This window comes from Microchirus variegatus, assembly GCF_963457635.1.
Source record: "Microchirus variegatus genome assembly, chromosome: 23".
Lineage (NCBI taxonomy): Eukaryota > Metazoa > Chordata > Actinopteri > Pleuronectiformes > Soleidae > Microchirus > Microchirus variegatus.
In genome coordinates this window covers 9,677,806-9,821,984 of record NC_139824.1, presented here as the reverse complement: position 1 = coordinate 9,821,984, position 144,179 = coordinate 9,677,806, and the positions used below count along the sequence as shown (strand labels likewise).

General features: G+C 41.1%; 7 protein-coding genes across 7 annotated transcripts; 4 read left to right on the top strand and 3 right to left on the bottom strand.

The window, feature by feature from the left end:
- Nucleotides 1-1,132: 1,132 nt before the first annotated feature.
- On the bottom strand, nt 1,133-9,369 carry LOC310943729 (uncharacterized protein; the record flags this gene model as incomplete). Its single annotated transcript, XM_083909364.1, has 6 exons — nt 1,133-2,145; nt 3,599-3,760; nt 4,228-4,375; nt 5,098-5,142; nt 5,542-5,586; nt 9,319-9,369. 6 exons carry the CDS (start codon nt 9,367-9,369, stop codon nt 1,133-1,135), a joined length of 1,464 nt encoding a protein of 487 aa, XP_083765490.1.
- A 19,590-nt stretch (nt 9,370-28,959) lies between these two features.
- mxd4 (MAX dimerization protein 4) lies at nt 28,960-56,383 on the top strand. The gene is made up of 6 exons (XM_083909184.1): nt 28,960-29,149; nt 29,601-29,700; nt 32,366-32,395; nt 47,994-48,108; nt 49,216-49,378; nt 50,846-56,383. Exons 1-6 carry the CDS (start codon nt 29,086-29,088, stop codon nt 51,004-51,006), a joined length of 633 nt encoding a protein of 210 aa, XP_083765310.1. The 5' UTR covers nt 28,960-29,085; the 3' UTR covers nt 51,007-56,383.
- Nucleotides 56,384-58,931: 2,548 nt separating this feature from the next.
- On the bottom strand, nt 58,932-64,769 carry LOC310943794 (PRELI domain-containing protein 1, mitochondrial-like). Its single transcript, XM_083909455.1, has 5 exons — nt 64,641-64,769; nt 64,203-64,428; nt 63,490-63,603; nt 63,022-63,100; nt 58,932-59,132 (listed from the first exon to the last, which is right to left on the bottom strand). The coding sequence occupies exons 1-5, from the start codon at nt 64,730-64,732 to the stop codon at nt 59,011-59,013; spliced, it is 633 nt and encodes a 210-aa protein (XP_083765581.1). The 5' UTR covers nt 64,733-64,769; the 3' UTR covers nt 58,932-59,010.
- A 1,477-nt stretch (nt 64,770-66,246) lies between these two features.
- On the top strand, nt 66,247-67,970 carry ndufb6 (NADH:ubiquinone oxidoreductase subunit B). Its single transcript, XM_083909732.1, has 4 exons — nt 66,247-66,498; nt 67,148-67,240; nt 67,345-67,389; nt 67,829-67,970. The coding sequence occupies exons 1-4, from the start codon at nt 66,319-66,321 to the stop codon at nt 67,892-67,894; spliced, it is 384 nt and encodes a 127-aa protein (XP_083765858.1). The 5' UTR covers nt 66,247-66,318; the 3' UTR covers nt 67,895-67,970.
- Nucleotides 67,971-68,774: 804 nt separating this feature from the next.
- Nucleotides 68,775-73,067, top strand: toporsa (topoisomerase I binding, arginine/serine-rich a). Its single transcript, XM_083909245.1, has 2 exons — nt 68,775-68,911; nt 70,373-73,067. The coding sequence occupies exon 2, from the start codon at nt 70,376-70,378 to the stop codon at nt 72,821-72,823; it is 2,448 nt and encodes an 815-aa protein (XP_083765371.1). The 5' UTR covers nt 68,775-68,911; nt 70,373-70,375; the 3' UTR covers nt 72,824-73,067.
- Nucleotides 73,068-74,745: 1,678 nt separating this feature from the next.
- On the top strand, nt 74,746-88,406 carry mtap (methylthioadenosine phosphorylase). The gene is made up of 8 exons (XM_083909246.1): nt 74,746-74,838; nt 76,314-76,400; nt 76,493-76,551; nt 76,652-76,819; nt 81,974-82,076; nt 82,887-83,126; nt 86,290-86,412; nt 88,183-88,406. The coding sequence occupies exons 1-8, from the start codon at nt 74,815-74,817 to the stop codon at nt 88,219-88,221; spliced, it is 843 nt and encodes a 280-aa protein (XP_083765372.1). The 5' UTR covers nt 74,746-74,814; the 3' UTR covers nt 88,222-88,406.
- A 1,697-nt stretch (nt 88,407-90,103) lies between these two features.
- Nucleotides 90,104-91,697, bottom strand: cdkn2a/b (cyclin-dependent kinase inhibitor 2A/B (p15, inhibits CDK4); the record flags this gene model as incomplete). The annotated part of the gene is made up of 2 exons (XM_083909766.1): nt 90,104-90,470; nt 91,575-91,697. 2 exons carry the CDS (start codon nt 91,695-91,697, stop codon nt 90,216-90,218), a joined length of 378 nt encoding a protein of 125 aa, XP_083765892.1. The 3' UTR covers nt 90,104-90,215.
- Nucleotides 91,698-144,179: the final 52,482 nt, after the last annotated feature.

Genomic DNA, 144,179 nt, shown 5'->3' with positions numbered 1-144,179 from the left:
AGTCTCACCGTTAGATGTCGCCAACTCTTACACACTGGACCTTTAACAGTCTGAAACATCAATATATCTATATATATATATATAAGTCATTATATCACGGTAAAGCTTTGCCACCCATACATTTTGATAGATGTTTACATCCCTCCTTTCATTACGGGAACAACAGAAGACGCGCTGTATAAAAGTCATGAATCAGTCACTGTAATAGTGTTTCCTCCGATTAACAGAGACAAGTGAGCTGGTGAATTTTAAAATAAGTCAACTCTACAACAAAGGAATCTTTCTTAATATTTCGTGGACGCAAACTTGCCGAAGTTTTTCAAGAAATCAGAAGACAGTAGAGTGAAGTGATATATATATATATATCAATTGTTGAAGCTGCTCCTTTGAAAACAAACTCTTGTTTTGTATTTCATTTAAGAAAATATCTATTGGTGATGATGATGATGAGTACTCCCTTATCCTGCCGTTGCTACACTATATATGTATATATACACAGTTGTGGTTCCACACGCCTCAAAATGAAATCTTACTTTGCATAATGTTGTTCAACCAAAGATTGACTTCTCAGCTTCTCGGCACTAACTGTGAAACGATCTGTATGACAACAAAGATGAAAGCAACTAGAAAAGTAGCTTATAAGTCTGTACAGTAGGAATTCCATCTTGCTTTCATTCCTCGGTTGACGACCACCGTCTTTGAGGAACTTCTCTGGGAAAAACAAAAACCCCGCTAAGATTTAGCAAGCGGAGAGGTAAAAAGTCAACGGTGGAGGGCTGGTGCTACGTCGACACTAAAGCTACGTGTAAAAGTAGATTTGGTTAACATGCAGGAGAATGACGGAGAAAGAGAACGAACGAGACTTTCTCCCGAACCTCGAACCCAACTCGGCCAACTAAAATAAAGAAAACTGTCTTCTGTAAGGTCTGAAACAGCAGAACCCAAAGAAAACAAAGTCTTTTTGATTTGTAACCGTTCTACAGCAGCTCAACTTCTCACCTACTTGTCTCGATATATAAATCTTGTTTTAATACTTCTCATTGGCCGTCAGAGTGCGACGCCTCCACACAGTGTGACGATGGCTTTGCAGGTCGCCTGGACGACACCAGACGATGAGGAGATGCTGCTCGGCTCAGTCGTCCAGCAGAGGCAGCCGCCCGCTGGCCCTCACTCGGCGGGAACAGTCCACGCTGTCGTGCAGCACGTCTTCCACCTCCTCGCCCTTCACGACCTCTTTCCCTCCTCCTCTCCCCAAGTGCCCCTTCTGCAGCTCCTCTTCCTCCGGATCCTCCCTCTTCACATGACAGCGACACACCTCGATGCCCGAGTCGCCCGTGAGTCGCCGGTGCCGGAAATGATCCTCCTCGTCGTCCTCGTCCTCCTCTTCCTCCTGCTCTTCTTTGCTGTTGCGACGCACGAACGCGGCCATGTTTGAAGAGAGGAGAACATGTTTAGGGGGCAGCGGCGCGGCCCTGGGTGCCGGACCGCGAGGTGAAACCGCGTTGCCTTTCTCGCGCTGAACTGCGGCGGATCCAAGCGGGTCTGAGAGGACAAGAGGGTGGACTTGACCAGACGGGAGGGAAGATAGGAGGATGAGGGGAGAAAGCGGCAGGCAAGAAGGCTGCGAACGATGAGAGTGTAACGGAAGAGAAAGGGATGACGCTGGAGGTGAGGTTCCTTCACAGCCATTAGAGGGACGTCTCTGAACGGGGAGGAAATCTGGACTGGCTGCAGGTATGACATCAGGTTGTGATGGAGAGGGCGTCGGCGTGTAAGCGGCCCCAAGCCTTGGAATAACGGCACAGTCGCCACCGACCTCGCTGGGCGTGGAGATGTGGCTGCTGTCGTAGGTCTCGTCGGTCACCTGCACGGAGAAGGTGGTGCTCGAGGGCGAGGTGAGGGAGCACGACTCGCAGGAGCAGCTGGTGTAGTTGTCGGAGCTCTGGGAGGAAGTCATGCCACTGGGGCCGGGGTCCGGATAGGGAGGGCAGGGGTGGCGGTGGTGGTGATAGTGGGGGAAAGAGGAGCTAGGCCCCCCCATGGTGCCAGCCTGCAGAGCAAAGACAGAGCTGTAAGGCGGAGGAGGGGTGCAGGGCTGTGCCGCCACCTCCTCGTAGGACGGCAACTTGAAGGAAGCCAGAAAACCTGCGGCGAAAGAAACATCAGCTCAGATGAGACAGCGGCTCCTGAAAACTAATCACTGAAAAACTGTGAAACTAAAGCCTGATATTGCTTGCTCTTATAACCACATACAAGTTTATTAATATATAGTATTTTATTATACTTCAAAAGTTTGGGGTCACTTAGAAATGTCCTTATTTTTTAAGAAAAAACACTTTTTTTTTATAACATTAAATGGATCAGAAAAACAGTCGATACATTGTTAATGTGGTAAACGACTATTCTAGCTGCAAACGTCTGGTTTTTAATGGAATATGTACATAGGTGTATAGAGGCCAATTACCAGTGTTCTAATGGTACATTGTGTTTGCTAATCGCGTTAGAAGGCTATTGGATGATTAGAAAACCCTTGTGCAATGATGTTAGCACAGCTGAAAACACTTTTGCTGGTTCTTTGACGAAAGGGCAAAAATTATTATTTTGAATGAGGTCATTATTTCTAATCTTGTCAATGTCTTGATTATATTTTCTATTCATTTTGCAACTCTTTTGATGAATAAAAGTGTGACTTTTAATAACGCATAAAATTGTATAGGTGACCCCAAACTTTTGATCTGTAGTTTATATTAGTAATAGATTTAGAACTTTTATAATATATGTTTTTATCTGAAGTATTGCAGGTATTTAATAGTATAATTAACTGTGATATTGTGTTCTCGATTAAACCAAAATTGAAACATTCACCTCAGTCATATGCACATTATGTGTATGATGTGTGTTAAATTGGACATGTACATGTCCAACAGTGTGTTTTTTCTTAGCTAACTGCTACATATGGCTCCCCCTGCTGACAAAAAATAAATACTATCAGGCCAAATAGAGATAATATAGAAAATTGATAATAAATACAACAAAAAAAGAGAAAATAAAGTGCTTTAGTTGTGTTCAATGAATAGAGCCTTAAAAACAATGATACGACACAAATGTGAGTCTAAAAATTAACATTGAATCCTGGATTACAGAACGTTAAATAATGTTAAATAATGATAAATGGATAAATTTTCACTCCCTTGCATCCACACCCCCACTATATATAATAAAATGTATAATTTTGAAAAAAACTTAACTTGGTTAAAAAGTTACTAAAGTCCAAAACGTGTATCAATCCTTAGCTGGAAATAGGAACCAACAAGCAACCAGCTTTAGTTTTACTTTTTTTTTTAAAGCAATATGCAACACTCTCACAACACAAGACATCAGGAGACAAATATTACATATGTATATTCATACATATGTAGTAATGGTTTGAGCAGAGAGTGATGTCACTGTACATAAATATGCTGCAGATATCAGCATATTTTACCTATTTTTTTTCTGTATAACACACAAAAATATTATCTAATGAAGTGTGGCTGATGCCATGTAAAACCTACACCTTACAACTTGGACTGAAACGTGTGCTGAAAATGCAACGTACTGAGGTCCAGCATTGAGGAAGGGTAGTTGCAGGCTCCGTTGTAGGCGATCAGATTGATCTCCCGCTGTCTCTGCTGCTGCTGGATCCTCAGCTTGGCTCTGCGGTGGCGGTAAGCGCAGAAACAACTGAAGAGGATCAGCGCCGTCCACAGGAGCCAAAACCCTGTGGAGAAACAGAGAAAATGAACCCAGATATGTATCATTATAAAGACAATCATCAAGGTTCTCATCTATAATCTGTGGTTTTGTGGAGTCAAAGGAGCAACATATTCATAATTACATACCACATGATGTACTTTGTTGATAATTGCAGAGTGTTTTATGTCAATTTATTTTAATATGAATACTATTTCAACTACATAGTAGGTGTTTTATGCTGTGCACCACCTACTGTTTCCTAAAGATTGAATCTATCCAAGTGAAATCATTTTATTTAACCATATAAAGCACATAAAAAATGTTTATTCCTTGGGTTACATCCAAAGATTATTTCACCCAAATCCCTCTTTTAACTTTTGATGCTATTTAATACATGTGGAAGGTAAACAAATAAAAGTCTGATTAGTTATATTGCAATATTCCTAATATATGAAACACAAAACAGTAAAAATAATCAATTAGATGACTCACACCAGAGTTCATAATAATAGGTACAACAGCCCGTCTCTCCACAGCAGTGTCCGGTTTCACACAGGTAACCTGGGTTGTTGTTGACACCGGGACAGTACTTCTGGCTGACTACAGGCTGGCTACCAGAACCCGGATGCTGCTTCACCACCTAGTGGACAAAACACATCACAACACATATATATAGTTGTGTTCCTGCAAAACAAAAGCCGAGTTGCCACGGTTGGTATCGTTTTCCCTTTTCGACATACGAGCGATGTATTGCTCAAAGAAGCTGAATTTGGAGCTTTTAAACAGAAGATAGACTCATGAAAGAATCTCTGCAACAAACTGAAGGTCACATCAGAATGGGGAACTACATGTTATGAAGAGTGCTATTGGTTCAGAATCACTTCATAAGACCTCTAAATGCACAAAACAAACACTGACACAAATGAGCTGCAGCAGCAGAAGAACTCCCAACTGCCACCTGTTACTATTAGATATCATGTGTACCTAATAAAGTGGCCGCTAAGTGTATTCGTATACATACACTTACGTGTGAACCAAGGTTATTATAGTTTGGAAATTATCATTAGCTTGTATTTTTTTTTTAGTTTTTCTGTTTGCTTTTTTTATTTCAGTTTAGTTTTAGTTAATTGAACAAATGATTAAGTCGCTTTAGTTTATATTTTGAGGAATTGACTAGTTTCAGTTTTTATTTAGTCTTAGTCTTAGTTTTTCACGTATTAAGAGAACGCCTAGACTTGTAGACGCTGAAATGGATGAAAGAATGTGTGACAGCAAATATGGATGATCAAATCCTTTAATTTAATTCTTTAAAATGAAATGAAATTATTTTACTAGCTACAGGTTTGGGGAAACAAATCTCACCTTATTAACTGTGCGTGTGTCTGCCTCCTTCTGAGAAACAGCAACCTAAAAATAAATAAGAAATGAAAACACCTCGGTGAATTTTACACGTACATCCTAGCCAATTAGAGAGTCGCAGTGAAGGACACGACGCCAGACATTAAATATTAGGTGTTTGACACATCATAAAAGGATGAAAAATGACAGCGCTCAGAAAGAAAGCTTCACGCTCTCCAGCAGAATCATAACTCGCAGTACTAATGCACCAAGAGGAGGCTGCAAAATCTGTTATATGTACATAGTTACCACACACAGGGCTCTCGAGCGCTAACAAATAATTATGAATTGCCATAGCAACCGCAGCGGTTACGCTCGGAGGCTTTTCTCACTCATGCTGTCAGTGTTACATTATCCAGGAGGGGGAATCACAGACTGAGCGGCGGATTGAAGGTCGAAGCTCCGTACCGTAGCTGTTTCAGTGCCGTCCAGCCCCTGCAGGGACATGGTCATCTACGGAGACACAGAGAATAGGTGACAATAGTTAAGGCAGGAAGTGACATGAGACAATGTCAATACAAATGTGTCCTCAGTCCCACAAAGAAATGGGAAGGTCAATGGCATGGAATAACCGGTTTGGTCTTTTTTTCCTCCTGTGAGACGCCACACAGAAGACAATAATGCCCAGAAACTGTTGTGTATATGTTCTCAGTCCTTCAACACGGCAAAGATACACCTCTGAAATGTAGTATTGGGAATCCCGGTTTCCTCCCACCATCACAACATATATGAACGTTAGAATATTCGGTCAGGTTGGTCCATCGTGTGGCGGCGCTGATCAAATCTTCCACCTGACCTTGCAATTTCAGTTGTGTATCGACAATAAAGACCTTTTCCTTTCCTTTTTACAGTACCTGGAATAATCCATCTTCTACCTGGTACACTCTTGGAAATAAAAGTGCTAAGAAGAACCATATAAGGTTCTTCGGCTTTTCCTCATAGGAGAACCCTTTTTCGAGGGTTCCACCAAGAACCCTTTTAAAACCCTTTATTCAGGAAAGGGGTTTTAAAGGGTTCTCTGGATCAAAATGGTTCTTACTGGAACCATTAGTGTTACCAAGAACCCTTTCCTGCAGAAAGGGTTTTGGTTCTGCAAGGGCTGAGGTTCCAGTTAGAACCTCAGCCCTTGCAGAAGGACCCGAATGGAAACCTTATTTCTAAGAGTGTATTACTCATGTTGTAGTGACCTAAAACTGTTTACAAGGTCACATTATGGGGACAAATATCAAGTCTACACATGACTACATTTGAAGATGAAGACATGTTAGGCTGAGGTCAGGATTAGGATTAGACCAGTAGTAATTGTGGTTAAGGTTAGAGTAAATCTACAGGAACTGAATGTAAGTCAATGCATTGTCCTCTGAAGTCATGGCAACACTCACTCAGAATCACGACGCCTGAGCCACATTTCATAAAGCAGCCAGTTCCACATGCTGCTCTGAGGCTGAAGCTTCTCTTGGCTTAGAGATGCTTTTTTTTTTTCCTTTCCTCTTATAGGTCATGAAAAACTTGACAAAATCTCTGCTATCAGCGATTTACTCGACCACGTGTTCACGGGCATAAAGTGGTGCCCGTCATCATAGCAGTATTTGGCAGAGTTTCTGTTCCATGCTGCAAAAAAAGTGCCTGTTGATTTCTCTGGAGACGGCATGTCCTTGATTAGACTTTCCTGTTTGATTTTTTTGTGTGGGAACATTGTATGAACATCAATTTGTAATATTAAACCCATTTTGCTCATTTCATTTACAGTGCTTAACAAGTTTATTATTCCACCATCCAAAGCCACAGTATTGGTAATTATCGAAATGTTTTTTTTCGATAATTCTTTAAAAGCCCTTTCCTGAATAAAGGGTTTTAAAAGGGTTCTTGGTCGAACCCTCCAAAAGGGTTCCAGGAGGTGGAACCTTTATAAAAAGGTTCTACCTGGAGCCAAAAAAAGGGTTCTCCTATGAGGACAAGTTCTACTTAGCACTTTTATTTCTAAGAGTGTCGTGAGTCAGCTCAAGTTTGGACATAAAAAGGTGAATTCAGTTTGTTATTTTTTGAAAGATTACTAAAATATTTACATTTTTAATGACTGGTGGTCTAATAAATTTGTTTAGCACTAAAAAATGCACTAAAAAGAAAGAAAAAAACAACAGCAACAATATCCAAAAATAAGGAGAAGCAGCATAAAGACAGAATAATAACTATATAAAATGATGTGATGTAGCAAAGCACACCAGGAAGAAGGGACCATGAGTTCCAACCTATTAAGGGAACCTAATTTAAAGTAACTGGTGCTAAAGTGCTTATTTTTATTGCACATAGCTTTTCAAAGAGAACGAGATAAATTGCACACTGCCTTCATTGCATCGCCCTTAGATTTGCAAGGAAATTGAACAAGCTCCACATTGCCCTTTTCTATTAACTTTCAGAATCCACTATTGATGCATCAACACACATTATTGTGGTTAGACATTGTCAAAAGGTCAGGTTTGTGCTTTGCCACGTCTTTAAAACAACATTAGGAAACCACACGTTTAGCGATATTCAAGACCCTAACAAAATAATAAGGGCATCAAAAAATGAACGCTTCATGATTTACGCTGAATAGATTTAAGACGTTGTGAACTCTGTATGGCCCCCGATATGTGCGAGGCGCCAGATCAAAGCAGCTGTCAAATATAACAGAGTTTCTGTGCTGTAATGAAAGTCATAGTCAGTAGGGAGGGGGGGGGGCGCTCTGGCATGGATGTGGAGTTCCTGTGGTTAAGCCCACCACACATCATTGACTGTATGTGTGCGAGTGTGAAGAGATCATTCAGGTTTCCCCAGAGACCACAAACTAACCGCCAATGATTTCCACCCCAACGCCCCTGAAGGTCCCAACAGAACTGCACTCAACAGATTATCATGAGTGAACGGGAGAGGAAAATGAAAGTTGGTGACAGGAAGGTGAAAAATGTGACATAAGAAACTCATATTTGATAAGATGTCGTCAGAATAACTAACTTTAGGCCGACTTCCTGTCAGTTGCTGCCAAGAGCGTTCGCCTGCTTCCTGCCTTCGACGCCTAACCATTGACACCGGTTTTATTAATTGATAAAACACTATAAATTAGTGAAACCTGTAAGATTGTAGTTATGTTTTTTTAAACTGTGGTTGTAGTGACACATAGCTAATAACATGACCTCAACAAGTGCACCCCCACAATCATCGCTGTTTCGACCCTACATAGCAATAGTTCCAGTAGGAAAAACTTGTCCATGATATCTTAAGACCATGTTTGCCACTTTATCTTGCTGTTCGAAAGCCTTTTCATGCTCAAAACTGAAGTTTAAAACATCACAGACTTAAACAGACATAGAGTTTGTTAGGAATCTAAAATCTGTTTCTTTCTGTCCCTGAGAGCCAGTATCCATCTTCCATGTGTGGTCTATGGAAACAGCAATGAGTTCACGTGGTGAGGTCAGTGTTTCGAATGCATCAATAACTTAATCAACTTATGTGGACCAGGGTGCAACTCTGATGTAACTTACTGTCAGACTGAATTGAAGATAATCAGAACATGTCTGTCAACAGCGAAACAACAAGAACCAGACTCACACACTCGAATATACAATGACTGTAACCAGAAACAGGAAGCAAGAGACATGACATTTTTGAGTATTAAACATTTGCAATTGTTGTTTTCATGTGATTATACAGATGTATTCTACGTCGTAATGATGATGGCCTTTGATTTCTTACTTTCTGAAGTGGAAAAATACTTCCCCCAGCATCACATGCTTTGCCTTGCAGGCAATCTTTTGCACAGATAAACAAACACATGGGAACCATGACTGACTTTTCCAGGAGACTGCAGTGGAGCAGATGTTTTTTGCATGGAGCAACATTGTGTACAGTAGAAAGAATGGAGAAAGGAAACACTGTCTCAATAACACAGAGGAGGAGGAGGGGGGGGGAACACGCTGCTCTGCTGCAGTCACTGAAGACCAGCTGTTGACAGCTACCTGTGTGTGTGTGTGTGTGTACATGTGTAATGTGTCGATTTCGTTTTCTGAGGCTCTGATAAAGTGAGGATTATGATGTGAATCGAGCTTAATGTTAGGATGGGGATGCAGAATAGAAGTCAATGCAGTGTGTGTGTAGTGTAGAATAGTGTAGTGTAGTAGTGTGGTGTAGTGTAGTGTGGTGTATTACCTCCTCCGCCTTCAGCCCGAGGCAGAATGTCAGCTTATTCTCAGGATCCATGGTCAAAGATGAAAAACCAAGCTATGCACGGAAATAAGACTGCAGATGTGATTGTGCTAAACCTCCATCACCACTGTCCCTCTACACTCCACAGACGCGCCAGCCTCGCCATCCGCCATTCCCCCCCCGGTCTGTCGGATGGACGTATGGACAGACAGACAGACAGACAGACAGGCGGGCGGACAGACTGATGCCCCTCCTTTGCCTCCGCTCACACACCGGGCTCCAGTCAGAGCTCCAGTCTCCCGGATCTAAAGCCGCAGACGTGTGCGCCTGCCGTCGCGTGTGTGTGTGTGTGTGTGTGTTTGTTTTTTTTTAGCGGAGATTCAGTTTCAGCCGCTGTTTTTTGCACAGACGCTCAGAGCTGAACATGATGTCATGCTTCTTCTTCTTCTTCTGCTTGTGTAGGAGAGCGCAGCAGCAGCAGCGGCTTTGATTGGCCGGAGCTCCCAGCAACAGGCGCACAGAGGCGGCTTCACAGTCAGCCCGGTGACCCCCCCCCCCCCTCCGTCACACCAGAGCACCACAACATACACACGTGTGCGTGTTTGTTATTGTATGGGTATCTTTGTGAGGACCAAGAAAAAACAACGCAGAAGCAGAGGCGATTCTTGAGTCTGTCGGGGCCCTAAGTCAAAATTCCCAGGGGGCCCTTCCAACCAGTGTTCATCACCATGATGTTATAAATAATCTGACACCAACGAAAAATGTTTGAGAAAAATATATTTTTTTCCCGAAATGAATGAAATAACATGGAAAAACCTTGTAATTAAAAAGTATGTGAAAATATAAACGTAAAGAACAATAAAATACTGTAAATAGCTTTAAAACTTAGTAAAAAAAATACATTACACTTTAAAGAACCCACATTATAAAACAAGGAAATGCACTTTTTTTCAATGAATATAGCATTAAACAGTTTACATTACATTTTAATGTAAATTACAATTTACATCCGTAACTATTTTCACAAAGTCTTTATTTGATTTATTATGTGTATGATGTTAATGTTTTGTGAGCAGTTTATGAGCCTGTGAAATAAGATCACGAACGAGCAACAATGACAGTTTGTGTCACCAGAGAGCAGCAGACTACACGTTTTCACGTTCTGAGTCATTTCTGAACATGGAGGAGGATCATCTTTGTTTTGAGGCAGAAAAAGGATACTGTTACTTGTGTTACTTCTCTATGGAGACTGAGACCTGGTCCTAATGAGGCAGAACCTCATTTCTGAGGAGCTGGTTAAGATTAGGGCCAATATATTTACTGTGGTTATAGATTAAGGTTAGGATTAGACATCAACTGGTTATGATTAAGGTGAGGGATAACACTGTGTTCAGTCTGTCCAGATGAATAGAAATATCTATCTATCTATCTATCTATCTATCTATCTATCTATCTATCTATCTATCTATCTATCTATCTATCTATCTATCTATCTATCTATCTATCTATCTATCTATCTATCTATCTATCTATCTAGACTAATTTACAGCCATTTCCGTAACACCTATCGTTTGGAATTGGTAAACAAAACAATTTCCAAGAGATGTCTGGTAAAGTAAATCAATCAAAACTTCCAATTCTTTTCATTTTCATATTTCAGTTGAGACCTTCGTTGTTGTGGAAAATGCTGTTTGTGTCAGTGGTTAAAAAGACACAAGACTGGACACGAGACATAAGGACACAAGACAGACCACAAAACATTGTAAGCAGCCTGCCCAAAAAAACATTTCAACCAGAAAAGCGCACAGATATATCAGCAACGGTAAATACATAAACAAATAAGCAACACGGCACAGTGCTGCTATTTAAAACACACATCCCATACATCTAAGTTTAAAAGTTTGGGTTTCTCCTCTGTAAGTCCTGACCTAATATTTGGAAACTAATGATTTACAGGAAATTCAAAAGGAAACTAAGAGGGTGTTTTGTTAGTATTTCCCATTACGACGCCAAACATGTGATTTGCAGTCATGACAGTGACTTCACACGTTCTCCATAACCCGTACACTTGTAGGTTACATAACCTACGACCTGCCATGAAGTACGTGAGTTTGGAGCGTGTCTCTCTTTCTCTGTCTCGCAACTTCTCTTTTATCTTATCACCCGAGTCGTCAACCCTTTCCACAGGAGGGGGAATAGTTACTGTACAAAGCAGAGACAACACATACATGGCAAAACAAAGAGGACAAAGTTTTTGTACTTTTCTCCAGGAAAACAAGTCAATGGACATGTGATGTTCAAATAATAACCACTTTCTCGACACTTTCTTGTTTTCTTCAATAATCGTTTTTCTGCATCGTTTTTTTTTACATGGGGTGGTGATGTTTTATGATGATATGACTTTGACAACACATCATTGTATCCCATTGTAAATGCTTGAACAGACACTTCCACTGTCACGCAGTCACATTCTCATTCTGAAGAGGTTACGTGGTTCAAACACAGACTTTGACGCATGGATGTCAAAAATAGAGTTTTTATATGTCAGCGAGGAATGCTTCCAGTATCTATGCGGTCACCGTGTTATGATAGGTGTCATGACAGTGATGGCACTCTGGAAAGCAGATAAGCACAAAAATAAAACACATGTTTCTTGAACTTTAAACTTCCATTTTCTCATTCTTAATGTCCACAAAGACACAACCAAAGCTTAATAATTTTTTCCTGTGGCCAGGTGCTGCAAAAACAATAGGCACAAGTGCCTGCGCTCACTAAACTGTCAAGTCACATCCTGTGCCTCATGGACATGTGGTATTTGCAAATGCCACTGCAAATGACAGCGCAGAGCACAACGAGAACCCCGAAGGGAAAGCAAAACTCGTTGCACTTTGCACTGGTACTTGTCATTTTCCAAACTAAAGATGAAGCACATCACTCACTCACTCACTCATCTTCATCCTCCATATGAGGGTCGGAGGTGCCAATCTCAGCTGACATAGGGCAAGAGGCGGGGTACATCCTGGGACAGGTCGGCAGTCCATCACAGGGACACATATAGAGACAAACAACCATTTACTCTCACATTCTCCACCTACAGTCAATTTAGAGTGTCCAATTTACCCAATCCCCAAATCTGCATGTTTTTGAACTGTGGGAGGAAACTGTAAAACCCAGAGAAAACCCACACACACAATGCAAACTCCATGCATGTTATATTTCTTCATTTATAATTGGTCAGGATTATTAAAGCAGATATCTCAAAACTCAATCTAAAATAAATCAATGCATATATTGTTAGTTGACCATTGCCTTATAGAAAAACATTCAATACTTGAGTGAGCAGTGAATTATGTGATAGAAAACGTTGTTGTTTTATTTCCTCCATGTTGGAGACGCATCCGCAAGATCATTTGGAAGAAGTTGGGTAAGTTTACCCCAAAAAGGGACAGTTTTGTTTAGGTCTGTTGCCCGCGTTTCCACGGAGACGTCAGTGTCATTTGCAGAATCGCATTTAACCCCCAACCCCCACAGCCCCAAAGAAGCAGATTAGCAATCTTGAAAACACACATTTTTTGTTCATCTAAGGAATGTTTTCATCCCAACTTTATCTTCAGGAATGACTAAAAGCACTACACGTAAAAGTGCGGTGTGTAACGTTTAAATTTAGCTCGTGAATAACCGCTGTCACATGACGTTACGCAACGCTGATTAAATTTAGCAGCTCCACTCAACATTCTCTGTATTTCTCAGTATAGCAGTGATTTGTTCTCATATCACCTGCTGATTCATTTTGGCCCTACCTAAATGTTTGCCCTAACCCATGATGCTTTGCGAATTCAGCCGGCTGAACAAAAATGGCGGCCACATACAACAATTTCGCTGTAAGTATATTTTCGCAAATAAGCACGTTACAATGTCGAAATGTGTTGGAATATGTTGGGCTTTGAACACTTATGTCAGAAAATAACTGACTATTTATGAAAGCAGCTAGCTAACTAGCTCCCTCCACTAGTAGAATTGTCAACCCGTGACGTAGGTTAGCACGTTCGTTACGTTCACTGCGCTAATTTGCATATAGTGGTGTCCCAAATACGTAGGGAAGCCACTTCCCTCAACAAGGAGAATTTACGGTTGAGGGCAGTGGAAATTTTAAGGGAGAGAAATGGGACTGATGGAGGCAACAGCAAAATCAAGCTAGTAAAGTACCCATGCGCCTCTATGCTGCGGCTGTATACAAACTAATGCTCCCTCAGTTCAGTCTGATAGTATTGCTTGACATAGCCCATTATCAGATGACAGACATGGCATAACATTTTTTAGATGCTTCAAATTTTTGTTGAAGCATAGCAGTGGTACCTGACATCAAGTGTGAGGCCTTCAGATTACCCGCCACCTGTCACTGGTTAAACCAACCTTATTTTCTGGATAAGCGTCTTAATTGAAGTATAACCGCGTTGTCGCCGGCGCTGTAAATCAGCTGTCCCTGTGCTAATATCCCCCCACAGCTGTCAAACACGCGGAGACAGAGACAAAAAAAACTACTCCTGTGATGTTTGTCAAAGGATCTGGATGCAAACATTTGTCAGTCAGTGTTCGCGGTGCAGCCCACACGCAAACCAAACACAGCGTGACATCACAAATCATCACATTATATGTCAATCCCCTCTGCTCCGTTTATGACTTCATCCTGCATCCTCATCTCACGTGTGTCCATGTGAGTCCATGTCGTGTGAGTTTCAGTGTGGAAACGTACAGCATTTCTGTGCGGTATTTGTTCTGCAGACGCGCGACAGTCGCGTTAACGTGACTCACCGCCTCTTTGAAAGAGAACACAGCCTCTGTTAAATAATGAGACGCGGTGGTAAAGACTCGTTTTTCCTCTTCTTTTCTCTTTTGTATTTCAAACTTCAACTCTCTGCTCATCACAGACACACAAATAGCTGCCTGTTGGAAACATTTCTTTTTCCTCCCCTGCATGCTTTTGTTAATGAAAGTATTGTTTCCACATGAAGGCAGTCCAGGGAAACAATGTATTACACTGTAACTCCGAACTCAAGACGAGAGAAACTCTGGTTACATACGGAGAGAGGGCGCATGTGACTGACAGGCTGTGATGAACCTCTACTTTCCTGCTCCTCTACTCTCTGACAGCGGATTAAAAACACACACACACACACAGCCCGGAACCACAGGCTTAACAGAGGTCCATGACAAGTCCTGGCAAGTCAACCACAGTTAACTTAATGAGGGTAGTAGAGACCATGACACACATGATTATAATGCTGCTGAGTGAAACAACCAAAACATCATGTGAGAGGACTTGCATTAGGTAACCCCGCGCTGCTTTCTTAAATCCATAGCTACACATCACAACACACCGTGCTGTATATCATGATCCAAAGACTTAGCTTTGGATATTTTTTTTGTTGTCAGGCAGGTTAACAGGGATTAACTACTGAGTCTAGTGCATCCAAGTCCGTTAAGTTCTAAGTCAGAGTGGTTGCATGCAAAATGTAGAAAAACAAATATAACAGGCTAACCTCGTTGACTTATAATAGAATAAATCAAGATGAACACCAACATCCCAATGAATTAACGATGAAATAAATAATAAGAATGTGGCTAAAATCACTAATATGTTGGCCAACGTTGATTGGACGATGAGAGAATAAATGGAAATCATGAATACGTTTCATCAAAGTTTCTCCCTGGACTGAACCTCGACGACTTTCTTCAGTGTTTGGCATCACTGCTGCTGACACAAGGCTTTTGTCTCACAGTCAGGCACAAACACAAGAGGAACCCTGCGGACCATCGTGGTCTCAGAGAAAAACAGAGAAGCACACAAACACACACACACAAGTTACATTTCACCACCGACTCAGCAGAGGAAACTCCGGCACAAGCAGAAAAGCTGCTTCCCTGTGTACGTCTGTCTGTGCGACATGTCACCGTGTTTCCCCAGGCTTGCATGTCTGACTTGGGTTCAATGACACTTTCTAATAGGAGGACTGACCGACTTCTGTCAACACATTTTGATAGAAAACACGCTGTGGCAGCACATAAAAGATGAGGAAAAAACAACAACACACGCCTGCACACATTGCTATGATACTGTATCAGCTGACACGGAACACGGTGATATCTACAGAAAGAAACTGAAATAATTTAAATAGTGACCCTCTCTCGTCACATGCAGGGCTTTTATTGTTGTTGTTTTTTTTGCTACACATTTCAGTCTAGCGGATTCTTGGCTGGCCTGACTACTTCGCCACTGACTCGCTCTTATTTTTCCCCTTGTCCTCATGCTCTGGAGCTCTCTGGGTTTGAGACACAGTGACCCACTTCCAGTTCCTTCCTCTCTCTCTCCAAGACAAGAGAGTTTGTGTGCAAATGTTTTTTGGTTTTTGCACCATTTTTTGCAAGACCCTTCCTTTCTTTCTCTCCCCATACAACACACCCCCACTCACTCACTCACTCACTCACTCTCTATCTGCACGACTGAGGGAAGCATCCCGTTCGGAGCTGGGACTGGATAGGGATCTTTGCCATGAGTCATTACCAGAGGGGACCCCTGGCACTTAGCTGTACCCCCTCCTCTGCATGCAAGGAATGTTAGCAAGATACACTCGAGCCTTAATGAAAAGGGGGACGCTCATTCAGATGCAAGACAGCAGAACTTTATTAAAAGTTTGACAGATGGCACGGTGTTGACAAAGAAAAACGGACTTTTCTGCAAAAAAAAAAATAAAAATCCACGATTTTCCAAGCATAACAAGCCCGACCCATGGAGCTTTAAATTGACTGTCAAGAGTTTTTATGAGTCCCCCCCCCCATCTTTTTTTTCCCTTTTTTAGGTGTGCACAGCTGCACTTTGGTACTGTGGAAACATTTGCAGGCACTCATACTGACTCCTGCCTGATGTACTCTGTCATTAAACCTGCCTGCACTCCATGCAACCTGTGACAGACATATAAAGGAGTTTCTTTCTTTCTCCGTTTCTTTCCCTGTTGTTTCTTTTACCCCTCTTGACTCCTCTCCTCCCTCTTGTTTTTCTCCCTGGTTCCCTCTACCTTCCCCCATGGCTGAGTCTAACAGGGCCATGGGTTCAAAGACGTGCAAGCAAGCACCAGAATGTAGGTCAGCCATTGGTGCTGAGTTACCGATTAGAAACAGCTGTGCATTTGCGGGCTATTCTTTCTGTCTGCTGAGGCCAGCAGTCATTGCAGAGCTGCACTGGGGCAATAACTCCACATGCACACACCCCCCCCATTCTCTGAATCTACTTTTTTCCACTCTCCACTCCTAAAAATGATGAACAAGGTGATTGCATGAGCACTTCAGTTCTGGCTCTGTGTTTAAATGAAAAAAAAAATGTTGTAAATCATCCTAATAACTGGTGTCCTACTGATCTATGTGCATGCACAAAAATAAAAATGTGTTGGCATGTTTTTATCTTTCCTAACATAGCATAAACATAGTCCCTGGCTTGTTCCTCTTTTGGACCCCTGGAGGTTCAGCGCCCTCCTTCTCTCCACGCAGGGCATATCTGTGGTTCTGCCTATTGTTTTCAGATAAAAACATTGCTCAACCGAAGAGCGTGTTTCCCCTCCCGCTGCTTTGGACAAGCACTGATATATAGCATGACTTAACTAGAGGGGAGCCTCCGCTGAATCAAAACCTGCTGTAGCGTGGAAGGTGACACCACAGTACTAACATGTCTGGATTAGTCCCTTGGTGCCCCCCCCCCCCATCCCCTCCTATAGATCCTGCCCTCATTGCCCTCATTGCCAGTGCACCATGGGGTAATTACCTGTCAAGGCACTGGAGGATATCAGCTGTGAGGGGCCTCAGCTGAATGTGGAGAAGAGAGATGACTTCATTTTGGAGGAGAGGAACACGTATGCATGCAAATGTTCGCGTTCGGTGTTACACAACAACAACATAACAAGGCAGTAATCAGAGGTGGAAAAAGTACTAAAATATTGTACTCAAGTAAAAGCACCAATACAATATGAAATATTACTCAAGTAGAAGTAAAAGTAGTCATCTGAAAATGTACTCAAGTAGAAGTAAAAAGTAGCTCATTTGAAATGTACTTTAAGTAAAAGTTACTTAGTTACTTTGCGTGGGGTGTGAGGGTAGTAGAACTATGACAAGGGGTCAGAAATCCAAAACTATTTCGGAGCTCACACAGGATACAGGATATAACGTCACTTTTGGTGCCCGCCCTCTATGTTCACTCGCCAGTGCTGGTGCTAATCACATCATCATTCGTCTGGTTCTGCTGTATATTTTCTCCGTGTAGGTCTTCATTGTGCTGAATTTTTATTTTTACTCAATACCGGACAGGATTTATAAAGTTACCAAGTACAATACTTGAGTCAATACGTACTCAAGTAAAATACAAAATCCTGATTTTAAATTGTACTTAAAAAAATACAAAATACACACAACAAAGTATTCAATACAGTAACCTTGAGTAAATGTATTTGTTACTTTCCACCTCTGGCAGTAATGCAACTTGCAACCGCCATAAAACGCCACCGCCGCCACCCAGCAACAATGTAAGGAGAGAGAAGTCCAAAACAACACAAAAAACACACCGCTGAAGTTGTGTGAGAGTGTGGACGACTCCTCACAAGCTGAACCCTTTTTTTTTTTTTTTTTCAATCACCCCTCCCTCTGTTGCCAGCTCAGCATCGGATATGAGCCAACCCCTGTACCTTGCAGCTGTGGGCCTAAAATGCCAGATGGACAAAATAATGCACAGAGAGAAATGCAGACACCCAAACACACTCACACACACACACACACACACATCCACATGTTGCTCGCTCACAAAGCCTAGTGTGCGTGCAAGCACACAGAATATAAACAGAGGCTCAGTCACGAGTCGTATCACTCATGTTAGCTGGTAGCAATAATTACAGTGGCATGTTGTCTCTGACATTTGTCCCTGCCACGCCCTTTGAGCTCTGGCTGATGAAAAGCTCAAGAAAAAACATTTCAGCTAACCCAGGTATTCATGTACACACGCACAACAACTAATTATCAGTGGAGCATGTGCTTCCTTTACCTAAGCTTATGAAGCTGACAGCTGCTTATTTTTCTACAGGAAATGTGCATGATACTCAAGTTGTTTGTATTATGTGTTGTCACATCTTCAGCACATTTTTAGTCATATTTGAGACTGCAGTGGGTTGATGATTTGGATTATGGTGTATTATGCTATGTTGACATAGTTTCTACAAACTTTTTTGACAAGTTTTAGTTTGACACTTTTTTTTTGTCACCGACAGATAGAGGAGATGATCATTACCAGGCTCATGTTTGTAAGTAACACTGACAGTGTCATTATTACTTCCTGTCAGTCTGACAGGAAGGGGACTGGAGACGGGAGGACACATAAAAATGTACTTTAAACTTTAAATAGATATACATTGAGATTTGTCAGTACTACAAGCAGACATATTATGCAGAATCAACTTTTTAATCATTTATTACTTATATTTGGGACTCTGGAGGCCCTATGACTCGGCAAAGTGTGAAAAAAGATGACTCAGTCATGTTTTTGTGGTCTGCCTCAGCCTAAGTACAGCTTTGTCCCTAAAAGGCAATAGTAGCCAGAAGAGCGGAAGTCCGCAAAGTGTTCTATTCTTGGCTGCACAGTACAGCACAGAGTTCTACACAAACTTCCAGCCTCAGAGTATTTACATTTCCAGTGGATACATTTTATATATGACGGCAATGTGCCGGCTAGAGTCGGCAAATGATGGCTTATCCAAATGCTAACTGCTGTTAGCTGCTGGAGCCTCAGTGACGCTGACGTAGTTTCCTGTGTCTCATTTGCATTTAAAGAGACAGGCACACAAAACCGAGCATTCTTGGCAGGGTGATTGAACTGCTGTGGGGCTTCATCCTTATGGTATTTTGACCAAAGCATGTCACAGACATGTTCATTAGGACACCAGGGAACTTGGTTAACTTGGAGAAATAGGGTATAATATGAGTCCTTTAAATATCTGATCAGTTGCTTCTTCTTATAGAAGGTGTAGTGGTTAGCACTCTTGCCTTTGCAGCAAAGAAGACTTTGAAGAGAAGAGTTTTTGCATGTTCTCCCCGTGTGTGCATGGGTTTTCTCTGGGTTTCCAGTTCAAAAACATTACGGGATTAGGGGATTTAAGGATAAACTGACCATAGGTGTGAGAGTGGATGGTTGTTTGTGTACCTGCCTATCGACCTATGTCAGCTGAGATTGGCACAGCCCCCCTCCCCCCACAAATCCTCACATGGAGGATAAAGCAGTAGAATATGAATTGGTGGATGAAAATGCAATAAAGTCTTTAATATTGTTTCAGTATTAGACTATAAGTGTCGCTTCAAATGAATGCACTGACATTATGTTATACCAGGGATTTATAAATCATCCCTGGAATCTCAGCGGGAGATAGAAACTTAAATCCGAAACCATGAGACATAAGCCTCACTTGTTTTAATAAGAAGACCTCCCTCATTTTTCCAATATTCATCCGTTAGCAGAGGAGGATCACATCCACTGGTGTGTGGTCTGTCACTGTCCTACTCTGCTGCCCACCCACAAGTGAAGATAGGCCTAGGTTTGCATATTTATAGGGAGGATGTTTGTTGTTGGAGACCCGCTGTTTGAGAGTATGAATTAGCTTAAGTTCGCCAGTTGCCATGGCCACGGATATGGTTGTTTTATTTGAGCCCATTCAACCTCACATGCACACATCCCCTGCTCCCTGGCCCCCTTAGGCTTCCTTGAGTTCCCGTGCGTTTGCTTGTTTTACGCCCTGTCGGTGCCCTTGTTTCTGTCTAGTCACAGGAGCAAACTAAAGGTGAATGAAGCAGAAAAGAAGTCTTGTTAATGTCACTGTTTTCTGTGATGTCTCTTATGGTTTTCTCGGAGTGCAACAGACTGCTGCTTCAGAACCTGGAAGTCCCATGGAGAACGTATGCCAGAGCGCCATGGTGCCATCAGCACTGGGCACAAGAGCTAAAGCCACAAGACTGAAATGAAAAATGACAACCAAATAGTTTGCCACCTTTCAGTCTCCTAGTGAGGAGCTGTTTGATGGTCTTTAGGGACAAATATACTGTGGATCCAGAACACACTGCTGCAGGTGACACTTGCTTAAATCTCCCATAGAGTGGTCCTATCGCAGATATATGTGAGGTACGGAGGTCTACTTACATACATTAACTTATTTTTATGGGCAAAAGCCTCATAGTTGGTGCAAACCAGTCGATCTAAATCTCTCCTCACTGAAGCTCTCGTCAGCCGTGCTGTTTCAGATGGAAATCTAACACCCAGAAGACAGAACTGTGTTGTGATTGGCCAAGTACCTGGAAGTGACATAATTAGCACGTCAAGCTCTCAGAGGCGCAGCTCCTCCTCGGGAAAGGTGGATGCATTGCTACTCATCATCAAAACATTGCTTTAACAATGTTTAAAAATGGATTTGTCACAACTCCCCGTCCGGAGCAGGAGGATCTGCTGTTCAGGAGACAGGATCCGTAACGATTCCAGGCTTTTTCAGAAGCGCTTGCAGAGCCCGGGAATACAATAAAACCCAGCGTTCTCAGCAGTGGCTGAACTGTTCGTTTCGCAACTTTATGGCTTCAAAAACAGTGTTAATTGGAACTTTCGGTCTATGGGAGCTTTAAATGAGAGACAATAAATAATAAAACATAAATTATATGCATTTGTGCTGCGGATTACTGCTGAAAGGAAAGCAACCCAGATATATTGAAAATTGCGTAATTTCTCAGCCTCGGTTTCCATCTGCTCACATTTTTGTCTTAACTTGTTCCCCCCATAAAACGATCTGACCAGGTAACAGCTGTAATATATGACAGTTTCATGATAAATGTGCAATGTTGTCTTGTATTTTTCTTTCTTTTTCATCACATTTCCCCCTCAAGGGTAGACAGCATATGCTCATTACACATGCTGAGATAAGCATGATTAAATATGTCTCAGACAGCTGAACTGTAAAACCTTACGTGGCTAATAAAGCGTTTAAGATCATACCAAAAAAAGCATTTGCAATGTATTTATTTAAAAGGGACAAAGCGTATTTAGTGAATTTAGTGCTTCTGAATGCTGCGCTGCTAAACATAAACATGAAGATTGAGCACAACGATTTGTCCATTGTGGAAGGAAAACGTCTAGACTAGACGCACAAATGTGTGTGTGGGCGTGTGTTTGTGTGGTCATTCAGGTATTTCTTACGTTGTGGGGACTTAAATCTGTTTACAATGTCAGATTATGGGGACAAAAAGCTGATTAACATAGTGTAATGACTACATTTGTAGGTAAAGACATGTTGTATGGTGAGGTTAGTGTACAGTAAGTCTTCAGGTAATCATTATAAGTCAATGTAAAGACATGGAAACCAGACTCTTTGACATATGAGATATTCTCACTGTACGAAAGAAGCCCACATGTTTTGATTCGAAGGTTTGATTTGCACGTCGCTTTAGTCTCAACCGTTTCACGTCCGCATATGTTCAGTATCGGTGGAATGCGTGCAGCTCCGTCAGACAAATAAATGACAAACGATGCAACGTGCAACTGGATTACACGAGTCCGTACGATGAGGTGCACCACACCCACGTTGCCCCGCCCCATCCACTCTGAACTATTTCCAGTGATGTGTGCATTTCGTCAACAACGATTACACACCGGATACTCCTGAAAATGCACAAGGTTGGGGGGGGTTGGAACATGTTATTTCAGTGACTAACACTATTGTGTCTGCTGTGGAAATCACGTGGTGTGTCGTATGAAGTCGTAGCTCAGTGGAAAAAACTGCAGATTGCAGGAATGAAGTCACACATGCAGGAGTGCCTTTTTTTTTGTTTTACAAGTTATTACTCAGCTGAACATAAGATGTGGCTTCAGACCAATCAGAGCGCAGTCATGCTAGTATGATGTGACGTTTGATCGGTGAGGGCATGAATTGTGGATTTCAGAGCTTGGCCTTGTAATGTCAGGATTTAGGCACATGCTTTTAGCACTTTGACTTGAGAGAAGTCACATTAAACCTTTATAATGTAAGCCTCTAAATAGTTTTTTTGCTTATTATAACCATAAAAGGACCAAAAAAAGTGCTTTTGCCCATTTTTACAAAATAACGTACAATATCTGGCAGTTATTTACAATTTACTGCATGTTAAAATACTGTTTTGACAATTCAAAATGAAGAAAACAACAACAGAATTTGCATGTTAGATTTGAAAAAAACCCTTTGAGTCTCTCAATTTCCAATAATAGGCCAAAAAATGTAAACTTCTGCACAGGTGTTCTTCCTACTTTCTTCTCTCTGGCGACAAAGACGCTGATTCGCCTGCTTCCCAAAAAAGCGCGAGTGAAATTAACCTAACAACCACAAAGTCGGCTTTGACGTGCCACTTCTCAGCTTTTCAGAAACCGACGGAATTTCTCCACGTCGAGCAACAACAGTAATGCACCGCATGCACACGAGTCGACAATCGGTTTTAAGGATTAAAGGCACAGTGTGTAGGATGTAGCACCATCTATTGGTGAGGTTGCATATTGCAGCTAAATATCTCTTATGTCACCCGTTCTTTCCAGCTATGTTGGAAACTTCAGTTATCAATATCAACTCAACTCAAAAGATGTTGTCATTTCTCCATTAAATCTATTTTATCCTTTCGTTTTGGTGTCTTGGTTCAGCAACCTTTCCCTAAAAAAACTAAAAAAACACCTGAATCAAAGTGGTGTAGCAGGCTGATTGGAGATCCACAAGCTTAACACCGAATCCATATTAACCTGACATTACCTTATGGGTGGTTCCATTTTTGAAAGATGGCTCCCCTCCCACTACCCAGCATGTTGTTTTTCTTGATGTATGGTGACCTTGAGAGCTTTGAAAGATGCCTCTAAACAAAATGTCTTCTTATTATTATTATTAGTAGTAGTACTACATGGTCTATCTAAACTATTTTGATCTTTCTTTGATGGTTTTTATCCTGTATTGTATTTTTTTTTTTCAATCAATTTTTCTGATCCCCATGTTTTAGTATGAAGTACTGTTATCAAATCGACCTCATGTATAGGTATAAATAAAGTTACCTTGACCTTGACCTTGAAAACACAGCGGTCCAACATGGCCGCCTCTGTAGAGTCGACCCGCTCCTGATGTAAACGATGCAAAAGGGCTCATTCTGTGGAAATAGAAAGAACAATTCATTAGTGCTATCAAACGTTAACGCATCAATGGCGTTTAACAGCGTCAACGTTAACGCATGACACGTTTCCATGACGACTGACTGTTTACGTGACTCCCGATTGGTAAAATTAGTCTCTAAAGTAGCGATAAACTTTAAAAACAGAGGCACACATGAAGTACACAAGTACGCTGGTTATTTGTAGCACTGCTCTTTTGTTTAATAAACAGACCGCTCCAGTTAGACTGTAGGTGCGCTAACTGCCGCTAAAAGGAGCTAATGCAGCTAACGGCGCTAACTGGTAAACGGTGCCTGGACTACGGTGTCGCGGCAAGTAAACATGTCTTTTTCCGGGCAGTCGCCATGGAAACGTGTCAGGCACAGCACTACAATTCATACATTCAGATGATTTTAAAAACGAAACAAAACAGTATAAATATGTCATGCTCCCTGTCTGGTAATGAAGATAATCTTACACACTGGACCTTTAACAACAATTAATGACCTTTGGCCCATATGTAAAAGGGGGAGGAAGGTAGTCTGTAAACAATCAGCAGCAACAAGATAAAAACAACTCTGCTCTCCCATTAGCTACTCGTCACACCGTTGCAGAGATGACGTCAAGGACCCTCACAATAATGGTAAACACTACAGGAAAAGGGTGTTTTTGATGTTGAGCAACTATAGTCCTTTGTCGGGCCAAGAAATCATCAAGGTAAGAGGTTTCACTGGCCACACACATGCGGCGGTAAATGCAGCGAGAACGGCAGAACAGTGGCATGTAAATAAGAACCACGTTCCCGTCACATATTGAAAACATTTGGCCGATTTCCTGAAAGCATCACTTCGATTGGGGGTTCATCACGTCGAGACGTCCTGCCGAAGCAGAAAACACATGTTGATGAAATACGGTCCCTCAGTCATGCCTAAATATAAATGGAAACTGACACAAACAAGAGAATTAAAACCTTCCATTCTCTTTTCGCCGAGTTGACAACTGATGAAAATCACATTTCAGGAAAATAAGCGTCATTGTCAACACAGTCTGTCGCTATTCTGAGTCCTGACGTGGCATAAATGTGACTAATATACGAGTAAACATGGGGAAAGAGCAATAAGAAATTATGCAAGCGGCTTTTAATTAACCGATAATCAAATGTGATATAATGAGCTATGCTTTTTTTAATTTACGCTGCAGATTTGGTCAGTGACGATGTGATGAGGGCAGCTGCTCACTGGTGTGTCAACAACAGGATCAAGATGTCTCTGTGAAATGGAAGACAACAAAGACGGAGCAGCGAGAGGAGTGTTTTTCGCCCGCCGACAGGCTTAAGGCAATAAGCAATGCAAGGCCTGAGCCGCTATGACCAGAGAGCAGATGATAAGACTAAAAATAGAAGCATGCAACGGGAGGGACAAAGGCTATTTCCTTTAATATGATGCAAAAGGATGGTCGAATTTCTGTGCTGTTTCCCCACTCACAAACACCTTTCACTAGCATGGCAATTCAATATTTTTACTTTACTTTTTTTTTTACAAAGCCTTAAATTTGCCAAAGAAATAGTCATATAGTCATGTGACTATAGTTTGGTTATCTTTTCTATTGATTCAAGGAACAACTGTCTGTTAATCACATAACTGCCCAACAGTTCACTTGACATGTTTGGACAAGAAATACAAAATAAAAAAAAAGAAATGGCAAATACTTGACTAGTCAGAATGACAGTTAGAGACAGAATTACAGACATCTGCAAGAATCGACACTCACCTGTTCTTGCAGTTAAAGATTGAAGTTGCAAATGTCAATTTGAGTCATTATAATCAGATGAATCATTACAATGAGTTGATAATGATAACTGAATAGGTACGCCAACATAGCTGGAAGGCAAAGGTGACATGAGAGAGATTTAGCTGCAATATGCAACTTCGCCAATAGATGGTACTAAATACTACACACGGCGCCTTTAATCGTTTAACACTTTAAACCCCGAGCGTGTCGCTGACAATGCGCTTGCACACGCGCACTCTCTGCATTACTGTAGTTATGCAACGTTTTGCGCTATTGGGAAAAATTCCAGCGGTTTCTGAATAGCGGAGAAGTTGCACGTCGACACCGACGTGCGGTTATTACGGTAACTTTGCTGGCCAGTTAGACGAGATATGCAAGGGATATCTGTAGAAATGCGACGGATATATGGTGGACGGATGCAGTGCTGATTTTAACATTGTTTGGATAAAAAAAATGCAAGGGGAATTTGCACTATAATTAAAGATGCCATGTGTAAGAATGTGGCCAAAAAGGGTTACTACATTCAAATTCAAAATACCGAGGTCTTTTAGGTTTCTTTTTTTGGCAGCTGAGACTCTATTGACTGCAATGATTGGTAGACTGCGATAGGTGGCGCCACATGCCAAAACATGATTTCAAAACTCAAAAAACCTTTTTTTTTAATGCAAATATTTTGTCTGTACTGTTGTTGTTGGTGAGTTCAGTTTGTTATATGAACATTATTCCTGAGTCCCTGTGACATATTAGGAGGATTTTATGGCCAGTTGCTTTAGATTTATTACATAACGCACCTTTAAAAATGATTATAAAATTGAATTGAAAAATGTATAGGATTAACACAGGATTAAGTTAGTGGCCTAAACTGTTGCTGTAACTTGCTCAAAACCATGACATTGAACAATTACAGCAAATGTAGCAGCAAAGGAGGCAGATAGGACTAAAAATAATGCAGAGTGGACACTTTTGACTGAAACGTAAACATGCACACATCTTCCATAAAAGATCCTTGCAAGGTCGAGGACAGCTTTCTTGCTGATGTGAGTCTTTCACATAACAAAAGCTAAAGAGGGCAAACACCCCGTGTGACTCGACACGATACATGTACAGAGTTCAGTGGCACAGTGTGACATGACTGCATGTGGGCCTATGACTAGAAGTGTGCACGAGTTGCATAACTTCTCCATAATTACCCCAGGAATAGTAATGAGCGTGCAAACATATTATAACACCAGATCTGCTCAGAGAAATCGCAAAAACTTAGTTGTGGTGACACATGCTGGACCGTGTGTGTGTGACTGAGTTATATTCTTACTATGAGTGTACTCAGTTTCAGTTAAGCATGCGGTCTCTTGTTTACCGTGTCCTTGCGCCACCACGGCAAACATACACAGACCAGACGGGGTAGAGTTGTTTTCCTGTGACCAAATCAAATCAAATCATAAACAAATAGTTGTGTTCTATTCACCTTAAAGCGGCGACACTAACAAATGAATGGTTCCCCCTGTTCCGATCCGTACACAGTAAATTATACGGTACGCTGGCGAGGAGCCAGATTGTTAACACAACATACAGCCTACGTCAACATCATTAGGGCCTTTTAAGATGTCCGCATCACGGCAACAATGCTTTTGTAGCAGAAATAATTACTGCGATAAACGTGAATTTTGAAAGAACCCGATTCATGCAGAGTGACAACAGGCGAAAGACAGGAAATAAGCTCTTTGACATACTTAAATTCATCCAGTTTCATTTGCAGCTGAGTGTGGTTTTCTGCATGGCTTCAACTTAGTAAAACAAATAGAATTGTAATTTTTTTTGTTTTGTAAATGTTTGTGTACACATTTACAGTCCTATGTCACTCTAATATATTATATATATATTATATTTCTTCCCACATAATTCAATTTTTAAAATATACACGTTTACTGACAAAAATAAGGAACACTTCTCGGTTTTATGCAGTCATTTTAATAATTTAGCACTTGTGTATACTACTAAATGTGTACAGCATTAAGTATTATTTTTAGCACCACTCTATGTCTATATTGTTGCCTTTCTGCAAAAAACACAAATCTGCGAAGCCGACAGCTACAGACTGAAAGAGAGAATTCATACAATCTATAATAAACAGTTTGCATTGCAAGCCCCCCCCCTCTGTAAGCATCCAGTCGACACATATATTGCCAATAAATTACAACGAAAACAATCTTTGTGGTTTTGGTCCTCTGGGGGGCTTTTCCTCATCATTCACTTTGAATGTCACTTGTTTCATTGTTACGCCTTCATGATTTCTTCAGAATCTACTCCAACAGTATAATGTGCAAACATCTGGCTGCTGGTATATAACTGCTTGCCATGCAGGGCAACCCACATTTCCAATCTGCAGGCACACCTGCTGAGATATTCACAATTCTTCCTTTGCTCCAGCGGTGGTGACACCTCGTTCGCTCTCACAGTTCAGCTGCAGCCTCACAGTATATACAAAGCCGATGGGTGAGAGCTGGATGATTTGTTTCCCCCTCTCTGATAACTAAATACATATTTAACTAAGCAAAAGAAAAGTTAAAAATAGTTCAAATGTTAATTTGACTCATTATAATTCATGTGCATGTTGCATGAAAGGCATTATTACACTGGAAATCTCGTCCTCCATAAAGCTCCCATAATTTATTACTGTATGATGATACAGTGATACCGAGATACTTCAGGAACAGGAAGCACACATGGAAGCCGTGTTTACGTTTTCAACCAATGAAATATCAGACATATTTTATCGGCACTGCTTTTCCAGCCAATTGTTTTTTATTAGATCTTAGGGAATTGAAAGTTATGCTGTGTTCTGGCCTAAATCTGGACATAATTATGGCCACCCTACTTTAAGTACAAGCGATTATACACTTATCCAAAGGGGCAAAATGTTACACACTAAAGCTTTAAATTGTAGATATCTCAAGCTGCCTTGTGTATAGTCATAATTTAGTGGAAATTAGCTGTAACGCACATTGTGGGTATCTTAAATTGAATTGAATATATCTGTATGAGTAACCCATACACATTAATAATAATAATAAAAAAAAGTGACATTGGAATAAATAAAGGCTTGCAATATTCTGCTGCCTCATACAACACTTTCACAATTACTTGGACAGGAAATGAGGAACACACAATTGCTGTGGGTAGTTCTACTTACGCCACAGTCTTATGACAAATAGCTGACGAGTATACCAGAACCTTGATGACGACACGGCCGTTACACGACGTTTATTTCACGGTTCAAACACGAAAGGCGTTCTTCTTTGCAGAAGTTATCGAATTTGGCAACCACACACACAGCTACACCCCAAGTTCAACCACGACACACGGCCCAGAATTCATTCCAACCAATCAGAGCTCGACTCTCCCCCCGTCGGACCAATCAGCGGATTCAAGGGGCGGGTCGCTCGGGCTGTTGCTAGGGTATGTCCCTGATGGCTCTCACCAATCAAGTCACGCCTCACTCACTCATGAGGGTGCTGATTGGCTGATGTAGCCCGCCCACAGTCACCTCTCATTAGACAGCGGTGCCGTCACTCACTCGGCTGAGTTGAGGCTCGCCGCTGTTGATAGTGTAGTTTGGAGTCGCCAAGACTCAGAAGTGAATATAGCAGCGAGAATACATCTCCCCGTAACAGTTATTTTCACTTTTATTACTTTATGACATCCGTGTAAATAGATTATTTTTTTCCCCTTTTTTTATAGAAAAAAAAAACAATAACAAGGACATGGAACTTAATTCTCTCCTCATTCTGCTGGAGGCTGCAGAGTATTTGGAAAGAAGAGACAGAGGTATTTCAAGTTGACAGTGACTATGTTGTCGTGATTGTTGTCGCGGACGGTGTGAAAAGACCGAGACGTGAAGTTTTGAACGTGTCCTGCCACAGTGCAGGTATGATGTCACTTTGTGAGACAATGGGACACAGTGGACACTACAACCGAACAACTGCAGCTCGTGATGTGAAGGGTGTCTCGCGCGCGCGCGTGTGTGTTGTTGTTGTTGTTGTTGTTGTTGTTGACCGTGTTTTGCAGCATTATTTAACACAACACGGTGTTCATGTGTGTGTAAACAAGAGTGACATTATAATGGTATGGCGATAATGGCAGATAATTACACGGCTACACGGGGCTTGTGTTGACATGCAAGTCTCCTTGGCGCAATGTCGTGTCAATGCGTGAAACTAACTTTAATCCATGTGTGTGTGTGTGTGTGTTTGTTTTCTCTCTCTGTGTGTGTGTGTAGAGGCAGAACATGGTTATGCGTCCGTTTTACCGTTCAGTAGCGACTTTTCCCGAAAGAAAACGAAAGCATCGCCAATTTCCAGAAAAACTCAGAACAATAGGTAAATATTTCTGTTTTTTCCTCTTCTTCTTCTTCGTTTCTTTCCTTCTATTTGACTGTGTCCATGTCAGCTCATGAGCTCATGACACACACACACACACACACACACACACACACACACACACACGCAGAGCTGCTGTTTTCATGCACACTGCCATCTTTCTCGCTGCCTGGGCTGGGCTCTCTGTTTTGGTCTCTCCAATAAACACTGCCACGCGTACACTGTCAACTCTGCTCTCTCTCTCTCTCCCCCTCTCTCTCTCTCTCTCTCACACACACACACACACACACACACACACACCCCCACACACACACCTGTGCAACACTATAGGATTTGCCATTTTCATGTGGTGTTAGTGATTTGTGCAGCACACTCTTTTTGTGGACACTCGTGGACGTAATGCATTCCCCCCTGAGCTCCGTCCCCTAACCCTTAACCATCATCACAACTCAGTGTGCCTAACCCTAAAACCAGGTCTTAACCCTCAAAAAGCCCAGTTAAAGTAGCCACAAATGTCCTCACAAGGTCAAAATATCCTCATAATCCCCACACAGCTTATTTATGACATGTACACACAAGGTCAAAGCTTCTGATCAAGACATTCAGATGATTTCCATCATCAAAACAAGAGTTCTCGGCATCCTTTGGCATGCAAATTAGTAAAGTTGTACGTTTGTTGATACACCAGCAGGTTAATATAGTCATCTAACGTTAATATATTATTACACTGTCATTTTCATTGAATACGGTAAACATTTTAGGCTCTTTAATGCGATTTAATCTGTTTTTCTACTATAATTATGTCAGCACCAGTCTTTATTGAGATTGGGGTTATTTAGGTTCTCCCAGGTGAGCTCAATAGCCCCCCCCCCCCCATTTTTGACTATGCATGGAGAGTTTCACCAGGTTATCTTGTCCACATTTGAACTCATGACAAGTTTTTTTTTTCCACTTTCATTTGCAAGGAAAGAACAAGAATCTGATTAAATAAAACCAAAACTGTTGGCAGTAACGGTAGCGTAGGGAACCACAGTCAGTCTTATTTCCTCAAGTAATGAGTCTCAGAGTTACATCATTGCACACACACAGCATGTCAACCCCATAGTAGCGTGGTAGTTGTAATTACACTCCCTTTTAAAGCATGTGATTCTGTTTAAAACATTCGCTGTATATATATGCACGTCACATACCGTTAGTACACAGAATAACGTGTAGTAAAGTATGTGTGCGTGTAAGTGTGTGTGTATGGCAGGTAGGTGTGGTGGCTAAAACAGGCACCTACACATTGCGACAAAGACAGGGTTTCATGCACCAGACCTGCGTTTCCCTCCTTTTCTCTCGTGACTGCGAGAAGAAAAAAAAAAGGGGGGCAAATTCCTCTGCTCCCTTCATAGTCTCCAATCGCTCTGCTAGGTTGTTTTTTTTTTTTTTTTTAACAACAACAGGATGCTTAAGGGGACAGTGAAGTTAAAAAAGAAACAAAGTTGAACTGAAACCATATTTTCCAGTTGAACAGAAGCGAGTTCACTTCTTGTCGCATCAACAACAATATTCTTCACCCAGAAAGAAGATGGTGGTGTTTCCTCGTTTATTCGTAGGCTCTGTTGTGACATTAAAACACAACTTAGGAGAGTTTTCCTGCTTCACATCCTCGACACACTACATTTCTAAACTTCCTGACTGTGGCAGTTTTACATCCCTACTTTATAACGTCAGACAACACAGACGTTTTTTGCATACCACGCCGTGCTCTTACGTAACATGTAAAGGTGTCGGTGTGAACTCGCTGTTAACTCAGCTCTGTGTGGATTCTTCTCCTGTGGAGACTGACATATGATTTCCTGGTCAAGCGTGTTTTTTTTTGTCTTCTCCTGGGATATTCCCCTCAGTCGAACTGAGAAAAAGCTGCATGTTCAACGTATTCGTGGCAGTCCCACTGATTTTTGCGAAGGCGCCACATTATCCCAGTTGCAAGGTCAACTGTAAAACCCCTTTGGTGCAGATGCCTTGGCCTTTCCTGTCACAGCTGTGAGAAGCGCTCGCTTTCATGAGCTGGAGTGCTCTCGGAACAGTGGAAAAATCTGCGAAAGCTTGTTGTCAGTCTGCTCTTTTGTTGTCGCTGTTTTTTTTGTTTTGTTTTTATTGCCACGGTATCCATGACAGCCTTGTGAACAGAGGGCCTGTTTCAGCTGGACGACAGTGTCCTCCTCGCTCCCAGCTGCACATCATAATAGATATTCCTCCTCAGAATAGCCCACACGCGGAGGAATTCTGTAGCGTCTAGGCCTCCAGACGTCTGGCTGTGTTTTTATCCTATGCCCGTGCTGCACTTCAGTCAGCAACAGTGTGTGCACGCTGTTAGTATGGATGCAAGGGGGCGTGTGTGTGTTGTGCAGTGTCACACACACAGCTCTCACACTGGACCTGCTCCACAATCGCTGACTAATCTCACACAGACATTAGGGGAAAACAATTTTCAGCACTGGGCTTCATTTTTTGCACTATTAAAGTATTGCAATACTAATCTCTTGGCACATTTTCCTGCTTGGCAGCGTCTTTCAAAATGTCTTGCATTTTTTTTTTCAGATTTACAATACGATTAAAAACATCTACTAACCCTAGGATAATCACAACACTCTGATCTTTTGTCTTGTTGCTCTTTCAGATCGTCGCACAACGAGCTAGAGAAACACAGGTAAGCTGACACTTCTTTGACCTACGCTGCGTCTCTCGTGGTTATCTGATTTGCATGCGTGACTTTACACAGCGCTGTTGAATTCCTAACATATCAAACGAGGGGGGGGGGGGGATACTGTCTACAGGGAAATGTCAGATACATTTCTCTCAGTCCAAAAAAAAGCACAAGATTGGATCAGAGGTCATCTTCAAAGGGCCACAGATTTAATCAATTACTTCCTCGTGTCTGAAAATGGATAATAAGCCTGTTTTCAAAGAGAGCCTTCATGTTGATGACATCTGTTTCCATTGCTCGGATTGAAACTTGTTACCCTGAGATGGAAGGGGATCCTGTCACTAATGTGATAATTCTGCCTAAACTGAGGAGGGGGCTTGAATCATCTGGCCTTTGCTGCTCATTTTGTCCAAAATGAGAAGACTCGCTTTTGACTCACTCGTCCCACTGCAACTCAGAAACATGTTGTTTACTTTCCTCCCGCGAGGGTTACAACGCTCCGGTCGCGCTAATGCGATGCGGTTGCTCATTAAAAGGCACACACACACACATCTGCTTTGACTTCATTAACACATCCAAAGGGACGCAAGCCTGCATTCTGGTGCAACACAAACTTACACTACCGTTGAAAAGTTTAGGGTCACTTAGAAATGTCATTATTTTTTAAGGAAAAGCACTTTTTTTTTCAATGAATATAACATTAAATGAATCAGAAATACACTCTATACATTGTTAATGTGGTAAACGACTATTCTTTTAGCTGCAAACGTCTGCTTTTTAATGGAATATGTACATAGGTGTATAGAGGCCCATTTCCAGCAACCATCTCTCTAGTGTTCTAATAGTACATTGTGTTTGCTAATTGCGTTAAAAGGCTATTGGATGATTAGAAAACCCATTATTTCTAATCTTGTCAATGTCTTGACTATATTTTCTATTCATTTTGATGAATAAAAGTGTGAGTTTTAATGGAAAACACAACAACAATTGTATAGGTGACCCCCAAAATTTTGAACGGCAGTGTAGAAAAAGCTGCCAACCCGAGGATTTGGAAAACAGCTGATGTGACCATCAGCATGTCAACTGAGCCTCAGATGGGTGTGTTAGGCTGCATGTGCATGACACACTTTCAGCCACTCGTGAGGGATTGGCTTTTGCCAGTCACATGTCTGCTAGTGTGAGTAATGACTGTACAGCGGCAACAGCAGAGAGGAACAAGTGCAGACATATTCCTCTCTGACCTGAGACACCGAGGAGGAGGAGGAGGCCCCCCCGAGCTGATTACACTGCAGGTGTGTTGAGACACATCAGTTACCAGTGACGTGGGCGCGGTCGCTTACCAATACAGTGACGACCAGTCAAACTGACACTGCCAGTAAAGTGTTCCATAATCAGTTTACTCACTTCCCTTGTTATCACAATTTCCTCAGGATTCTAAAAAAAAAAAAAGAAGCCCTGTTTTTTTTTTTAAACATCGAGTGCAGCGTCATAACTGCAATGTGTAATACATATGACTTCTGCTACTTACTACGGCCCAAAAAAAAACATTTGTAAGGGAAATTCTGCTCTTAATTCAACGCCACATTTAAGTCGTTGTTTTGGAATCTGTATCGGGACACTGTATCAAGAACACCTCCTTGTTTTCCCTGCTTGTTTTTCCACCCGTGAAGGCTTTTTAAGGATACATTTCCACCTACTCATTTGTAATGACAGCTCCGCTGTGACAAGGTATCACTCTGATCGTTTGCAACACAAAGCCCTCAAATTCAATCCCTGTCTGGGCTTGCGGCGTCAAATTACATTGTCATTACTCCCGACGTACAGGTGTTAAAGGGTGAAACGAGGCCTCGGCACCTACACCTACGATGCTGTATGTTCACCCACTATAGCTGTTCTACTAAATAATAGTGTTGTCAGAACAGTTGATTTAAAACTATGGTAACACTTTAGATTAGGGGACACATATTCACCATTAACTAGGTGCTTACTAACATATATAAGTAGCATTAACAGCTTATTGTAAATAACCTAATTCTACCGCTATTGCGACATGAATTAAGATTTTTCCTACATAAGGTGTTAATATTTACTAATAAAGGGCTAGTATGCTACTTATATGCATGCAAGCAAGCACCTAGCTAGTGGTGAATATGTGTTACCTAATCTAAAGTGTTCCGATACTGAAGGTAATAATTTAGACACATATTCACATAGGGTTATATTTGTTGGTTTTGAAGTTACTGGTTGGATAAAGATTAATTTTTTGGATTAGTTTATGAAATGTCTTTGTTTTCGAACAATAATTATTCACAATTTCTTAGTTACGACAATTGGACGATTAATCTATTAATCCATTAATAATCGACTAATTCACGGACCAACCGTTCAATTAAGTGAAAAAACAACGAACCCTGTGGATTGCGCTACTTGATAGAAACCAAAACCAGATCCAGTATTTTCATTTCATTGTCCTCAGCTGATCTCTGTCTGCTGCTGATTCATAGGAAAACCAAAAGTCTCCAGTTGTCCAGTCCAACTCGTTTATTGACCGCGTGACGGGTCGCGTGGCCTCTGCTCAAAGTGCTGCGTCATGAGTCGAGTTTCGCGTTTCCTCGTACACCCTCAGACGCCACGCCATGGGAGGCGCCGCTGTTCGGAAAAAACCACTGACTCACCGTATTTGTTTGGTCACAACGTGACGCGTGTTTTTCGTGGCCCGAGAGACACCCTGCTTGTTGTGTGTACACACGGGCGATGGCTGTTGTTCACTGTGAATAATCAAACTTTAACCAACTAAGACTTTAATCAGTCGAATCAGACTCGGTGGTTCAATATGAATATTAAAGGAGTAATGTCATTTTGAAGAGCCAGATTTTTGGTTGGAGGCTCAGGGTGGCAGTGGGAGTTCACGGAAAATGATCCGAGATAATGTGCAATAACAATACTAACAACAGATATTGTTTTAGTAATGAGTCGGCTAATGTGTCATTTAGGCCATGTGGAATGATCCACCTGCTCAAGTCACATCCTGTGCTTTAAAGGAAATTGTCTTTGCAAGTACACTACCGTTCTAAAGTTTGGCATCACCTTTCCATTAAAAGCCACATTTTTATTCATCAAAACAGTTGCAAAATGAATAGAAAATATAGTAAATACGTTGACAAACTGTTTTCAGCTGTGCTAACATAATTGCACAGGGGTTTTCAAGGGTTTTCTAATCATCCAATAGCCTTCTAACGCGATTAGCAAACACAATGTACCATTAGAACACTGGGGAGATGGTTGCTGGAAATGGGCCTCTATACACCTATGTACATATTCCATTAAAAACCAGACGTTTTGCAGCTAAAATAGTCGTTTTCTGATTAATTTAACGTTATATTAGTTGAGAAAAGGTGCTTTTCCTTCAAAAATAAGGATATTTCTAAGTGACCACAAACTTTTGAACGGTAGTGCAGCTTCAAGACATCGTCAAACATCGATGAGTAATAAACCAAGCCTGAATTGTTGTGGTTATCTATTTTTAAATTCCAGCAGACTAGACATGGGAAGTGTAGAACTACCTGCCGCCAACTTAAAACAACAACAACACGGTCTTGTTTTCTTGGAAACAGAAATGATAAATACTGATACAGTACAGTTATTTGCAGGAAGTAAGGTCTGATCACAGGTGGTCACTGAAGAGACAGACATGTCGAGATGTATAAGAGGCAAGTGGGAACGTATGAAGTTAGAGAAGTTATAAGAGCTGTGCACAGGGGATCACATCACCTGAGACGCATGTTAATGCCAGGTATGAGCAGGGCCTTAATCTCGCGACTGGCCGGCTGCCAGCCGTGGTCCCCGAGGATTGTTCGTCCTCGCACAACCTGCTTCTCTGCTGCAGGCTGAGAGCTGCTGTGACAGCTCTGCAGAGACCATCCCATGGGTAACTTTTATTTTTTCGAAACAGGACAGAGCTGAAGAGCATCATCTTCGTCATCACTTCTGTGAAACCAAATTCATACTGTGGTTGGCCTCACTGATGGCATTGCTTCCTTCCCATTTCTGTCTCTGAGCCGTGGCTCACACCTCTGACGACTCGCTCATGCCCGCAACTTGTGTAAACTGCAGACGTTTTTGTTTCCCACGAAGCAGTTTTGTTTACTGGAAATCAAGTGGCAACTGGTGCTTTGGTGGTGCACACTTCAGCTGAAAAAGAGATTTACAGTTCTATTTTTATCTGTCCAGACGCCACCCATGACATGTCAGGTGCTCTTAGTTTCATTTTTGAAATCACTCAGCAGATTCACACAAACAGCGTTCTTAAACAATCACAAGTGTAGCAACTGTATGATACCTTAACTCTAAATGTGTCTACTTCATGGACACAGGAGTTCTCAATTTGCCATGGTCCAATGCTCTCCCTTAATTAAATGGACTCTGTGTTAGCCTTTATTTAAAGTAAAACCTGCCTATATTGGTGTGAGAATGTGTCTGAACCAGTGGGAATTATGTGTTTAACTTGGATTCAATTCTGGATCAAAAGACAGCAGGTCTTCATTGGCTTTGGCTCAGATCGGCAGTAGTGGCTAACTCAAGACCAGGGTGAAAGCACTAATTGGGTCTTCGTCTGCTTCATTGCTAAGACGCGACTTCTACTTCTAGCTGTTTGCGAGGAATGTTTTTCAGTAAACTGGGGCTGCAACGATTACTCGAGTGATCAGAGGAACTCGATTACAAAGATTCCTCGAGGCAAAAACTCTGCCTCGAGTATTCGTGTAATTCCTATCTCGCGCGGCCTGTTCAGCGCAGGGATCGTTGTTCCACACGGACCGTTTTAGCAGACGCACACAGCAAATCCTGCAAACTACAACAACACATCCTCAATGATTCAGAAAATGAGCCGAAAGCATTCCGGTGGCTAACGCTGTCGGCACACGATAACGTAAACATTGTTGTTAGCTGATGTAATGTAGCTTACTAGGGCTGCAGTGATTTTGTATTTGAGTATTCTACTGATTATTCCTCAATTAATCGAGTAATCTGATTTTTTGCGTCCTTGATCAACCGAAAAAATAATTGGTTGAATACTCGATCACAAAAATATTCGATAGCTGCAGCCGGACAGTAAAACTTACTTTTTATTGCTTGGGACAGATTTGCTTGCTACTGAGTTTGATAGAATGTTACTGAGCTCCATTGCTCGCACTGTTGTTGTTGTTGTTGTTGTTTGTTTCTGGTGCATTTAGTGAAAAAAAAGACTGAGCTAGAGGTGGACAAAAAAAAAACACCAGGTCAGAACAGCCACTGGCAATAATAACGTTAACCCAGGTTCAAAAGTACCTGCCAAATTTTAGTGTGAAAGAGGTTTAACCCCAGCTGGGGAGAAGCAGCCCTTAACTGAACTGTTTGAGTTATGGCAGTAACACAGCCCATGTTACTTCACCCTTGTACCTTCTCCTCTTTCTCCAGAGACCACATCTGTTTTTCTGTTATCTTTTTTCCTTTAGACTCAGTCTTGTGCCTCTCGTTTTTTCCCCCCCTCCCTCTCTCCCTAAATGTGTCTGAGTCAGCAGAAACCTGAGGCAGAAAAGGAGGAGAAAGGTCCTCTTGTGCCCGTGCTCACTCCTTTTCAGGAGTAAATCTTCCTCTGTGACAGAGAATTAATGTGTGGAGGTGTTGAAGGACATTTTAATGTGGATTGTAAACTCCACAGTCACTGTGAAGTCAAGGTCATAATTATGTCCACATCCTGCTTTCAAATCTGAATTCATTAAAATGCCTCTTACAGTCCGCCAAGTAAACACATTGTGAAGTACTTTTTACAGTTTTTTGGGTGTTTAGCGTGGTGTTCACATGCTCACATGATTGCATGTGACTTTCCCCCCCCCCTTAACTTCCTCAAATGTCACTCTGTCAGTTACATTCCTCACAATTGATTTACTAGCTCATCATTCCAGCCTAATGACTAATGAGGGACGCACCGTATATGGCCTCATGTAGGCCATAATTGACATTTACAGCAACATTGAAATTTGGCACGGAATCGGTGTACATTAAAGTGGAATCTGGGAAATATTATTTTGAGAGCTGAAACAATTCATCGACTATTAATCGACTATTTTCATGATTAAAACAAGAGTTCTGATAGTTTTAGCTTCTTAAATGTGAATATTTTCTTCGTTTCTTTGCTCCACATAACAAAGATATCATTAAAACTGAATAATTTTTGGTTTGTGGACAAACCGAGACATTCGAGAACGTCGTAATTTCCAGAACGCTGATCAACAAATTTAGAAAGTGTCTTCAATTACAAATTTACTACCAGAGGAGATACTGAGTAAAATTTGGCCTGTGAAACTAATACATTCTTGGATTGTTAATCAATTTGATGCATAAATGCAGTTAATCTGCAATAAAATGGACCAATACATACTCCTAATAAGCTTTTTCATCATTGTCCAGTTTGCCAATAACAGGATCTTTCCAAATTGTTTCACATTTACTGAAGCCAGTATGGATATTAGCAGAGTCTTGGTTGCAATTGCTGAAAGAAACCGTGCACAAAGGAGAAGAAACATGTTGTCTAGCAACAGAGGTCATGCAAAACTTCTCCACCCAGAGGTCAGCGGACACTCGCTCTGTCGTCATAACCAGCTGTGGTTGCTGTGATCCGTGGATGATTGTGTTTGCATGTTTTTTTTGGGGGGGGGGGGGTATTTGTTACATGCATGTACACATGAGACATTTGAGTCTGTGAGGGTAGACCTACATTTGGGGTGAGAACATTCTTTCTCCCTCTCAGGTGTCGCTGCTGCAGGCTACACGCTACGTTTCTGTGTCAGTAAACACGGCTCATCGCTTGCGGAGCAGCTGATGCTCGTGAAAACAACTGCGTAGAATGCGATTAAATAGGGTGTGTGTGTGTCTGTGTGCGAGTGAGTGAGGTGTGTGAATAGGCTTTAAAAGCCGAAGTGTTGTTGATATTATGATTCTGCCTCTGTTTGATCTCTTTGAACATTATTTGTATGCTACGTTCTTCATCTGGAAATGGGATAATACACTATCAGACCAGAACCAGTGGAGGTTGCTGGTCTTTGAAACTGGGGAAACTAATTTCATTCTTACATAAACTCTGCAAACGAGAACAAGGAACACCAACGTTTTATTAATGGGCTACATCGCCGAGCAAATAACACACAACGAGCAGCTATTAGTCTAAAGACTTCCCTCAAAAAAGGACTAGAATAGTCTCCGCCTCTCAGACAGTTCCTCCAATCCTCACGCAGAAGCCCAGCGTCCGCGCCCCCGCCCACTGCCCGATTGACTCCGAGAGAAGCTGAGCTTCACTGGAAGTCGAGGTAACCGCAGTGAGGAAAAACTCATATTCTGTGTCGGATTCTGAACGAACTATCGACAACGTTCTAATCGCGTTCTAGCACATGTTTTCGGTATTGAAACGTAAACACAACACGGAACATTTTTGACCACATTTTCGAGGAAGTTGAGCTTCCCTTTGCCATCTTAGAGCAATCGCTGCTGGACCTGACCGAGGGAGTGCTTGTGTGCGTTCAGCAGCAGTGCAGGGGCAGGCGGGGACAAGGAGAATCAGTCTCCTCAAAACCTCCATCTGTCTCGACCTAAATCCTTCTTTGTACCGTATAAGAATATAACAAAAAAAGATCTGAACACCAATACGCTGATGTTTGAATGTAACAGACACTCGTCTGTATCTAAATGTTATGCACTACGACTAAACTACTGAAAGTAAAGAATGAAAACAAGAAGAGCAAGAAGGAAAGAGCTTCGACTGAGCCATTCATGGTTTGGGCCTGGGCCCTGAGGATGAGGGTGGGGTAATGGTGGGGGGAGGAGGTGAAGATGTTTTCGTGTGCTGTCAAAAGGGAGTCAGCGCAGGACGTGGCTGCTCTATATGTGTCGAGCAGGCAGCCTGAAATTCAGGTCAGCAGAGAATACACACATACGCTGGAATGTAGAGTTAAGTAAGAGAGGCGGTTTAGGGGGAAGAGCTTGTGGGCAGAGGGGGGGGGGGGGGGTACACAAAACCAGCGGCCCAGACTATTACAAGAATTCTCAACAGCTGCATCCACATTGCTGTGTTTGCAAGCAGAGGATCATAATTGAATATTTGATAATGCAATAATGGAGTGACTCCGAGCTGCAGACTTCTTTTTGTTTTGACCACTGTCGCAACTTGTATAAGTCCCTGGGTTGTAATTATCTTCAGAGACTTTTCGCTGGTGTTTTTCTTGTCTAATAACTTGCGAGGAAGTGGGAGATTAAGACTATTTTTGCGTTTATCCTCGCTCGAACTGTCAGGTTGATCCGGCGGGCCCCTGTGGGTGTGGATGCCACGTTCTTCAAATAAGACCAAACTTTTTACAGTCAACATGGAAGCTGGAATCCCCTCTCGTTCCCGTGTTAATCATTGACGAGGATTCATAATAAAGCCAGTGCTCCTCGTGTCGGGGGGGGAGGATGTGTTATTGAGCTCACTGAACTTGTCTCTGCCAGTCTGTCCAGCATTTGTTCAATGCATGGAGCGGCGATAACGTCCAGGTTGCAATGGATTGGAGATGGAGAGGGAAGCCTTTATTTCTCATCTTTGCCGTCAGACGGCTCAGCATAGGAAGGGGTTTTGTAAAGATCCATTTCAGTGCACAAAGAAAATGCCTAATTACCTGGCATTCCCGAGCACACCCAGCAGAAATTCCACTTTGTTATAAGCTATACGTGCGAACAACACACTGCCTAATACTGTGGTTTCCTGTTATTTAATCACCAGTTACGCGTGCTCCTCTTTCTTTCGAGCAAATCTCTAAATAGTGTAAGTCGGACTGTTCCAATGTCGTGTGCTCAGATTTCTGCTTGCGTGTGAGCGCAGAGAGTCCATGTTCAGGAGAACGTGTTTATGGGGGGGGGACTTGTATCCCTCTGTGTCACCTCGCGGTTGCCACACACCACACAGTGGGTGGGTGTGGTCTGTCGGTGACAGAAAACAAACACACAGCTTGTCCCAGACGACTGACATTTCACAGCGCGCCGATAAAAAAGCCTCTCGTGTCTCTTCGTGCGTCTCGTGTTTCAGTGGCGTGGGCAGCGCGGCAGAACCGCCGCAGTTTCATGTCATGGCGTTGTTTTTCTGAGACATCACATCACATGTCTGCTAAATGTAAACACGTCGAGGGTAGGGCGTGACGGTGACATGCGAGCCTGTGTGCCTGTCAGGCACCCCCCCCCACCCCACAACCCCCCCCCCCCCCCGCAAACCCCTCAAACCTCCCGCCATCTGCCTCCATCGTTACTCCCCAGAAACCTGCCCGCCAGATGTTGAGCCACTCCACTGGCAACACCGAATTCCACCACCTCACCATGGTGATGCACACTCACGCAACGCAGCCCCCCACTTTCACTGCAACCAAACAGAGTGTGGCTGTAAACAGACCGACGACACGCAAAAGTGTTCTGCTTTGACAAAGTCAAACAACTAATATAAAATTAGAACTCTTTAGGATTTCAAAAAGCTTACCTAAAGCCAGTTCCTGTTTTAACTAGAGCTAAAACACTTGATCAATTATTAATCAATGACTAAATTAACTATTTTGATAATCAATTATCCCCGTGTGTGCGTGGGTGTTCTCCGGCTTCCTCCCACAGTCCAAAAACATGCGATATGGGGATTAGGTGAATTGGTCACTCTAAATTGACCGTAGGTGTGAGTGTGTGAGTGAATGGTTGTTTGTCTCTATATGTGGCCCTGTGATGGACTGGCGAACTGTCCAGGGCGTACCCCGCCTATCGCCCAATGTCTGCTGAGATAGGCACAGCACCCCCCGCGACGCTCTGGTGGAGGAAAAAGCGGTAGATGATGGATGGATGGATGGATAATCAATTAATGGTTTGAAGCTGTTTTCATGATTAAAACAAGATTTGTGGACAAAACGAGACATTCAAGAACTTTGTCATTTCCAGGTTTGACAAACACTGATCAACGACATAATCGACAGATTAATCGATGACGAAAATAGTTGCAGCTTTAGTTTTAACTGAGCCACTTTATTTGTGACTAAAACTGAAAGGCAGCATTTCCAAAACGATGCTTTTAATCCACGATTGCCATTTTGTTTCTACTTCTTTGCATTTCCACGTTTCAGAAATGCTAAAGCTAAGCAACCTGATTCAAATTGTAATTAGATGTCATTGTCATGTATCATGTATAGTTACATTTAGAGACTAAGGTTGCAAAGGATGCCGAAGATGTCTGGTAAATGTCCAGAAACCTCCCATGGTTTGGGAATTTTAGAAATATTCCAAACGGGAAACCTCCCATGGGAATTAATGGGAATGTTTGCAGCCTTATTAGGCACACAACTTCCAAATTGCATTTTGAGGATAAATATTTGCTTTGTGCTTTAATCACCAGCCAGGCGTAAAACGCCATAACAACAGCACTCTTTTCCTTAACTTTCGACAGAGAAGAAAACTAGAGTCAGCTCTGGCTGTGTTGTGTTCGGACGACCCTTGACCTTAGTTTAGCAGGTTTGGCGCTGTGCCAGACAAGTCACTCTCTGCATGTGCATATGGGTTGAGGAATGTGCCGGGCTGCAGCACGCTCATTAAGACAGAGCAGCGAGTGAAGGCCCGCTGTTTGTGCGCTGGCTCGCCTTCTCAGGCTCTGCAAGACTTTTTTTTAGGTGGCGATAGGCCTGCATAGTGTATGTGAGAAACACTAAATCTTATAGAACTGCTTGTACACATGTTTTTAATGCATCTGTCAGTCATGCACACATCTCATCTCATGCTTTTCCTTTTTCCGAGTCGCAAAGTGTGGCCATATCTGTGAGAAAAGGCCTGGTTTGTACCCAGTAACCTTGGAGCTAAGTCAGCAGTTAAAATAGCTCGTTCCACTTTCGGCAGCGCGCAGCTTTCTGAGCAAAAGTTCCTTTTATTTTCTCCTCCGTCTCTTGCTTTGTTTTGGCACCGAGCCCTCGGCGGAGAGAGGGAAGAGGAGGGGAGGGAAGGCCAGAGATCAGACACAAATCATCCCGTGGTGCTCCACACGTGAGAGCAGTCAGGTGGTCACTCCTCTGCAGAGCAAATCAGATACTGTTACATCCTTCCATGCAGAGAAATGACATGCAACTTCAATTTTTCAGTCTTAGTGAGCGTTTCATTGCCAGAATGTATTATTATTATTTAAGGTAAGGTGTCGTGTTGCATGCGCTCCACTATGAAATCTTAGCTTTTGCACGTGCTGACTCACAAACATGAAATGGGCCTTCAACTCTGAAGTGACAGCACATCCCAGTAGTCTCAGACTGTGACGCTATTCATGACTGGAATATCAAAGAGGGTTCTATTTTCAATCCAGACAAATTTCATGTGATTCGAAACCGTGCAAACTGTATGCTCGGCATTCTTCTTGCAACGGCACTTTTGCACGGCCGTTTTCGCCAATTTGATAAACAATGCATGACCAGGGCTGGGCTGAGGAATAACAAAATAATGTGAACGAGGGAGGCGTCTCCTAACTCCAAATCAGCTGTGCAAGAAAAATAAGTGAGTGTGTCTTGTGGTATGGGGAAACACGTGCTACTGGGAGGGAGCTGCAGGGACACACCAGGACACATCTCATCGATATGCATCTGAAACATAAAGCTTTCCTCGGGCAGAGTGTAGAGCGAGGGAAGATGTGTTCAGTTCAAGTGAGTGCAAGAGAGGCTGTGCCAAGATTCTATAGAAGCTCAACTGACAGATGTATATTGGATTATTATCGCCATTAAAGGGAGGAGATAGTGTGATGTGAAGTCAACAGTCCATATGGAACATATGGGAACATACAGTATTCTCTGTACGCTGTCATATGGAAATGTATTCTGGGGAAAGCACAAAATAAAATTTGCTGTTTGTAGTGTAAATATGAGGCAGCCACGAGAGCCACAGAAGGCACAACTCGACGATGTAAATAGAGAGAGAATCAAATAGCTGTTGATATAATGGTGACATTTCATTGCTGTTAAAACTATTATTGTAATAGTATTCACGCTGATGGCGATCAATATATACACATATACACGTTGAAAAGTTTGGGGTCACCTATACAATTGTTTTGTGTTTTCCATTAAAAGTCACACTTTTATTCATTAAAAGAGTTGCAAAATGAATAGAAAATATAGTCAAGACATTGACAAGATTAGAAATAATGATTTTTATTCAAAATAGTAATTTTGCCCTTTCGTCAAAGAACCAGCAAAACTGTTTTCAGCTGTGCTAACATAATTGCACAAGGGTTTTCAAGAGTTTTTTAATCATCCAATAGTCTTCTAATGCGATGCAAACACAATGTACCATTAGAACACTGGAAATGGGCCTCTATACATCTATGTACATATTCCATTAAAAACCAGACGTTTGCTAGAATAGTCGTTTACCACATTAACAATGTATAGTGTATTTCTGATTAATTTAATGTTATATTCATTGAAAAAAAAAGTGCTTTACCTTCAAAAATAAGGACATTTCTAAGTGACCCCAAACTTTTGAACGGTAGTATAGTTCCTGGAAGACTCTTGTTGTGCTCATCACCTGACCATGGCGTGACAAGTTGTCTACTTTTGATGTTGGGGGTTTGATGAAAAGAAGCAGTATATATCTGGGGGGCTTTAATACCAAGCTGTGGAGACGTTCATTTTTATTTTTCATGTGGTAAAAGCAATGGAGAAAGTGCATCTGTGCACATTTCGGCTGTTGCGTGCCAGGTAAAATATGTGGTGAGCATACAGGTGGGGCCCGTGATGAATACGTCTGAGAAAAGCCAGAGTTTTCTTGGGGTGTTGGGGCAGAATATTGAGGGGAAACGCCTTGTTTTTGTTTTTCATTACAAGAGAGAGGGGGGGGGGGTACAAGATGGTTGCCCATTGGCTCAAGTTACCCTTTGGATCATGTGTATGGAGTACTGCCTAGTGCAGCTGAGCACACTGCACTCAAAGAGCCCTTTTTTCAACCCAAGGGAAAGTCATCCACTTGCTCGGACCCCACTCCCTTCCAAAAAAACACCCCTCGCCGCGCTGCAGACCCCCAGCTCCTTCCTGCTTGCTTCCCCTGGCTGGACTCCAAGTGCTTCATGTGGCTTGACTGGGGCAGGTTGGAGGTGGACCCCCGCCCCTGGTCCTCAGAAGACACTTGTTTTCCAGTGGGATGAGGGTGTGTTGATGTTGGCAGGGTGGAGCATAAGGGTGGAGGTGGAGGGTTCAGCGGATGGGGGGGGGGGGGACTGCCTCCAGGGAGGAGAGGAAATAAAGGAATGAGTTCACTTTCACACGCCCTTTTTAGGGAATTTGAAATGCACCTGTAGAGAGGTAGCGATGAATTTTGAATTTGAGAAATCATTCAAATCATCTGTTGATCATCCGTTGTGCTTCTATAGCTGCAACCGATCCCTCAAAAGTTGCTTAAATCATTTAGGACTACTATCCTATACTAAGTCCTTCTTCAGCGTAAGAACTCAAAATGACGGGTCTTACGTCATGTGAAAAACACAGGTGACACCCTTCCTCAAGAACGGGGTAAAACAAACAAACAGGGAAAAGACTGTGCATGTAAAGATTGCGGTCTTGTGAATTAGCCGTGGTCCCCCGTGTGCCTCGACTCTGCTGCCAGTCCCAGAGAGCTTCATTTCTCTAATCAGGTTTATTGTGGTTGCAGCGATGGCCAGGGGAGACCTTGCATTGTTGGAGTTTGTTTACTGTTCAGCCAGAGTTAGCCAAAGGAACCAGAGAGAAAAAGGGGGGGGGGGGGGCTAGTCCAGAACAAAGAAACTGTTCATGGACTAGCTTGACTAATGGAGGATTGAAAGGCCTTTATGAACAAAGTTGAATGGACCAAGGACAGAGAGGGAGGTGTAATCTGCTGATAAAAAAATGTTGTGAATAAAACTAGTACTTAACATTATTCATACAAAGTCACTGTGTGACCCATACAGAGATTAACTTTGTTTCATTGTCACTGTCCCAACACTGAACATCCAAATGCTGCATCTACGCAGTGTGTATTTACTCGCTGATCCAGGGTCGCTGGCCTGAAGGCTTTTGGCAAACAGGCAGAGCTTCTGAGGTCACGATTTTGTGTCAGAACAGTTAAACTCAGCCCTGGTGAGTAATGTTTTTTTTTGCACCTGTTGACTGAGGTGAAGAAGCTTCTCTCAGTTTTGGGACACACAAGACACAGAGGCTGTCAAATAAGCTGTTAATGGAGCAGAAGAAGTCCAAAGTCAGCCCATGCGACGACACCCGACATATGAAAATCAGGCAAAATCAAGTGGGTCGGGGGCATTTTCTGGAGTTCACTGTAAAGACTGCAGATTGTCTGTGGGTCAGCAGGATATTGACTCGAGCATTCAGTTGAGAGTTGGCATCTGAAGACACTCGTCTTTCTCGCTCGCTGTGAACTTGCTGAAAAAATGTTCCCGGAAAAAGCTCCAGGGAGACGCTCGAGTTGTCACACGGCCTATCTGGACAATTTCAGGATATTGTCTGGACTTCACTGTACACACACACACATATATAGATACATATATACACACACATATATATAGATACATATACATATATACATTTTTATTTATATATATATATATGTATTTTTTGACAGTTAAGAATTATGTATGTATATATATAAATATATACACACCATATGTACATATATATGGTGTATATACATCTATCTATCTATGTATGTATGTATGTATGGTGTAATGTATGTCTCTACACTTCAAGCAGAATACACAAAGGGTTACATAAAGATGAAGGCTACATGCCGAGGACTCGTGTGGATCTCTGAATGTGTGTCACATGTGGCTGTATTGTGTATTGATGTTTCCTCTTCTGGCCGCCGCGTTGTCATGTCGTTGTTATCGCGGGCCTCTGTAATGGACTTTGGGCTGATTGGTTTATTGAACATTTGGTTAGATATCCACGGAGACTATTTATGCTACTGGTAAGAACTGTGAGAGTAAGTCTTTGCTGGTTAAAGACGTATACTTTTACACATTTACTGCGATGAGGACATCTGCATTGCTGCGTGTTGACGTGAAAATCATTTCCTGGAGCCTCTGGAAACTTTGCACTTGTGTCACCACAGACCATGCAACACCTTTATACTTCAACATGTAAGCCCAAAGTCATGACTAAAACAATCCCACAGAGCATCACCCCCCCCTCCCATTTCATGTCATGGAAAAAGTCCAGTGTGTAAGATGTAGTGACATCTAATGGTGGGACTTTAGAGTGCAACAAATAGAGGACTCCTCCACTCACTCCCCTCTCCCTTTCTCAAATGAGTCAAGGAACTACGGTGGCCTTTGCATACCAGAAATATTCAAATATAGTCTTTCTCTCCTCTATCAAAGTAAACCTCTACTGCTGAAGAAACATGGCAACCTCTGTAGAGCAAGGCCCTTTCCTAAAATACATCTTAAAGGCTTATTATATGGCTATAAAAACAATTTCAAACACTTATGCCAACATACTTCTGGGTAGTAGTCAAACGTTTATCAGGTATATAAAGTATATAAACACATCATGTGCTTATGTGTTTGCAGACGTGCGAAACTACGGCTGTACTTGGAGCAGTTGAAGAAGCTGGTGCCTTTGGGTCCAGACAGCACCAGACACACCACACTGAGCTTACTCAAACGGGCCAGGATGCACATCAAGGTACTTAAAAAAAAAAAAAAAGGAAAAACTGCTGCACGAAAAATATTTTTGGGCTTTTCGGAACCATCATTTATTCATCAGAGAAAATTTACTCAACCCAGGAGCAACCCAAGGAGACATCACCAGAAAATCATGAAATGCTATTATATATTTACATATACATTTATATATGTGTGTGTGTATATATATACATATAAATATATATATACACACACACACACACACACACATATATATACATATATACTCACATATATGTATATGTATATATATACATTGAAATTGTAATATTCAACATACTAAATTCAAGATGAATGAGTAGTGAAAAGAACAAAATGCCCCCTGTTCTAGTATTGACTCAAACTCCTGCTCTGTTTCTACCGTTTCCTCTAGCTGTTTGGTTTTCTCCCTCGCCTCAACTTCAAGTCCCAAGACAAGAACAAATTAGCAAATGAGTAAACAAAGGGACATTCGATGGCTGATCTTACGATAATGTCAAAAGGAGACGACTGCATGTTTGGTTTGTTTAAAGTCGACTCCTCGTCAACTGTACACGACTGTACACACAAAAAAAACCTCAAACGTCCACGTTTGCAGAATGTCATTTGATTCTAAACCCGGTCAAGTGTGAGCACAGTTTAGGAAACGCTGTGCTCATCTTGGTGTTGACAAGCAGCAACAGTGTGGTCGGTGGAAAATCCAGACCGAGCGAGTTTTAACCCTTCATTTCCTGTTTACCATGCACGTCCTCCATGCTCAGATGATCTGCGCTTATTCTCGCCATCGTCCTCGCGCTTTCTCGCATCACACGTGTTCGGCGTCACTTTGATTCACCACCGAGAACTTTCACATGCAAATAAATGTGCAATCCCATAATGAGTTCACATTGAGTTCTACCCTCTTTACCTACGAGCCTCACACAGTCATTTTGCCACTTCCCCAATATATGTTTAAATTAGGCTGTTGTTAGATGTTCTCAAGTAAAAATTCCCTCCGTGGTAAAACCACAATAACAATCGCACAGGAATTTACTTTACAATGTGTGTGTGTGTGTATGTGGTCCGGTGAACACGATCACAGATCCTTGTGATGTTTGCGTTTCTGCAGAAGCTGGAGGAGCAGGACAGGAAGGCTCTGAATGTGAAGGAGCAGCTGCAGAGAGAGCACCGCTACCTCAAACGCCGCCTGGAGCAGCTCTCGGTGTCAGGCTCCGTCGAGCGCATCCGCACTGACAGCATGGGCTCGACCATCTCCACCGACTCTGAGCAAGGTGCGTCAACTTCAGTGGTATTGAATCTGGAGGGACTGATCTACCAGTTTTCAGTTCGGGAGTTTAAGTTCAGTTGAAAAGCAGGTTTCGCACGTGCCTTTGCGAGTGCAGATGATACTAAAAATAAATATACTTATTTAAATGGAGTTGTACAGTACAGACTGTACTCTGAATGAACATTTATTTTACAGTGCATCACATCTGCACGTGAATAACGACGAGTGAGGTGGTGTCGAGCAGCTGTTTGTTTGGCTGTTTGCATTCCTCTTACTCTGAGCCACACTGTGATTAGAGAGAAAAGCCACACGATGATAAGCCCCGACCTTGTTTGCAGGTGATGCTCCGGGGTTAAAGGGTAACACGCTTGGCTTGTAGGTAAAGATAGCTCTCTTTCTTGAGCTTAGCTGCGGTGTGTAGAGCTCAACAGCTTTCATTATGCATGAGTGACACAAAAGCAAATCTGTCAGTCGTTTCAACCGCGGCAGGTTCAGTTTGAACACTCGCTGCCTTCAAGCTTGAAGTGGTTTTCAGATCAGATAGAAGTCTTTCACACCTTCAAACGCCTCACATGACTATTTGACAGCCACAGGTGTGTGAAAGTCTCACACATGCACGGTGGTGGCGTCAACAGAATCCCTGCAGAAACGCACTGTGGGTCTGTTGGTTTGCTTTGCTCTTGTTGGGAATGTTCTAAGCTGAGAAACGTGTCAGCCATTTAAAACATGCTCCAACACAGGCGTTAGCCCATCAAATCATCAGATGAGCTCGAAAAGGAGCTCTCAGGTATTGTAGTGCTGGGCACGCTAACGGCGGTAAACGGCGTCAATGTTAACACATGCCGCAGTACCATGACGACTGACCGGAAAAAGACTTGTGTGACGTCATGTTTACGTCTCTAAAGTAACGCTAAACTTTAAAAACGGAGGCAAACATAGGCGGTACACAGGTACGCTGGTTATTTGTAGCGCTGCTCTTTTCGTTTCATAAACAGACCACTCCAGTTCGACTGTAGGCGTGCTAACGCTGCTAAAGGAGCTAACGGAGCTAACGTAAACAGTGCCTGGACTCCGGTGTTGCGGCGCGTAAACATGACACCGCATGCGTCTTTTTTCGGGTAGTCATCATGGAAATGCGTTGTGCGTTAACGTCAACCATCGTTAATGTGCCCAGCACTAATTATTTGAGCATAAGCCAAGTTTCAAGGTGCATCAGCAGCTCACTAGTGACTTTTAGCTTCCCATGAAGTGCTTCATTTGCACTAATCCTGGATGAGGTCATCACAAATATAATTGTGTATCAGTGGAACGAGGTTCAACTGTGATAGCACAAACTACTGCCTGTTCCCCAGAGCTAATGGCATTTAAAATTGGAGGTTAAGCCAAATATGACCACTCGCTGGGTGGTTTCCTCTGTTTTTAGACGGCATTCAAAAATAACCGTGTATACTCCTTTTTTTTTTGTGTGCAGAGGTGGACATCGAGGGTATGGAGTTCACTCCCGGCGAGGCGGACAGCGTGGACAGCATCAGCGACGGCGAGGAAGAGGACCACTACAGCCTCCAGAGCAGCTCCAGCGACACCAGCTACACAGCCACACATTCCCACAGACTGCAGCCGCACCACTGTTAGACACGGCGCACGGCCACCCCCCCCGGTTCCTAACCAGCTTCCCAGCCCACGCTTTTCCTCCTCTCACCTTACCTACCCTGACCGTTTGACCATCGCCAAACACGCCGCCACACACTACCTACATCAGACCAGTCCACAAAGGCGGTGCCACCCTGAACAAGTTACTCCTTTCCTGGCCCCCGGGTCTCCAGGAAGCACATGGGGCTGAAATGCCACTCAAGCCTTCCTGACCAAACCCTTCGCCTCCAAACCCTGACCACTGACCCTACCTCACCCAACTGTATCCTGCCTGACCCCGCCCCTCCTCAATGCCCCGCCCTCACCAGCCCTACCTAGTGTTGCCGCGGGCTCAGACAAGAGCAGAGCAGAGTTTGTGGTTTTTATGGGGGATGTCTGTGGTGTGGTGGTCAGCTTTGACTTGTTGATCAGGACTTTTTTTGTGTCTGTGCTTGTGCAGGAGAGAAAGAAAAACAAAACAAGCAAGGTGGTTTTATAGAGGTATAGGTTGGCAATAATTCACAGACGCGAGGCTTTGCACTAAATTTGTGACGTTAAGGCCAAAAGTCCTGCTGTTTGTTCTGCAATATGTGCCACATCAGGACGCTCTTGACAACAAACACACACGTCACACAGCTTCCCTTTACGCAGCGAGATTTACGTGAGTTGCTAATGCAGAGTTCCTGCTTATTTCCAAAAAAACCAACAACATTTGACTACTAAAAAAAGGTCAACGTTTTAAGTAATGGTTTGATTTTTTTGAAGGTCAATATGAGAAAAGGCAGCCAGTTAGCGTAGCTTAGCATAAAGCCTGAAAATGAGGGGACACAAAAGGGACTGTTAAAAAACTAATTATATGCTAACAGCACTTCTGCAGCTCTTGTGTAAAACATTTAAGTTGCTGTCTGTTTAACAGTCTGGCATGACACCAGAGAAAATTAGCTGCAAAACTTTGTACAAAATGAGTAAAAAAGCTTTATAATTTCTTAGCCGTTTCCCCCATTTCCAGTCTTTTTGCTAAATTAGCATAAACTGCTGAAGATTATTGCAACTGTTCCTTTGTTTTTCTTTAGAAGGCTTTCAACACATTACAGCGCTTCTGCAGGAGCGCCACCAAAAACAGGACTAGGAGTTTAACAGCTATATTTATACACGATTAACACATTCACAACCAAATGCAGCCAATTCTTAAGCTAAAAAAAAACCAAACAAAATGATAAAGTTCAGCTGTTTTTAGATATAAAAGTCCACAGTTTTGTAGGTTGACACTTGAAGGTCAAGAAAAAGGCAGCCAGTTAGCGTAGCTTAGCATAAAGCCTGAAAATGAGGGGGACACAAAAGGGACTGTTAAAAACGAATTATATGCTAACAGCACTTCTGCAGCTCTTGTTTCAACTCAAGTGTAAAACATTCATAGCTGTTCAAAACTAGCATTTGTACAAAATGAGTGAAAAACAACAAGATAATGATGTAAGCTTAATGATTTCTTAGCCGTTCACCCCCATTCCCAGTCAAACTAGCATAAACTGCTGAAAATAAAATTTTTTTTAGAAGGATACAGCACTTCTGCAAGAGCGCCACCAAAAACAGGATGCGTTTAATAGCTACCTTTATACACGATAAACACATTCACAACCAAATGCAGGCTAAAAACAAACAAACTGAGAGCTGATGAGCTGTTTTTTTGTAGACATAAAAGTCCAGAGTTTGCCGTTTCACGTTATTCCGACGAATGCAGCAGGAGACTTTCCACAACAAAACACATTACTTTAAAGGAGGCAGGACTTTAATGCCTGGACTTCAGTTCATGTCTGAAAGCAGCTTCCCGCGACTGTAGCCGAAATGTAAAAAAAAAAAGAATGTAAACAGTCGCACGGTTACTGTCCAAACCTTCGCCGAACCACTACTCCACACTACTGACCACTACACTATACCACCCTATGGTGTGGATGGACTACTATGTCAAGAAAAGCAAGGAAAAACTAAAACTATTCCTTATAGATTGCTCTTTTATCTTGCGTCTCAGTAGCGAATTGATGTAGCAATAAATACAAAAGTGGCAGGCGCTTCCTTTGGAGACTCCTGTGAACAATAATGAGTTATTGGGGGGCAATTACAAGCTGTTCTCAGACATGGAGAAATGAAGGTCCAGGAGATTGTCTCCCTCCCAGCTTACAAAAAGAGGACACTCATCCAGTTTACTCACTGTGGATTATGTGGACTTTCTCCTTCTGCAATAGGATCACTTTCTCAAATGCCAGAATTAGAATTTCTTTACAGAAAGTGTCTGGATTTAATGTCTCTGATGGACAAGTCAAAGCTGTAAACATGGAAAAGGATTATTCTCTATACAGGCTCGTAGAAAACTAACATTCAGTTGAACTTGTCATTTCTAGGAATACAAAAAAAAAAAAACTAATGATCTTTATTTTCTCTCGCTCTCTCTGCAAAATCTTACTTTTTTCTGGAGCTTTTGTGCGGACAAAAACTTGGGCTTAATGCACAATAGTCACTATCGACAGAGGAGGCACTTCCTGTTGCTCTCCGACCATATTTCTCCGGCAGCAGTCTTTAAGGGCTCCACGTCCCCGACACTGCAAAAAAAAAAGGGCCAATCCACCGCGGCAGGTTTGACCAAAAAAAAAAAAAACACACAAAAATATATATATATATATATGAAAAACTGTGCGACAAACAAACAAAAAAAAAAAACTACTCGTCACTAAAAGTGATTCTAGCCAGTGTAGTCTATATTTCTTGTATTAAATTTTGTATTATATTTTCCTAAATGTTCTCTTGTAATGAAAAAGACAAAAAAAGAGTGACTATATCTATCTATATATATATATAAAAAAAATATATGTATGTATGTGAGTGAATGTGTGTGTGTGTGTGTGTGTGTGAGACAGACTCGAAAGAAAGGCTTGTTGAAGGGAGAGTGGGAGCAGGGGAGCCTGATACACTGGCCCCTCTCCCTTTTTTTTTTTTTGACTCTCCTGCTGTCATTCTGTGCCTTGGTGAGCCTTCATCATCCTCCTCCTCCTCCTCCTCCCGAACCTGCGGTCCCCTCCCCATCACCTCCTCCTCTTCTGACCCCGCCCCCCCCCGTCACCATGCCAAAATACTTCTTCCACTGGGGCATGATGTGATCAATAACGAAGTAAAGAAAGCCCCGCCCCCTTTCTGTCTCTACTGACGCCCAACTCTCTGCCAGTGTTCCACTGTCGCGAAAAGGAAAAAAAAACACACTGGTGATCTCCCATGGCAGCTTCCAGTCGCCCCCCCCCCCCCCTCTCCCAACATGGTTACCAACAGGGTTCAAAACTTCTGGGCTAAAAGCATGTTTATCTTTTTTTTTGTCATTATTGTCATGTTCGATTTTGTGTTTTTGTTTCAGCGGGGGAGTCTACCGGGGAGAGGGAGCAATTAAAGAATAATTCAATCGATGGCAGCTTCAGGTGTTATGCTCCGCTCTCCCGGAAGTCCGCTCCCCCCCACCCCCCCCCCAAAAAAAATAGTGTTACCCGTTGATCAGGGGACCTCTGTCTCTTTGAGACGCAGCAATATTACCATCTTGTGCTTTGTGAGTGGGGTGGGAGGGAAGGGGCGGGGTTTTTAAAGACAAGCAGGTGGTTTTTGCTTTTAACTCTGTGGTGCATTTTCTTTTCTTTTGTGACCAACTCTTTTATTTTGTTTCGATTAATTTTTACATCTGATCTGCACTCGAAAAAAGAAACATCAGAGTTTACATTCATGTCAAATTTTTTTCCCTGTTCGTTGGTCACATGAACAACCGAGTAAATCATTTCGATGATTCTCTTGCACAGAACCTCCCAGTTAAAAAAAGATTGATGGACAAAGATGGAGTGAATGGGATGAGCTGAGGGCCAGATGTGAGATTAATATTGTTATTTTTTGGGAACACTTGACATTACAGTGCAGTAACAGCACACATAATATGATAGAATATGGGGGTAATATACTACCGTTCAAAAGTTTGGGGTCACCTATTCCATTTTTGTTGCGTTTTCCATTAAAAGTCACACTTTTATTCATCAAAAGAGTTGCAAAACGAATCCAAAAACTGTTTTCAGCTGTGCTAACATCATTGCACAAGGGTTTTTTAATCATCCAATAGCCTTCTCGCGCGATTAGCAAACACAATGTACCATTAGAACACTGGAAATGGGCCTTTATACACCTATGTACATATTCCATTAAATATGACGTTTGCAGCTAGAATAGTCGTTTACCACATTAACGATGTATAAAAAGTGTATTTCTGATTTATTTAATGTTTTTTTCATTGAAAAAATGTGCTTTTCCTTCAAAAATAAGGATATTTATAAGTGACCCCAAACTTTTGAACAGTAGTGTATCTCATTTCTAATGTTAGTAACAGTGATAATAGTGTAATTGTTACCTTCATATTAATACATTAGTTAATTCCCAGATTATAATGCTGAAATGCACCCTTTCATGTCTCACAAAGATATTACCGAGTTAAAGTATGATCGTAATAGTTCAAGATTACAAAATCACGACTATTATCGTGCTGTTGTTGTACCGTAATGTCATTTTTCAAAGACGAAGGCATCCCACGCACGTTTCTGAACAATCGACTGGATGTGGTAAAACAGTTTTGTTCGAACGTGTGGACGGTGTGAAATCCTGATATATTGATGTGCCTTGGGACAAAAAAAAAAAAGTTGTTTTCTTTAAAATACAAAACAGAAGATGTTACTGCTTCTTTCACATTGCAAAAAAAGAAAGGTAAACATGTATGAAATGAAAGAGGCCCGTTCGACTATTCCTTTCTTTTGCCGTTGCACAGAGATTCTACTCAAGAGTGTTGTTGTTGTTGAGGGATGAAATCAGGGGTGAAGCACAGATGGAGGACAGGATAAGGGTGCGCACAAAATCAAAAAAAATCAACACGGTCACTTCCATGAAATGATATTCCTGCCAAATAAATAGTCACTTTGAAACTTTCCTTGCTGAATGATTTGTAGACGAGTCAGAATAGCTTTAACTACTTGCAGCTCATTGCTTTCCAGACCCCAGCTTTTTTTTTTTTTTTTTTACTTCCTTTCTTCCTCTTATGTATCAAAGGCTCATCTTTTTTGTTCCCGCCATAGAGGAGCAAGAGGAGGTGATGGGGAGTTTTGTTTTGTTTGGGCTGACACACTGTGCAGAGTAGGGAGAGTTCTGTGCCAGAGACCTGTGAATATGTTCCTTTAAAAAAAAAAATCAGAAAATGTTATACAAGTTCCTTTTGTTTGTTTGTTTTTTGCGTGCGAGTGCATGTACATGAGTACCTGGTGCTGGCTACATTTTTTAGCAAACACTTGAAGGTATTGTGTATCCTCTCATTGTAATATAATTAAAAATGTTTTATACAGAAAGCAGCGACGGCCTCGTTATTGCTCGTGTTTGTGGCGGGGTGGGGAAAAAAAAACAAAAAAAACACAGTGACTGTTACGACGAGCAGCAAAAGAGCAGCGTAGGAATGCGCAGATGTTCAGTGATGTGGGGCTTCCTGTTTGGTTTGTGCGGCGACATAACTGTGATCACTAACTGCTACTTTTTTAAAGGTCAGAGTTCATGCTTTAACTCCTGTTACAGCAGAAGAAAAGACACTCAGAAGAGCACGAGGCAAAAGGAAAAGAAGAAAACGATCTGTTGCTAATCATCACGATCAAGTTTGATAGTGTCGGCTTTAATAAAATCTGCATGAAACAAGTACCACAATCTTAAACAATCCTTCAAAATACATCACATTATCATCATCTTGCAGCACAAAAGGAAATCCAGTCGTCTCCATCTATAATGGAATGCGGTCATTGAACTTCACACTGACGCGAAGATCGATCGACTCTCACCAATGCACGTCATACACAGTTCCTCATCACTTTGCATCGTGAGTCTGTGTCGCCGTGTGATATTTAGAGCTCTGGTACAATCTGTGCCAAGCGTTAGTGTTTACACTAAACCTTCTGTTGATGTCGCACAACATGATTGCGTCGTGACTCTTCCAACACTGACCAACGTCCTACACTTATGTGTTATAAGTGTAGGACGCTTATAACACTTGTGTGTTATAAGTGTAGGACACTTTAAATTAATGCTACAACAATGAGGAAACCATTACATAAAATGGTTAAAATACACTATTACACCCTTCAGTTACAACCCAAATGTACACTACCGTTCAAAAGCTTGGGGTCACTTAGAAATGTCGAAATTCACTTAGAAATTCATTTAATATAACATTAAATGAATCAGAAATACACTCTATACATTGTTAATGTGGTAAACGACTATTCTAGCTGCAAACGTCGAGTTCTAATGGTACATTGTGTTTGTTAATCGCGATAAAAGTTTATTGGATTATTAGAAAAGCCTTGTGCAATTATGTTAGTACAGCTGAAAACAGTTTTGCTGGTTATTTGACGATTATTTCTAATCTTGTCAATGTCTTGACTACATTTTCTATCCATTTTGCAAATCTTTTCATGAATAAAAGTGTGACTATTAATGCAAAACACCAAAAACAAATAGTATTGGTGACCCCAAACTTTTGAACGGTAGTGTACGTATTCACAGCATTGAGATTTGTGATAACACTGTGCTGGAAATGCACAGTGAAAAAACAAGAAAAGCATACGTACTAATAAATATATAATTATTCAACAACATTCTGCAGTTGAGTTCATTGCATAAATATATACAAGAACACACTGACCGACGTTTGAGTCAGAGCTGGTATTAACATCTGTCCTAAATGTGTGTCCACGTGATTGGACCCCCGTCTTCTCCAGGACACGAAGATGTCCCGTCACCCCTACGACACCAGCTGTCAATCACACACACACTGTGCTTTGTTCTCTTGAAGAGCTTGAACTCGTGTTTGAGATCATTAACTTTTCAGGAAAATTGTTGCACTTCAAGTGAAAACTAGGATCATTTTCCTACAGACTTACATTCAAACATGAATGTTTGAACCCGCCAGCGTGTTCAAACCGGAAAAGAAATGCTATTCGCTCGCAAACTGCGACACCATAAGTGGGTGTGTCATACTCTGGGTTATGAAAACTAGCGGGAAAGTACGGAGATTTGTTTACTTCAGCCTGAGTAACACGGAGAAATGTCCTCCAACTTTGGGCTTGTTCGCCAGAAAGCATCAAGGATCTCAGGCTCCAGAACGGCACCAGAACCAGTACTGTGTCTGTATGGAATCACCAGACAGGCCTAGAGCTCTTTTTGCACCTAGCAGAGTTGGATATTCAATAGATCCTTACTTCCTGGTTAGCCTCAAGCAGCAACCCAGAAGTCTACACCCACTTTTTATGTGGTTGTGTGTGTGTCTAAGTGAGACAGTGAGAGATAGAGGGGGGAAAAAAAGTAGGAGAAAAAGCTGAATGAACTCGAGCGCTACTTGCGCTGCTGTAACATGAAAATAAGAGTTTAACCCCTGGGAAACCTCAGTGACGTAAATTGAGCAGGTGGTCTCTAATCCATCCTGAGAGTAGATTGCAGCTCAGGAATGTGTCCTCAAACTGCCTCAGAATGTGGTTTATGTGATCAGATCTGAGGTCGCGTTCAGGGATAGCGGACTGGGAACTGCTAAGACCCGTACTTTGCGTGCGATTGCGTCACTCAGGACAGATGTTAATACCAGGTCTGAATGGAGTCTTAGTTAAAGCATTGACGTCGACAGCAAGGAAACACATTTCATTCAAAGGCTCAAGACCCTGACAAAACAACCTGAGGTTAAGTGAAAGTTGAGAAATAAACAGTAGAAGAAGACAGACAGACAGCAAAAAAAAAAAAGTCAGTGACTGAGAAGAACAGACACAATCACACAGACGCTCCTTCATAAGACGAGAGAGAAGCAGTGCAGAGGAAACTTCAGCCTCGCTGACATGTCCACAGTGATCAAAAGGCTTTGTGTAGCACTGATGTCACTGGTCTGACACATCACTCACACACACAGACACGATCCTGTCAGATGTACTGCTGGGGTTTCTGTGGGGAAGCCGCAGCCGAAGCCAGGTTCTTGGCTGTTTCTTTGGCCTTTCCCGATGCGTCTTTCACCGAGTCCCTGAGCAGCCACGGTGTTGCCTCTCCTGGAGAGATGTGTCCGGAGAAAGACAGACAAGACAGAGAGAGTGAGGAACAAGACTACGGTTTCCTGAGGCCTGTCTGAGAACACAACCTAGAACACTCTGCTAAATTCACGGAGCTGCCGAGGTGAGGCGATGTCTATTTCCACACGAATGTTCCCCCCCGACTGCTGGAAAAACGGTGGCGAGTCGGAAAGTTTCAAAGATAATTTGTTGTTGAAGCCTAAAAGATGAGGTAGATAGGATGTTCTGGGTTTAGTCTGAGCAAAATTTAACTAGGTTTTCAAAAATGTGCTAAAAGAAAAGACATCAGCTCCTATGAAGTTGAAGTTGATGAAATAAAGAAGATGCCAAAAGCTGCTGATATATGATCGCGATATATGATTATTGTACTAATGACGTGCTGCTGAACTCTCGGCCAGGTCACCCTTGGAAAAGAGATTTCAATCTCAATTGGTTCCACCTGCTTAAATAAATAAAACATAGTCATATCTGCTTCTAGCATTAAACTGAGAAATGTTGTGGTTCCCTCATCAGTTCACACATTCCTCCTCTCGCCCGCTGCATCTGCTGTTTCCACAACAGAGACACGTGGAAGCAGGAAGGAAGTGTCAGCCACGCGATTCACTTAACGTCCTCTTTTAGTTTGCTAAAAACTGACGCACTGATGCAATATCAAGGACATATTTGTGCATCAAATATTCTGCTCCAATAAAGAAGAAATAAACAGCCCACAACATTTTATTTTTTAAGTCTGTATTTAGTGAAGCATGCTATATATGAGAGTTTTGGATTGTATGAGCTTTAATAGCTTTTTAATTGCATCCATTCAGGTCTTTTTAAAATATAGTTATTCCATATTAGCCTTTCAGCATCGGGTAATTACAAGTGATCCGAGAAACTAAACTTACGGCACCTTCTCTGAGCTCTGGTTAGTTTTAAGTCATTAGAAAACCCCCTTTGAAGCGGCGAGGACTGCCCAAAATGTTCTCACAGTGATAGTTTACAATCACAAAATTTACCCTTTTTTCAAATAAATCGTGAAACCAGTGAGAAAGTATTCACTGGAGAGGTGGGAGTGGCTGTCCTTCATGGTCCTGAGGTGCATAAATAAATGCTGCAGTAGCCAGAATCTCTGGATTCTCTCATCTCCAGGTTTCTATTACACTAATGTTTCTGCATCACGATTCTCTGTCCTCAGCCTATCGCTGACTTGTCATTTTTAGGTTGCTTTGCAGTGTCGTAGTCGATAGTGATGCTAGAATAATGACGAGGGAAGAGTCGAGATGATTACGGTTTGGTTAAAAATGCTAGAAAATGCTTTATTACAAAGAAATAAAGCTTATTTACTGTTCTTTCAATTCACAGGTTTTACTGTTACGTCAGAAATAATACCTCTGACAGACTGAATTTGTGATTTCTGTCTAAAAACTGGAAAAAAAGAAATACTTTCAGGTGTTATATTTTTTTTTAAAAGTCTGAAAGTGAGCTCACCCTCATTAGTTTCGGAACTGCCTCACACTGCTCCCACTGCCACGGGCTGCAGAGTCTATTTGTGTCTGACCTCACTGTGAACCCTCACACATGCAGTACCAGCAACCTGAACGACAACAGTGCGCTTTCCCTAAAAACAGTGGCAGAAATGGAAAGAGCGGTGACGAGCGCTTTCCTTCACTTTGACATAATTTTATAGTACATACACTTGACGGAGTATTCAACATACGACTTATACATCATGCGTATTTTAAAAGGTGACTCCAGTCCTTAACTAACACTCCACTGCCTGAGTTTCAGCACACGCTGCAGAACGATGTTATGACACAGGGTTTTAAACACATTACATAAACATTCCCCTTTTTTTTTTACTCGCGTATCTACTTGCTTCACTGACCGTCACCATGTCTGACAGCAGAGAATCAACCTGCAGGTACCTGTATAGCAAGATACCATGAAACAAATATTAACTATATATAGTAGGGGTGGGCATCACAGGGTACCCAATATGTCCTGTGATAATCAATATATTGCAAGACAATCATATAGCGACACATCACGATATGCGTCTAACTGAAGAAAACAAGACGTCTGTGAGAAGTTAAAAGTTTCTCTATTTATACACAACATGGAGAACATTGAACGTGGATAGAGAATCTCTAAATGTAGCTTTCTCCACCATTATCCTGCTGTAAACTCCTTGACCTTTTCCTTCCAAAGAAAATAAAACCTTGTCTGCCGGCAGAAGTTCTCTATTTCATTCCTCACCAGCAGCAGAGAATTTCCACAACAGATGCCAACCCCTAAATATAAATATGCATATTCCATTTTGTCCAGATTAAATAACTGGAAGTGTTTTAATAGTATTGCAAGTGCTACGGACACCATATTTTGTTATTTTCCCCCCATACAATTTCATTAATTGACTGTAAGCGACATGGAGCAGATTTCTATTAATAGGTTAAACAGCGTTTCAGATATAATTTACATACTCAAAATTTCAGTTCGCATGAAGAGGAAGATCTGACTCACGAGCCAGATGCTGACACAAACTGTGAAAAGAACTCAAGAAGCGAACTCGGTCTTCAAAGAAGACTCAATTCTAAATTCTCAGATTCACTCAGTTTCAGTGATAGCACTTGTAATTGACCTTGCCGAAATTGAATCTCCACATTACTAAAATCACACTGGTGTGTAAGAGATTAAGAGGTGTTGAATTGATCTGATGCATTTGAAGTACAATTTTACACTTAGCTGCCTATGTACCATGTTACATAGGCAGCTAAGTGTAAAATATATTAGTTATCGTTTGATAAAATATAGAAAAAGAAACTTTCCAATTAAAATGACTTTCAAACCAAGTTCAGCAAGACACTTTACACAATGTCAAAGAAAATGCATACAACGATAAGATAAGGAATCTTTCTGTGGGCAGCAGCGACACTAATAGACCCAGACAGAATTTATAGCAAGGAAAAAATTCATTGCTGCATTTGAAAAACACAATTTTAACCAAAAGGGTTCAGGTTGTATCTGTGAAAAAAACTAACACGATGGTCAACCATGCAGGATCTATGATCTATAACCACACTAAAATATCTGAGTCTTAGTTTTACTAAGTTTTACTTCTGCTGATAGTCACTACCTCCACCACACAAACTACTGTGTGAGGATTGATGCCTCGCTGCTAACGTACTCACCGCAACACTCAGCCTGATGCCAATCCCTGCGGTGCCATCAGAGGGACAGAATTGCAACAGTGGGAAAAAGCTCTTTCAGACAACAGTTTGCTGCATTTGCACAACGCACAAAACCCAGCGATCGTGAGTCACTGCCAAATACAGAGCACCGCCTTTCTCATGTAACAGCTACCACCGCAAAATACTGACAATTAAAACTGATGTTTTCAAACTGCAGTGATTCAGAAGAACGCGGTCTCCAGTGATCGTAAATATATTTGTATGGTGATTAAAAAGAGACTATCAATGATAAACAAAGGGCTTTTTATTAGAACTGGGTTGTCCATCATTTCAGTTAAGCAACCTTTAAGATGATTTTGTAAGCCCATTAACTTATCGTCTTATTTCTTTTAAGAAAAGCAAAAACAGACTAATACATAAATTGGGTTTCAGGAAATTGTGGTTCGTTTATTTAATATTTAGTCAGATATAATGGACCAAAAAAATGATTGGTAAAAACATTTATTTGCAGATCTAAAAACGATTTATTTCTTTGCAGATTCAGTTGTGTATATATACCATGTTATATTTTGTTATCCTACTTCCTAAAAAGCGTTTCTCTGTTCCAGAAATGTCAAGTTTAAAAATAAACTTGTTTTGATTTCCCTCGTCTCTTTTCCTTGCACTGTCCCCTTGTTTCTTTTGCTGAGTGCACATACCTTGTAGGTTGGACAGTGCGTATTCCAGTCCCTTCATGGCCTTCACCTGGTTGCTCTTGAAGCGAGCCAATCCAAACTCCTGGGGAAAATCACAACACGAAAAAAGAAAACTGAAAATATGGAAGTTGCCTGAATAACAACAGTTAGCCAGACGTCTTCACTCTCACCGAGTCTGGGGATTTCCAGAATAGCTTGGCATCATCCACAACTAATAATAAGATTTTGCCTAATTTATTTTTGTTGCCAAGTTTCACTTTCCCCACATAACTTTTTTTTCCCTCTACAGTTGGCACTATAACCCACAGAACAGATTTCCTTGTTTGTGTTAAAAATTGTATCTACTGAAGCATGATGTAAATATGGTGAGTTTTTTCCACTGTAGCAGGAAGACGGGCTTTGAAAATGTACCAAAATCTAAAATGAATTACACTCTTTCATTCTCTGATTGCATGACAGGGTCAAATGTACCTGAATTGGTCTTGAGAAGCCAAAAATGCTTGAGGAAATCCAGGCCTCCCGTTTGAGCAGGGTGGTGGCCGGCTCTTCTGCTGAGTCTTGAAAAACACAGCGTTCCTCAACGGACTACAAAAAGGAGAGTAAAAAACGATATTAGGTTAAGGTAAAAGACAGGGCTATGGAAATATTTTTATTTTCAGTAATAGCAATCATATCACTTGGGAACAGACATAAAAGGACAAAATAAATGAATGCTGGTTGTGTGTCATACTGCAGTAGAAACTAACAAAACAGCATCAAAGGATCCAGCATTAAGAGTTTGAAAAAATCACAACAAAGTAGACTCTGCAGCATCAATGTAGCAAGGAGTAAAGATTCAGCTTGAATACAATTTACTTTCAAAGAAACTGTCTTGATAGAATCAAAAGAAGATTAGAGCTTTTTTTTAAAATGTAGACTATGTACAAATAGTCCACAAGGAAAAAAGGAAAAAGTGATAAAGATGAGTTAAATCTTCCATCAAAGGAAACGTGGAAATGAAGACGAGTTATGGCGAGAACAGCAAAGACGAAGAATCCAGAAGGCAGTAATGAAACCAAACAGATGTCAACAGTAATAGAGGAGAATAAGAAGAAAACAAACACTTCAGGGACAAGAAAAAAACAACAACAAAAACACAGACCACTACATAGAGTGATGATGTACCGGTTACACGTAAAACTCACCATGATGGTTGTGTGATTAAGGTTCCAGGTGTAAGTGGTGAGGATTCTATTGACAGGGTCAACAACGGAGTCCTCAATGATGTACACGGAGCGAGACATGCCAGAAGGGAAGAAGCGCTCTGCCCAGCGAGGCAGCCGATTGGTCTTTGTCAGGAGACGTCTGGAGAAGAGCTGGTTGTCGGCAGTCACCTCCCGGTACACGACATCCTCCGTTAGAACATGGGTGCTAGTAGATACACACACACACACAATAAAATATACATTCAAATACAAATTTCCTCAATGAAATGTAAAAAACATAGCATAACATAATTGTTTAATTACTATGCAAGTTTATTGTGCCTTCTTGTTTTAATTCTGCTGCTCAACCCAAAAAGGGGAGAGTATATTGCCATCACAAGCTTTTAAATACTACTGAATATGACAATGTTAAGATACCTGAATGGGTTCGGGTACCGCTGCCAGAAAGCAGAGGCGACGAGGTCCCATGTGCTCCTGATGTCCAACTTATTAGAGAAATACTTGACCATTCTTCTCTCACCGACGATGGGCAGGATGTCCTGAATCCCAAACCCTGTGGTTCCCAGCTGTGACTACGCAAAACACTGAGAACTTGGACGCTGACTCCATCCAAAGTTTGATACGGTCCTGATAGATTGAAGAGAGCCATCATTAGCAAGCCATATATATCCTTTAAGCCTTTATAGCAGTGCTTCCCAAAGTGTGGTCTGCAGCCCACTTGTGGACCTTTGGGATATTGCAGGTGGGCCTCAGATTTTTTAATTAATGAAAGTCATAGAAACATACAGTATACAAAAAAATTGATCAAAATACATTAAATTTTGCATAAAAAAATACAAAGACTGATGCACTGTTGTCATTTGAATGTGGTTTTTTTTGAGCATCTGTTTGAAAACATGACGTAAGGCTTATCAGTTATGACCAAAAGAGTAATCACAATTACTACTACTAATAAAAACGATCATTAATAAAAGTGAAGGACAAAGGGAACAGTCTAAGGTCTTAGTCATATCGACTTATCTTGGCGTAATTGCGATATCCAATAAACATTTTAAAGATATCTTGTGTGCATCCTTATTGATTATACATTGGTAGGATTAGATTAAATTAATAATAATTCAATTAAATTAAATTAAATTAAATTAGTTTGTAGGACGTGGACCTGCAGTTTCTGGGCCTAAACCCTGTGAAGTTTAGGATGAATAGCTTAACTGAGTGGTATAACTGAGTGGTATGACTGAGTGAGCTCGTGGTGTACTGTCAATTAGCTGGCTATCAGCCAGCAGCTAACTGGTTAGCTTCAAAGTCTAATTCAGCAAGTTGACATTGAAGGTGTAAGTGACATTGTCTGCAAACTACTAACTACACATGTTTCACACCACACGTTACTCGTGAGTGTGTTAGCTTTAATGCGAGAAAATTAAAACAACACCAATACATTAACAGAGTAAGTTTAGTCCGCTAGCATTAATGCTAATTGGGCAGAAGTGACACAACGCTGTGAGAAACGAAGGAGCTCTTACCTGAAGTCACTGTGAATGAAATATCAGGCTCATAAATGTTCAGTCTGCTCTGCCGCTAGCTGACAAATGTACTAGCGTTAGATAATAAAAAGTAACATTCATGACATGGTGGCATGATGAGCACCGTAGACGCGCTGGCGGAACCGGAGTGGGACTACTTTAAATGGCATAAGTTCCGGTGAACGTCTTTCTTCTTCTTTGGGGTTTAACGGCAGCTTGCATTCATGTGGTTGCATTACTGCCATCTCCTGGTTTAAGCTAATCCCTACCACTTACCCCACGTTCATTTTTTTTATTATTTTTATTTTTATTTTTTTTACAGCTGCTCCGAATGCTTCATGCAACCACACTTCAACAAAAAAACAACTATTTAAGCTTTTCTTTAGCGAACATAATAATTGGGAAAGTCGTATCCCTACTCCGGTGCAGAAGGTGGCGGTCATACAACTGACGTTGGTTGCCAACCGAGGAAGAAGACTGATTTCCGGTTCCTCGTCTTCTTCGCTTGTTTCGCTGTCCTCCATGGTGTCATTGTAGGTCCTTCTGAGGTTGAATTTTCAAAAAAATAAGCCATGTCTGGGTACACGCCAGACGAGAAGCTCCGTTTCGAGCAGCTTTTCAAGCTCCGCAGGCAATGGCTGAAGGACCAGGAGCTCAGTCCGAGGGAGCCCGTGGTACAAGCCAAAGCTCCCGGCCCCGTCGCCAGGTTCTGGGCTGGTTTTCTGGAGCCCAAGAGTCTGTGGAGGCTTTACGTGAGTCCTCGACAACAAACGACAGCCGTCAAAACATACACCTGCAAAACAGTTTACACGACTAACGTTAGTGAGGGACGGGAAAGTGTTTCGTAGCGTCACGTCAGGTGTCACTGCAAGTCACAATAAGTGGATACGTGGTGTATTTTATCTGCGGGATAAGCGCGAATACAAAAATGTCAACATTTCACGTGGTTCATTTGAATATGTTGTCTCAGTTACAATTATTTAAATGGAAAGCCTGCATTATTTCTGTTTTATCCAGAACGTACTGATTTATAATGATTCTGTATTTTGTCGGTTTTAACTGTTCATAAAACATTATAACGTCTTATAACTTTGTTTGTTGTTGTCATATTGTTAGTAGTGTTCTGACATTTTGTATCGGCACATATTATGGACAAAAGGCTGTTAACGTCTATGATACTCAAAAAAGTTGTATTATCAAAATAATATTGTGAATTATATTTATTTTAGCCAGGATACTTGTGTATACTAGGGGCGTACTGTAAATGCCTACAAAACACACCAATCCCTCTTTCAAAATATTACCTTGTGTTTATTACATTTGTTCAAAAGGAATATTGTCATGTTTTGATGTATTGTGTACCTCTTTTCTTATATGTATTATTTGTTTATCTCCTTACAGACCTACAAAGCATATAGAGGTGGAGTTTTCACATTAACTCGGCTGTTGATACCTGCTTGGCTTGTTCACTACTATGTGAAATACCATATCGCTGTAAGTAAACAGATGTGTTTCACATTATTTGTAATGTTATATTGCAAAAGTGCATAAAGCATTAAGCAGTCAGAATACCGAATAAGTGTCATTGTCTCCCACAGCAAAAGCCTTATGGTATCGTGGAGCTGAAACCCAAGCTGTTCCCTGTAAGTATGATTTGAACCAATGTGTATCTTGTAATGAATACATTTTTTATTGTATGTATGTGCAGCCTTCTGTGAGCTTACTTTAAAGGGATAGTTCTGTTTTTTTGAAGTATGGTGTGTGATGAGGTACTGACATATTATTAATACTAACTTCCCCAATAAAAATGATGCCTGCTTTGGTCTGTGATTGATATGTTGAAGATCAGCTGACTATTGTGGGGCTAGCTCCATCCGTACCATACACGGTTGGATGATTTGGGACTATTCCTAATGAAAACGCAACAAAAATTTGTGTGTGTATATAATATACACTTGGTGGAAACACACCACAGCTTTCAAGCAGGAACAATGCCTCATTTTCAAAAAACCCAAAGTATCCCTTGATGAACCACAGATGGATCCTACATGAGTTGCTTTCTGTGTTTGATTTTCTATCTAGGGTGACACCATTCTGGAGACAGGCGAAAAGGTTCCGGATCTCCCTGAGACCCATGGTCATCACTGAAGCTGAAATACTCAAGCATTTCTTTGAGGTTGTCTTGTAAAAACTGTTTATATGCCAATAAAATATTACATTGTCACATCGTGTATGACCATGAATCAGATTTTTAACATATTGATGTCAGCTGTGGGAGTCTGCGATACTTCTCAGAAAAACATGCAGATCACATTATTGAACTATATCGATGATATCGATGATGTTTGAGTGAGTGACATGTTAAGGTGGTAATTTGAGGGTTGCATCAGGAAGGCCGTCTGGCGTAAAAAAAAAATATATCTGCCATATCAAATATGCAGAATATCTGCTGTGGCTATGACGAGAGGGAACAGCCAAAAGACAAAAAAACAAAATGTTAAAATATCAAAAGATGAGCAAACAACTATACATTTATTGCAAAGGGTGTAATGAAGTCCAAATGTACATATGTACCTAGTGTTACGTCTGAGTATTTTCAGAACAAGGCATTTATTATATTCTACAAACCACTGATCACAAATGATTTAGCTACATTCATTTTATTGTGGTTATAGCAAAAGTTAAATAACGCTTAATTACTTGTTTGTGTGTGTTGTGTGTGATATTTGTTTCAGAGGACGTATTTTATTTTGAAGGACGGAAGTGATTTTGAATTTTTTTCAAAAAATCACAATCGTTGTATGCAAGATTGTTACAGGGCTACAGGATAAACTAGTAATGACTGGCTATTACCGGGATAAATAGTCCACAAATTAGTACTGGAGGACTACCTGTTAAATATTGGACAATAATAAACAACACATTAATAAATAAATGGGAAATAAACGTCTGCCACTAGGAGGCAACAATGTGCCGTAGAAGCTTCCAGTCTGCTTAAATTTAAAGAAGAAGAAGACGCGTGAGAGCAAAGGACTGTTACGAAGCCAAGCAGTTGGGCTTTGTAAACAGTTACCCCGTAAAACAATCACGTCAAAATGGATGTTTTCCTTCAAGACGGACTGTGTAGTTAATGATCATCCATAAACGTGCTTGGGGAAGGTATAGGTAAATATTATACAACTTTTCTCAAATATCCTAGCGAACTAGCTCGATAGCGTCTCGTTGATTTAGCCAGCCTGCTAACTTCATCTAGCCAAGTCAGTGTGTTTGTAAATGACACTGGACTTAGTCGTTTTGGTCATTTGAACTTCAACATGTATCTGACACATTATTTCAAGGTGGTCAGTCGTTCATGCGACGGACTGTCAAACAAAACACTTCTGCAAACAGATGGCGTTGTGATGTAGCTTAACTTGCTAAGCTAACACACCGAAAACAAGAAAAACAATCGAATGCGAAGAACCCGAATAAACCACAAAACCATAGGTCACTTAACTTTAACTATCGATACTGGCCACCAATTATTATTAACACGGTTTTATATCTACACAGAGTCGTCGTAGTTGTGGACTGACTGGCATAATTGCTTTGAGTATAAACCAGTACGACACCTCATTGCTAAAACATGCATGGACTGACGCCTCTCTTACAGCCTATGACTGGTCTGACGCCTCTCTTACAGTATTGACAAATACTGAACACTGTAATCGTTCTAATGTGAGAACAATTATGAAAATATTTTCTTCTGCACATTTATTCGACATGTCTCTCAAGCTTGGCCTGGGGTTTGTTTTGTTAATGTATAGCTTGCAAGTTTGTGCGTGTACAGAATTGTGCTATTTTAATCCCTTTACATGTGTAAGCAGAAATTCTCTGACCTTTTACGTCAATGGCCTAAAATGGTTGTATACTGGGACCTGATCAGGTTATAATGTGTAATTTAAATGTAATAACCTTTAAAAAATTGGACTAACAACAACGCATCCTCTATCCAGATAACAAAGAAATCAGTAGAACTGATTTTTATTTTCATATCGACATCACTGTGTCAAGGTTTGGGAAACACTAATCAACGTTTTTTTTATGGACCAAACAATTACTCGAGAAAATAATGAACAGATTAATTTATTATGAAAATAATAGTTAGTTAGTTAGTTTCAGCCCTTAAAGGTAGTAATTAAGTTGTGAGAGCGAAAGTTCCCTTCAAGTTCAATATTCAAACAAAATGGAGAAGAACGGTGCCCTCTAACAGGTGTATTGTAGGTGTGGATTTAAAAGGTAATTGCACCCTAAGTCAATATTGCTGCTGCACTTGCTTGCCTAAAGACAGATGTGCCAATAGAGAAGATACACAAGGCAACGTGCCATGCATGTAATGCTGAGCCAGTTCAAGCCTGAGATGTGGGCACTGCAACAAGAATATTGTAATTGGAAATGGTAATTCAGCATTCCCAAATAATAGTTTCAGAAAAATGTTTGCCCTCACCTGTCTAACTTGCCTTTAATCTGTAGGTGAGTTACCACTGCAATCATGATATGGTAACAGATCAAAGGCAAATTGAAATGGGGGAAGTACCCCATTTGGCCAATTTAGAACTAATTTTAATCTTCTTTTTATTACAACAGATCATGTCGGCAATCAAGATTGCCCTCCAGCAGAGCCAGAAGAGTGGCAGAAGGAAAAAATCTGAAGCCATGTCTGCAGAGGTGTCGCCAGACTCGAAGTGTCCCATCTGCTTGGACTCATTTAACAACATTTCATATCTGGACCTCTGTCTGCACAAGTTCTGCTTCCGTTGTATTCATGAGTGGTCTAAGAACAAAGCAGAGTGTCCGTTATGCAAACAGCCATTCAATTCTATCTATCACAGTATAAAATCGGAGAAAGACTATAAGAAATATGACTTGCAACCGATGAATAATGGCTCTTTTGGGACCTTTGGGGGAGTGCGTTTTAGATACCGCACAACTCTTACTGGAGTCCACAGGCAGATGCGTGGAAGAACCTCTCCACCTCCGGACAATGGAGTGATGTTTGAAGGCTCAACGATGTCTTCCCAACAAAACCAGGACCGTTACATACAACGTATGATGTCGAGGTTGGCAGCCAAGAGGAGAGCTGCAAGGGAAGGCCGGGCCGTGACCAACGTCAGAGAGCAGGAAATGATCAACTTCAGGAGGGAGCTGTATCGCCAAGGGGTTAAGGTTCGGTCTGTCCGGGATGGTGGACGCTTGCGCGACAACTCGGCAGAGTTTTACCGCAGAAATCCTGCCTGCCTTCATAGATTGATCCCATGGCTTAAGAGAGAACTCATGGTGCTATATGGGTCCCACGGCTCTTTGGTCAACATAGTTCAGCACGTCATCATGTCACGCATTACGCGTATTGACATGGAGGATGGAGCCATTCAGGAAGAGCTCAAGCCATTCATCCAGGGTCGCACCGAACACTTTCTACACGAGTTCATCAGCTTTGCAAAATCCCCATTTAATATGGAGGCGTATGACCAGCATGCGGTGTACGACTGCCCAGCTGCTTCCTCAAACGAAGACAGCAGCTCCAACTCATCTGTAATAGCCATCTCAGAGGATGAGGAACAGTCCATGGGATTGGACCTCCCTGGAGATTCCACGTCTACTTTGAGTCATTCTGTTTGGGATGATGAAACGCCAGGGCCATCGTATTCTACGACTGCAGAACAGAGCAGGGCAGAGCATCTATCAGTCCTCGACTCGGAATCAGACTCAGAATCTGACAGCAGTTTAGAAGAGGAGACACAAGAGTTTGGAACTTCTCCGCAGCACATGTGCTCTCATAGCCAAACGGACATGACTCAGCGTGGAGTTAACAATGAAGAGTCGGTGTGCCTGTATTCCGACAATGATGATTGTGTCATTGTAAGCTTTGTCAAGCCAACAGTCGACAGGACTCCAGAGCTGGTTCAGCTCTCTTCTGACTCTGAAGACTTCGACAGTGAAGAAACCAAGGAAGTGCCTCTTTTACCTCAACACATCCGTTTCTCCAGTGTCAGTCCCCCAGTTTTACAGAGTAGCAATCAGGGAGATGCAGAACAGTCAGGTAATGTAGAAACAGACCATCATCAGTTTGATTCAAACATAAGGTCAGACAGACACAAGACATCCAGTAAGTCAGATAGAAAAGACAAAGGTCGAAGATCTGATGATGACGGGAGCTCGAAGGACAAGCGCTGGTCAAAGGACAAAGACTACAGGCGGAGACGGAGATCTGGTAGTAGAGAGCACAGACTTTCTAGGAGGAGCCCTGCAATCCTGCAGAGCAGTGTCAGCGCTCTATCCAGGGAAAAATGTCATTCTTACTTAAGCAGCAGAGAGTCACCTGTAAAATGTGACAGTAATTATAAAAGGAGGGACAATTATCGAAATTATCAGTCCTATAGTCATTACAGCAAAGAGAGAAATGACAGTGGGATGCATTATACAGAGAAGCGGTCTTACTATTACAGTAGTCGCAAGTACCCCGATAGGCACTTGTCGCGCTCTCGCTCCAGGAGCCATAGCATAGACTCCCGGAGACATGACAGGAGGTATTCTCGGTCTTATTCCAGGAGTCGCTCTCCTTCAGTGAAGGGTAGATCTCACCACGACAAGCCAGGCGGGAAGAGGAAATACAAGACAAGGCATTTGGAGGAACCATCCAAAAACGCACTTTCCAAATCAATTGAAGGTGACTCCTCCGCGATCTCATCGAAACACAAGAAAAAGAGCAAAGAGAAGCGTCGAAAAAAATCGAAAGAAAGGTCTAGAAAGGCGAGCAGGAGCCTCAGTGTGGAGCTGATCGACGAGGAAAACGCACACGAGCGAAGCAGACGGCATCATAAGAAAAAGAAGAAACACAAGAAAAGGAGCAAAAGGCACAAGAGTAGTGAGCGCACAGAAAAGCACTCACTCACTGTCATCACCATTGACAGCGACAGCGATTCTTTGGCTAATGTGTGTGTCACCCAGGCCAGAAGCAGCAGCACACGTGAGGACAACCCTGTTGACAGCACCACAGATGACCTCGTCGACCCTGCCACTCTGACCTCGCTGTCATAATCGTGTAGATTCCTGCTGTGTTTGCCTGTCAGCAGTATTGAAGATCCAAACAGTACTCATCACATCAGACCTTGATGGATACGGTGGATAAAGATATCCCTTTATGTTTTGATTGCTAATTGGACTGTGGGACATAATGAGATGTTGGTGTTGAGCTGCAGAGTGGTCATCAATGGACAAATGACTTGTTTCTGTTCCTGGTGGTGTTACCCAACACAGTAAAACAATTCTATTTTATGTGCAGTGTGCCACTGTTTTTGACTTTTTGATTTTCTTCAATGAATGCATTTTATTTTTAAAAGTGCTCTCAGGGATAATGTGGAGTACAGTGATTACATTTGTCTTGACACAAACCAATCTGTACCTTCTGCTCACGGAGAACAGCTCACTATCTGCAGTGTATAGATATAAATATGGGGGCTTTTGTATTGGTAATAAATTAATAAATTGCATTGATCAAGTCTTTTATTTTCATTTTGTATTGTTCATTTTAGGCATTTATGCTTGAATAACCCAAAGATTTGTCAATTTTGCAATAAGATTGAAATAATTGGAACTATTTATTGAAACTGCACAATACACAGTAATAAGAATATTACTACTCAATATTTCAAAAGTACAAAAACATCTATAATAGTATACAGTATCAAAAAAGGTATTTAAAAAGTAATAACCATATTATCTAAGTATGTCCACAACTGATGATGGAAAGTACTAAATGTAATTTTAAGGCTAAAATTCAACATTTAAATACAAAATTTAACATACATTTCTGAAAAAACGACTCCAGGTCCACTTTTCCAAATACTATTCACTGCTGTCTCTCGTTACTAATATGCTTTCACCCTCCCTCTGTGAGTCATGACATAAAATGCATCACCCTGTGTACAGCAAGGGAGTGTCGCGCCACAGACAGATGATTAAAATGCTATCAAAATGTATTCAGGAATCACTAAGGAAGTCCAGACAATGATGCAGAATAGAAACTGTTCAATCAGTGCTCAACCATGCTTTGAAATATTCAACAGTCCTTCGAGAACAAACCACGTCTGTCCTTCACTGACCTCCATACGGTCTATAATTTCCACGGGTGTCTGTTTCTTTTTTTGGCTCCCCTTCACGTTCTGTCTCTTTGGTTCTTAGCTTTAATGAATGTTTTACTCTTTTATTACAAGCAGCCACAGAACTTCCTGGAGACTCCTCTGGTTTATGATTTGTTAATATCACAATTCACAAAGGTCTGAACGGCATGATGTGTGCAGTGCAGTTGCTGAGAATATTATATATATTATATCCATTGTGGGTCCAACTTGTGGGTTATATGAAATCCAGTCATCTTACAGCCTTTATTGAGACAGGAAGAACAGGACACTAGTATTCAGTTTTTTAAGTTTTATGAATTTATGTTAAGTAATGCTGGAAATTCACTCAATTACACGGACACAAAATAATCACTGATGGCTTACAGGGTGTATATTTGATAATAGTCAAGTCAAATCAAGTCATTTTTATTTATATAGCCCAAAATCCGTAAAATCAAGTTATAATGAGTCGTTTCTGCATGTTTTTTTAAAGTAAAGATTCATTTTACGTCATAAATACATTTTATTTTAGATCATATAGTGTTCCATAGCAATACAGACACTTTTGTTTTGAAAGTCTGTGAAATATCGACACAACTATTGTTATTCAGCAGATTACAAAACGGTCATATTCACAAAGAATAGAAACACAACTCACACACACACACACACACACGTTAAATGTAGAAGAATTATAGTAAGTTTGCTTTGTAAATGTTTATAATATACTGTAGTTACGCGGCCCCAAAAACGAGTTTAAAGCATGTTTGTATTCATGCTTTTATTTTGAAGGTAAACAAACAGGAAGATATGCGTTTGTTCAATATTCTTCCGGATGTTGTTAGCAATAGTTATAGAGCGGCGTTTTATGCAGGATTTGGTTAAATCTGTTACAGGCGGCTCATTGTCATGGCTTCTACGCTTCCCATTAAGGTAATAATCTAAAATGTTATGTGGTGAAAACTTTGCTGTCTTTACACTTTGTGTTTGAACTCGCTCCATGAATCAATGAGAGCATAGCTAGGTGAGACCATTCTGAAGTGCGACCAAAAGCTCATAGCATCATTTTGGCAAAGCTGCACTCGGACTCTGCAGACTAGTGGGAATAGCGACAGCAAACAACAACAAGCTAACATATATACAGACTATCTCCAGTGGTTTAGAGGTGTACTGTTTTGGATAAACCGTCTCAAGTGCAGTGTTTTTAGCACGTGTTCATCCGGCAGCTGTAAGCTAGTGCACAACTGCAGACAGGCTGATTGTCATTGATGAAGGAAATAAATTATTCAAATCCTAATTGCCCTAATTGCTAAGACTGTAAAATAAATTTCCACAAATAGGGTGTTGTTCTTTGGCCGATAAATCAGGTCAATCGATGGCCAACATATGCTGCTGTTTTTGGCTGATAATTTTGGCTATTAATCTCATTCTACAATGGTACACTAAATTGTTAAACTTGAACAAACTCTCCTATTCTTATTTTATATGTGCACAGCAATACACTTGTATAATATAATTACAACCAATGTATAAGTTAAACATTAAAGCTGCAGAGCAAAACAGCATAATTCAATTTAAAGATATCTTTAATTATCCTCAGTTGAAGACATCTACATTTTAGATTTCTTGGATTTTTGAGTTTCAGATAGTCAGAATGGAGTTTAAACTGATTTGTAGATATTACAGATATCAGTTGAGGATGTCTGTAGCTGAATTGCAGATATCTATAATGACAAACCCATTACACATGAATGGCAAAAGTGACTTCATTCTGACTAGTAAAACTCAGTTGCAGATGTCTGAAACTGTAGTTTTGACTGACAAGAAAGACATCACAGATATCTACAACTACAGTTCATACTAGTCACAATGAAATTACGACTAGTCAAAAAGATGTCGCATATCTGTAATACGGAGAAATGCGTTTTACATCACGACTGGCAAAACACGTTACGCTGGTAAAACTAGACGGAAAGTCTGGTGTTTGCAGTGTTTTTAGTTGTCTTTGCTGAAAAACATGAAATACTGTAGGTCTTGGAAACACAGAACTTTTTCAAATAAGCTATGCAAACAAAAACTGGTCTATCTCTATAACTACAAGTTAAATTTGTGTTTTTATTATTGAGCAATTATGTCACGGACGCTTTGTCATCAGTTTGAGTTATCTTACATTCAACTGTCAGTTAAAGTAGTAGTTTAAGTAGTAAGTTTTAAGTTTAATATTCAATTGACACGGCAGGTGAATCCATAAACGTCCAAACAAAACATGTATCTCAACATGTATACCAACAGCGTTATCGTTAATAACATGGTTCTACTGTGATGGATCTACGATGTTATATTTGTGTGTCAGTGTCAGTTATTCTTTATTCTAATGAAGCAGTGACTACTTTTTCTCCCCCATCTAGATTGGTATAATTGGGGGTTCAGGACTTGACGATCCAGACATCTTGGAGGGAAGGACTGAGCTTTATGTTGAGACACCGTATGGAAAGGTTGGTGAAATTTAAGGCTAAAGTTACTTTAGAAAAGCTCAACTGACATTTCCTTTCCTAAAGCCTGATTGTCCCTCTCTATTCTTGTACAGCCATCTGATGCTCTGATACTGGGTAAAATAAAAAATGTGGAATGTGTGCTCCTTGCAAGGTAAGGAAGCATATTCATTTGTCCTCTGCTTGCACCATCTAGTGGACAAAACTTGCTCCTGTCAAGATGCCTTCACACAGACAATACTATGTATTTTTAGACATGGAAGGCAACACACCATAATGCCATCCAATGTGAATTACCGGGCTAACGTCTGGGCACTGAGAGAACAAGGCTGCACACACTTGCTGGCTACCACGGCCTGTGGCTCACTTCGGGAGGAGATTCAGCCAGGAGACATTGTAATCATCGATCAGTTCATTGACAGGTGAGTGTGGCAAGACCAAATCAGCAGGTTACGACGTACGTATTACATTGTTTTTTTCCCCTTTTCTCTTCTGTTTACACACGGGACTCGATTTGTTGGGATTATTATGTGGTGCTTTTCTGCGATTATCATAGCATTCTGTTACAAAACCTGTCTACAGCTCATCCGACTATCCGGTTAAAGCTCCCATAGAACGGAAGTTCCAATTAACGCTGTTTTTTTTGGTGCGTATCTGTACCATTACCTCGTTTATGAATCCCTGAAGGTTCGAAACAAACAGTTCAGCCACTGATGAGAACACCAGGTTGTATTGTAATCTCGGGCTCAGCGAGATTTCTGAAAAAACCCAGTCTGGTTACGTAAACAGCATTTCTCCTGAACAGCAGATCCTCCTGCTCCGGGCACTAGTCCGGGCACATCCGGTTGCGTACATTGAACCGCAGAAGAAGAAGAAGAACATCTTCTTGACTTCTTCGTGACTTCTGACACCGGGTCAAAGGCATATAAGGGACTGTGGCGGGGAGTTGTGACGAAGCTATTTTTAAACATTGTTAAAATAATGTTTTGATAATGAGTAGCAGTGCATCCACCGTTCCAGAGGGGGGAGCTGCGCTTCTGAGACAGCTGAGAAGAGCTTTCTATTGGCTCTAGGAGGTTTTTGACCATAAAAACAAGTTAATGTATGTAAGTAGACCTCCATGACTCACATATATATGTGCCATAGGACCACTCTATGGAAGCTTAATGATTCAGAATGTACATGTACAAGCAGTTAGACTGAATGAGAAAGACACATTAGATTGTTCTGTAGTGGCCTGGTATGAGCCCTGACTTTGATCCAGGTGGAAATCCATTACTCATCAAACTTTCCCCCAAAAAAGTTATGCTGTATATACAATATTTTTTTTTCTTATGAACTATGGAAGAAAGTCTGAAAAACTTTTATCTCCAGTGGCCTGTTGAGGATTTAAAAAAAAAAAAAAAAAATGGCTGGATTAGGCACAGTAGCCATATTAAGCCTTTGTTTTGCCAGCTAACTGAGATGACATTGTCCTGAAAATGTCTCTTACCTCGATGCAAAAATGTGCAGGGATGCTCTGCCGCTTCATTTAAAATTTTTAAAGATGAGGACATGAAGCAGAGAGGAAGTCATGAAAATGTTGTGCATAATTCATGGAAACTGAACGGTGCCGGGACATCAGAAAATTATCAGAAAAACAGTTTTAGTTCTGAGAAATTTCTGCTGCGTAATTTGTGAAACTGACTAACCGTGTGTCATCATCGAGGCTGGTGTTTGTTTATGACACACTGGATATTTTCCTGCCATATTTTGGGGCCTTGACATCCCAGTCAGTCATTGCTTGAATACCACAGTCGACAGCATCGTCTGTGACCTTGTGCATCTCTCTCCGTGCCTGCAGTTTTCTAATGGCTACTTCCGCCACGATAATACACCATGTCAGAAAGCAAAAGTTTTCTCAAACTGGTTTTTAATAACGTAACAATGAGTTCAGTGTATTTCTTTGGCCTCCCAAGTCACCAGAATAGAAAATCTGTAGGATGTGGTTTAATGGAAGATGAGCAAATCCAGGAATGATGGGAAGCAGTCATGCTACCATGGACCTGAATCCCCAAGTCTTTGAGACATAGTGAGGCTCTACTCAGTATTATTTTGGTGTTCCTAGTAAAGTGCTTAGCGAGTTGATGTTTCATGGGTTAAGTAGGTGTTAATTTTTCCTGATTCTGTTATTGAACAAATTGGAAATACATTGAATAGATCAGTGCTCAGTACAATAATTTTTTGAAGCGTTTGAGGGACCTCAGCTGATCTTCAACCTAATTTTAGTTGCACTCGAACTCCATTCTGCTCCAGCACAATCGGCGCTACTCAGCTGCATGAATGTGGGCACTGTTAAAAGATGAGCAATGCCGGGGAAGTTATTTGCTGAGCAGCTGAAACGCTGTTCTTTCGCACACACACCCGTGTACACGTGGCCGGTTCCAGGAAAAGCCCCTGTCCTGTACGAGATGGTGGTTGACACCGCTGACTTAAGGGGGACTTTCAGACTTTTCATGTTGTACCTGAGAATATCTGCATCACAGATGTTAGATAAAACATTTTGTACAATTTCAAGAAAGTACAGCGTCTTAAATCTAGTCCAAATCACTGTACAGACTCATCACTTTGTGTGCTTTATCAAATAAATTCAATCTGGTATAAAAAAAAATCCAGACTACATAATTTAATATGTAAATAAAAGTATTTATACTGTTTGCTCTGTAACCTGTCTTTGATAAGGCTACCAACTGTCTTGTTATTTTTGAAATGCTGCTTCAATGCTGCTTTCAAATAGATAAAAGAGCTTTACTGTACAATTCAAGCATCTTCCCACAAATCTCAATGACAGGATTCATGTTACTGTGCGACAAGAACATCCAGATAGCTGAGTGAGAACGGGGAGGAAGGACTTTACTCGCTTTGGTTGACACAAATGTCAAAGCCAATATTTGTTTACTATCCTGTTTAGTGGGAAAAACTCAACTTGAGCTCGTAACTCTACTGTCACAGTCTCGGCTTCAGGCTGTGGCGAGAATTAAAAATGTAGCCTGTGACGTTTACACCAATATGGCAACACACCTCAACTGCAGTGTACCACAGTTTAAAGATGTGCAATTTAAATTTAGGTAAATTTAGGTTTTGGTTGTGAATGGTTGTTTGTCTCTGTATGTTGTCCTTAGACAATAGACTGGTGATCTGTCCAGGGTGAAAACACTGCCTCATGCCCAGTGTCGGCTGGTTTTTCATCCAGTTCCTCCTTGGGCTGAACAATTAATCAAACTTTTTATTGAAATCGTTATATAGCCTACTGCAGTAAAAATGTCAAACCGCAGGAGGCGCATTTTTTCTTAAAGCCAAAAATGTGTGTCAAATTACAATTTTACATTAAATCTTGTCCTGGCCGACACAGATCATATTCTCCAGAATTGAAGAAAGCATCTTTGTTTCTCACAAATCTGCACAATTATGACACAGTAATCAGTTTAAATAGGCTATGCACATGAAAATGAGAATAATTATGTTAAAATCACAATTGGATATTTATTACAAACCCACAAGAGATGCATAGTATAGGTGCTGTTACTGTGATGGCATCCACCGTTAGTTGAAATGCAAGCTCTGTTAGGAATGTTTTCACCTTTGTGTTTAGTATGGTATGTTGTAAATTTTCCCAGGGCCAACAACAGTTGAAGGATTTTACCTTGGTGATAGTACCTGGTACTTTTATTTAGTAGACATTTGTCTATTTTAAAAGGAAAAAAGAACAACATTTACCAAGGAACTGCCGAAAACTGTCGCTCGCGAGCAGCATCAGAAACACTGCAGCTGTATTTCAGTCCAGAGGCTGTGTACAAGTACTGAAACCATTCTGTGAACATATCGTTTTAACGAACCGAGTCTAATGATTCGGTTACACCGGAAAAAAAACAACAACTGCTTTATAAATAAATAGTTTGTGTCACAGCAGTTTCTCTCCGCCCACATTGAGGAGGTACTAAAGTAAGGGAAAACCATATCAAACCGTACCGAGCCGTGATGGAACCGTATGGTGGAAAAGCGCCAATAATGTGCCTCTGTCAGCAGGCAGGAGCAGGTAGTTTACTAGTTTACAGGCAGGAGCGTTACTTGAAAACTCCTGTGCAATGATGTTAGCACAGCTGAAAACAGTTTTGCTGGTTCTTTGACGTAAGGGCAAAATTACTATTTGGAATAAAAATCATTATTTCTAATCTTGTCAATGTCTTGGACTATATTTTCTATTCATTTTGCAACTCGGATGAATAAAAGTGTGACTTTTAATGGAAAACACAAACAAAATTATATAGGTTCAGGACCCCAAACTTTTGAACGGCAGTGTATTTAAATAAGAAAAAAATGATTCGACTATTATAACTTGAAATGGCAGCAACATGACACTAGATGTCTTCCATTCATCAAGTGGCCACAAGCACCTCCCACCGTGTAAATAACAAGCGACGGACGTGGAAACAAGTCATGAACGCTCATATTTAGAGCCACGTGATCACAGATACTATAATGTATTCTGTTACAGAGGCTCATATTGCAGTAGGTGATAACAAATTCTTAAAAAAAAAAAAAACACTAGTCGGTGAACCTGAGAAAATCTTCCCACGAGAAAGGCTTTTTTTTTTCTCAGAAGTATCTCTGACCTCAGGGCTTATGCATACATCCTTATGTGTAGTGTTGTATCAGCATAACCCTGAGGGAGTGTTTGTGTTCTCTCTGTTGACTGACTGCACAAATTCCATGTCATAACTTGATATACGCAGCGAGACGTACAGGAAACAGGAACGGCTTAGCTGTTCGTCACCAGTGAGTCGACATACATTCGGTCCGAGACGACATCTAGTCGGGGGGAGTCGATTGTTGTTTCCTGGGCGCAGTTGCACACGTGTTTATCACATTTGCCTCTGGTTGCGAATAGAGCCCGACGACCAGTATCAAGCACAGACGAGATCTGTTTGTCAGAAATGAGGAAGTGGCATGCTGAGACATGCTCAGACTTGTCCCACATGTGACGGCTCGTTTCTTCAGGCTTCCTTTTATCGATGCCACAATTATGCCAACACCTCGGCTTGTTTGTTTTCTTTGGCTTTCAGTAAGTGTGTCCAGTCACACGTGGGCCTTAAACCTCTTAGTTTCCATATCATGGTTTTGCATTGACATTGGTTTTGCTTATTCTCACTGAGAATAAGTGAATAGATCATACAATAATAATATTATTATTTAATACAAGTACTGATATCATATGTAGGTTAAGTTAAAGTTAAATGGATATCTGCTGATTTTATCACGCAAAAAAATTAAAATCATTATTTCAACCTTTTATATTATTGAAAACTTTCTGGGATAAATTAATTAATTAATGGCTGCAACTAATGATTGTTTGTATAGTGTGGTGTACATGTACACTCACTAACCGGTCACTTTATTAGCTACACAGTGCGATTAAGTGGCAGGTTCGACATTGAACATACCTATCTATAATTTTTAATCAATCTTTTAATGTATTTTATTCTGCATATTTGTCAAAATTGCCTCGATAACTTTTTAATTGCTTGTTGTTTTGTTAGGACTACTAAGAGAGCTCAGACGCTGTATGACGGACAGCCCACCAGCCCTGCAGGCGTGTGCCACATCCCCATGGCTGAGCCCTTCTGTCACCGAACCAGAGAGGTGAGCGAGTCCATGAAATGTTGTATATTGTTAAATCCTGAAATTTCATATTCTTTCATATTTTAATTAAACCTTAAAATGCATTTAATACAAAGTGTATGAATAGTCAAAGTATTTTGTTCTTTTTCATTCATTCATTTATTTTGCACAGTTTTTGCACAAGAAGAGCCGGAAGAGGCTGAAAATCTAGTGGGCTTATTTGAAGCCTCTACCTAAATGTTAAAATTTCACAAAATTAAGAGAAAACATACAAAAAAAAAATTTCTATGTGAAAGTGATAACAAGCTAATAGTGACGAATTATATATAATAACAGAAAATACAGACAATAACAAACATTAATATAAAAGCAAATAATATGAGTATGTAATGTGTGTGTGTGAGGGGAATATTTGTTTATACCCCTAATTTATTAAATTCCTTGAGCATGAGACACTGACAACAACGCATGAAAAAAAAAAAAACTACCGTTAGGTGATCTTTTAAGCATCTTTTGTAGAATTTTATAGAGGAACAGTTTTTTGCCAGATTCCACTAAATCTTATTGAAAATTGACCTCTGCAAGGAAAAGATTTACGAGTATGAAGATCTGAAGATCGACAAGTTGAGTAGCAATGGACCTGTGACCTGACCTCTTCTTGTTCTTTATATATACGTGTTTATTATGATTAATTATTATACATTTGTTTGGTCCTTCTCTATTTGTAACAGACCTGAACATGTTTCTCTCAGCCAACCCGACCAGTATAAACACTTCTTTCATGCGCTCACTAAAGCCACACACACACTAGCTCTTCTCTCCTGGTTGCAGGTCTTGGTGGAGGTGGCGAGGAGTTTGGGCGTCAAGTGCCACGTGCGAGGGACCATGATGACGATCGAGGGGCCCCGCTTCTCGTCCAGGGCGGAGAGCCTGATGTTTCGCCAGTGGGGCGCCGATGTCATCAACATGACGACCGTGCCCGAGGTCGTCCTCGCCAAAGAGGCTGGCATATGCTATGCCAGCATCGCCATGGCGACGGACTACGACTGTTGGAAGGAGCACGAGGAGGCGGTGAGTGGCGGGCTGGAAGTCCTCACAGCCAGTGTTGTTACGTTTGTGTTTCGTGTCCTTGTGTTTGTGTTAATTATTGCTAGTCATGGGTGATGCACTGTTTATTTTGAAAGGATGTGATATCACGTCCTTCCTGTCCTTTTGTTTGTTTTGTTGTACAACAATCGGCATAAATGTGCAGCTACATTTGTTTTTAAGATGAAGGTCATCATCAGACCATTTGTTTTAAGACTATAAGCACTTTACGAGGATGCTTCTGTGAGCTAAATGTAGTATTTATTATCCGTTATATATGTTTTACTAAGCTGTTACACAGCTGTTTTATCATTTGGGTCTCCTCCCTCTTTCCAGGTGCCAGAAAAAAAATACAGTGGTATTTTTGACTTCTCCTAATATCATATACAGTTCATTTATAATTTCAGTTTACAGTAATTACAATTAGCGCTGTGCTAGTAGGTCTGATATGACATATCACATAAAAAAACAAAAAACAGTTTGCTCAGTGAGATACCAGCCAGACATTCATGTCTGTGGGGTGGATATATACATATATACTGTTTATTATGGACGTAAGGATTAATCGAGTAAATAATCCACAGCTAAAAACTCATTACCTTATTAATACCATAGGACGACTCACTGACGTGCAGGGCACAGCTGCCTGCAAGGAAAACTAAAACTAAACTTGTTTATTTTAACAGATAAAGACAGTGCTAGTAGGTCTGATATGACATATCACATAAAAAAAAAACAAAAACAGTTTCCTCAGTGAGATACCAGCCAGACATTCATGTCTGTGGGGTGGATATATACATATATACTAGGAGGTTGACTAATACTGAGTCATCAGCTTCACCGTCTTTATCGCAAAACGCCACAGCAGCATGAGTGCGACATGAAAACAAAGCACTCACGGGGAAGAGTTAATGAAGGTTGCATGGGAAAAAAAATATGAGCACAGGACAGAAAATGCACTGTACAGCACTATCACATCATTTCATTTTGATATAAGCGGATATTCTTGACCACAAAACTGTGGCCTTGGTATCTGCATGCGATCTCAGCAGATACTGTAGATGCATGGATTTGTATTTCCTTATTCTTCAAGTGATGCGTGTGAAAATGATGATTTACTTAGGATTTCTGTTCGTCTTCTTAGCTTCTTTGCTCCACATAACAAAGAAATCATGAAAAGTGAATCATTTTGGTTTGTGGACAAAACGAGACATTCGAGAACATCGTAATTTCCAGGTTTGACAAACACTGATCAACGTTTTTTTTTAAAATTTTTATGGACGTAAGGATTAATCGAGTAAATAATCCACAGCTAAAAACTCATTACCTTATTAATACCATAGGACGACTCACTGACGTGCAGGGCACAGCTGCCTGCAAGGAAAACTAAAACTAAACTTGTTTATTTTAACAGATAAAGACAGTGCTAGTAGGTCTGATATGACATATCACATAAAAAAAAAAAAAAACAGTTTGCTCAGTGAGATACCAGCCAGACATTCATGTCTGTGGGGTGGATATATACATATATACTGTATATTATACAGACATGTATATATACACATTTATTTATACACATATATATTTATTATACATACACACACACATATATATTATACATACACATATATATACATATATATTATACAAACACATATATATATATATATACATAATAATATATATTATACAAACACATATATATATATATACATAATAATATATATTATATATTCACATATATATATATAAACTATACATTCACACACACATATATATACATATATATATTATACATACACATATATATATATATATATATACATACACACATATATACACACACACATATATATATATATATACATATACACATACATATACACATATAAATGAATATTTTTAATAGCTTTGTCACTTTCCTGTTTTTTCCATCCATGTTCTTGACTCGAGTATCTGAGTCTTCTTGGTTTTTGAGCGGCTTCCTCTTTGTTAGACAATCTGGATAATGCTCTCGATAAAAAAAAAAAAAAAAAAAAGCGTGTGGGCGAGTTCTGTCACCGATCCAGCCAAAGTCACAACTCCACTTCCCAGTTCCTGCAGCTGACCTCTCTGCCCCTCCTGTTGCCGAACGCTCGCCACATCCTTCCGCCTCCTCCACACACACTCTCAGCTTCATCCAAACAACACCACACCAACCCCCCCCAACCCCCCCGCCCCACACACCCCCGGCAGCTAGCCTGCCAGCCTCCGGTGGAAGCGTTGCCAGAGGAGGTTGACTCATACTGAGTCATCAGCTTCACCGTCTTTATCGCAAAACGCCACAGCAGCATGAGTGCGACATGAAAACAAAGCACTCACGGGGAGTTAATGAAGGTTGCATGGGAAAAAAATATGAGCACAGGACACAAAATGCACTGTACAGCACTATCACATCATTTCATTTTGATATAAGCGGATATTCTTGACCACAAAACTGTGGCCTTGGTATCTGCATGCAATCTCAGCAGATACTGTAGATGCATGGATTTGTATTTCCTTATTCTTCAAGTGATGTGTGTGAAAATGATGATTTACTTAAGATTTCCGATTGTTTTAGCTTCTTAAATGTGGATATTTTCTTCGTTTCTTTGCTCCACATAACAAATAAATCATGAAAAGTTAATCATTTTGGTTTGTGGACAAAACTAGACATTCGAGAACATCGTCATTTCCAGGTTTGACAAACACTGATCAACGTTTTTTTTTAAACATTTTTATGGACGTAAGGATTAATCGAGTAAATAATCCACAGCTAAAAACTCATTACCTTATTAATACCATAGGACGACTCACTGACGTGCAGAGCACAGCTGCCTGCAAGGAAAACTAAAACTAAACTTGTTTATTTTAACAGCAAAGACAATAAACTTGAGGAGAAACCTTTGACCTCGTATAGAGTATCACACATTTTGTGATATATTTATTTTGTCTTCCTTCTGTGTTCAAAGTGCAAATATTTGTCTTAGAACAACAAGGAATGCTGGATGTTAAGAAATGTTTGTCTCGTACAAAGTTCCGGTGACACAAGGAAAAATTGCACTGCTGTTACTTTTATTAATCACAGGCTGCTTCCCCTCTCTCCCTCTCTCTCTCTTCCTTGTCTTAGGTCTGTGTTGACAACGTAATGAAAACGATGAAGGAGAACGCCAACAAAGCCAGCAGTATCCTGCTAACTGCAATACCGCAGATTAGTCAGATGGACTGGGCTCAGACAATAAAGACTTTGAAAGTAAGTTGTCAACTTTTACAATGACTCATTTCCATCATTTCTTCAGGCATGTGAACGAGGGTCTGCTTTTTAAACCATCTGGAAGGGTGTGTTTGTGTTTTTACAATGAGGAGTAATGGACCACACATGGGTGGAGCGTTATGGGACTCATCCCTCCCTCTGAACTTCCACTGGAGTGTGTAATGTCCGTTACCTTCACCTGTGAGGGAGCTCAGACTCTGCCGTTATGGCGCTTTGCCTTTTAGCATGCACTACGTTACATGCAGTCTTAAGTTAATCAATTGCTCATGAATATACTTCATATGCATGAATTAAATACATACATAATGCATTAAAAAGAAATCCTTCAAAGGTAAGTTTTTTAAACTTGCTATTGTTATTTATTTGGCAAATGTATATACTGTATGTATATATATATATATTGACATATACACATAAATATTCACACATACATATTTATATATATATATATATATACATATACATATACACACACATATATATGCACACATACACACATATATGCACACATACACAAATACATATACTGTATATATGCACACATATACACACACATACACATACATACACATATACACACACACACACACATATATATATAAATATATTTAAAAAAACATATAATATGAAATAGTACATTTACAATAATAATTATATTTTAGCATTAAAAATGTCTATATTTCTAACATAAACTGTATATACTGTATGTATATATATATATATATTGACATATACACATAAATATTCACACACACATTTATATATATATATATATGCACACATACACAAATATATGCACACATACACAAACACATATACTGTATATATGCACACATACACACATATGCACACATATACACACATATATATGCACATATATACACACATACACATATACACACACACATATATATATATAAATATATATTTAAAAAAATATATATATTATATGAAATAGTACATTTTACAATAATAATTATAATTTAGCATTAAAATTGTCTATATTTCTAACTTATAAACTGGTGTATTAACCATTACAGAAACATGAAAAATGACTTTGATAATTACTACAGCTGTGTCTTTAGGTGGTGGTCAAATACCTTTAGTTAAACACTGTATGTATTAAAAAGAAATCATCAGAGGTATGTTACCGCGTGACTAATGTGATACAATTCTCACGAGCGTTTTGACACTGTGCACGTTAGCAACCATACTTTTGAACATGTTGGAGCTACATGTATCCGGTTGTAGCATTTTCAGTTAAAAATGATCTGTTTAGATGAGAATTTGTGCTGGTGTAAACAGGAAGCTGATTCTCTCGTCTTTAGTCGTCTCCTCCTTAGTTTCATAAAGCACGACTAATGGGGGGGGGGGATCAACAATGGTAAAGTCAGAGAAGGGATTTTTAATAGACGTTGAGGTGGAACTGAAAGTAAGAGTGAAGAGTTCAGTCAAGTCGTGGCCGATCGAGAACCGATCGGTTTAACCGGAAGTTAATTGCGTCATTGTTTCCATGGTTCTTTTGTTTTTGCCCGTCCAGACATAAATGCAGCTATGGCATTTTAAAATACCATGGTTGGTGGACGGCAGGTGTATCCAGAGCAGAATTTTTGTTTTTAGTATTAGTATGGGTGTAGCCTAAAGACAGATACAACTGAATAATATTTGGTAACGACAGGCTCAGCAGTTGATTACTTTCTTAAACAGTAAAACTGACCAAAAAAACCTCTTTTCTTCCTTCTGTTGCAGTCAATGGCACAGTCTTCCGTAATGTTACCAAAACATTAAAGGGGGCGTAGAAAACGAATCAGTGGAAAGGGTTAAAAAGGAAAAAGAGAAAGAAAGACACGGCAGACGCCACCTGCACTGACTGACTCCCAACCCAGGACAACAGACTGAACTCTGCCTGTGGATTCTTCATCAGTGAATCACAAGAAAGTGCCTCACACGAATCATGCATGTGCTGTGTCTTTAGCTGGAGACGGCGTGTTTGTTTTTCCTCTACTCAAAATAAACTGCTCTTCATACTCATTCATTCATTCATTCATTCATTCACAAGTCACTATATAAATCACATGTTTAGGTACAAAGACACTTATAAGCAAAATTTTTATTTTTGCAGCTTTATAATTGTGTTGCTTGTACACTACTATATATATATATAGATATAGATCTTGCCAGTTATATACCATTATTTTGCCTTATCCATAACAAATACACGTTTTGAATGTTGAATCCGATGTCTTGGAAAATACTCAACTAAAACACCTTTTTCTTTTTCTTTTTCTTGCATACAGCTGTATATTTTATATAAAATATATGTCAAATCCTGTCAGTGCCACTGGGAATATGTATATCTTTGATTATTGATATAATCACATGTACACTTTTGGACACAGGGTGAGATAAATTGAAAGATAATGAAAATATGCAGCATAAGTGGATTCTACAGAGACTTCATTTCAGGTTAGGAAGTCCATAAAATATAAGTTGAAGTAGTAAATAGTGGAAAAAAAACACATTTATAATGAGTATTAAATAAAAAATAATAAATAAAGGACATTTTAATTGTGTTTTAATGGCTCAGATTTCCTTTTTCTGGGTGTGAAGCATAAATGTTTGCTTGGAAAATAAAGTTTAGCCCGTAATATGTTTGTATAAATTCAAGTTTGGCATAAAATGGATCAACTTTACATAATAACGGTTAGCTCGGGCCTGTAAAAGCACAGGATGTCGAACTAAAAATAGCTGCAGCTTCAGAGGCTTTTGTGTCTCACGTCTCAGGTGCACAGGAATAAAACCATCACAAGCTAATATTTAACTCAACAAACCTGTTAAATACTGTCCACTCGTTGAATTATAATGTGTTTTTGCTTCCACATGACTTGAAAATCCCCTCAAAAAAAAAAGAAAAGGAGAGAGAGATTGCATCAGCCTCGATGTGATTGGTGTGTTTAACATCAGCCCAGAGCTTCAGTATTACACAATAACAATCAGCCTTAAGCCTTTTTTCTCTGCTGTATCTAACCTTCTGTAAATATTCCCCCCCAGAAAGTAGATTATCAAAAGAAACATCATCCAATAAATAAGTCCAATGTATCTCCCTGCTGTGTCCAGTAAGTGTGGATGTAAAAACGGCAAGAATGGAAGAGTTAATGTGCTTCTAATCTCTAAAAAAAAAAAGGGCAAAAACACCCTACGATATGCTTTAGTGCCAGTAAACAAACAAAAATATCAAACATATTAATTAAAACAGTTTGTTTTCTCACAGGACTTTAATTTGGGGGCAATAGAAAATAAAACATGCCAGCTCTTACAAGGTGACATTTGTTTTATTTTATTAAAGTGCATAGTATCCATGATTTTGGAAAGAGGGCAAAGATAATGTGCAAAACATTCTCAATGGCTTTTTGTGTATATTTGGTTTAAATATTTTTTAAATTAGAAACAAATAACTAAACAAAAAGATGTCTATTAACCACAGCTATTCTTAGAAAACACCACAGGCTGCTGTAAAATACGACCAATATGGATATTATTATTTTTTTACACATGTTTCTGGATATTTAGAAGCTAGAACAGGAATAATATAATGCTCTACACTGCATTATAAGCTTATTTTACATGTGGGAAGAGTGGTTTCGTTAGTGGGGAAAATAATGATGCCTATATATACGGAAATAAAGTGACATAAATGAATAAAAACACACGTTTTGCAGCACTGTGACTGCGTAATTTAGGCCGCGCGCAGGCCTCCGCAGGGCCCAGTTCCTCTGAGTGTCTCACTTTTTTCTCTCCAGGAAAGCGACCACCTCTTTGTGACCTCTCTCTCGAGCCAAATCGGCGGCTCGACAGTTTGCCTTGTCCCGGAGCTGCGGGTCCGCCCGGTGCTCGACCAGCAGGCGCACGGTGTCCAAGAAGCCCGCGCTGGCCGCGTCGTGCAGCGGCGTCCTGCCGTTGCTCGCGTCCGCCGCGTTCGGATCCGCTCCGTGCGTCAGCAGCAGCCGAGCCACCGGCGTGCTCCCCATCATCATCACCTCCACCATAAACACAGTCATGCAGGTCGTTATTGTCATCATAAAATGTGTTTTTTTTTTTAATTATTACACAGCATGTGAATTAAAACAATCATTATTTTTATTTAAATATTATTACAATCACATTGTATTGCCTCTGTTATAACTCAAAAATGAACGGATTAATGTCTGTGAATGCACAGATGAGTCAACTATTTAAAATCACATTTAATAACCCCTCCACGCCATAAAACGATAGGGTGGGAATAAAAAACAACTGTATATGTGATCTATTTTTGAGAGGAAATTAAAAATTGGAGTATAAAGTCCAGTAATAAGGTTTTTTTTTTTTTGGAGGACAAAAGGTGCATTAAAAGTTCATTTTAATTTGCTGTAATCCTAACATTACTTAGAATGTATTTACATTGACTTTATAGGGGGGGAATTTAACTGCTTTTTAACATTCACACGAAATACAAAGATGTGGAGGACTTATTTTGCCAAATTAAAAATGATTTTTTTTCTTCTTTTATTAAAAACAATAACAATTGATAGGTCATTTCTCAGGTGGATGAGTTTTGTGTGTGAACTGGTTAATCTAGCTACATATTTAAATGCAGTGTAATATATATATATATATATATATGTGTATATATATATATATATATATATATATATATATATATATATATATATGTGTGTGTGTGTATATGTATTTATACATATATATATATATATATATGTGTGTGTGTATATGTATTTATATATATATATATATATATATGTGTGTGTGTATATATGTATTTATATATATATGTGTGTGTGTATATATGTATTTATATATATATGTGTGTGTGTGTATATGTATTTATATATGTGTGTATATATACATATATATTTATTTATCCAGAGGAATCAGTCATTTAGATGATCTAGTTCCTTGTCTCACTGGACTGTGCGTCACTGCCCCTTTTTTTTTTTTCAAAAATTATTTAAAATGTCCTACACATTTTCAGCCATTTTCTATAAACCGCTGTCAAATTCCCTCACGTTCATTATAAAGTGCATCATGTGTTCGAGTGAAGCGTCTATAACAGACCAACACTCACTAACTCACTAACTAACCTGTATGGCGCTGCGTCCAAAACGGTTCACCGCGTTCACCTCGGCTCCCGCCCGCAGGAGACGCTCCACATGCGCGGTGTTCCCCGTGGCCGCGGCCGTTGTCAGGTCGTCGCCGACGGCCATCGTCCGCGTGACCTCCGTGCACGGCTTATTTTGACAGGTACAGTCGCTTTGGGGAGGGGGGGGACGGGGACGTGATGCTCTCTCTCAGTGGAAGCAAAGGCGACAGCGCTGAGATGAGGGGAAAGAAGACTCCAGAGAGAGACGCTCGTCCTCCGCAGTCTGTCCGTATGTTAGTCCGTCAGTCCACGGCAACGGCTGCTCAGCTTGTGTCGGTTGTTGTTATTGTTTTCCCGGGCTCGCTCATCGCCCGCCTGTCCAGCGCTCTCTCGCTCGGAGTGTGTCTAGGCTTGTCTGCCTGTGTTTTGAATGGGTGGTGACGTCATGTCGCAGTGTGGTGCTTTTGCGCATGCGCGCGATGCGCTCGCAGCACGAGCGCCGAGCCCCTGAGGACGCCTACAATAATAATTCAATAGAGAGATAATCTGGAGATGATTTAATCTGTGGAAACGTTTATATGTCCCTGAGATGGCAACACATGCAGTGTTTATAACAAGTTTCTCTTTATAGTGAGAAAGTTTCACTTTATTACAAGAAAGTTTCTCTTTATTGGAGAACTATTCACTTTATTATGAGGTAGTTTCTCTTTATTAGGAGAACTATTCACTTTATTATGAGGTAGTTTCTCCGTATTACAAGAACATTTGTCTCTATTACTAGAAAGTTTGTCTTTATTATGTGATAAATTGTCTTTATTATGTGATAAATTGTCTTTATTATGTGATAAATTGTTTTTATTATGACAGTTTGTTTTTAAATTGAGAAAGTTTCATTATTAGGAGACATTTTCATTAGGTAGTTTCTCCATATTACAAGAACGTTTGTCTTTATTATGTGATAAATTGTCTTTATTATGAGATAGTTTGTCTTTAAAGCGAGAAAGTTTCATTATTATGAGACATTTCTCTTTTTTATGAGGTAGTTTCTCTTTGTTAGGAGAAATATTCTCTTTATTATGAGGTAGTTTCTCTTTATTGCAAGGCCAGTTGCATTGTTTATCTGGTTGGTAATCCAGATTATGAGTTTTTCTTTCTTAAACACAAAACAACCTTATTGTGTTTTTATTCAGCCGATTATTTTTTTTGTACCAGAAATATTGCCCTCTGCTTCCTGCCCTGATGGAAATTAGATTCAAGCTAACTGTTAACATACATAAATATCCAAAACAACAGATAATATTCTAAAAAAGAATATATGAAGGATTGACTGTTTAACTCTATTAGTCATTAGTGACAAAATAAACCGAGTCAGCTTTCTGACAGCTGGACAGAATTGTCATAGTCTGGTTCCAAGATGGAAGCAATTGTGTGTAACACAACGGCCACTATTTGTATAAGTGGGAAAAACAAAACCAGAAATGTTGCTGTTCACAAGTCATAGAGAAACTCGTGTGCACCTTCAGATTGCTGTCGTAAGCGACGGACGAGAGACAAACATACAAACTCTGTATTCAAGGCCTGTGTTGGGGATGGAATGTCACCAATAATTCATGAGTAAATAAGGGGCATGTGTTGGCTGAGGTGAGGATACATAGACTGATTGTCGTAGACGGAACAATGCTCTGCTCGCTAAGGTTTTGGCGTCTGCCGCTGAAAATAAGACGCATCAGGTTTGTCATCGGAGTGAATCGAGAACGTCTCTGGACTTAAGGCTATTTATTGACATGTCTTATTGTGACATGTTCCTGTGGCGCACGCACACACTCGGGGTATGAATATGACTTCATTATCATTACCCCTGTATCCTCATCTTGCAGGTTGCAGGATCCAGAACCAGTTTCGAGGCTACTACTACTATTATTATTATTATCATACATGTCATTGATTGATGTTTTGCTGGTTTTTTTTTTTTTTTTAATTAAAACAGAATTTAAAAGCTGTTTAGATTTGAAAAAAAAAGTGAGCATCCCATTATATCCGAACATGCACAGGCTTGTGCAGTAAAATGGCGAGCCTTTGCGCACACAATGCGAGCGCTTGTTGGAGTCTCACCGTCTTCCTGTCATGTCATTTATCATCTAATTTTTTTGTCCTGACACACTCGTTGTTTCATAGGAATATGACGAGGTCAGCCTTAAAATATAAATACACTGCGTGTCGCCACAAAAGTCTTGTGATTGGACGTAGGTTTGATGTTGATTTGTCAGCGTGGCTGTGGCTTATGCTTCCTGATTTTATTCTTTGTATGAGTGAGTGATGCTGCTTTCAGGTTGACACATAAGCAAACAGAAACATTTAAAAAAAAAAAAGTTACAACAAAAAGTTGCCACAAAAACACATATATATGTATATAAATAAAATTGGAATGGTCTGGAGTTAAGTTTTAGAATTTGGCAAAAACCTTTTAGCCTTGACCATGATCCTTAAAGTCTTGAAGGCTACTATTTTATTTATTAGTTTCCAGCAGTGGAAGCACTTCCAACCTCTTGAGAAAAAGGTTTAACACTTCATTCTCTTGAGGTTTCACAGGGTCCAATATAAGCCCCTCTTTTCCAACGTATAGAACTTTTCTCATTTACGGAGGAGAAAAACTTTACCTTGTCACCAAACTTTCACTAAAAGAAGTACAATTTCGCAACGAGGGACTTTTCACATCACCAGGACATCTAGAGGGGGCGGGGCTTTGTGTGATGAGGAACGCTGATTTTGCAGCTGTGTCAGTCAGTGCAACTGCAATGTAGACCTTTAAAGGAAGACGAAGAAAGATTCATTTTGCGAAACGCTCGTTTCAGAAATATGAAGCGAAAAGAAAAAGGACGTACGACAAGTGGACGGACGACGAGGTCCAGGCTCTTTTGAGCTTTGTTTTCAGAGGAGGAGGCTCGAGTCGGCGACACGAACAACGACCGAGCGGGGTTTCCCGTAACTTTGAGGTGTGGTGGAAAAGGCAAACCACCCAGATTAACTGGGAATTCTTCTACCCCCCGGGCAAATACATTCCTGGTAATAAATGGCTTCACCAGAAACAAACAACCATTCAGCCTCGCATTCACACCTGGTGGTCAGTTTATAGCAGGGGTCTCAAACTCAAATGACCTGGGGGCCACTGAGCGTCCAGTAGGGGCCAGTCACGTGAAAAAGAAAAGTCCAACCTTATAAAAACTAATAACATTTATGGTCACATTTCATCCATCCATCTTCTCCTGCTTTATCCTCCATATGACATAGCGTAAAAGGTGGGGTCACACCCTGCACAGGTCACCAGTCCATTACAAGACCACATGGAGTGACCAATTTACCTAATGGCCTTATTGCATGTTTTTGGACTGTGGGAGGAAACCGGAGAACATGCAAACTCACATGCAGAAAGGATCGTGAACCCGGGTCTTCTTGCTGCAAAGGCAAGAGTGTGGTCATATTTCATATAAGTTAATAAGTCATTTAATTAACAAAAAAAATATTCAACTGGGCCTCATTAAATTGATTGGGGAGCCACATGACGCCCATGGTCCGTGAATTTGTGGCCTCTGATTTAGTGTCCAGATAACCTTATCCCCAATCTGCATAGTGTGGGAGGAGGCCCACGCCTCAGCTGAAACACCTACACCTCTATATGGTACAGGCGATGAGGTACAGATGTCAATTTAAAGGTGCATTATGTAATAAATCTAAAGCAACTGGCCATAAAATCCTCCTAATATGTCACAGAGACTCAGGAATAATGTTCATATAACAAACTGAACTCACCAACAACAACAGTACAGCCAAAATATTTACATTAAAAAAAAAACAATTTTGCAGATTGCAAATCATGTTTATGTTTTGAAATCATGTTTTGGCATGTGGCGCCACCTACCGCCGTCTACCAATCATTGCAGTCAGTAGAGTCTCAGCTGCCGAGCAACCACCGATTGCCAGTTAGGTCAGAAAACGAAAACTAAAAGACCTCTGTATTTTGAATTTGAATGTAGTAACAGTTTTTGGCCACATTCTTACATATGGCACCTTTAAGATGGACGGTGTCACCGGGATCTGAACCACTGACCTTCCTCCAACAGCACAAAAATGCTAGCCAGCGCACCACTGTGTGGCCCACAATGTAAGTTCTCTACTGAAATATTGTTATACGACTACTACTACTAGTAATATGTGTCAGATATGGACATTGTTTAGCCTCGATCAGATCCATCCAATCCACTGCTATCACATTTTAAATAACGTGTGTGTGTGTGTGTATGGGCAGTGTCGTTATGCAAATGACGATTATCACATGATTTCCCAGCTCTCTGTGCCGACTTGATATTAACATAAAGTTTTCAAAACATAGTTGCAGCACTAAACTATTTTCTCTAGTGCTTCCTGTTTTGTTGTGTGTGTGTGTGTGTGTGTGTGTTTCTGTGAATGCGTCTTAATTCTCAGGTTATCTGCACGAAGGTGAGAAGACGAGTGTGGAATGTGCGTTTGTCTGGGGGTTCACAGCCTGCAGCGACGGAGGCCTGAGCGTGGGTGGAGGTGTGTTGGTTTGGAAGTCCCCTGAGTGTTCATGCATGTGTGTCTGTGTGTGTGTGTGTGTGTGTGTGTGTGTGTGTGTGTGTGTGTGTGTGTGTGTGTGTGTGTGTGTGTGTGTGTGTGTGATTACAGACATCATGGCTTTTTTATGTTCCGTTTCAAGTACGAAAGAGTAAACGATTCACCGTTTTTTCACAGTAAAAGCGAGACTTTGTAGTGGACAATTAAAGCTCGCTTTTAATAACAACCAAAATAAAATTTCCTTGGCGGTTTCTCTTTGTAGGTCTTGACTCGATGACATCAGTGCATGTGGAACGTTCCTTTGGTCAGAAAAAATGCCTGAGGAACAAAGTCCTCCTCTTCATTGCTAAATTTAGCGGCTTCGTTCGGAGGAACGCAGTCGATCGAAATGTGGACATTTCATTTTTTACATACCTTACTATAGCAGATGTGCTCTTGGTATTTTGATGTTACATTTTAAGAATTAATGAAATATTTATCCTGATTTGGCAGTCACTCTTTTTTGGTTACTCATCAGAATTCGCTTCAAGTCGATTTTTGTGCCGCTGAAACCGCAGAGATAGGGGAATACTTATGTTATGATTCCCGGGCGAATAAAATGTCCTCCTACTCACTGCTCATCTGAAATCCCCTTTGTATGACTTGTTGGTCTGGTTTTATCGTCTCCTCTTGTGACTGCGTCAACAATAAATTAATCATAAACACATTAGAGGTGATCTCACGGAGAGACGAGGTCAAAAGACACCTGACTGGTACGACAACACAAGGCAGAGTGCCACAGACGGGACAAATGATACGAAAGGGCTTAAAGAAATCATAAAGGAATGAAAGGAAAGTAGAGTTTATTAAGAGACATTTTGCACTTTGGAAGGTTCAGTGCGAAAAAGGGAGCAACATTTATTGGTGGAGTTGCATGTTGTAGCTGAAAATCCCTCACCATAACCTTCCAGGGGTGTTGACGAACCTGTGCAGCCTGTTTACGCCCGTAGAATTAGGCCCCTACTCATTATTTCACTTGCATTAACAAACTATGGACAATCACAGCGTAAGTACTTTGTGAGTGAAGGTAAATTTATTTAAAATGATATATACACATTTTGGAGATGTGCATAGCAGCACAGGATTATTGATAAGATAACAATGACAATACTGGTATTTAAGGGCAATTGAAACTTGAGCTAACATTAGCGTTAGCCCATCACTAGCACACAACGTTGTTCGGTGTGAACATTGCTCGATTTTGCCAACCCCATGCACATACATTTCCAAAAATGAAAGCATGACAAAAAATTAAATAGGACTACAGCCTAAACTGCCTCATATTATGTCTTAGATTATTGTCACGGCGTAGTAATTGGTGGCTCCGTCTTGCGTTTTTTTTTTTTACCTACAATAATATATTTGATATTGTACACTACAGTATCCTATAATTTTGTAGCAGCAAGTCTAAATTCAAATAATTGTCATTATTAAAATACATATAATCATTTGCAAGTGTGTGACCATGGTTGGAATTGTGCTCCAAACATGCTCGGTCGACTTCAATGTTATATCCGTAGAAAAGTGACAAAGCAAGACCGTTTGTGGAAAAAATGGGGGTCGTACCTATGTTCCCCGTTTTTCCCAAAAAAGGTCCTATGTTCCCTGATTTCCCCGGACATAGGACCCTTTATTTTAGAAAAAGGTTCCTATGTTCCCCGGGCGGTCACATACAAAGTAGAACCCGAGGAACATGGGTACTGCACCGGAAAAATGGAGAGGCCCGATTCCGCGGGGCTTGAGACAATTGCCCCCCCCCCCAGGCACCAAGTGGCGCTGTCGTAGAAAAATGATAGGGCTTAAGCAGGCCTAAACTTACTGCACCCTGGTGCAATGGAAAATTGTTGTTTTCCATTTTAATTGTATACTTGAAGTGAAAAAATTAAGTATAATTACTATATCTTCAAAATTCCATCCTTTTATTGAGGGGTGATATTGTATAATATAGCAAACATGACGGAAACCACACCAATAATCGTTTGGTCTCCAGTTGGTGGTGTCACACAAAAAAGAAGTTGCTGATAGCGTCTTGCTGCTGCTGCTGCTGCTGCTGAGTAATTTTACACGACGTGTGGTATTTCACTGTGCCGTGATGAGCAGAGGGCCCTTCCCTCCCCGAAAACACTGCCCTTTCACATTGTTCTATTTTTAATTATGTCATGGCTGGTGTGATTTGCGTGTGTGTGTGTGTGTGTTATCCCTCTGTGACATTTTCCGGCAAACTAAAAAAATGATTAATAGAAACAATTTTATCTGGCTGGTGCATCTGCGATGTTCACGTCAAGATTAATTACTCAGCGTTTAATGAAATTCCACGTTGTGGTCGCGTTTGACTCATGTAACCCGAGACGGCCTTCGCACTGATCCAGCTCTTCCCTCCACTATTTGCAGACTGCACATTTCATCAAAGACACGTCGCGAACCGTGAGGTTAAGCACACATAGTTTAGTGTACTGTATTGCTGATAAAACCTTTGTAATGTTGGTATTTTTTTGCTTTGAAGCCTTTGGGTTTTTTATGTGCAGGCAGATAAACAGCCAGACAGACAGAGGGAAGGTCTTTGTTTCATATTTGAGGTGACTCTCTCAATACACACATAATAATCTATTCATTCAGTGCAGCTAATGCTCACCTTACACATGTGCTTATTATGTTCAGTCGAGTGAGTCACAGACTAAATAGTCGACATTTGAAGATTCTGATTAATAGACTTTGAGATGTGTTTGGGTTTTAGAATGGTTCTCATACCTCTGTGACCCAACTTTTATAAATCAGTTCATGTCTGAATGGAGACATCTCACGTGTGGGGTACCTCAGGGTTCTGTTTCGGGCCCAATAATCTTTCTTTTTATATTTACTTCCTTTAAGACCTCACCTCGGCATGGCACGGTTAGTTTGCCTTTTCACGAGCATAGTACCTGGTACTTTTTAAAGTACCTGCTCTGGCCAGGTTCCAATCGAGATTATGTGATACGCAACGTCGTCAGACTGCCGGCCACTGATTGGTCAGAGTGCCGTCACATGACCAGACGTCCGACACAAGAATCAACCCTGAACAATGCCGAACTGTAGATCATTTAAAAAGACTTAGCAATCCAAAAAATCAGAATTAATCTCCAACAATTACCAGGGAAATGTCTAAAATCTCAATATTTAACAGAGGAGTCTGGTTTATATATAATATTATAATTTATTTAAAGGTGCCATACGTAAGAATGTGGCCAAAAACGGTGACTACATTCAAATTCAAAATACAGAGGTCTTTTAGGTTTCGTTTTCTGACGTAACTGTCAACCGTGGTTGCTCGGCAGCTAACTGCAATGATTGGTAGACGGCGGTAGGTGGCGCCACATGCCAAAAAAATTATTTCAAAACAAACATGATTTACAGTCTGCAAAATATTTGTTTAATGCAAATATTTGTCTGTAATGTTGTTGTTGGTGAGTTCAGTTTGTTATATGAACATTATTCCTGAGTCTCTGTGACATATTAGGAGGATTTTATGGCCAGTTGCTTTAGATTTATTACATAATGCACCTTTAAAACAGTCCTTCATACCACTGTTTTAAAGTGGGTAGCAGTGGTAATAATTTAACCTATCACCAGAAGAGGTGATCTGATGGTATATAGATAGGCATTTGACTTGCAGCTGCTCTTTTTTTGTGCCTTTCTTTCTTGAATATTAAATAGATATTTATTATAAATTTGCACGTTTCTTTAATGTATAATAATTCATACTTGTACAGTTTGCGCAGGGTTTGCTCGTCAAGCACAGTATGTGTGTGTGTGTGTGAAGAGCTGGTAGAGTATGTGTCAGAGTTATACGAGGCCACATTACGAATTCATCTTGCGGATGAGCAGAGCGTGGAGGGAGGGAGCCAAATAATGTGCTCAGCCTTTGCTTCCGCTGCCGTTTTCTTGTTGTGCCAGTCACAGGCACATGGAGCCTGGCCACCACCCACCTACACGACTGTATGACAAAGGGAAAGAATGAGAAAACCACAGGGAAGGAATTAACTGTTGTTTTGTTTTAAACTTTTTATCTCAGCTGAATAGTCGACGCAAAACAAGGAGTCTATTGTGACGTAATTTTGTTGGTCAGAGTTGGGACGCACGGTTAAAACTGAGATTTTTTGGGAATTGTCTGTTCCCTAGATAAAGACACTGAATGTGAACGCTCTCCTCCTCGGTCTCATGTTATGGATAATGATTAACTGGCAGGTGACATCATCGCTTCTTATTATGGCATCGATTACTGGCAGCACCTGAACTTGTGCTTACACAAACAAAAGCAGTGGCTTTATCACATTTTATAACCTATAATGAAAAGACTTTGGCATTTTTTTTTCTCCCTTTCCTTAATATTATTATGTCCTTTTACAAACAGCTCTCTCTTAGTTTTATTTCAGATAGAGCACCAAGATTTGAGGCCAACGTCAGGCCAAACTGTAGCATAAGTGTAGGTTGTTAAGCAGAGAATCATCACACAGCTTTGTCAAAGAAAAGGTTATGGTTGGCTCAACACTTCATTAGCCTCGTGTTTTACTGTGTGGCCTTAATGCCATATTTGTCGAGGTGTATTTTTTTTTCCTTACTGCTTTTTTGTACATCGACTGAAACAAAACTGAAAATGCCATCATTTATCCACACAGTGAGCCTTTTTAAACAATTGCAGTACTTGGAATAAACGATTTCCTTCCGCAGTCCTACGGATCTCCGGCTTTATTGCATCAGATCAGAGTTCCGGTCGACGCCAGTCATGTCTGCTCTCAGGTTTTTGTGTGGGCAGACAAAACGCCTTCATGCTCAGTCAAGAAAAAGAAACAGCTTTATTAGGCAGCTGAATTCATGATGTTCCACATTTCTGTAATTCTTATCTTCTTATTAGAGACATAGAAAAACATTGAGTATGTTTCACATTACAGACCCTGAATTGTATATAAATTCTTGTATGTGCGAATATGTCCATGTGAATTGTTGTTTTGTATTGCTGCATTAGCAGCTTCAGCTAACTCCAGTATAATCATGTGCATATTCTGCGCTGCTGTTCATTAATACGCTCTGTCACTTTGAAATAAACATGAAATAAATAAATAGCCTGGAGAGATAATATGCAATAGGAAAATGAATTAAATAAAGCAAATGATTAAAGTGGTCATATTATACCCCATTTCTCCAAGTTAACCTAGTTCCCTGGTGTCCTAATGAACATGTCTGTGACATGCTTTGGTCAAAATACCATAAGGATGAAGCACCACAGCAGTTCAATCACCCTGCTAAAACAGCCCTGTTCAGAACGCTCGGTTTAGTAGTATCTCTTTAGGTCCACCTTAAAAAAAAAAGTGAAACGAAACTTAAGGGACAGGAAATGACATCAGTCACAGAGGCTACTGGGAGCTAACAGCAGTTAGCATTTGGAAAAGTGATCATTTGCAGGCTCTAGCAGGCACATTGCCATCATATATAACATAACTGGACAGATAAATCCTCTGAGGCTGGACGTTTGTGTATAACTCTGTGCTGCACTGTGGAGCACAGAATAGAACTTTTCGCGGACTTCCGGTTTTCGGGTACCGATGCCCTCGCCAGCACTCTCGCGTGTTTTAGGGCCAAATCGAAGGTCAGCGCGACAACAATTCCAGGACTTTAGCGCATTGTGACGTCCCCAATGCGCGCGGAAGTCAACATCGCGCGTTTCATATCCTGTATTTAGACAGAGGAGGACCTCCAGGGTTCCAAATATAAGGATTTAAATGATTAAAAAGTTGATTTTGCATTTTATGTCCCCTGGGAAACCTTTGATAACCCAAAAAGGCTGAAGTCACAACAAATTCTCCAGCACCACAAATTGTACACTGGGAAACAGGCAATTGACATCAAACATACACAAACTTACGCAGCCACAGAGAGAACCTCTCACTGCCTCTGAAGGTGAGACAGTGAGTGAGCACAGAGCACTGCAGACTCAGGGTATATGAACACTCCCCACACCTGAGCTTAATCAACGCCAATCGGTGCCACACACACACCTGATTGCAGTGAATTGATTCTCCCTCCACTCTCACAGAGCCAGAGGATTGAGTTCCCTCACAATTTATACATACCTGACCAAAAAGGACTCAACATGTTTAAAATGGGATTGAATTTGTGAAACTTAGAAATAGGTCACAGTTCAAAGTTCACTTGGCTCATTTTTATGAACAAAAAGAAAAGAAATACAGTCTAATTTTGTGACTTCTGCACAAGTATTGCTACTTTATAGCACTACTAAAAATGCAACACAAAATGAATCATAACTTTGACTCAACGACACGTAAGAAGACGAAAGCAAAAGCCTGAATATGTGACCTGTAAACATACTCCAACGAGGATGTCCATATAAGGAGTTTACTCTGACTTCCTCCCTTTGTGTGATTGTCTGCCCCGCCCCTGATTGGTTTCACCTGTCTTCTCTTACCTCCTGTATAAATAGTCCTCGTCTGCCATTGTCTCTTGTCGCCAGTTCGTCTTATTCAGTCCATGTGTGAATGTCGTCAAGAAGTTCTGTCCAGATCTGTGTGTTTCCAGGTTTTGGTTTACTAATTTTGAGCTTTTATTTGATCCTCCTTAATGTTTTTGCCAAGTAAACTTTTGTTAAAGGTCCCGTATTGTGCAAAATCAACTTTTTAATCATTTGAATACTAATATTTAGCATATCTGGAGGCTCTACCAGTCGCCAAAGTGTGAAAAAAGATGACTCACTCACAGAGTGCTGGGCGAGGGCAACGATATCCGAAAACCGGAAGTCCACGAAAAGTTCTATTCTTGGCTCCACAGTGTAGCACAGAGTTCTACACAAACTTCCAGCCTCAGAGGATTTATCTGTCCAGTGGATACATGTTATATATGACGGCAATGTGCCTGCTAGAGCCTGCAAATGATCACTTTTCCAAATGCTAACTGCTGGTAGCTCCCAGTAGCCTCTGTGGCTGATGTCATTTCCTGTTCCTTAAGTTTTTTTTTTTTTTATTCTTAAAGAGATACTACTAAACCGAGCGTTCTGAACAGGGATGTTTTGAAAGGGTGATTGAACTGCTGTGGTGCTTCATCCTTATGGTATTTTGACCAAAGCATGTATATATATATATATATTAACCTGGAGAAATAAATAACTAAAAATATGTAACAGTTTCTTTTTCTGAAACGCTGGCTTTTAGAATGACGATCATATGGTCTAACAACCATATTCCGAAAACTGCAACCCCTAGCTCTTATCAGACCACATCATGTTTAATTACCTCATTTCTGCCGTGCAGTAACATGAACCGAAAGAGAAACCTAGCAATATGAAATAATAATAATAAAAAAAAAACAGGTTAGGAGTCATTATGGTGACAGCTGGTCTATGATCGATAACCTTTGCATATATATAAAACGCCTTTATAACAGTAATTGCATTGTAATTATCCTCATGATTATTTTAATACCAGCAATAAACCTAACTCTACCTGGAGTTCAACTCCATTTGAATTGGTTGGACTTTTCCATGTGACCACCAGGGTGCAGGATTGCATGTAAATTAAACTTGAGCCAGAGTTGGAGCAAAAATATCAGTAGTTTGTGTGCACTCTACAGTATATTTGCCTTTACGGTAAATGCATGCGTTGATTATATATAAACCAATAATATGTTAAGTTGGAAATCATCTGCAGCAGAATCCATTTCTGGGACGCTGAAGCAGTCACATGCTTATTTGTTGCACAATAACAACATGGGTAAAGCTTATCCTGAAGCTTATTTGGAATAAAGCAGCGTAGTGTAAGCACGGGACCTACAAATACTTGTATCTAATAATAATTAAATTAATAAATAAAGGTAAAGACACTGAAGTCAGGACAGAGGAGCACGAGGTTGCTGCTGCTGCTGCTGTGCCGTTTAAGTTGCTCTCAGACGGATAATGTGTGTAGTCACTCGCCTCCTCCTCCTCCTCCTCCCCCACATCAACACCCTCCCTCGGGGGCAATGTGAGACGTCTGGGAGAGCAGAGGGGTGAAACTAGAGAGATGGCGCAGTCACTGGCCCATGTAATAGAACGATAGAGGAGTGTGTGCCAACACATGAAGACACACACACACACACACAGAAGCAGTCCAACATTAATTTTGCCGTCAATAATCATATTCTTTCTTTTGTTTGTCTGTCAGAAATAATGTGTGTGTGTGTGGGGTGTTTTAATTTGACTCCAAAAAAAGCAAATACAGCTCAACATGAAATGATTAAAGCAGGACGGACATGCAACAAATGCTCTGGACACTTACTTTTTTTAATTACCAGTTTATTGTAGGAAACTTTTCGAAATCCTCATCAAGATTTCACAGAGCCCGAGGTGACGTCTTTATTGTTATATTGTCAACCCACTGTACAAAACGCACACATCTACAATTTTTTTTATTGGTTTAAAGGGAGATAAAGATTATATGAATTAAAATGATCATTAAAAGACTGACAACGGGAAACCACTGAGCAGTGTGTTCGTAAAATGACTGCAACCATAACCTCCTGCACTTTATTTGTCTGTATTTATTGCACTTTTACATTTCAATGTTTGTCATCGCAACTGTTATCTCATGCAGGTCACCCTTGGCCTTTGTCTCAATTGGTCTTTTATCTGGTTAAATAAATAGAAATATGGGATTATGGGTTGAATTTATGCCCATCAAACAGGATTACTAGACAATTTGTACAAATATTACATGTTATAAACAAAAAACTGCATTATTAAACCACCTCTAATGATTCTTTATCATCAGTGCACCAGAACATTCATGGATGGAAAAAAAATCAGTATAGGTATTCTTACTTACACCACACTAAGGGCATTACAGATGGAAGTGTGACTACTAATTATGAAGTTTTCTACGAGTGAGTACATCAACCGTGTTGTTTTAGAAAATAGAAAGTACAGTAGTGAAACACAGAGTGAAACTACAATAAGAAAATAGTGACATTTCATGCTTGAATGAGTAAACATTATGGTAAAATCAGCTTTGTGAAGTAATGCCACAGTCCACATACTCAGAAGTGATGCCTCACAAACAAAAGGTAATATAATGTGAAACAAACAAATAAATTAATTAATTAAAAACACATCTTAATTTAAATTCTGAATGTACACATCAGTATCAGTAGTTTTGCAGACAGAGCTGCGAAGACGTGGATTATATGGGACGGGTAAATACAGGGAGGGAACGACGCCCTGCCCTCAGGATGGTAGTTTTCTCTGTGTTTACTACTGAGCTCCGGCAGCTTCCTGTCATGTGATCAAGATGCCTCCTAACACCTGTTGTCAGGAAGCAGGAAGGGGTTAGTGTGGATCCCTCATTAGAGACGACTGCACTATCATAAGGGGCACGCAAAGGCAGGCAGACGCACAACAACGTCGCAAAACTTCCTGTTTGCCTCACGTAAAAAATACGTATTTGCTTAAGGGACAAGAATCTTATCGGTTACACTTTGAAAATATTTTAATAATAAACAAAAGTACTCTGTACGTGGCTCCGCAGGTGACAACAAAGCTGGATACAGTTTGAATATGTCACTCATAAATGATCATTAATCGCAGATGACACATTTTGCGCAAGCGCACTTTGCATTATCGCAATTACGCGATGTCGTTTGTGCTATTGGAAAAATTTGAGAGGTTTCTGAAAGGGGAGAAGTCACAAGGCCAAACCAAACGTGTGGTTATTACGGTAATTTCACTCGCGCTGTTCTGTTCGTTTGTTTGTTTGCGCTTCCACACTTGCACTTGCCCCATGACCAACAGAGGGCGTCAGAGGCTTGTTGCATGAATGGGGTGAAGTCCGCCAACTCTGATTGACTTGTTTTGATGTTTTTGACAAATTTTTATTATAAACATGTTTTATACTGTTCACGTTTCAAATTCAACACAGAAAATCTGGTGTTTGTGTACAACTGCAGTGTTTTTCGAAATAAAACTTTTGGTTTTTTTCATTTTGAATTGTTAACACCCCCTATTAACAAGCAGCAAATTGTAAATAAATGGTAAAATGGGCGTAAAGCACTCTTTTATGGTTAAAATAAGCAAAAATAAAACATTCTGAGGCTTAGGTGTTAAAAGGTTAACTTCTATTCGCTGAATGTGTTTTCTACAACTGTCCTCCTGAGAATAGGGGACAGACTCCCTGTTTTACCACTAGATGGCACTGTGCCAACAGCGATTTCCCCCACCATCTCAGAGCACACTGACCTTATTCCCTATCTATCTAATTACACATTAGACCTGTAATATGCCATTCCACATCCATGGGTCTCAGATGAATGGTTTCCCCCTCCCTTCCTCTTCTCACCCCCCCACACCCCCCCACGCTAACTGCACTGTTCCGTCCAGCTTCCCTCAATTACTGTCACGGGCAGGCTACAACACTGGGGAGGGTGTGTGTGTGTGTGTGTGTGTGTGGATTGGAGGGTGGAGGAGGAGGATATGATGAGAGGTGGAGACAGTTGATGACATACCAACGCACGGTATATGTTTACAGGTGTGTTTGAGTGCGTGCATGCGTGCCTGTTTTCGTTGCCTGTGCGTTAGTTAGTTAGTGTGATATGCCCATGGGGCAATTGTTTGCCAGTGACGACGACGACGATGACAACAACAACAGTTTGACATTTTGTGACGGATAAATATATTCCATTTAGAATAAAGCCATTACTTCTCCTTAGTTAAGGTTGACGAAAAACAAAACAAATAAGCTGGAAAATATAATGACTGTGAGGACACGCTGTACGTTCTGCCGTATTCCCTTTGCAGCGTTTGCTATCAAATTTAGGTAGAAATCAGAAAAGCTGCCATGTATTGACAGTGTTTTTTTCCTGATACTTTACACTAAGCCTCACACGTTCCACAGTGTTTTTTTTAAGTAATGCATAATGCATAGGGTTTTTTTTTACCCTTAATTTAACCAGGTTACTCCCACTGAGATCATGGATCTCTTTTTAGCAGGGAAACCTGCCCAAGATAGCAGCAGCAGCAGCAGCACAGTTACAGTCAGAGTCAGAGACGCACAAATTAATAATATTAAAACTTTCTCATAGAAAAAGGCGACTCTCAAATCTTAAATAGTGCTTAGAAAATGTTTAGGGTTACTAGGATTTGAAGTTGAAGATCAGACTGCTTTTATTTCTCAATTCAGTTCGAACTTAACCCTTCGAAGACGGAGCATTTCGGCTGCTTTTTTTCCCATTACTATGTTAAAACGTACAGAGATTATAAGAGTATAGTGTCTTATATCCTTTTTTCAGCACATCCTATGCAATCTGATGACAAAAATAGTCATTTTCACCAACTATATAACCGCACCTGCGGGAAAAAGGTGCTCAAAATGTTTAAAATGGGATTAAATTTGTGAAATCTGGAAATACGTCACAGTTCAAAGTTCACTTGGATCGTTTTTATGACTAAAAAGAAAAGAAAAAGGGTCTATTTTTGCTACTTTATACCGAAAACATGAAAAAACTCCCACATTTTTAAAAGCCTGAATATGTGACTTATAAACACATGCCCCCAGGATGTCCATATAAGGAGTTGCGTATTATTCCCATGGCAAATTACCATGCGTGCACCTGCAGCACAGATCCATGCCGCGTGAGCACTAAGGGTTAAGGAGCAGCAAAATTGCAAGATGTCCGAAGACGTCTTCAAAGCTGACGTACGCAAATGAAAAATAAAATGAATATTCCTTTTTTTTTTTTTTACTGCAACTTTTTAGATTATAAAGGCAGCAAACAGTAAATGCTCAGTACAACTCATACAAACCTTCAACGTTAGTCTATAAAGGAAATATGTAAACAGACATGAATCATGGGCGTTTTTCTCCACCTTTCATTACAAAGCTTATTGACGCACATACGGTACAAAGATTCTGCTGTAATCCATTTAAATACACTTGAAACTTGGACTCTGCGCGCTGACATTACATTTTTCACCACTGATTTCCAATAGCCTTGTACCTACTTATGATGTATGCATAATTACCGCTCGTGATATCGACTTGTGGTTGTGTACTCGCTGAGCATGTGCGAGGGGCAGATTATGTGTTGATTTCCAGCATTTATCATGTCCCCGAGAATCTCAGGGCTCAATCTCGACCGTCCGTTCCGTCCTTCCGCGCGGACGTGTCTAGAGGCTGATAATGGCCACACGTTTACAAGGACGCAGACGGCATTTTGCTTCTTCAAACAGAGCAGGAAGAAGTATAATGAGAACGTGGCTGTCTGCACTTCCACAGAGAAAGAGGCCTTAGTCTTAATGGGCAGAGTTCATTTAATTTCAGACAATGGGAAAACTGCCAGCGATGGCTTTGTCGGTGATGGTGTCTCGTGTATTTCTTTTTGTACACACAGGGAGCATGTCTGCCTTTGGATAGAGGACATGTTTGTGATGTATTGAGAAAACATGGACAGAAACAGCGGTGAAAGATCATTTTCACCGCATGTTAGTTTCCACGTGATCCTAAAATGATTGAGTTCCCCAATGAAGTAAAAACAGCTGGGAAAAAAAACAATGCTTTAAATACATAAATTCATGGATGATTCCATTTCATTTGTATTTACTGTCCATCAACACCCACACAAAACTTGGCTGTCAAAGATATTGGGCGTTCAGGTATAATTACACTCTCCCCACAATTGTAGAACAATAACAGAAAAACGAAGTTGTTTTGCTGGAATGTCTTTGCAATTAGACAACTACTATTTAACTATAACTACTATTATTAGTATTAGTATTGGGGCCAAGCTGAAGAGAGGAAAAAAGAATAAAGTCGTTATATTGCCAGAATAAAGTCAGAAAATGATGAGTAATATTAAAAAAGTCAAAATATCACGACAAAGTAATAATATTATGAGCAAAAAGTCCTGAAATTAAAAGAAAATAACGAGGAATAAGCAATTGTAATATGAGATTAAAGTCGTAACGTTGCGAGAATAAAGTCGTAACGTTGCGAGAATAAAGGTTGCGAAAATAAAGTTGTCACGTGGCGAGAATAAAGTCAAAATATCACAAGGGAAGAACTCGAGCAAAACATCATAAAATTAAAAGAAAATATTACGAGAAATAAAAATCGCAATATGAGAATCAGTTTGTAATATTATATACTGCAAGTCGTAATATTCCGAGAAAATCCATAACATTAGGAGAATAAAATCGTAATATTACAAGAAAGTTATAAGAGATGTATAATTATTTAATTAAATGTATTATTATTGTTAAATAGCAACAGATCACAGATGTATCCTAGCAGTCAGCCTCAAAGTCTGTGTGATTCTCGCTTTCACAATCTTTTCAAAGTCCTGATACTGATACTAATGTGGTGCTGATGAACCAAAAGATGAGGTATTTCCTTATTTGTGACGCAAAAAACAAAACAAAAATATAACTTTACAAAAATGCTCGTGATTGCAGCTGATCATCTGAGATTTATTTGTTCTGGAACGACTTGGCCCTGAAACTCTGTCTCCGGCAGATTATTTTGTGTCTGTGCTCCAGAGTAGCTTAGCTAACACACTAATCACCACCTTCTCTTATTACATGGTGTTGAGTCAGTCAACCAACCCATGGTTAGCCTCCATGATGTGCTGTAAAGTTTCATTGTGTGCTCTCGGCCTCGTCGCCTCGTTCTCCGCTCCACGCAGCACCATTGTTATCCACAGGTGCTGCAGAAGGTCCTTCTGCAAACACGGCAGCGTGTTGTTGCTCCTCTAGCAGCAGCAGCAGCTGCTAAAAGCTCATGGTCTTCATTAAACTACATTTGCGGTCGTGTTTAAAGATGTGATTTGGTCAAAAAGCGTGTTGGTTCACCAGGAAGATGCCAGACCTGTTGAGACCTGTTTAATTACACCGATCAGCACAAAATGGTAACCAAGGATGTGCCTTTAATGCTGGGCGTCATCTTTGGATGCCTGTAATGTGATGCAAGTCAAAATAAACAAACGCAACAATGAAACCAGCTGTCGGTGTATATCATTTGAGAAAAAATCTTATTTGCTAAAAGTAATGAAAAAGAAAATACAGCATCATGGCCACTCATTTCAGGTTTTGTCTCCTTTTTCCACCCAATGTATTTATATGTATTTATTAATGGCTTCCTGGAAGTGAATTACAGACTCAAGTTCTAATATCACTAGGATATACACTCTTAGAAATAAGGGTTCCAAAAGGGTCCTTCTACAAGGGCTGAGGTTCTACCTGGAACCATTTGCTTCTTCAAGGGTTCTTGATAACAATAATGGTTCCAGTAAAAACCACTTTTGATCCAGAGAACCCTTTAAAACCCCTTTCCTGAATAAAGGGTTTTAAAGGTTGCTTGGTGGAACCCTCCAAAAGGGTTCCAGGTGGAACCTTTATAAAAAGTTCTACCTGGAGCCAAAAAGGGTTCTCCTATGAGGACAAGCCGAACAACCACAAACACAAGTTGTGTGTGTGTTGAAGGTCTCCTCAGATATCTCCATCTTGGACTCAGCCAGGCACTTGCTTCATTAAGAACTCTGCTCACGCCTGGCGCTGCTGCTGCTGCTGCTGCTGCTGCTGCTGCTGCTGCAAAATACTTCATACATAAAATCCCTAATTTCCTGTCTGGGTGAGTGCAAATAATTGAATCATTTGACACAGAAGAAAGATAAGTATCACTCAGTTGGTCGTGTCCTCACGGGGTCTGGGAGGCTGTGGTAATAGACCTAAATGTAGGATCTGTTGTATGGGGAGATATTTTGGCTAATGGTGCATATAGACCTGTTTAATTCCACGGTTTAGCCAGTATTGATTTGTTTAGCGCCACGATGAAACAGTCTCTGTAGCCACCTGGAAACTGTTGTGAAAACATCCCACAGAATTAAACTTTCTAAATGATGTAGATCAGTGGTTCTCAAACTTTTTACCATCTCTCGAAGTAACACCGTTATCGCCAACGTTAAAATGCAGTCGTGTAAATAGGCCGAGCAAAGTCGGCTATACAGACTCTTCACGGGAGGCAGATTTATTCTCATCCTTCTCTTCCTCACATATACTTCACACACTTGTATAGTGGAATTATTAGGGTCCGAGCATGAATGCTAGGGGGCCGAAACGGCCCTCTTGGCACTAATTTGTGCGAGGAACCTTCAGATTATTGTTATATTCGTGGCTTTCCTGTGATTTTTGAGAGGGTTAACGTGCATAAAAACACTGAGATCAGATGTGGCGATATTGTCGTAGTGCTCAGACCTATGTGTTGCACCAGCACCCCCTAAGGTGAAACGTGGCTACGGCAAGCCAACATTAAGTTGCACCGAATTTCACAAAACTTGGTGGGAACTTGTTTTGTATAGCGCCAAGACTATTACACCAACTACTTGTACTCTGCATTAACTATACACTGCAGTTTTATAGTATCCTACTAATGTATATTGTGTCTTTGTGACTATTCACAAAGTGCAAATGGCCAACAGTATTATATTCACTACTGTGACAAAAATGTGTAAGAGAAATGTAAAAATTGTAAAAATGTTCCATATTTTCGTGGCCTTGAACTTCTCAGTCTGTAGCATGTGTTTTTGATAACCAGGTGTCAATATTGCCATTAACTCAATTCAATTTAATTTGCATAGCACCAAATCACCACATACAATATCTCAAGGCATTGTACATAGACAACATCATGCAGAGCAGAGAAATCCAACAATTCACACAAAGAGCAAGCACTAGGCATCAGTGGAGGGAAAAAAAACATCCTTTTTAACAGAAGAAGAAATCTCTGACACAACCAGACTCAAAGATTGGCAACCAAAGATTTTCACCCCAACCTCGACAGGTTGGGGTGAAAGGAAAGCAGTCAAATTTCCTCTAATCACATGGCACATATACAATAGAAGAGTTTTTTCTAAATTTCCCTGTACCCATGTACCACCAGAGGAATCTCACGTACCACTGGTGCTACACAGGTTGAACCATGGCTGTACGCGACGGCTAAGTTTGACAAGGATGTTGACATTTTCTGTAAATCGTGGTGCGAATCCTTACGACTCGATAACCATTCCTTGGCCACTCTCACGGAACGGAGTCGAGGTTAAATTAGTCGTGGCTGGACTTCAACTGACCCATGAAACTGCTTTGAATTAACTTTTAATTTGAAATAACATGATATTTATGTTAACTCCCGTAAGGAAAACAATGTCGGATGCCTTTGTTTTCCTTTACGATGCAAGAGTTAAAAGTCTGATTTTAGTCAGATAAAGACCATAATTTGGTCATTAGTCCAACTAAAATGGAGCTAGTCTTAGTCGGACTAACACACCAACATTTCCTACCCAGTCTTTGACCGGGAAGTAGAAGTATAGACAACGTATAAGCTACAGTACTGTTGCCGGCAAACAACTGAGAGAGAACAAAGGATCCACTTATGGACTGATGCAAAGCAGGTACGAAACACACAGAACCGTCCATCTCGCCGTTCGCTGTTTGTTTTAATGTGACTTAAAGGTCAACAGGAAACTGTATTCAATATGCACTTATAGAGCATCTTATAGAGCGATGCAGTCAGCTGTAAATTGATTTTCTCTTCCGCATGTATGTATACTCGGACTCTGCAATTGGTCCGATTGCCTGTCTTAGTCGGACTATGGCCTTAGCTTGATTAAACTGTGCATGTAAATGAATGTAGGCTACATCCGTAAAGCACTTCTCAGTTTTCATTTCAAAATAAATAATAAGAAAGAAGAAAAGTTGTGCTCCTGACATGCCTGCTGTCCACAGTACCACTGCGTTTACCACTGAGTCCCTAAAAGGAAGAGGCATTAAATGCTGCTGGTTCTGTTTCAGTGAGAAAACTGAGGCTGTTTTAGCCTGGGTGGGTAAAAATGCAGACCTTTTGAAACACACACACATTCACCTCCTAATTGGTTCTTATCGACCACGTTTGACTACGAGCCGTGAAGCGGCTCCATTAAAATAAATAAATAAAAACTAAATAATAATTTTCATGTGAAACTGGACCTACTCTTTTGGAGCAGCTGGAGGTTAAGTGCCTTGCTTGAGGGTGGAATGGTGGCAGGTGCCAGGTGCAGTTGTGGGCACCTTTCTTCTCATTCTCATTGCCCTGTCCAGATTTTTCCAAACAGTCCAGGTCCTTAAACCTGCGACATAATGTACTGTATATGAGCCCATTTGTCTCTTTCTGAGCAGTTTTTGTGCTCCCATGGCTTCAGCTGCCTTTATGCAAATACGGTATGACTGCACAGATCAGTCCTCTTCATTAAGTCATAATCATGCACTGTGACAAATGTGACAAAGTAATTATCTTCCTTCAGTTCAGGTGGAGAAGCATGATTGGTGATGATTTTATTCAATTAAACCCTTTTTTCCCCTCAGTCAGTCATGATTATTGTTTTTTTTATATAGTTTTAACTATAATCTTTTGCAAAACCTGTACAACATTCGTTTGACGTCATCACATTGATACAGTGGAGGAACGCAGCTGTGTTGTACACAAGCGTGCACACAGAAACACACGAGTTGTCGACTTGTGGACTTCGATGCATCGACAGCAGTCATGTATACTTGATGTAATGGTTTTTAAAGGGGACATGTTATGCAAAATCAACTTTTTAATAATTTAAATCCTTATATTTGAGACTCTGGAGGAAGTGTGAAAAAAAGATGACTCACTCATGTTTTTGTGGTCCTCCTCAGTCTAAGTACAGGGGATAAAACACGCAATGTTGACTTCCGCGCTCATTGGGACGTCACAATACGCTAAATTCCTGGAATTGTTGACTCACGGAGCGCCGCTTTGTCCGTAAAACACGTGAGAGTGCTGGCGAGGGCAACGGTATCCGAAAACCGTAAGACCGCGAAAAGTTCTATTCTTGGCTCCACAGTGCAGCACAGAGTTCTACACAAACTTCCAGCCTCAGAGGATTTATCTGTCCAGTGGATACGTGTTATATGACGGCAATGTGCCTGCTAGAGCCTGCAAATGATCACTTTTCCAAATGCTAACTGCTGTTAGCTCCCAGTAGCCTCTGTGGCTGATGTCATTTCCTGTCCCTGTTTTGACAGGGTGATTGAACTGCTGTGGTGCTTCAATCCTTATGGTATTTTGACCAAAGCATGTCACAGACATGTTCATTAGGACACCAGGGAACTAGTTTAACTTGGAGAAATAGGGTATAATATGGGACCTTTAAAAATGACGGATTTGTTGCTGGTTGTGACTCTTCCAGTGACGATGCTCTATGACCAATCAGTGGCCGGCAGTCTACTGACTCGCCTGGACTTGGATGCGATTGGCACGGAATGACGCGGCGCGCTTTTCTAGTTCAAACTTATTTCTAATGACAAATCATGATCATTTCATATATATTTTTTACATATAGCATTTTTTGGAATCTGTTCTTCACAAGACTGGACCTTGAAATGTATTAAAACCATCTTTGTGCTCTCAAAAGTGATGCTCTTTATACTCCTAGACTCTGAAAAAAAAAAAAACGCAGAAAGAGGTTGGAAAGGGCTTTTTACAGTGGGGTGGGGTGTGAAAGGGTGAAGAGCAGGGTGAAGCTGTGGTGCATTGTGGCTACCTATTAATTGAATGGGCTTGGGTCCTGTATCTCTAATTAGGCACAATGGCTGTGACATGAACAGCACAGAAGCAGAGTGCTCTTCTGTGGGGGGGTGTGTGGGGGGGGAGTAGGTGGAGAGTTGAAGGACAGCCCCGGGAACGAACACCCCACACTCCTCTCACACAGCCTCCTCCAAAAGCCACAAGAGACTGTTGTGTGAGCGTACCAGGGTATTCACACACATACAAATGAAAAAAATAAAATAAAAGATGTGGGACGGAGAAGGGGGTAGAAGCGAGATGGCGCTCCAGCTGCCTCTTCTTGTCTCTTCCTTCTTTCAGCTCATTGACTGATGTCACAGGGAGAGACTGGTGGGGGTGAGGAGGAGGAGGAGGAGGAGGCTGCACCACTGAAGAAAAAAAAAGAAAACTGAGTGACGTGAGAGTGCAACCCACGTCAAGGGAAGAAAATAAACACCTTGCTCGCTAAGCCCATCAGGCTGTGACTGTGTGTATGTTTACCGTTGTGTGTATATACACACAACGTGAAATTGGTATATGTTTATGTGAGTGACACATTCTGTTAGGCATCTTTGCGCCATATTTCAGCTCCCTGTGTTTACTTGAAAATATGTCTTTTCGCAAAGGACCATAAAACCATGTGCCAGGAGGAGAGCGCTCCGAAAGACAAATGTTGCCTCAGGTGCACTAATTGATCTAAAACTCACATTTTTTTTTTCCAACTTGTTTTTATTCTACTGGACATTCTTGATCCATTTAAGGCAGAAATAGCACAGCGTTTACAAGTGTTTTGGGAATGTAATTATAACCAGGAGTGGACTGAAGCATCAATTTTATCTGCAGATTTCACTCATTTGTGAACCATGCAATTTCTTTTTAAACTAGTTTTATATTTGTTGATGCAACAAAGATAGATTTTTTTTTTTGTACACGGAATACCATACAATCTTTCTTATTGATGCACTTTCCATTTATTCCAGACACACAGTTTTTTTCCTTATGTAATTGTATTTATTCAGTAAGTTATTAAAAGGGACAGTACACATTAATGAACATTATCATGTAAATGTGCCAGATTTTAGCCATTGGCAAATTTCCACGTGTGATCCATAGGCAGGTTGATGTAGGTCATTGGTTCTCAAAGTGGGGCCCGCGAGCCAATGGCGGCCCGCAGAAACATTTCTTGTGGCCGTCAATGAATTACAGTTGATAGTTTTAATCCAGGAGCTACTAAGCTTGTTAAATGTTTATTTGGACATTACTGGATACAGACCAATAAGTGTAAAATGTAGAACTGCAATCTGGTCATTAAAATTATTACAAACAGGATTTCTTTCTGATTTGTTCCCTTTGGCAGCCCTCAGTCCAATATTGGGTTCCTAAATTGGCCCTCGGGTATCAAAATTTTGAGAACCCCTGATGTAGGTAATGCATATACAGTGATGCATGGTGACACGTACAACAAGTACAACCACAATGTAAAACTCCAACAATACAAAGCACCACAGAAGATGGCGCATTGTCTTTTCGAGTACAAATTGCATAGCTTGTTGTTGCACAATATTCGATGTTGAGACCATTATACCAGCTACTTGGAAAAAGCCCCATGTTAGCTGTGGAAACCACTGTACTGTGCATAAACTATACATCACATGTTTTGTAGTACCCTACAAATGTACATTGCATATTGTGTCTTTAATTCCAGTTCACTATTCACAAAGTGCAAATGGCCGACGTTATTATTTTTCACTGCTGTGGCTAAAATGTGTCGGAGAAAAGTAAAAATGAGAGTAAAGTTAATTGTGTTTAATAGTTCATTGAGTTACTTCAATTCATAAAAGTTAATATCTGATGAGTCGTTTGAGTTTATGTACCGTTTAAAAGGACTTTTCTGTTCGTAATGCTAATTAAAATTGGTGCGTTGACCATTTAAAGTAGCTGCCGAGCTAGTGTTAGCCAGCTAGCGACTAGAGACCACTAACAAGGAGCCAACTGAATGTCTGAGGCACGTTTTCCTACCGAGTCCATGACATACGTGTAATGGCCTTGCTTTGGCCCTGGAGTTCTTCTTTACTCTGCTGTGCTCAACAGAGGATTTGGACTGACAACTCTCTACTTTCCAGAGGAGCAGTGAGTACAGGAATATTCCTGGAGATTACAAATGAGCAACTACTCTGTGCCAACATATGGTACCGAACAAAATTGAACTAAACTATAAAGATCCCAGGTGTTTTATTTAATGTGTGAAGTGATGCAATTCATATGATAATGATTAAAACAAGGGCTAGAGTTTTTGTTAAATCTAAAGCATGGGAGTTTACACTTATTATCAGTTATATTTAGTTAACTTGGCCGTCTACCAATCATTGCAGTCAGTAGAGTCTCGGCTGCCGAGCAACCACGGGTTGCCAGTTACGTCAGAAAACAAAACCTAAAAGACCTCGCTATTTTGAATTTGAATGTAGTAACCGTTTTTGGCCACATTCTTACATATATATAACGGTGGACTGGACTACAGTTTTATCCAGTCAATGTAGCTTTCACATCAGAGACAGAATTACAACACCAATAGCATTGAGTTTTGCATCAAATAAGCAAACGGTCACACTGTCTGACAGGTGTTTCTGTCTTTCTTTGCTATAGTGTATCATGTACATCACATGTGTCAAACTCAAGGCCCGGGGCCCAGATGTGGCCCGCCACGTCATTTTATGTGGCCCACGAGTGATTAATTGGTCTCAAAAAGCTGTGTTAAAATAGGTATATGATGCTTTAAGGCGTGCGTTGACCATAAACTACATCCCCCACAATGCATGGCGATTGCGTTATTGTATATGCATCATGCAAGTGAAATTGAATAAGTAATAAATACAGAAAGTTATTGAGCAATATATGTTACAGAGTAGTTACCTTTATTTGACATTATATTTGGTTACATTTATTCCGTAGGCCCTTTGGGGGTAACCATTATGCTGATGTAGCCCTCAGTGAAAAGGAGTTTGACACGCCTGATGTACATGTATCCTCAACTTTTGTCCATTGCTGTGTTCTTGCTTTTATCGCTTCATTTAACTTTATTTAAACACGTAAAAGCACATTAGGGCAAGTGGGGTTGTTCGTAAATGTGCTATACAAATAAAGTTGACCTTGATTGTCACCACTTATTTGTGAAGAAGGTGATGAGCAAAGGCCTAAAGACTAATGTGTTTGAAGTTGCTTTTAGCATAAAACTGCAAAATCAGTTGGAAGCCGAAATGCACTGTGCTTAAATCTGGGGTCAAGGCAACCAACGTATGTATTGTAGCTTGATTTATTATGCAGTTGCAGATGTGTGTTTCTGTTACAGTCAACTGAACGGAGTGGTTTTCCTTTTTAAACGTGAGAGGTTGTACTAAACTGCAAAAAAACGTGCAACACACCCAACTTTGACACAAATGAAGTGACTACGTTCTCCATGTGGATTCCTATGGCAGTAATAAGACCCACCACATATACTTCCAGACATTTATTTGATTAAAAACAAATCATATGAACTTGCTACAGGGAAAATTAAGTTACTGTGAGCGTTTTTGAACCGTTACCTTCATCCGACTCTCAACGATAATATTTCACGTGTGTGAAAAGAGAAGTTGGGCGTAAAATACCGTAGATGGACTGGGAGCAATTCCTACTGTGTTTTGTAATGAACAAAATGTGAGACACGGCCAAATAAACAAACCGCTGGAGAAAAATCAAACACTGGCTCAAAACCAATTTATGATTCCCAGCTGCTGGTTTATGTGTGTTTAGCCCGGTCAATCGATGCTGTTCCTGATACCGTCCGTACTGTCCTTCAGGGCAGCGGCAGTGTGAATGCAGGTGTGCAACAAGCAGTATGTGTCCTACAGAGAGAGAGAGACACAGCTGGATTCTCTGGGCCAGCCAGTCGACTCAACCACCCTCCATCAAAGTCCACCTCCCCCCCCTCACTCCTCCTACAGGCCTCATTATGAGAGGGAGAAAGCTCATGGATACCCCTCTCTTTCTCCCTCCAACTCCCACTACACCACGGACACGGATAGAGAGGTGGTGGGAAGGGAAAGGGAAAAAAAAAAAATCAGGTGCTAAATGTGAACGTGGATTAGTTTCTATGCCAACGGCGGGAGGACGCACTCACGCAGCCAGCCAGCCAGCGTCCCTGCAAGACACTTGTTTTTGTCCCTCTTGTTTTCTCTCCTCCCTCCTTGCTCTCCCTATCAGCAGAAGAGATAAGGCAGGGGCCCTGTGCCTGGTATTAAACCTTATCTCTCCAGCTGGGGCTAAGGCCTGCTGGATTTGGCTACACAGGCGCTCCAGTTCAACTCAAACCCAACTTGTTTTAATGACCTCCCATTAGCATTACTTGTCACCAGGCGGCTTGATGTGGTTTTTAGAGAGCGTCTGCAGAATTTTAGTGTCCGTCCTGCAAATGCTTAGGCTAGTTACAAAGTCTTAAAATGTAGATAATAATGTCTCCGTGAAGTTTTATAAGCTTGTAGATTAGCATTTTAATTGACTTATTTGACTTTTTTTTCCGCCCATATTGCTCAACGTTGTCTCTTCGGTGGAGCAACAGCCACTGTGTTTCCTTTGTGTCGTATTTCCTCCCGGTGCTGTTGTCCCTCTCTCTCTGTGAGGCTGGGGTGAGTAGGAGGGAGGGAAGGAGGATGAGGAGCGGTAGACGGGGAAAGAAGAGGAAGACGGAATAGAGAGAGACAGGAGAAGCCAGGGGAGAAAACAGGAGACGGAAAAGGAAGAGATAGGAGGAGGAGGAGGAAGGTGGTGCATACACTCAGGCGGTGAAGCAAGGGGAAGGAAGGGGTTAAGGTGAAAACAATAACAAGGGGAGCGGGGAGCGTGCGTCTGTGTGCGGCTCCTCTGGAAGTGTCAGGCTCTCTGTTCATTGACAGTGTCGTGCACCCGCCGCCCCGAGAGCGCCGGCAGCCTCACAAAGACAGACAGCTCGAATTAATCCCACGGGGGGAGTGCGTGACAGTTTGGCAGAGCGGAGAATTGAAAGGGAGGAGGATGCCGAGAATGGGGAAGGCGCGAGCATTTGTCAAATCATAATTAAATGATGAATCACTATTCCGTTATTAACGATATGCCCACCCGAACCTCCCCTGTTACACACACACACACACACACACACACACACACCCAAAATGGAAATGGAGAAATTAACGGCCACCGGCATTTTGGCCACTGAGAAATAGAGAATTTATTGTGCACTCCCTTTATTTTTATACCGTCGTGGTTGCATACTATGTACATGTGGTTTGCTTTGTTTTCTGTCAAAGTCAAACATATTGCAGCAAGTATAATGATAATATTAAAGGTGCATTATGTAATAAATCTAAATCAACTGGCCATAAAATCCTCCTAATGTCACAGAGACTCAGGAATAATGTTCATATAACAAACTGAACTCACCAACAACAACAGTACAGACAAAATACTTGCATTAAAAAAATATTTTGCAGGCGGCAAATCATGTTTTAGTCCAATCATTGCAGTCAGTAGAGTCTCAGCTGCCGAGCAACCACGGGTTGCCAGTTACGTCAGAAAACAAAACCTAAAAGACCTCGGTATTTTGAATTTGGATGTAGTAACCGTTTTTGGCCACATTCTTACATATGACACCTTTAATTCAAATTATACCAATATGGAGGCTGTAGGTGTAAATGGTGCAAACTGTACAAAATAAGCAATTCCTTCAATTATATAAATTATTTTACACAAGTGATTTTTTACACAAAAGGATTAAATTAAACGACAGTGTGAGATTGTGTTATGCTTTGTTCTTCAAATTGTCATTACTGCCACAATCGAATTCATATTCCCATCATTATAAAACACAGCCTTGTTACAAAGACTTTTTGTTTCTTTTTTTTTTCACCCCCAAGCAACCTTTAAAGAATATTTCCCATAAGCCCTTGATTGTCACAGGCTAAACGTCACAGCTCAACAGATGAGATAAATCAATGAGTGAGTCAGGGGTCGCCATTATCTCAGAGATGTCTGCAATAACAACAGGACGGAAAGGACAGGGAGACACATTTAGACAGCAGTGATTGTTAGTGAGAAGTTGGAAAAATAAGGCTTTAGAACAGGTTGTTTGATTGACTGCTGTGCTTGTAGTTTTTTGTTTAAATGAGAGCCACATTATTCTCACAAATATTTTATTTATTGTATTTTAAAGGTCGCATATTACGCAAAATCAACTCTTTAGTCATTTAAATCCTTATATTTGGGACTCTGGAGGTCCTATCAGTCGGTTGAAAAAAGATGACTCGGTCATGTTTCTGTGGTCCTCCTCAGTCTAAGTACAGGAGATAAAACACGCGATGTTGACTTCCGCGCTCACTGGGACGTCACAATGCGCTAAATTCCTGGAATTGTTGTCTCGCGGAGCTCCGCGAAACACCCGAGAGTGCTGGCGAGGGCAACGGTATCCGAAAATCGGAAGTCCATGAAAAGCTCTATTCTTGGCTCCACAGTGCAGCACAGAGTTCTACACAAACTTCCAGCCTCAGAGGATTTATCTGTCCAGTGGATACATGTTATATATGACGGCAATGTGCCTGCTAGAGCCTGCAAATGATCACTTTTCCAAATGCTAACTGCTGTTAGCTCCCAGTAGCCTCTGTGGCTGATGTCATTTCCTGTCCCTTAAGTTTCGTTTTATTAAAAAAAAAAAAAAAAAAAAGATAATAAAGGGAGCGTTCTGAACAGTGCTGTTTTGGCAGGGTGATTGAACTGCTGTGGTGCTTTATTCTTATGGTATTTTGACCAAAGCATGTCACAGACATGTTCATTAGGACACCAGGGAACTAGTTTAACTTGAAGAAATAGGGTATAATACGACTCCTTTAATAAACTTGGAATCCTCATTGAGAAAAGTCTTTATTCCATTAGTTTAAGTTATAATCTACTATTGCACGTGTGGCCAGCTAAGAGGAACACATTACTACAAAAGACAGATGTAAGATTTGTTGAAGGAAGCTAGCCAGGACATGAGGTTTTGTCTTCAGGTGACAGACGATGTGGGTTAGATTGTTTGTTTCCAACCATTCATTCAGGCATTTTATAGTATATCAATGAGTTGAACAGAGATTTATGATCCAGTAAGTGTGGAATACAGTGTGTAGTTGACTGGCTAAAGCTTTGCATTACCCAATAAAGCTGTGTAATGCTGCTGTAAAAGTTCAGCCAGATTGAACATCATTGCGGTGGTTTAGCTTGATCAATTTGTGTCAGAACCCCCCGCTGTGCCAAACACTGGTTGATAATGGTAATGTAACTCATCTGAGTAACAGCTCGACCAAGACCTTGACAGGACCTTAGGGGCCATAAGCAGGAACAGCCAATAGAGAAAAGCAGTAGCATGACAATGATGGCCTTAATTATTGGCAGAAAACACTTTGGCACAGAAAAGATCACGGGCATAAAAAGAAAACCACCCAACAGGAAAGACATTGAGAAGGGAAAAGAAGAGACATCTGTACAAAACCTGCTTTTTCCATATCAAGAACATTTCTAAACTCCGCCCATTCCTCACCTTCTCTGATGCTGAAAAACTCGTCCACGCCCTGATCTCCTCCAGGCTTGATTACTGTAACAGCCTGCTCATCGGTATACCCAACAAACACCTTCAGAAACTTCAATTCATTCAGAACTGTGCTGCCCGAACTCTGATGAAAACCCGCAAATACGACCACATCACCCCCATTCTTCAGAACCTACACTGGCTTCCCATAACCTCAAGAATCCAATACAAAATCGCCCTCATCACTCACGTTTGCATCTACAGCAACGCCCCACAATACCTCAAAGACCTCCTTACCCCTCACTCATCCACCCGTAACCTCCGGTCCCAAAGTACCAACCTCCTCCATCAGCCCCGCACACGACTCCGCACCATGGGAGACCGAGCCTTCTGCTCCACTGCCCCCCACATCTGGAACTCCCTCCCTGAACACCTACGACAACCCCAGTCTGTCGATGCCTTTAAAAAAGGGCTTAAAACGTTTCTATTCGAACAGGCTTTCCTAGGTCGTTCCTAGATGTTTTTATTCTCTTTTCTGCACTTTCTTCTCCTCCTTTAGCTATTCTTTCTTCTGCTGATTTTAATCGTGTCTGATTTTAATCGTGTCTGATTTTTCTCTTAGTCTTTTGTTTATTTTGTTTTTTGGTTTCTGTAGCACTTTGAGATAACTTTATGAAAAGTGCTTTACAAATAAAATTTATTATTATTATTATTATTATTAAGAGCAAGTGCTGAAGAAAAAGGTCCCTATAGAGGACTTTGGGGTCAAAATGTGCAAACTCACCCTGGCCATGAGTGGTTGAAGAGTTGAAGGGGGTTGTACAGATACTGTCGTGATGACAAAGGCATCACCACAAGATCAGGATGCACAGCTGACGTATCAGAAAGCCTTCTGTAGCTAAAGGACTCAGGCTTCATGCATACTTCTACTTGTTTTGTTTAAAAACTGTTTTTCCAGGTAAAAATGACCTATGTCCAGGTGTCTGTTTAACTCACCACTCAGGTACACAAGGTAGACATGCGCATGGTGATGTCAACGGGAAGTTGATGCTCACCTTTATTTCCCTAGTTTCAGAAAATGAACGAGGAACAACAATGGCGAACGACAAGAGCAAGGATTTCTTTTATCAGACTGACGACAAACTAAAAGGGGAACTAAAAGTAAGTGTTAATGGAGCTTTTTATTCACAGCTAATTGTCAGGAAGTGCATGCAAGTAACTTGTCGGTGTAAGTGTTGTTGATTCTAAAGGTCTCAGTTTTTGCCGTCTAAAGTAAAACGCAGCCCTGTAGTTTTCAAGCCATCTGCATCAAATCATCAGTTTTTGGTGCACTCAAATGCTTGGATAGTGTGGACGACGGGTACACTCTTAGAAATAAAAGTGCTAAGTAGAACCATATAAGGTTCTTCGGCTTGTCCTTATAGGAGAAACTTTTATAATGCTTCCACCAAGAACCCTTTTAAAACCATTTATTCAGGAAAGGGGTTTTAAAGGGATCTCTGGATCAAAATTGTTCTTACTGGAACCATTAGTGTTACCAAGAACCCTGGTAAAGGGTTTTTCAGAAGCAAATGGTTCCAGGTAGAACTGCAGCTCCTGTAGAAGAACACTTTTGGAACCCTTATTTCTAAGAGTGTATATCGGAGCAGAATTTGTGTTTTCAAATGAAAACAACTTCTAGTACCTGTTCCACCCTTGAGAGGACGGAGGGTGGAATTGAAGGACAGTGGAACTCGGATCAAATAGAGCCTGGATAAACTGGGACCTGTCAAATTTGAAGACCTAGTGCATTTCTTACCTGCACCAATCACTGTATATGTAGAGAATCAAGAAGGACCCATTATGCAAGTTATGTGGCAAGACTTCAAGATAAGATTAGATTGGGGGCATCAGACCCAGCTGTTTATTCCACTGCTCAAGAAAACCTGGCCGCTCAGCAGTTTGATAAATGCTTCTTGTTTCTTCTAGTGTGAGAAGCAGGAGCAGAAATCCTGGAAGCCTGGCCAGGAAGTCAGAGCAATTAAGGAGCCATTAGCACCACCCCTTTGAAAAACCCATAAATCAAAAGGAAGCAGTGCCACTTACGAAGGCAAGTGCAAAGTACATCAAGGGGAATGAATGACTGATGATTAAATGACAGATATCTACTTATAAAGTGTGTTTTTGGGCTAGATACTCATGGTACACCATAGTATTATTACCATCTAAGTTTTGGACAACTAAAATCTACTGTCCCAAAAAGTGGGTGATATGTATTTTGAAGGAAAACGCTAAAAGATGAGATTAGAGACATTTAAACAATGAAGCATTTTTTTTAACAATGTATTCATGTTCATCATTTGTTTTATGGTCATAAATGTTTACAAAAAGACCATTGGATTAGTCCGCCTCTCAGTTTGCTCGCTCTGATTTCACAGGACAGTACGGGGGTAAATCTGAACAAAAACTATATGATAAATCTTCCAAGAACAGTGGAAGCTGTTATGGACTCTATATTAAAGTAATGTATATGTATTTGAATACGCCATTACAGTCCCTGTTGGTGTAATGGTCAGGCGTTCGAATACTATTGTCCATTTGTCTAGTGTATCTTTTAAACAAGTGGCCCTCAGATGAAAATTTAATAATAAATGTGTCATAATTTAATTCTACCATGAGTGGGAACTTCTGGTTAGTCAAACCTGCTTTTACTAACTCACTCCTGTCTTAACCCCACATCTTGACGCAAATTAAACAATTGTCTGTCAACCTTAAAGAGCCTGCAGGTGTTTTTGAACCAATACACAACTTGTCTCTCTCTCCATTCTTGCCAATAATCATGTAAATGCCAGACTTGATTACACAATAAACTGCTTCTTGGGCTTTGATTATTTAGCTACAAGGAATAGGATTTCAAAAAGAAATACAAACTTTGTTTTATTACCCTACAGAGAGACATAAAGCTGGGTTTATTTATTTATGCAAACTGGACAGTGTCATGCTGTCATATTGTCGCCTATACAAATCTTAACCTCAGTTTTTGAGGCCTTAAAGGAGACATATTATGCAAAATTTTCAAAACATTTTAATCATTTTAATACTTATATTTGGGACTCTGGAGGCCCTATGATAAGGCGAAGTGAAAAAAGATGACTCAGTCATGTTTTTTGTGGTCCGCCTCAGTCTAAGTACAGGAGATAAAACATGTGATGTTGACTTGTGGACTCAATTCTACATCACAATGAGACATTCCTGGAATTGTTACCTCACAGAGCTCCGCTTTGTCCCTAAAAAAACGCGAGGGCAATAGTATCCGGAAGAGCGGAAGTCTGCAAAGTGTTCTATTCTTGGCTGCATAATGCAGCACAGAGTTCTACACAAACTTCCAGCCTCAGAGGATACATTTTATATATGACGGCAATGTGCCTGCTAGAGCCTGCAAACGATCACTTTACCGAATGCTAACTGCTGCGACACCGACGTAGTTTCCTGTGTCTCATTTGCATTTAAAGAGACAGGCGCTCAAAACCGGGGCGTTCTGAACAGGGCTGTTTTGGCAGGGTGATTGATCTGCTGTGGTGCTTCATCCTTAAGGTATTTTGACCAAAGCATGTCACAGACATGTTCATTAGGACACCAGGGAACTAGGCTAACTTGGAGAAATAGGGTATAATATGTCTACTTTAAGATTCACAATCTAACAGCACCATGTTTAAGTTTTGCAAATGGAGTAGGTGTTAATCACGCTGGTGTCAACTGATGTGCCATATTTTATCTTCTAATTTGCGATTTGACATATTGACTTAGGCTCATTTCTCATATAAATCGTCATAGAATTCCATTCAAATCTAGCTATTTTTGCAACCATAGGAGTCGCTTGGTGGATATTCAGTATATTCTATATAAGTGTCATATCGCCCACTGCAACGTACAACGGTTGGGATTATTTGTGGGATCATTTCATCATTAGGTTTGTTCTTTTTCATGGGATTAAATGGCATAAAGAAAAATAAAATAAAATATCACCACAGACATAACTTGCCACAACTGCTGAGGTAGTAAAGTGCTTGTCTGTTTTAAACCGAGGTGGATATAGAGTATGAATATGAATGTTATCGATCATATTAGTCAGCCGTATTGTATAAATAGTGTCAAAAATATGGCAGCTGTGCTTTAATTAGGAGTATCGATAAAACATCAGAGACTTTGCTGGTTCAGCAGGCCACACATTATTAGGGAAAGGTTAAGTGCCAAGCCATCATTTCATTTCCTTCCTCCAGCTCTCTCTCTCTCTTCCCATCACTCTTTTTAAAGAAAAAAAACAAAACAATTTCCCTCCTCCTTTCCGTTTCTTCTATTTGCTTCAGCCTTAGATCACAATTTCTTATATGAGGATTTTTTAAGAGGGCTAAACTGAGCCGCAAAACCGAATAGATTCCCCACAGTTACCTCATGCAAGTATACACGAACGCACACGCACGCACACACACACACACACACACGAGCCCTCACTGTCATTTAGCAGCATCCTCTTCAGCAACACGCTTGCAAGATGGATGCCCTCTCACACGCATTTATCCGCCAGCGCTCTGGTGCTTTATTATCTAATTTTGACAGCCTGGTCCCGCCCATCGCGCCGCTGTACTGCTGCCAACGTTTCCCCCCAGGGACAGTCTGGGCGAGGCCTCTGCTGAACCCAATCGCAAAGTGCTAAACGCGCCGTGTGGCTCGAATGCTAATTTACTGTAACCAACACACACTGAAAGACCTCCTGTCATTGCAGCTACCCCCCCCTGTCTTTGCCCGTCCCCCATTACTGTGCTCCCACCAAAAAAAAATAAAATAAACACACAAACAGACCAGGCTCAGGTGGAGGGTTTTTTATTTTTCTCTAGTCCATCTGCATTTTCGACGCTTTTCTGGTGTCCGAGGTTTATCCGGGGGCTGATAAAAATGATGATTTGGAGTGAGGGTGTCTGCACCTGAGGCGGAGATGACAAGACAAGATTGAAATATGTGTGGAGCTCTCCCCGTTGCCTGTGATGAGCGATGGCTGTTCGATCTCTCCGAGGTCTGAGTGGATGAAACATTAAGCCACCTTAGGATAACTGATGGTGGCTTGATGAATGGCGGTAGTTAGCATCATCGCCATTCATCACGGCGCCGAGAATGATTGCGATTCATCAAATTCATAGGTTTGCATTAGGATTAGCTTACGCTTGTTTTTCCACGACATTCGAACTGCAAGGCTTGTCATCAGGGCGTGATGGCTGGGCCTCATCGCGCTGTCATACTTTGCCTTGACGGGTAATGACAAGTGACAGAAATTTATTTAGGTTCTGCCTGGCACTTTTAGACAACCCGATGGGCTACTACATTTGAATTTAAGGGGTATTCTTCCAATTATGACCCAATGTCAAAGCTATAAATCTCAGGTGAAAAGTCGCAATATTATCTGCGATGTGTGATCAGTGTACGTCTAAATGTTGTTTTGCATTGAAATGTGTTTGCATCTAGTTTTTTTTATGCCAAAGTGAAATGGAAAAACTGTCAAATTGAGTCTGGACTTTCTCGGCTTTCTATTCACATTGAATGGAGAACCAGGACTGATTCAGGCAATGTGCTTCATGGAAATAGGGTTTCCATGAAGCACATTTTATGTACAGTATGTGTCATGTGGAACTGAATGTTGTGTTTTTAACACTGGAAGATATGCATTTATATCTTAGCATTTAGACATTTTCCTCACCATAACCATCTGTTTTTTTTCCACTGTTTTGAATAGTGGAAATCCAGCTAAAGAGCAACGTCTCTGTTTTATTTCTTCCTGAAATAGCCGAATGTCATCAGCCAGAAAGAGATTTTTTTTTCTCCCACTGCCTACTCACTTCCCCCATAACAATTCAAGTACAATCTGGGATCGGAAGATGAATAAGATTCCCGAGGAACAATATTCTCACAAATTTCACTAAAATGAGTTTGGATTTTGTCACAAATTTACATTTTGGTTTTCAACAGTTATCAAAACAAAGTTGGGGGCGTTCGCTCTCCTGGACACGGGACTCACTGCGGTGCTTTTCGCCCCCTTCTTAAACCGGATAATCCTCATTTTATGTCCTCAGTTTGCCACTGTCATGCGATGCTTCAGCCATTGAATTGGTAATTTCATTCCAGTTCCCCCAAGGCTCACCCTGCAGTCCTCGCCGCCCCCTCCTTCCTTTCCCAATCCGTACATGCAGGCCCTGCATTTGGTCAAAATTGCCTAAACCCTGAGCAATTGTAATTTCTGAAGAGGCTGCCGAGTGGTGCTTAGAAGGAGGGTGGGAGGGGAGGAGGGAAAAGGGGAGAGCAGTACGGAAGAAAAAAAAAAAAGAAGAGAGGCAGTAATGGCAATGGCATTGAGCATGCAGGAGCTTGGTGAGAGCAGGGAGGGGTGTGGAGGATAGATGGATGGATGGGGAGGCAGTGTTAAGTGCTCTCGTGAAAGAGTCGAGGCCTCCCTCTCACTGGTCGCAGCCTCGCTCTCGGTGGTCTTACCCTCTCTAAAGCAATTAGCCTTTCACCTGGACAAGCTCATCACAGAATCACTCTTGGTCATCGCCACCATTCCTCCACTCCTGGAACACGGGTCTCCAACCAAGCCGAGCGAGGGAAGGAGCTGAAGTCGATGAACGCGGACACACGCGGAGGTGTAGACGTAAACAGGAAGTTTTTTTAAAACATGGAACCATTCTGTGGCTTTTAACAGTGCAGTAACAGTGATTCAGTATGGTCACAACAAGCGAAATGCAAAACCTAAGCGACACTATAGTAGACGCAGTTGAGCACGAGCATCTCGGACCAAAACAAGTGTGATAGTAATGGTGCGCGGCATGTAAACAGACCAGAAAAACAGATATGTAACATTATGCCTCATGTTATTGATGAGTCCAGGAAAGAGGAAGCTCTGAGTCAGATGGAGCCCTTTCATGATTCTTTGGTATTAACCTTGGTCCATTATCTATCCTTCTGTCTGAAGTTTGCAGAACGAGCTTGTTACCATTACATGGACGCTTTTCCGCTACGACATCTAGGTCATTTACTTTCTACTGCTGCATCATGGGAAGTCATGTACAGGATGTCCTAAATTGTATGTCTTACCATGTTGTAAATGTGATTTGAATGTGGCCAAAAACAGTTACTACATTCAAATTCAAAATACCGAGGTCTTTTAGGTTTCGTTTTCTGACGTAACTGGCAACCCGCGGTTGCTCGACATCTGAGACTCTACTGACTGCAATGATTGGTCGACGGCGGTAGGTGGCGCCACATGCCAAAACGTGATTTCGAAACATAAACATGATTTGCAGTCTGCAAACATGCAGTCTTTTTTTTAATGCAAATATTTTGGCTGTACTGTTGTTGTTGGTGTGTTCAGTTTGTTATATGAACATTATTCCTGAGTCTCTGTGACATATTAGGAGGATTTTATGGCCAGTTGTTTAAGAAAAAATATCATTTGAGATGAATTATTGTTATCTATACACATCTTATTCTACAGACTGAAGGGAACATCTTTGTATTTTACAGAGCTGCACAAATATTACACATGAATCCGTTTAAATGTGTTTTTTGAATGAAAATGAGAATAATGATGTAAAAATGACCATTACCTCTGACATCGCAATCGCCTTTCCTGTCAAAAATAATCACAATTATTCAAAATCGTTCAGCCCTAATAAATTTATATACAACACAAGTCAATGGTTCTAATGGTTCTTGTGCCCAAATGCAACAGGCAAACAGGCTTACAACACACACAGAAGGAATGCAACTTCATTCTCTGCTCAAGACATTCGTACACAGTCAAAAAACGTCACATCAACACACTTTTTTGCTCTGTAGTTTGTCCAATCCAGTGAGGACAATGTTACGATCTAGGGTTGCGTCAATTGTTTCGATCTAATGTCAGCAATGTTATGTACCCAAAATTTTAAGTCAGCTGACCATAATATACTGTATGACCAGGTATTTTTGGGCATTCTCCTATTTAACAATGATAGGATTCATTGGGCTCAAATTGTGAAAGTGGTGATTGTTTCCTTGAGCATAGAGACTTCATTTTCACACATTGACCACCACAGCGTCCAGACCTCAATTACAAGGTCTTGGCAAATAACGATGGTAACTGTCCATTGAAGTCAATTTTGCATAAGCATATTGAAGCTGAATGTTCTATACTACTTTTTGATGTGCCTGTATATGACGTGCTGCACATCTCTTATTTATTTATAGCTCTGTCCATTTCCTTTCCATCATTAAAAAAAAAGAAAGAAGAAGTAAATAAACTCATGGAGAAGCAGAAACATTTTGTTGCCAAAAATAGGTCCAAAAACAATCAGACAAACCCCCGGATGGATTATTGGCGTCATCATGATTTGCACTGTTCGACACTGAACACATGGTTTTCTTGTTGTTGTTTCTTGTGCAGGGCAACAATTTAAAAAAAAAAAAGTATAGCAGCAGCAGTTTGCTCTATTGCAGCATCGTGGAGATGCACAAATCTTTCCACCTTGAATATATATATACACACACACACACACCCCCGTGATGGATGCATTTAAATATCCATTTGTGTGTGCTTGCATGTGCATCTTAAGGTGTGCGTCTGGCTGCATGCATTAGTGCGTCCCTGTCTGTCTACAATTTTGGGCTCACACATCGTCCTGTCATGGGTCTGTGCAGCTAATCTTTATGCACTCTGTGACCTCCTCACTGCACACCCTGCTAAATATATTATTCCCCTGGGCCTTTCATTGCTGCTTGGTGTCAGAAATCAATATGTATGAGGCGCGTAGATGGGAATTTCTAATAGATCTCTGCGGCCCTGCGCTGCTCTTCAATATCTGCCTTGGACTATTAGTGCCGGCTCAGTGGCGGTGAAATAACCGAGATAATCTTTTAAGGTACCTTTCTTAAGGTGGAACGGTAACTCCGGCTCTGAGTCCTCCTGCATATACAGTGCTACCTTAGTGCTATAGAATCAATGTGATTGTTTAATCTGGCTTGTGCTTGTTGGGGAAAAAATATCTGCATGTTTGTTTTTTATTATTTTAAAGGTGTTTGCTGTTTTAAATGTTGATGTCAGGAAATATCAGTGGAAACTAAACATCCAGTGTTTTTTCTTTATTCTGTGTAGTTAAAACACAAAGTGGCTGCATAGGATTTATTCTTCCACCGAGATGTGAAAGGTCATATTTTGGGTATAGTACACACACACACGTATGTGCTGATATACGTGTGTGTCTCGGTGGATGTGCCACGGTGCTAATTGCTCATATTCCCGATGCAGGGATGATTTGCTGCAACACTTAGCTGCTGCTGCTTTAACAGCACAGGAACCTGACTCTAGTTTCTTGTCCCCCCCCCCCCCCCTCCTCCCCTCCACCACCTACAACCCACCCCGCACCATCACCTTGCCGCCTTTCCTCGCCTCCACGTTAAAGAGGAAAAGAAGAGACATCCGGCATCGGCAGGCAGTTAGGGGGATTGGCGGTGGAGGTGGCGGGAAGGTGGGGGGGGGGGGGGGGTGGAGGAAGGAAGAGGAGATGCAGAGTGGGGGTGGAGGGATGGTGCTGGCTGGCTCAGACAGCGTGTGGTCTCAGGGGAGGGAGGGAGGCTGAAATTATTCCACGGTCACAGGCTTTTTTTTTTCCCCCCCTCTCTCCTCTCCATCTTCGGGCGAGGACCTCTGTGTATAATCCTTGGCGCTTGCCTGCCTCGTATATCTGCTGTCCCTGAGACAAAGGTTATATCTCTCTCCTTCAAGACCACTGGCCGTTGACTCAAGACCTCAAACCTGCGCTATAATCACCACATCATCAGCCCGCGTAGTGGACAATTCATCACGCTAAATGACCTTAATTATTATATATGGGGAAAAAAAAAAAAATCATCATGTGTACCGTTTTAATCTAGAGACAAATGATGAAAAGGCGATATCATATTAAGACACCTACCTACAATTTCTTGATGTGCTCATTACCGTTATATAAGTGGCCTGGAGTTGTGATCGATTGCTTTCATTCACATTTGGTTCTCATGTTCTCTGGTGAAGCGTTTGCAAGCCCACTGCCCCTGAGTGTGAGCACCCATACCATGAGAATAATTACCGGTCTTTTATTCCCTCAGCAAATCCAGAGTCTCTTTGGATCAGGCATTACCTAATCTTGGTGAAACCACTTGATGCCAATCCTTAGGGTGGAATTATAGAGCGATATTTGGGTGTAAAGCAACGTCATGTCTTCGTTGTATTGCGGGGGGGGGGGGGGGGGGCGGGGGGGGAGGAGACAGGCGAGATGAAAATGGCTGTGCTTAAATCAGGAGAAATTTAACTAAAGCAACGAGAGACAAAGCAGATGGAGAGGGCGGAGTGAAATAAACCTAAATCTTCTCTTGCGTGCGTCGGGCGTCCTGATGGGACGTATCTGAGTTACAGGATTTAGACACGCAGACAGGATTTCTCCCATCCACATCCATCCACACACACACACACACACACACACACACACACACACATTCGTAGAAACTGTAGGCCCTCTTCAGTCATGCTGCTCATCTCGATAATTACATCCCCCAGGTACTGGAACACAGGGATACACCATAGACGCACAGCCATTGGGGGCACTGCGCCAGGGAGAGCAGACGGCAGCCATTCAGGGGGGCAATGAGGAGGAGGCATTGTGTGTGTGTGTGTGTGTGTGTGTGTGTGTGTGTGTGGGGCCACATCAGGGAAAACTGGCTTCTGAAAGACAGGTGTAATGGCAGGCGTACTACAGTCGCCTAATTACTCAAGGTATACCACGGCCATTAGAAGACGTCAGTAACCAGTAAACAGGAGTCCACCACAGTTTCTGCAGACTGTGTGTTTGAAAACACAATATCAGTCCTTTGTCTGTGGCTTTGACCTGAAATTCCTTTTTTTATTTTTATTTGTGTAATTCAACATTTTGAACTGCAGGTAAACATATTTAAAGCTAAATATTTAATATTTTTGAATGTTGCAGGGAAGACATGCTTGTGAAGTCTACATTTGCAGCTTTTGTAAAGTTGGTTGTCAAGGTTTGCGTTTGAAACACTCATGCATGTATGTGTACTCAGGTCTGTGCTTGGGATTTAATATTAACGAAAAAAAAACCCACCCAGATTCATCTAGTCTGTCAAAACGTGATTTAATATCAGTAATTTAGAGTGTTGTATTGTTCTTGAGTGTTTTGTGCCCCTTTTCTGTGAGTCGTGGGTCCGTCCATGCTGATTTTCTACAGGTGCTTCCACTGCCAAAATCAGGCTGTTGGAATAACAATGAGAGTGGGAAACTGGGATCCTGTGTGCAGCTTAGGGAGCATTCACACCAGCCAGCTCTTAATCGAACCATAGTTCGTTTGCTCAGAAAGTCCAGTTTGTTTTGCAGGAGGTGTGAATGCACAACCAAACTCTGGTCCACCTAAAGACGTAGGTCTACAATGCATGGCATTGTAGGTAAACACAACCAAAACATGCATGTGTGTGCACTCTTAAAAGCAAGGGTTCTAAAAGGGTCCTTCTACAAGGGCTGAGGTTCTACCTGGAACCATTTGCTTCTGAAAAACCCTTTCCAGAAGGAAGGGTTTTTCAAGGGTTCTTAGTAACACTAATGGTTCCAGTAAGAACCATGTTGATCCAGAGAACCCTTTGAAACCCCTTTCCTGAATAAAGGGTTCTTGGTGGAACCATTATAAAAAGGTTCTACCTGGAGCCAAAAAAGGGTTCTCCTATGAGGACAAGCCGAAGAACCTTATATGGTTCTACTTAGCACTTTTATTTCTAAGCGTGTAGAACAACAGCTAGGAGAAATGTGTCATATGTTTGCAGAGAACAAAATAGAAAACCATAAAAAGTTCCATGTTTTGCTCTTATGTGGAGGAAACAGACGTTGCCCTGCTTTAACCAACAGACGAGTGAGTTTTCTTGTTGTTTCGTCTTCTCCTTGAGTAATTCTCGATGCAGCGCCGCCTCAGGCGTGGAGGGGAATACGTTATTCAAAAGGTTCAGGTTTGGTTCGTTTCACTAAAGTGCGAAAGCAAACTCGGACCGGCTGAACGCTGCAACCCCCAATCGTACTTTTCTTCTGTGCCACTATTGGCCGTTCAGTTTTGTTTGTGTAGGCCGAACAGCTGCCCGTGAAGCAGATTGTTTTAAGTCAATTGTTAATTTAAATGATTGAAAACGAACTTGTTGGATACGGTCAAACTCGTCTCCCTCTTTCTTCCTTTAAATGCCTTCCTTTTTCCTTTTTTATTTTACGCCGTTACTCCTTTTATCCCCTGGGCTTTACGGGGATGTAACACACCCAAAGTGCTTTGCAGATATACATTTTGAACTTGATGTAATAGAAGTCAAATAACATAAAAATGATATATTGTTCATTGTCAAATGTTTTAGCGTCCCACTCCTTGGGAAAAGAGGTGAACATTCTGTGCACATGAAATACAGATCGGATCGTAACGAATACCAATTTTTTTAATTTAAAAAACAACCCACACATAATTTGGTTTTACTAAATCGCTAGTTAGTGATTTGGTAAATAAAAAAAAAATATCTGTATGTACTGCCACAAACTCCACACACTCTGGTTCAGGCATCGTTCACTTGGCCTGGTTTTGAGGTCAGTGTCTGTGTCTTCATATGGTTCCCTCATTGCCTGGCCTGTAGTTGACTGGATATGAAGGTCTGTTTGGGGGTTTTGTCCCTCCTGATGCGTCACAGCTGGGATGGGGGTGAAGTTTACCTGCCTGGCAACGCGCCAGGTGAGATGCTGGATCTGCTCCTGATGTTCTGAGCTGAACGCGTGCACCTGTTCATTGAATACAAAAACAAGTGCGGTAAAAAAAAAGAAAAAAAAAAAAAAAAAAGGAGCTGGCACACACAGACGCGGTGCTGAATATTCAAATTAAAAGAGACAGTTTTGAAAATCTACTGTTGGTTTCATTTGCTAATACACTGTTATTTGTTATTTCTGTTATTATGTTGGACGAATCGGCAAATAGATGCAATGAATGCAAACACTTACATTTTAACTAGCAATTTGGGGCTTATGTGAGAAAACAACTCCTGAATATTCACCCATTCGCTTCTGGAAATGGGAGTGTGCCAGTCCCCAATGCTGTTTGGCTTTCACAACATTCAAATGTACTGCTCCAAATGTAATGTAAGGCACGTGTGTCAAACTCAAGGCCCGGGGGCCAGAAGTGGTCCGCCACGTCATTTCATGTGGCCCGCGACTGATTAATTGGTCTTAAAAATCTGTGTTAAAATAGGTCTATGCTGCTTTAAGGCGTGCGTTGACCATAAACTACATTTCCCACAATGCATGACGATTGCGTTAAAAAGTGACGGCAATGCCACTAGATCGGAGTGTATCATTGTATATGCGTCATGCGACGAGTGAAATTGAATAAGTAATAAATACAGAAAGTTATTTAGCAATATATGTTACAGAGTAGTTACCTTTATTTTACATTATATTTGGTTACATTTATTCTGTAGGCCCTTTGGGGGTAACCATTATGCTGATGAGGCCCTCAGTGAAAATGAGTTTGACACCCCCGATGTAAGGGATTAAGGAAACACCTAAATCAAACATCCAAATCTTTACTTGGCAAAAACATCACTTCCAGGGAAGATCAGCTTCTCTGGAAGTCAATGGAGCACTGGGCGGACACGGAAGCTTGGCTGATGCATAATGTGCGGAGGAACTTCCTGAACGGCGGAACCACTTTTTGATTGACAGCCGTACTGGACCGACACACCTTTTCCCATACAGAGTTTGCGGTCACCGATACATCCCGTATTTCTTTGTACATATTTTATACGCTGTAAATAAACACATTAGAGCATTTCCTCGTTTCATTTTTACATTTATGTAAAAATAACTGCTCGTGAAACGAGCTTCCCCTGCTTCAAAGACCAGCAACTACCACTGATATGCGTGTGTGTGTGTGTGTGTGTGTGTGTGTGTGTGTATACATCACACCTGTACGTTCTGGCTGTATTTTACGCCAAGATGAAGGCAATTCACTTCTCTGTGGATCTCCAGCACCGTGTGGCAGCAGGTTTCACACATCCACCCTACGTCACACTGTGTTGTCTACCAGCTCTCTGCAGCTGCCGTGGTGATAGTCGAACACACACACATGCACACACACACACACATGCACACACACACACACCTCGCTGCCTGTCCCTTGTGTCTTCCCCTTTAAAGAGACACACGGGTGGCTGCGCTCCACTTGACATGTGGGCCTGTATTTTCACCTTAGAGACGGAGGATGGGCATGGTTGCGCGCTTTGATGGCTTAATTATCGCCGTGGAAACAGGAGTGGTTAGAGAAAGAGAGGGAGAGAGGTTTATGTGGACGTGTTAGCAGGGCTGATAAGCTTGTATAGATTGTTAGTGCGATGGCGCCGATGGTCCCGTAAGGCATAATAAATGTATGTGCTCTGGGTGAAGGGAATTCTGAGTCTTATGCTCAATAAATAAGGACATACTTTAAATGGTTTGTGAGAACATTTTCACTATGTCCTGCTGTTGTTATTTCATTGATTACTTTCCAGTGAAACTCACAAACACTAAAAAGATTACACAGAAAGACTGCAACGGACAATAAGGATTCTGTAACAAAGACTGGTTGCACATATAAAGACAAGCTTTGTGTTTTTACCCCCTTGTTTGAGTCACTTCTATTACCAAAACACATATTGCACATATCTAGAACTTCAAATCCTCCCCAATAGCAAAAATACACAAAAATAACCTTTAATTGCTATCGATGCTTCGGCTAACACAGAGTTTTTGTTTTTAAGAGCATAAACCATAGACTGGTTCAAAAGATTCAAGTAGAATAGTGTGCAATATTAATAATATTAATCCCCAATCAGCATTTTTTTGTGTGTGTAAAAGTTGTCTTACAAACCCCACATCATTCCTGCAGCAATTTATCAGCCTTATTAAATAATTTGACATTAGTGCTGCACAAAGATCCACATTTTAACATCCCAACATGAAAGCACAGACTATGGTCAAGCCTGAGGACACTATTGCATACAACATGTCTGATTATCATGCATCTAAAATAGGCTTATGTTTAACATACTTTTGAGAATATGGATGTTTTGCCAGATGAAAATGACCTGAAATACATTGAAGTCAGTCAAGTACAGCATTGGTGATCAAATACCAATGATTTCATCGTTCTCTCCAATGAAAACCTGGTCAACTTTTTTTTTTTTTTCAGACGAATGCAGACGAATCTGTGCACACCTCCAGCTTGATATCGTGTGGACCTTTTGTCCTGACTGCTCCTGCTCCTGGTAGCTCATAACATTCTCGTCCAGTTAATGGCGTGACAAAAGAGGCATTGGAGTGAATCGGTAAAACGAGAAAAGTCCACTGGTAACCACACATTTACAGCTCAACTCGAGCTGCAGCTAACGATTATATTCATAATGGATTAATCTGTCGAGCATTTTCTCGAGTAATGTCAGAAAATGTCGAAAAATATTGATGATGTTCTCAAATGTTTTTTGTCCAGAAACCTTCTCGTTTTAATAATGAAAAAACCCTCAGACCGATAAATAGGTTATCAAAATAGTTGGCAATTCATTTGGTAAATCGATTTATAAACAGTTATTCGAGTAATTGTTTCAGCTCTAAACTCAACAAATACAATGAAACACAAATGAGTGATTTTCTGCTGAGAACATAATTGCACAAGGGTTTTCTAATCATCCAATAGCCTTTTAACGCCATTAGCAAACACAATGTACCATTAGAACACTGGAAATGGGCCTCTATACACCTATGTACATATTCCATTAAAAACCAGACGTTTGCAGCTAGAATAGTCATTTACTACATTAACAATGTATAGAGTGTATTTCTGATTCATTTAATGTTATATTCATTGAAAAAAAGTGCTTTTCTAAGTGGCGCCAAACTTTTGAACGAAAAAGCATCTCATATAGTGTTTATACGATCAGCTTTAGCTAAACCAGCATAGGGGAAAATATATATACACACTAATAAGCAGTCTGGAGGATTTAGAGAGTTTCATTGACGAGCATTACTCGTGCTTGGTGATGGGAAAAAACAAACACCGTGACTCCGTCTTCCAAACGGAGCCGACCAGAGAACTCTCCAGGATTCCTCTCACCCAGCGGTAAAATTTAAAATATACTGGAATCGATTAATAAAAAGTTGTCTAGCTTCGACTCCCGGCTCTTTCTGGTGGAAAATCTCCACAAAGAGTCCCTGGGGTTCAGCCAGACGCAAGAACCTAAAACAATCAGAAATCTTGTTTTAATAATGAAAAAAAGCTTCAAACAGATTAATCGATTATCAAAATAGCTGACTATTAATTGTTTCAACTCGATACTTTTTCAAATTAAAGCTGCTGTCTGTGATATCAGTCTCTGGCTAAACGTCCCTGACCATCATTAGCATTCTCCTCCATCCTCCGTATGTCACCTCATGAACGAGTTATTTACAATTTTGTGCCGTTTTATTTGTGTCACCGTTGATTTGTAAAGGCCTTTACTGTCAGACTCCTGAGACTAACTGACCAATGTCACCTTACAACATCGTTTCACTGACAACAGCTTTACATACAGTACACCCCCCCCCCCCCACACACACACACACACACATTACATACCTTGCAGACCTCAAAATGGTACTGAAAACAAATAGTGTATGCAATTTTGATCCACGTGCATTTAAAAATAAACAAAATCTCTAACGCATACTTGAAATCAAATCAAGTGTTTACACAGGAAGCGAAGCCAAGAATGTGTCAGCAAGGCAATATTTAGGTTCAGTTGTTAAAAAAAAACCCAACACACTTGCCATAAAGCATGGCAGCACCCGGGCTGCATGGCAGCGGATTGGACCATTTATCTTGGGGAAGAGGAGCTGTATGCTCCAAGAACCATCTGTCTCAGGGTGGGGGGGGGAGATTGAGGGTTGTGGGGTGGAGCTTGGTTTAATTGACGATTATCTGCTTAATTACTCAAGCACGGCCAGCGCGGATTAAGACAGCGTCAGGAAGCCAGACCTTGGGGTCCGGAGCTGGGCTCAATTAGCGAGAGGGCCCAGATTTGGCTCTCCCCTCTGGACCCAGTCACTGCACTGAATGCCAAGAGAGAAAGAAGGGGAGGGGCCTCGAAAGATAACACTCAAATGCAAAAGCACTCAAAGAGGCAAAGATGAGATGTCACATCTGGACCAACCGCTGCTCCACAGGTGACTCAATGTACCCAAGTAAAAGAAGTTGTGTTCATATTGGAAAACTCTTTGTCGTCCAAAACACAGAGCCAGTACACTCTTAGAAATAAAAGTGCTAACTAGAACCATATAAGGTTCTTCGGCTTGTCCTCAGGAGAAGCCATTTTGGTTCCACTTGGAACCCTTTATTCAGGAAACGGGTTTTAAAGGGTTCTCTGGATCAAAATGGTTCTTACTGGAACCATTAGTGTTACCAAGAACCCTTGAAAACCCCTTTCTTCGGGGAAAGAGTTTTTCAGAAGCAAAACGCTTCCAGGTAGAACCTCAGCCCTTGTAGAAGAACACTTTTGGAACCCTTATTTCTCAGAGTGTATGCTATTATAAAGTATTTGAACAAAAGGACATGATTTCACCTTATATTAGCATATGTAAAACTCAAATGTATGGTTGTAATCTTGCAGTCTGGACATTCACAGAGGTCTATCCCTGTCCATTATCATACTTTCATTAGCCTGTCAAACTGGAAGTGTGTCATCCTTAACCATCAGGGATTATTGAAAGTCATTTCTGTTAAAGGCTGATTTAATTGCCTGTAATTTTAACGTGAACACGTTTTTTTTAAGACTTCAGGATCAGAAGCAGCAGATGGTAGTTTTACCTCAGGCGTGTTTGTATTTTGTGGTTTTTTTTCATAATTTGACCACAGAGCATTGCAATATTGATGAGGGTAGATGTCAAGAGCTGGTTGACCCCTCCTGTGCTGGCCCGATATCTCTAGATGGGTTATTCATACCGGGCACCTTGATGTTTGCGGGTTGGGTTTGACCCCCAGAACCCAATTCTTGCATCTGTAGCCTCTGCCACTCAGGTTTATCTGGCTATGATGTTGTGCTGTGTGTGTGTGTGCCAGGATGCTCTTTTAGGGGGATGCCGACAGGTTCTTTTGTCCACTTGACTCCCCCTGCAGTGAGTTGAAGAAGAGGTCATGTGACATCCCGTTTGCTCTCTTACACCATCCTCCTCCTCCTCCCCATCTCTCCCATTTCGCTGCCATTCTTCTTCATCCTCTTTAATCCCCTCCGTTTCTTTACTTTGTGTGCCTTATATTTTGAGAGACATTCAGGCACCACTCATGGCCAAGTTGCACACAGATGGTCGGGATCCGTGGCTATATTCAGATGGGCAAACAAAGATTTCTCTGGCCTCTCGAGACGATAGTAATCGCTGCTAAATGAGAGCGGCCACTTGACACCGAGGTCTTTGCAGGACAACTGGTTTTGTTCACGTTGTCAAGTCCTTTTATATATATATATATATATATCACTTTATTTACACATTTAATTACATGCTTTGCACCATTCATTAGGATTTACAAATAAGAAATGAACAAGTTTTCTTCTCTGTGCAGACAGTGGCCACTGTGACTGTGACCAGTCCAGGAACACAAGTGAAGGAGTGACACAGGAGCAGATTGAATGTGATCCCCATCCTCATCCCTTCTGCAATTTAATTAAGATCAGCACCAACACAACATGCTCTCCACAGATACAACAATGTGATCACTTAATTTACACGTTATTGAAAAGTTTTAAATATTAAAGCTCACATAGAGTGGTCCTGTTGCACATATATGTTAGTTATGGAGGTCTACTTACATACATTAACTTGTTTTTATGGTCAAAAACCTCCTAGTTGCTGTAAACGAGCCGATAGAAATCTGTATTTTCTGACGCTGTGCTGAGCTGCGATATTTCAGGCATAAATCTCACCCCTAGAAGACAGACTGTGTTGTGATTGGCCAGCCAGCGCAGAGCCTTCCCAACTGTCTTGTGATTGGCCAATACCCGGAAGTGACATAATCGGCACACCCGACCTCAGAAGCGCAGCTCCCCCCTCTGGAACGGTGGATGCACTGCTACTCATTATCAAAACATTTTTTTAACAGTGTTTAAAAATAGCTTCTTCACAACTCCCACTGCAGTCCCTTTTATGACTTTGACCCAGAGTCAGACCCAGAGTCAGAAGACACTGTCCCTGACGTTATTCTTCTTCTGAGGTTCAATGTACGCAACCGGATGTACCCGGACTAGTGCCCGGAGCAGAAGGATCTGCTGTTTACGTAACCGGACCAGGTTTTTATCAGAGATCTCGCTGAGCCCGAGATTACAATAAAACACAGCATTCTCAGTAATGCCTGAACTGTTTGTTTTTCGAAACTTCAGGACTTCGTAAACAAGGTAATGGCGCAGATACACACTAAAAAACAGCGTTAATTGGAACTTCGGTGTAGGTCCGCTTCAAATCCATAGTTTTTGCATAAGTATACGGAAGGGTGTAGCAGTTTAATCTGACCCCAGAGCATCAAACTCATATTCCCTTTATTTTTGTAGCCTCAAGAAAGAAACAAACGTGCACTGCACCATACTCATGATGACTGGTCGACTAGTCGTATTCACATTTGAGCCGATACTGGGAGCCATTAAAGTTAGGGCTCCCAGTGCAGGGTGAGAGGATTATTCTCTTATCCATGGGTGCCGCTGGGAGAGGGTGAAAGACAGAGGCGGTGAGATAAAGAGAGACAAAAAAATAAGGGAGAGGTAGTTTGGTGGGAGTGCAGGCGAAGGTGAGCAGGTGTGGATTTGGTCGAGTGCTTCCCTCATGTGTGGAAATGATGAGGAGGTCACCATCCACCGAGCCCCCCTCTCCCTGTCATTCACCTCCTCCACTCCCCTCATCGAGTATTTCCTCTCCTCTCGAGCCACGTGCCATTTTTGACAAACGGATTTATTGGTTACGTCATATTTCTTCCCCGTTTTAATCAAATGCCAGGGCGGCGGTGCTGACGTGCGCTCAGATTAATATCGCCATTGATCAGATTGGATGGAGGTGTCCTCGCACCCGCTCCATCCCACCCCCACCCCCTCCCCCATGCACACATTGCCTGACTCCTTCATTGCTGGGAAAAGGGTTCAGAGAATTCCAGCAATAAGTCTCCCCTGTTTATGACAGTGATTTGACTCACACACACGCCTCTTTATGCGTGTGTGTGTATGCAAATTGATGCCAATATATCTCAGAGTTCACCTGTGTTTTACCTCTTTGACTTTATTCATGAACGCCGTCTCTTATTTATCTCTTTATTGCTTTTTTTTTTTTTTTTTTTCAGAAAAAGGACGGTAGCACGTCCTGCAAATGTGCACCTGAGGTGTTTGTGTCTGAACTTGTGAATTTATGGTCATTTGAAAAGCTGGAAAAGTGTTTTTTTTTTTTTTTAAACAAGTGGCTGATGTGCGAGAGCGAGAGAGAGAGAAGCCGAGGACGAGAGCAGCAGACGCTGGCGACAATGCTGCACGAGGAGGTCATTTTAACAAATACAACGCCGTGGCCAGGCCCCGATGGCAGCCATCAGAACAATGATGCTCCCCCCTCCCTCCCTCCACCACCACCACCACTCACACAATCACTACCATCACACCGCTCTTTTGACAGTGCTAGCGGCGCCTTCGTCTCCCCGGTCTGCCACTCACGCGGTCACAGCCCACCACTCTGCCTCGCGTCGATCATGCGTGATACGGGGGGTCAGCAGTGAGCTGTGGTAAGGCAAGCACCCTTCCTCTTTCTCCTCCTCCTCCTCCACCCCCCACACACACCTCTCACCATCCCCCACCTCCCTGAGGGTGTGACCGGGCTGGCGGTCTGCCGCACGCGCGGTGGGAAATTACCACACGTCTTTTGTTGCTAAGTGCATGAGTGAGTGATGAACAGAGGCGGCCTTTGGCAGACGTTAACTGCAGGGGTGTAGGAGGAATATGTGTGTGTGCGTGTGGGGGGGAGGGGGGGTAAAAACGGAGAGAGAGAGAGGAAAAAGAGTATTTGGAGGTGGTGGCTGGTGAAAGGATAGAAGGAGCGGGGGGGGGATGGGGTGACGAGGAGGATGGAGGGAGGAGGGAGAGGAGCGAGGGGAGCTGCAGCCTTCTGATTAAGGGCGAAAGACTGCTGGTGGAGGAGGAGGAGGAGGAGGAGGGGAAACGATGCTGAGAACAGAGTGAGAGAGGGAGAGGAGATAGAGGGAAAGAAGACAGAGAAGGGGAGATGTGGGGGAGGGGCAGAGGGGACAATTTAACGAAAGCTCAAAGCCTCTGCCGTCTCTGAAAAAGCACGAAAGGAGACAGACACGGAGGAGAGCGGGCCGGGCTAATGTTAAACAGCGCGTTAGTTCTGCCCGTTCCTTTTTCCTTCCTCGTCTGCCTCTTTGTTTGTGATTTTCGTGTTGGGGGAGAAAAAATACGAGCCAGGATTTACTCACCGAAATAACAGGAACACTTAAGAACTTGTTGATCATTTTCCCCCAAATCACCTTTAATCAGTTTTAATACATTTTTGTCTCATTTAAAAAAAGACAGAAATGTAATCCAAGCAATTAAAAAACAAAAACAAACAAAAAAAACCTGAAATATTAAATATATACATCTCAAACAAAACAGGACATACAAGGTAAAAAAAAAAAAATCTAAATCTTTATCA

What these genes read in the sequence shown, in the direction of transcription:
- toporsa (XM_083909245.1), top strand. Translation starts at nt 70,376, where the DNA reads ATGTCGGCAATCAAGATTGCCCTCCAGCAGAGCCAGAAGAGTGGCAGA.
- mtap (XM_083909246.1), top strand. Translation starts at nt 74,815, where the DNA reads ATGGCTTCTACGCTTCCCATTAAG. An exon ending in CTTCTACGCTTCCCATTAAG is followed by an intron (nt 74,839 to 76,313) that starts GTAATAATCTAA and finishes TCCCCCATCTAG; the next exon opens with ATTGGTATAATTGGGGGTTC. An exon ending in GAATGTGTGCTCCTTGCAAG is followed by an intron (nt 76,552 to 76,651) that starts GTAAGGAAGCAT and finishes ATGTATTTTTAG; the next exon opens with ACATGGAAGGCAACACACCA.
- mxd4 (XM_083909184.1), top strand. Translation starts at nt 29,086, where the DNA reads ATGGAACTTAATTCTCTCCTCATTCTGCTGGAGGCTGCAGAGTATTTG. An exon ending in AGAAAAACTCAGAACAATAG is followed by an intron (nt 29,701 to 32,365) that starts GTAAATATTTCT and finishes TTGCTCTTTCAG; the next exon opens with ATCGTCGCACAACGAGCTAG. An exon ending in CTCCACCGACTCTGAGCAAG is followed by an intron (nt 49,379 to 50,845) that starts GTGCGTCAACTT and finishes TTTTGTGTGCAG; the next exon opens with AGGTGGACATCGAGGGTATG.
- ndufb6 (XM_083909732.1), top strand. Translation starts at nt 66,319, where the DNA reads ATGTCTGGGTACACGCCAGACGAGAAGCTCCGTTTCGAGCAGCTTTTC. An exon ending in AGAGTCTGTGGAGGCTTTAC is followed by an intron (nt 66,499 to 67,147) that starts GTGAGTCCTCGA and finishes ATCTCCTTACAG; the next exon opens with ACCTACAAAGCATATAGAGG. An exon ending in ATGTGAAATACCATATCGCT is followed by an intron (nt 67,241 to 67,344) that starts GTAAGTAAACAG and finishes TGTCTCCCACAG; the next exon opens with CAAAAGCCTTATGGTATCGT.
- LOC310943794 (XM_083909455.1), bottom strand. Translation starts at nt 64,732, where the DNA reads ATGGTCAAGTATTTCTCTAATAAGTTGGACATCAGGAGCACATGGGAC. An exon ending in CGGTACCCGAACCCATTCAG is followed by an intron (nt 64,429 to 64,640) that starts GTATCTTAACAT and finishes TGTATCTACTAG; the next exon opens with CACCCATGTTCTAACGGAGG. An exon ending in GCTTCTCAAGACCAATTCAG is followed by an intron (nt 63,101 to 63,489) that starts GTACATTTGACC and finishes GATTTTCCCCAG; the next exon opens with GAGTTTGGATTGGCTCGCTT.